At 40.7% G+C, this 118,782-nt stretch overlaps 3 protein-coding genes across 6 annotated transcripts; 1 reads left to right on the plus strand and 2 right to left on the minus strand.

The window, feature by feature from the left end:
• Window positions 1-969: 969 nt before the first annotated feature.
• Window positions 970-31,354, minus strand: usp10 (ubiquitin specific peptidase 10). 2 transcript variants are annotated; one of them, XM_088334473.1, is made up of 15 exons: window positions 31,096-31,354; window positions 20,054-20,122; window positions 17,750-17,795; window positions 17,092-17,151; window positions 13,577-14,740; window positions 11,126-11,217; window positions 10,448-10,557; window positions 10,314-10,369; window positions 9,100-9,203; window positions 8,704-8,803; window positions 8,404-8,581; window positions 6,997-7,162; window positions 6,369-6,513; window positions 6,020-6,085; window positions 970-3,176 (listed from the first exon to the last, which is right to left on the minus strand). In XM_088334473.1, exons 1-15 carry the CDS (start codon window positions 31,114-31,116, stop codon window positions 2,989-2,991), a joined length of 2,565 nt encoding a protein of 854 aa, XP_088190599.1. In that variant the 5' UTR covers window positions 31,117-31,354; the 3' UTR covers window positions 970-2,988. The 2 variants fall into 2 exon arrangements, with proteins under 2 accessions (XP_088190599.1, XP_088190600.1); XM_088334474.1 differs by lacking the exon at window positions 17,092-17,151 and having other exon boundaries at window positions 31,096-31,353.
• Window positions 31,355-36,407: 5,053 nt separating this feature from the next.
• On the plus strand, window positions 36,408-46,264 carry marveld3 (MARVEL domain containing 3). 2 transcript variants are annotated; one of them, XM_088334476.1, is made up of 4 exons: window positions 36,408-36,472; window positions 39,094-39,323; window positions 41,837-41,934; window positions 44,656-46,264. In XM_088334476.1, exons 2-4 carry the CDS (start codon window positions 39,094-39,096, stop codon window positions 45,264-45,266), a joined length of 939 nt encoding a protein of 312 aa, XP_088190602.1. In that variant the 5' UTR covers window positions 36,408-36,472; the 3' UTR covers window positions 45,267-46,264. The 2 variants fall into 2 exon arrangements, with proteins under 2 accessions (XP_088190602.1, XP_088190601.1); XM_088334475.1 differs by having other exon boundaries at window positions 36,462-36,560.
• Window positions 46,265-48,107: 1,843 nt separating this feature from the next.
• On the minus strand, window positions 48,108-118,520 carry phlpp2 (PH domain and leucine rich repeat protein phosphatase 2). 2 transcript variants are annotated; one of them, XM_088334478.1, is made up of 20 exons: window positions 118,153-118,520; window positions 111,596-111,876; window positions 106,623-106,756; window positions 90,442-90,632; window positions 88,282-88,407; window positions 85,166-85,320; window positions 82,700-82,846; window positions 80,260-80,490; window positions 74,260-74,462; window positions 71,147-71,207; window positions 70,964-71,059; window positions 68,414-68,569; window positions 66,294-66,494; window positions 63,024-63,186; window positions 62,820-62,950; window positions 61,187-61,288; window positions 60,920-61,114; window positions 60,610-60,841; window positions 58,856-59,153; window positions 48,108-57,174 (listed from the first exon to the last, which is right to left on the minus strand). In XM_088334478.1, the coding sequence occupies exons 1-20, from the start codon at window positions 118,300-118,302 to the stop codon at window positions 56,228-56,230; spliced, it is 4,200 nt and encodes a 1,399-aa protein (XP_088190604.1). In that variant the 5' UTR covers window positions 118,303-118,520; the 3' UTR covers window positions 48,108-56,227. The 2 variants fall into 2 exon arrangements, with proteins under 2 accessions (XP_088190604.1, XP_088190605.1); XM_088334479.1 differs by lacking the exon at window positions 80,260-80,490.
• Between the last annotated feature and the right edge of the window lie 262 nt (window positions 118,521-118,782).

Raw genomic sequence — 118,782 nt, forward strand, 5'->3', positions numbered from 1 at the left:
TCATCCATATCAGTAGGTGGCAGTAGATTTCTACACACTTTTTATATACTAATCTGCTCATGAGGTAGCACAGAACATTTAATAACTTAATTTGATGAACAAAGCGGTTTAAGATTGCACTGTAAAATATAAAAACAAAGCACATCATTCTTTCCTATTTTAATTATTATATTCTTCTTTTTATGTACTAATTACCTGCTTAGGAGGTAGTATAGTGATATATTTGACATAACTTCATTTTCAATGGATGGTGTGCCTCGCAACTTTTTTATAAATAAAAGTGTACCTTGGTTCAAAAAGGGTTGGAAAAACACTGGTCTAAGATACCTTCCACTTAAAAGATAAAACTATATTTATAATTCAACTGTTAATGTGTTACTTTACTAGTCTGTGCAATGTGAGGAATCGCTATATTCATCCTCTCTGACGGTAAGAATGCTTGAATTGTTAAATATCATCTCGTTAAAATGGTAACTGCACAAAAGTGAGGGCATTTTAAAATACCAATATGAAATTGAACCATGAAATGAAGCTACAGGTAAAGCAAATGAAATATGTATGAGTTTTTATGAATTGACAGGATTGTTTTAATTATTGCAAACACTATATGCAGATGTCAGCGCCGCCATACAGAAGTCAAAGCTTCTTTTTCTATTCCATTTGACAATCAGCCACAGAGTAACGTAATCACGTTTTTTGAGAACGGCCTAGTTATTGTAAGGATGGAGGGGTTGAAAACAAGCAGACGGAGCAGATTTTTCAATGACGGGCCTGCTTTCCATTATGCAGGGGCGAGCCGCGCCACAGGACCGAGCGCTCGACGTGGCCTGCCAGTCCCACCGCAGTCTCCAACCTGCTGCAAACACCACATGTTGACAGTATGCGCCCTGGGCCAGACTCCGCATTGTTTTTCTGTTGCAGGAAAAGGGGGGATGGGGGTATCCAAAGATGACAAGACGTCTGTCGCCATGTCATTATAAGCAATATGCTTCTTGCACAATCCTTTATTTGAACAAGAAAGAAAATAGAACAGCTGAGGCCTAAAATTCAAATGACAAAAAGATTCCTTTTTTTTTTTAAACCCCCAGCAGAGGTGCTCAGACCCAAGACACGCATGAAGCAATTAGAAAGCTCTAGTCCGTTTTGAAATCCAAATGTCCTGACTTTCTTACTTTTCAGGGAATAAATATGCAAATGAAAATCAGTGTCACAGTTTGAGTGGGGAAAAACACTACAACTCTTGCAATGTCAGCAACAAGAGACAAAGACAGCCAAAAGCTTTCGGAAAAAAAAGCAGGGATGCGACATGATGTCCTTTGGTCTAGTTGACAAATAATTGGTGCTTTAAAACCCAAAAAGTTTGAAATGTTGTTACATCAAGATCTCCTTAGTTTTATAAGAAGTGTTTTATTTTAAAGACTCTTTAAAGTACATTTTAGAAGATTTCAACTGAGCAGAAATAAATTGAGATTAAAACTGTTAATCCTGTGACATGCTTTCACCCGTGCTTCTATAACTTTCCTATTACTACCTGTTGGCTCATACACTAGCTGGTGACAAGCAGTCAGTGGGATATAGCCCATCCAGCTAGACAGGCAGTGAGTACTTTATGGACTATTCTTTATTCATCCCAACGTTTCCAGAGTTTGGAATAAAATCTTCAATATTGTTCACTTTACAGAGAATATTATGTTGTAAATTTTGGGGCACATTATACACCGGATAAAACCCTTGGTGCAAAATACACTGTTTTAGGGAGCAAATAACTACATCTTAATGCATCCTTGTGCTTTAGCCAAGTGTTTTTATCCCCTTAAACAAAATTCCAATTGAAATGCAAGCGCAAGTTAACAGAGGAGCATGAGTGGGGGAGACATCCTTTAAAGTGACCAAAACAACACAAATATTTTAGTAGCGAGAACAAAAATCATCATAATCAATGCACAATGTCAACGAAAACATCAAATCAAATGCTAATCAACAAAAGCAAATACTCTCTCTCCATTTTGGGATGAGTGTGCACACGTCCGAACGCTGGGGCGGCATATACGTTTTCTCCCCCCACCCCCAACATAATTGCAGACGGCGAATAGGTGCTGTGACTCAGACAAGTCAGACGGACATAGGGGGTGCGAGAGACAGCGATTAGACCAAAAAGGAAATGAACAAAGAAATCGAGGGAGAGTTCTTGCATTGCAATCAGTTTTGTGATTAATTGCCATTTCCAGTGAAAATCTAAAAAATATTTTGCTTAATTTCTTTTGGCAGCAGGGACATTTTAGTCCAAACCGTTGCAATTATGCCCGCCGCATTATAATCATACATTGTGCACAGAAAACTTTTTTTTCTTGAATTCTAAGACGCATTTAAGATTTTGTTTAGATACTCTGTAGACAATGACCCAGAGGGTTTTCGTTTCATATTTCGCGGAGCGCAGCCCTCGGTGGGTGCGAGGGCTCAATCCATACCTGGACAAGCAAAAAGAAGCAGGCTAAAGATGCTGGTGCTAGGCCTTTGTTATGTACTCATTCAAAAACAGGGCTTTTCACTTTGTCTCTCTAAACAAAAAGGGCCAACACTGACATTTATGGGGAATCCGCTCAGTGGAGAGAAGGTACCCAGCAAGTCCAGTTCGCAATTGTCCATCGAAACCGGCTATCCTTTCACTTTTTCTTCTTTTTTGTGGAGAAACAAAAAAACGACAGCAGTGGTGCACAAAGAAGAGCGAGCCGTTGCAAAGAATTCTTGGTGAATGCAACTTTGTGTCTCCTCTTGGGAAGAGGTGCTGGAAAAGCTGGCTCTCGAGGAAGCAGGGACACGAGGGAAGAAGAGGAAAGTCTTGCACGAGAACAAAGTTGGGCAGTGTTCCTGTTCGTCATATGTTCCACATGTGTGTGTCACGTGTAAGATGAGGGGGCCGTGTTAGTGCATGTATGTATGCGCGTTTGCTTGTCGCCAGCTTCTCGGGCAATGTGCGTGCATGGGTGCCTACAAGAGGTCAACGCGGCGGTAGTACAGCAGGTAAGCCGTGCGCTCTGTAATCTGCTTGACCACCAGATACTGGTTGATCACCTTGACCGACTGGTCGTCGATGCGCAGCCAGCCGTTGAGACCGATGTGGAAGACATCTGTGGTGTAATGACCGCCTGTTGCGCTGTTCCCGTGGTGATAGACCACTGTCGGGGACAAAAACAAGTGTCAGAGAAGCATCTTTACAAATTTTTATATTAACTCACAAGCAGAAAGGCAAGAAATAAAGCAGTTTAAAACTGACTATATTTAAGTCAAAACAATCCGCCACAGAGTTAAAAATAACAAAACCAAAAATCCCTTTTATACATATATATTTTTTTAACTTAAAATGTTACGACTATGCCTAGATTGGCCTTCATTTTAAAAATTTTCTTTCACTACATTAGTACAAGTAAAGATGGAGAATTTTATCACACATATTGTTGTGAAGGACAAGTTGTTTTATTAGGAAATATGACACTTGGCGTTTAAAAAGGCCGGTCGGATCGTTCCAAATATCGATATTGTCTATTCCATCTCTGCGTAGATAGCCTTCCTTTGCTACCGTCTAAATATATGCCTACTTAATTAACACCTCTTTGACTGGCCTGCCGTATCCAGCCTGGAAGGCAAAAGGGAGGGCGACAGATTTTTGGACAGCCGAATCAACCCGCCCACCCCTACGAGAAACTAAAAACAGGAAGCGCTGTGTAGATTTTTTTTCCCCCCCAACTACAACAAAGGACAGTGCCGGGTGTCATTTGTGTGGTAAAGTGGTTTGCTACTGTTGCAACACCACAGATTTACATTAACACATGAAAAAGGCTCGCCCTGCAGAGAGCTACAAGCTGCAACCACAAACCTGTAAATCAATTTTCACAATGGCAACTGAACCAAAAGGGCTTCTTGCTGCCTCCTTTTTGAATATATTGTGAAATACAAGTTATTTTAGTAGTCTTGTTGACATTGTTATACAGTATTTTATCTTTATTACATTGGTCCTTTTTGGGTTTGAGACTCTTGGCTTTTGTTCTGAAATAAGTGTAAGAATTTTTATTTTTGTAATAGAGTTGGATAAAAAAATAAACATTTCAGTAACTACAGTATTGGTGGTGTTTTGTTATTATAAACTAAATCAAGGGGGAGGGTTCCAATATTCAATGATCATGTTTCCAAACAAAATAGATCAGTACCGATTAATACTACCCTGTTTTTCTTGGATCAGATTGATACCGATTCCCAGTATTGCCCAAGCTTGGTTTTTAAAACTTAATTTACTCAAAGGATTTTTTCAAGGCAGGTCATTTTGACCTGGAGGACACAGAAAATGCGGATATCGGGAGGGAGGAGCCATGACTCTTTTAATGTTTTAGATTAAATCAAACAATACACTGAGGAAAACACATGTTGGGTGTTTAATTTTCTATGTTTACTTTAAAATTTATCAAGTAACCCCTCGTTTTCGCATTGTATGCTTTCCAAAAACGTCCCGTGATAGTCAAAACCCACAAAGTAGAAATCTTTATTCATTTATTACTCAAGAGAAAATCCAATTTACATGCTCCAATAAAAGCACTGTACTTGTTGATAAGAGAGTACTCTGTTGGTTTGGACACATGGAGAGGATGGATGAGGAGCGAATGTTGAAGAGGATCTACAGAGCAGAAGTCAATCGAAGGAGACCAAGAGAAAGGCCGCGATTGACGTGGATGGATGGTGTTATGAGTGCACGGCAGGAAAGAGGTCTAAATATAATGGAAGCTAGAGCTCTTGTTGGTGATAGAGAGGAGTGAAGAGGTGTTGTGAAAGGATAGTGGGATTGCGGACGCGTTCTTAAGGATGGGCTGGGCACGCGTATGATGTGGCAGGGGTAAACCAGTGAAAGCTGTCGGGCCCTGCTGTTGAACAAAAGAGTTGTCTCACCCCGAGTGACATGGCCGCTTTCTAGTGTCCCATTTCAACTGGAGGGACGAAAGCATGACCAACTTAGGTGCCAAGGTGCCTAACTTGTTTGGGCAATTGGGTTGGCTATGGTACAAAAAAAATTGTATGCGTTTTTTTGCTTTTTTTCCCTCTTTTATTTTCTTTGTTATTGTATGTGCTTGTCTTGCCGTCGGTCAGCCCTCTTGAGGGATATTACCAAGGTAGATAGATAGATAGAGATAGATAGATAGATAGATAGATATCGATTAAAGACACGCACTTTACATGATACTTTTCCACCATTATGTGAACATTATAAACTGCATTAACTTTCCGGTTCTGTCCTACAGAAACTATTTTATACAATTTTAAAACATTTTTTAAAATAACGCCAGTCAGCCACTATGGAGCGCCAAAGACCACATGCGTCTTCAGATCAAGAGTAGTAGGTCGAGAAGTCCCACTTTCATTGCGCTAAACATAAATTTCCTCTGCCTTCTGGTGCTCTTGTGGGTCTTAAACGTTTAGTTGACATGATGGCCTTTAAAGAAACTTGAAAATGAAAACTATTTGCGCACACAAAACGTAGATTTGTCAAGAGGTTTTACAGGTTTGTGTAACACTCAGACCAAAACGTGATTGATGCAAAGGTGGAAATGCAGAAAAGGGGCGGGGCAACCATTTAGCCAATCATAATGCAGTTAACAATGCACGATAAAAATTTGCAAATAAACGAAACCGCGTTACAGCGAGGGATAACTGTAGTTGAACATAGGTTATTTTATTGTTTTCTATATTTTGATCAGCTCTAGCACAGCTATGACCCAGGTAAGGATAAGCACTTAAAAAGTGAATGGAGAATAGCCAATGGCATGTCAAATAACAGGCACCAGCAAAAATATCTGCTCAAATGAATTGTTATCAATCAGCCATTTAAAACCTACGAGGGGGGCGGGGGCGGAAAATTCAGAAGATATCGTTTTTGGCTAATTTGAACACACCATGTGTATGTGCGCCAACTGAATCTGTAGCCAGTTACAAATTAAACACAGATTTGAATTTCAAAGGGATCAAATGAGCTCACCTGCAAAGAGTCTGTATGTTCTTTGGCCTTTCACAACTTTGCCTCTTACCCCGGAAGACAGGAGGTCTGCGGGATATCACATAAAAGGCAAAGCACAAACTTAATTGAGTTGCACCCTGTTCTACTGCTGTCCTTATTGGCAGCGACTAAAGTAGACATCAGTGTTTGGAAAAATAGCCGTAAAAACAAATACAGAAAGGCGGCTTAGAATTTGTCATGAGAAAAAAAAACATTTACATTCAAGAGCAGCACAAGAAAATACAAAAACCTTGATTTATTTAAGTGTCTGGCAAATAAAAGTCATAATAAAAGGATTTACTGGGTCTGTGGTCGTTTAAAACAGTCATACCTTTGCTTATTTCCAGATCAACAGGGTACTCGATGATCTTGTTGAGTTTCTGACAGCCTCCAGTCTTCTCAAAGACAAATCTCTTCAGATGGAGCACCAGGACAGGGGGAAGCTCCTCCAAAGTCACCCGCCGACTGACCTCAATCTAAAACCAGGGATAAGAGTTTGTGACATCACTAATTGTGAGGGAACAAGAATAGTCCCAGACAAAAACAGTTTGTGTGACGCCAATTTTAAAGTGTGGCACTTAGGAGAAAATCCAATAAAAACGTTGCAAATAAGAGGGAAAGCAACAAGAGAACAGAAAAGAACATTGCGATCTCGCCAAGGAGGGACTCTTAAATCATCTTGGTGTTTTGGAGGAATTAACACACAAGATTGAGCGTCTGCTGCAATTGAAGTCACCGCCAAATAGAGATAACTTTAACCAGGCCACCCTCCTTTTTAATTCAACAATTACAGGGCAATAAACAATTTCAGTCACTAGTGAAAAATGTTTAAGAACTGGTTAGAAAGGATGTTGCATGCGCCAACTAAAATTCAGTATGTAAGTCAAGAATAGTAGCAGCAGTGGCACAAGTGAGGTGTGACAGCAGTGAGAATCCACATGCAGGACCTGCTAGCATACCTCCTGCTTGCTTTTGGAAGTGTAGCCCTGGACCGACTCTCTGGCAACAAGCGTTTCAAGAGCCTCCTGGACCGTGCGGACCTTCTCAGACTGGATATCAAGCTGCAGCGTAAAGAAGGGCTGCAGTGTGGCGGATTCCTTTGAGTTCTGTTGATACACCACCGACCTGGCGCACAAGTATAGTAATGGTTTAGCCAAAACTTTTGGAAATTTAAAAAAAAAACATGATCCATGCACACTTAAAACAAAAATGCAATCAAATGTTTTTGTATTGTAAAATTGTTCCATCTTCCAGCCGTGTCTCTTGTGACAGCAGCATAAGAGACGTGTAAACAGGAGAAGGGTTCATTGTACCACGACTGGGAAGGGAGACTGCAATGAGAACACAGCTCCCATGGAAACGTGGAAAAGGTGATTTTGGTGGTGATGTGGTGGATTTTCAGGTTAAGTAAGGAATTTTTTACATTCGCTGCCGAATACTGTACTTTCCATTGAAAAAAAAGATTAATTGTCTAATGTGGATGATGTTTTGTATCAGTAAAATGATCAATTTCATTGCCTGTATTATGTGTGCTATTTTGCCACCAAAATAAAAAATGCTTGGTTATCACACTGGCAATCATATACCAGAATACATTTGAAATATATTGATGATAAAATAGTGAAAGTCAACATTAAATTATGTTCAAAGGCTGATTTTAAATGCAATGATTTTTTTACATGATTTATACTATAATTCATTACTTTACACTTGTATCTGTAGTCAAGTTGAATTAGAGTAATGTAAGTACACTGCACACAGTCCAGTTGGAAAATTGAGGGGAACATGTATGAAACTAATACTTTCATTTAAACAACCAAATAACATAGCCAACTTTAAGTGTTCTTTTTTTGTGCTAAAAAACAAAGTTGAAATAATTCCGAAAATTAGAACAATTGAAATGAGCAATACATCAAACATTTGCAAAATTGACCTCTCAGATAAAAAAATGTATCTGCTGATGGGAAAAATGGGTTTGTTTTCAATGTAATGGCTATTCAAAAATAATATTGGTACGCCCATGCCGTAAAAGCTATATATTACAGGATTATGTCGCAAATGGATTGTACCAAAAATAGACAAACATTTAGGAGCCCGAAATAACCATAAAAGACAAATGAGCAGACAAACATACTCGCCCCCAAGATCTATTTTTCTGTTTCCAAATAATGTTGTGAAAATAATGTGGCTAGTGCCAGACCAAAAGCTCATACAACATGTTATTAAGAGCAGCTTCGCCCACTCTCTGTCTTTTCCTTTAAGCGGGACAGAGGTTAAGTGAGTCTGTGGGTGGATACCACACGCCGTCTCTCTGAGACATTCACAGAAGCAGTGCTGCTATTTTGGTTTTGGTTTGGTCGGCGTACCTAATATGTCCTCCAAATATGTCAGTGATGGGAGTGCGCACAAAGTCTGCTTGGCGAGTTATGGAAGTCTTGTTGCGGGGGCCAACTTGCTCCCACTCATCCTCGCTCCCCTCTTCATCCCTGTCGGCATTGCCATCCTCCACACCAGGCAAAGACTCTGGGCCATTGGGCGTGGGGACTTCCCAGGAAAAAAAAAGACAGAGGATAAGCATGTGAAACCTGCTGTGATCAACTGAACATTCCAAAGGTTACTACAGTAATTTCACACACTGTGCCGTGAGACCTGTCAAATATGCTTACTCTCTTCATGGGGCGAGATCAGTTTTTTCAAAGTCAGCATCTCCTCATGTAGTCCGTTTAGTATGAAGCCAAGATACTCCTCCGCATCTTCCTGTCGACCCTGGCAGCATATCATTGGAACCAATTAAAACCCAACAAAGAATGCTTACCATCACAAAAAATCAAGTCAATGTGCATTTGCAAACAAGAATTTCTTGCGTTTTAGTACAATCTGTAAAAAAATAATTTGAAAAGATTGCTGAATATGGCACATTTGACGCTGGGACATCCTTTTCTTATTAAATTGCAATTAAAAAATGTATATCTTGGACAATTACAAACACCGGCTTTCAGTACTGAATGTACATCAAAAGCGGACGAGCTTAATATTAACATGAATAACTGAAGTAGCCTAACCTTCTCCGAGAGACTGGACTTGATAAGTGTGAGGAGTCTGTAGATGTATGTTGGCTCAAAGGGAATGCCTGGCCGAATGTCTTTCACCAGTTTATCACCAACAGCTGTGGATGACTTAAGTTCAGTGTTGCAAACATTGAAAATGCTTCAAAGTAGGGCCGCAACCAACGATTACTTAAATAACGAATCTGTTAAATTTGTTTTCGATGAACCAGGTTTTCAAAAAATAATAATTGCCTCGGGGCAGCACAGCGACGCAGTGGTTAGTGCGTGTGCGGCACAGTTCTGAGGTCATGAGATCGAACCTTCCGGTGTGGTTTACATGTTCTCCCCGTGCTTGCGTGGGTTTCCTCCGGGCACTCCGGTTTCCTCCCACATTCCAAAAACATGCTTGTCAGGTTAATTGGCCGGTCCAAATTGTCCCTGGAGTGAATGAGCGAGTGAATTGTCTGTCCCTGTGTGCCCTGCGATTAGCTGGCAACCAGTTCAGGGTGTCCCCTGCCCACTGCCCGAAGATAGCTGGGATGGGTCCAGCACCCCCGCGAGCCTACTGAGGATAATTTCCTTTTTATTCAAATATTGGAGTTTTGGACAGATAAAAATAGCGCACAAAACAGAATATTTTATAATATGAAACCAATCAAAGGGTTTGTCAATCACCTTACTAATAAACAAAGATACGTAGAAATGTATGCTAGTAACCCTGCAAATGTGTAAGGAATTTTTATTATGTTCCAAGAGAAAAGGAAACGTCGGATAAGAATGCAAGTACTTTGTTGGATTAAGACCCCGTTCATTTTTAACCTTTTCTATCCATTTGCACTTGTTTACCCTTTTAATTTATTTTACTTGCACTTAAAGGAGAAACCCCCCAATTTTGTTATACATGAATATAGACAACAAAGGCCAATCATTTATGCATTAAAATACGGTCTCGATGCACCTTCTGCCGGATCAAAGTGCGACTACAACTTTCGTCGCTGGAACAAGAATAAGTCACAACAAGATGTGGTCTCAAGTCCTCAATGTCAAAAGAAAATACAATGCACACTTATTTGCGTAAAATCAACGAGCTGAGTGGCGCATAAATCGGCGGGACTTCCGATAGATGAAGCAATTTGTTGGCAACCCTTTTAATATCCGGTTTTATTTTTATTCTAGCGATTCGTTGTTGCAGCCCTAATTAAAACCACCTTCAAGAAACTCAAGTTTACCTGGTTTGGGTTTAGCAGGCACGGGCATGTTTGTGAATTCATTCATTAGCCTCACACTTGAAAGGCAATACAAAAAAAAAAAAAGGAGTCAGCAAAACAAACAATAGACACTGCAGCGTAATAACGTTACTCACAAGTTGTCTATCATGGGTGTGGAAGTGCACGGTCTCTTTGTTTCACTCTGGAGCGGAATGGACTTCATGAAGTGATACATGGGAGGACACGCAATTAGGGCTTGGAGGGTCTGTGGGCTTTGAGTCAGGGAAGAAAGACTGATAATGAGATATCTGAAAACTGCATTTGCTTCCTTTCCATTACTCAGAAAAGTGAATTTTTTAATTGATTTCAAAAATTACTGATGTAAAAAAACATAATAACCAATTACTGGTGTGATACATTGATTGAGTTCAATTCAGATTTGAAAATTTGATTAAATCGTGAATATATTTGTGGATCTGAACACTACATGTGGAACATTTCCTTCCATTTCAAGCATTTACAAGCACTTCACCCCAAATTCCAGCACCATAAAACCATTAAAATTTGAGCACCCATGCGCACTGAGTATTTTTTTTTCTTTTTTGACAAAATGATAAACAGGACCCTGTAAAGCGGGTGGCATTTACATAATCCTAGTAATGAGTGGACCTCAATGACCGAATCAAGTGTGGTCAAAAATAAACAGCCGAAAAAGTCTAAAATGCAAACTTGTAACATTAAAAAGTCTGTTTGGAAGAAAAAGCAAGATTTTGTATCACTAGAGGTTATGTTGTAGTTAAAAACTTCTACAATGGCAGAAAATAAAAGGATACAGCGTTGATGTAACACCAGTTTCCTTTGTTGACGAGTCCTCTCGGCTGCAAAGACACTGGTTTATGTATCAACTTCACATTCTCAATAAGTTCTGGGGATTCAGACAGAAAACATTTTAAATAAGCAGGATCCATGCACACTTAAAACAAAAATGCAATCAAATGTTTTTGTATTGTAAAATTGTTCCATCTTCCAGCCGTGTCTCTTGTAACAGCAGCATAAGGGACATGTAAACAGGAGAAGGATTCATTGTACCACGTCTGGGAAGGGAGACTTCAATGAGAACACAGCTCCCATGGAAACGTGGAAAAGGTGATTTTGGTGGTGAGAGGTGGATTTTCAGGTTAAGTAAGGGACATTTGTGCATTGTGACTTGGCCATGATACGAAACACAACCTTTTCATAAACCAAAGAAAGGAGTTCCCAAAGAAACCCACGGATTGGGACAACACTTTCATACCACCACCATTCGGTTTGCAACAGTTATTGTGTAAAATTGAAATCATACAGAATAAAGTTCTGTTTTTTTTTTCATTAACAGCGCAACAAATCTTTTGGAAGGGGGCTATTGGGGTCCGAATACAACAGTCTGCAATTTCCCAACTTTGAAAAAACTTTGCAAAGATTTTAAAATAAAAACAGGCATGGGACACACTTTCTTGATTGCCAGTGATTGTCTAGTCTCATCTTAAACACCTGTCAAAGGCTAGGTTCACACTGCATATCTTAATGCTCAATTCCGATTTTTTTTGAGTGAAATCTGATATTTTGTCAGATCGATCACATTTGCAACTAAATGTGACTTCATGCGACTTCTTCTCCTGTGTAAGCGCCACTAGTGTCCCACATGCGCAAAACAGGGCACGTCACGTCACAGGCAATGCGAAAGTACTAATGTTAACGGCCTGCATTGTACCCACAAATATTAATTAAATCCAAAACCTCGCTTTCCCTTCCCTGAATGCTTTCAGTATGTTGTGATTTGAAAGTAAATAACATAAGCTAGCACTAGAGGATACTACCATTTTAGGGATGAATTCCATTGCTTGTTTACAGCAGTACAGTCGAACGACATGAATAGGTGAATTTATGACACTCCATGTTTTCATCCGCCATGGTTGTTTATTTGTCACCTCCTTCGCCTAGTTGGACGCAAAATAGTGACATATGTCGCCTATTGATGACGTGTCTGTCACCTGAATGCTCCTCACACTGCAGTCGCATTCCAAAAATATCAGATATGCAACAGATTTAGAACCAAATATGAAAATAGCCTAGGTCTAGTGGGGAAAAAAAATTATATGTGCTGTTCAGAACAGATACAGGTCGCGTCAGTGTAAAAGAAAAAAAAAATCAAATTTCTTCCCTGCAGTGTGAAACTGGCCAAAAACCCAGGCTGCAGGGAAAGAATTACATCATGCAGATAAAAAACTGAACAGCAGCATAACTGATCGATTTTCTATGTCCTTAATGTCTCACAAACTATAAGTGTGGATTAACTACATACCCATTCACACCAGATACCAGACTTAACTGATTTCAAACTACTTAATGAGAGAAAAAATAACATTCTTTCCCTTCGCCCTGTCGTCCAACGTTTATATGTGAAGAAACACTGCCATCAAGTGGTCCAAAACATTGCATATCTTGATGTAAAGCCGAACTGACGTTAACAGTAATGCATTCGTATTTACTAGAATTATCCCAAAAGTTAGCACAAAATCCATGTGTCAAAATGCCTCTTGTTCTATAAAACAGAAGAATTCAGCACACTAAAACGTTGCAAAGCTGCCTCAGGTCTGCCAATAAAACTCTTGGGTGCAAAAGACATGCACATTATGGCAAAATGATCACAATTCTCTTTGCATTAACTCGGTAATTGTAATTATCTGGTCATCACTATCAGTTTTCTGTTTTTAACGGGACCTATAACGAGCTAAACTTACTACGATGTTGGTTATTACCCTCGTCATGCCTTGTACTCCTGATGATGTGATTGTATTAACAATTGCAGGACCTACTTCCTCCAAGGCAAAGAAATAGTAGTTTAATCATTTGTTGCACTGGCTTTTGCTGCCCGGATCAAGGAAGGGAAAAAAAAGTCATTCAGCAAAACCTGGGCTTTTGGGTTAGTTTGGCAGACCCTTTTTTATCCTTCTATTGTTTTATCAAACGGAACCTGGATTGAAATGTGTTTACTTCTAGGATGTGCAAACTCAAAATTCAAATGTCATGGAAAGCAGACTTTAGCACGTGAACCAAACAGAAATGTCAATTCATTGCTCTCCCTTTCAAGGTTCTCTTGCCTTCACATCAAATCTTGACCACAACCAGAATCAAAATTAAATTTATGCAGCCTCCTTGGACATTTAATTTTGCACTAGATATAAAGCATATAGGATAAATGCTCTAATGACTTTCCATGCATGTTGCACTTTTTGACAAAATACCTGCAAGCTTGGGAGCAAAAGGGTCCTCTGACACATGGACAGGGCTTTCTTTGACCTCAATATGTTTATCTTCAGGTGTCTCTGGTGTGGGGGGAGGAGTAGCAACAACTTCTACAGCATTCTTAACCTCCACAAAGGCAGCGGGACTACCAGGAAGTGGTTTTGACTTGTGGAAGAGGCTAGCCCAAGATTTGGGGGGATTGGTATTGGGCGCAGCCGGAACTGCAGGCGACTGCAAGGTCTCAGTGACTTCCGTCTGCTTAGCACAGTGCGGAGTCAAATTGTCCCCCTCACTGTGTTCTGTGTGTCCGTCCGCACCAATAGGAGTGCCAGACTCTGCCAAACCGTTACTTTCTGCCACCTCCCCTACTGCCGTTTCAGTGGTCGTAGCAGCAGAAATGGGTAGAGGTGACTTGGAGCGTAGGCTATGTGGACTACCCAAAAGTTCAGGGCTCTGCGAAACCAAATGATCCGACTGCTCATCTGCAGTCCGTGGTCCCTCAGTCATGCATCTGCTTTGACACGAGGACAAAGTTGGGGAATTTACATTGTTGCCACCTGATAAAGAGGTAGCCCCACTTTTTAAGTCTGATGACGGGTAATCGGGGCTGTTACAAGTCCTCTGATTGACAGTGGGTGTTGCCAAGGGAGCAGCCGTGGTATCGGAGACAGCTCTCGGAGGGGGAAAGCTGGTTCCCGACAAAGCCTTACAGTCTGTGTCTTCGGCACAATGTTGGGATAGGCCGAGTGCGTGTCCATTCACGAGCGCCGTTGCTGGTATCCCTTCTGCAGGGCTACTGCTACTATTGCAGCCTTCCAGGTAGTTGTAATACCCAGGGGGGCGCTTTTTCTTTTTTTTCCTCTCTCGTTGTCCCAGAGCACCAGGCATACTGTCCATGTCCTGGCATGCCTGATGATTGTCCAGGGTCGAGGTCCCAGAGTCATGTATGTACTCGGAGTTGAGGTGGCTTCCATCTGGAGCGGTGCCCCCCTGCGGGAGTGTCGCCTGCTGGGTCTTCTGGGTCGACTGGCAGCCCAAGATGAACTCCGGAGCTTGTGGGTTCAGGTTGCTCGACACCTTGCACAAAGAGTCGTTCACTTTGCCGACGCAGTTGGAGTCGATGACCTCATCAACACCAAACTTAATGCGCTGATAGTCATCTCCTGCAGAAAACATTAGACACACATACAAATATTAGGCACATCCAATGATAGAATTTATCAACTCTAATAAATCACACACATATATATATATATATATCTGATCTCATTAGCCGTACCGCTTATCCTCATTAGGGTCGCCAGGGGGCTGGAGCCCATCCCAGCCATCTCCGGGCAGTGGGCAGGGGACACCCTGAACTGGTTGCCAGCCAATCGCAGGGCACACGGGGACAGACAACTCACTTGCTCATTCACACGTAGGGACAATTTGGACCGGCCAATTCACCTGAGATGTATGTTTTTGGAATGTGGGAAGAAACCGGAGTGCCCGGAGGAAACCCACGCAAGCACGGGGAGAACATACAAACTCCGCACAAGAAGTCTGGAGCTGGATTTGAACCCACGCAGGAGGTTCCCATGACATGAACTGTGCCGCACAAGCGCTAACCACTGCCCCGCCGTGCTGTGTATATATATATATATATATTTATATATTCAGAATATACAGCCTCAAAAGCACATTTAAGAATGTTTTTTGAAAACTGGTGTAACTGCAGGTGAAACCGCATCATTTCAATAAAGACATCAAATTCAGAAAGTGATTAAAAATATAATACATAAAAAAAATATATATATATATATATTATATATATACTAAAATTATCCCTGGAATCAATTTATATACGGTTAATAGTAAAAATGCACAAGTCTTCATCAATCTCGTAGCAATGTGATCTCTTGACTCTTATTGGTAGGATAATTTGTTCTTTTCCCCCTCCTAACTTTACACAGTCGGGGAGAAAAACAAAAATGAAATGATCGATTAAACATTTAAAACAATCACAATTTGTCTGCCTTTCAGCAAACCTTGCACGCAAGGCTTGGCCAAAAGGTGAAAGTATTATACACGAAGTGAAAATTGGTTCATTTTGCAAGTTTATAATTATATAAATAAATAAATTAAAAAAACTTTTTTTCGTTTTGTTTCATTTCTCTAAGATAATAAAAAGCATTCTTATATTCTAGGACTATAAATTCAAGTATAAATTGCTCAAGGGTATAAGTGTTATAACAGTTAATTCACTTTGATAAAAAACAAATCTATCCCTCGCTGGAGCATTAACACTGCAGTTTATTGATATACACATTTACAAGTAATTTCCTTCCCTCAGCACTTTAAAGGTGGGATGTGTAGACTGAGGTGTCCTCAAAAGGTTAAGACTTAACTATCCCTAACAGAGCAATAAGAGCCCCTATGCTTTATTCTCCATTACGCCCATCTGCTTTTATTCTACTTTTATCAGGCATGCTCCGAGTGGAACAAACACTCACAAGTTTATTCAAGCATGTTTAAAAAACGCTTAACATAAGTTACTCTGCTGCCATCTTCTGGCTTTAAGTCATGATGGCGGCCATAAGTGTTTAAATGCTCCACCCCAGCTTTACTCATAAATAATACAAGGATTGATTTTTTTTCCCTCAAGAGTGATTATTGAGTGGTTAGAAAATGCTGTATGTGATTGACAAAAATCCAACACGGCCGTTATTTTTGTAATTTTGCATTGAAGTTTAAGGTAACTTGTATGCATTTGTCTTGATGCATTCCTAATTGCTCTTTAAAATGTTATGCACATGATCTCCTGACAATTCTTTAACCCATAGAGACAAACTTAAGGTAAGTTACTTTAAAATATCCAAATACAATCCAAATGAGATTCTTTAAAAATAAGTCAAGGTGATAAACTAAGTAAGCAACATTACAATAAAATCTGAGCACATTTCTGAAATAAGCATAGAGTGTAGTGCACGGCGCAAAATTTCAAACAAGAGAAAAACAGGAAATATTAGTACGTGCAATGAATAAAATTGATTCACTGTGATGACTAAGCAAACTGGTAACACAAAGTACAAGGAGCTGTGACTGCTGATGGTCAACAGGGCGTAAAAACTGCAGTAGCCTGCATAGGTAAGAAAAAAAACCCTCTCTGGTATTAGGACTAAAATCACACAACGTAGTTATAATGAATGCAGTTAAATTTCATCGACATGTGTTAGGAACACACCAGAGGAAAGCACGCTGAGACAGTAAGTAAATTTGTTAAATTAAATGTTTCCCAAAAATCACCTCGGGGCTTCGCAGAGGTCAATTGCATATTATAGAGAAGGGAAAACCACAGACAGGATTTTGAGCATGCAAAGCTCTACAGTTTGACCAACAGGCAAGAGAAAGTATACAAGCACAAGGTCTAGGAAGCCACCAGTTAAGAAGGCTGGATTCTGTTTTTCAGTTTTTTTTTTTAGTTTTGACAGCAAAACGCAAGTCAAGCCGCGCAGTGTCGGGCTCCTTCACTCACCGCAACCCTGCAGGCCCATTGACTCCAATATATATGGTACAGCAGGAGTGCAGTAACCTCCTAAATAGTCAATACAAATCACGTTAAAACAACAGTCATGTGCATGTGGCTTCCTCTTTGTTAAGATGGCTTTTCATCATAACTTTAATTTAGGATTTCTTGAAGAAAGATCTGTAGCTCAAAGTATGCCTTGTACTAACACTTTGTACAAATGTAACGCAACGCCATTCCCAGTCTAGTGACACCATCACAGTCAAGGATGTATAAATAGTGTGGCTGCTTCAAAACCAGCTCTGATATAGTGTGTGATAAAAGTATTTTAAGATATTCTGTATGCTAAACATCATTATTTTAACTCGTCATTCTCAAAACAACTGATGTTCAGCCTCACCTGCTGCTTTGCTCTGGATTACATAATTTCTTCCTAAAATAAAACACTGTCGATATCTACGACTGGGTAGTTCATAAGAATAAATTACCTTGTGAGACTGTTTTTAAGATCGTATATAACAGGAAAAAGTGCTTCAGAAAAGAAATGAACCAATTAACAAGGTCTTGGAGGTGTACACATGTTTATCAATGTTGACCTGTACTGTAATATATTCTAAAAATACAAAAATAATCAATTCTTTATAAATGGAAAGTTAAATGAGCATACCGTGGGATTGATTGACACACACTGCGTTGTCGTTGAATGGCGGAAGCTACAAAAAGGAAACAAAGTCCAAATTAGGACCATTACATTGCAAGACACAAAGTACAACAGACTCAAAAATAGCACGCAAAAGCTGCATGGTTATACAGGAGTGACATCACCAGGCATGCCACAATGAGATCCAATTTTACTGCAAAATAACTACAAATGTGTTTTTCATCAATTGTTCTGACTGTAAGCCTCTAATTTCTTCTGAGGTTTCAAACTATGCATTTAATTATGTGGCTTTTTGGGCACTATGGGCACGCTAAGTGAGACTTAAAACTTACGACACAAAAAATCAATGCAAAGAGAGATAAGTTACTTTTTCTTTAACAGATAGAATTACCCACCGTTACATATTTTCAAATCCTCGCCTCAAACGTGGAAGACAAGCGGAACATTATAATGGATCGATATTTAAGTTGATGGAAAAAAAACTTATTTCCTCTAGTATTTGTTCTATTTTAACTCTGCAAAGAGGCTGTTGTATTTAGAGGCACTGTTAAAATAATCTGTTAAGGTACATAAACAGTCTTAAAAAGTTCTGTACATGAAGTGAATATCTAACTTTTCAAAATAGTTATCTGTGGCATGTTGGTTTATTTTCAGGGCCTTTTTTCCAGTTTTCTTTTTTAACAGGAAGGGCTAGGCTTAGAACCGTAGAAAAATCGTATTCACATCTAACTAAATTACCGTCTGCCACTCAACTACAAACATTCCGATTAATCAGTAATGAATTCATACAACCAAATAGCTTCAGGGAAAAAACAAGATTAAAAACAAAGATAGATGAAAAACAAAGTTTTAGAATAGATTTTGCAACATTTGTCTATGTTACACATGGTACTATGAAGTAGGGTTGCACGGTTAAAGGAAATGGAATTAATACCACGATGTGACGTAGTGCGATAGTGTAACCAAAAACCACTGCGTTTTTTCAAGGATTCATAGTTCCTGTTTGTTATTTGATTCAGCGAGTGTTTGGCCAACAGGAATTGTCAAATTTTGTGGTTTAACAGCGCCGGCCAATCAGAAGCAGGTTTTTAATGGCACCAATCAAAAAAGGCAAGGCAAAGTTTGCAAGACGTCTGCAAACGACTTTGATAAGCTGATCTAAGCTGCCAGTCAGTCATGCAGCGCGTGCACAAATGGCCACCAAAACAAACGCCACAGCTCTTAGCTTTAGTGGCTCGTTACATTGAAAATAGATTAATCAAATCAGACTCTGAGAATAGTCAGACAAGTGCAAGGAAAAGCTGATCACCAGCAAGTGCTCCCTGGATTTTTATCGCGTCCGGGAGTTGACTGAGGCGGCGTCGGAAGGGAAAGCTAACAGCTAGGCTAAAAACTCTTAACCCACCACTGTGACTCTTGTATTTTAATCATCACAAAGACCTTGCAGAAGTCGCGATTGCCCGTCAGCAGCGTGTAGCTTGGCAGCCGCTCCCAATCGTTTTTCTTACTCTGAAAAGAGCCTTCAAATTTCGTTGTCCTTTTGTATAATGACAATAAAAAACGTTTATTCAACTGCAATTCTGCTTCAATATTTACATCTATAGTGGATATTTTGGACAACACGGCAGGGCAGAGGTTAGCGCGTCCGCGGCACAGTTCTGAGGTCATGCGTTCGAATCCAGCCTTCCTGTGCGGATTTTGCATGTTCTCCCCGTGCTTCCGTGAGTTTCCTCCAGGTACTCTGTTTCCCTCCCACATCCCAAAAACATGCATGACAGGTTAATTGGCCAGTTTAAATCGACCCTAGATGTGAATGAGCAGGTGACTTGTCCGTCTCTGTGTGACCTACGACTGGCTGGCAACCAGTTCAGGGTGCCCCCTGCCCGAAGATAGCTGGGATGGGCTCCAGCACCCTCCCCCAACCTACTGAGGATAAGCGGTGCAAATAATAGATGGCTGGATGGTTGGTTGATATTTTGTTAGTCATATACGCTCCCTGAGTACGTCATCTCAAGTTATATTTGCATGTCACTACGTTTATGTTCTCCCCGAGAAAAAAACACTAAAATCGCATTGAAAATTCAATTTACGTCTGAAAAATCGCAATTAGGGTTTTTTTTTCCTCCAAAATTGTGCAACCCTCAAATGAAGTGTGTTGGTATAGGCATTGTTGTCTACTACAACGCTACTATGGACAAGACTACAGGTGCGGTATTGTCCACCTGCTACTGTTTAAATATTAACAAAACAGAATTTAAAAAATTCAAATAAAAAGGACAATTTTAAAAATGATGTGTTCAACCTCCTTACCTCAACATAACACCGTGGCGTCACAAAAAACTGGTTGATCTCATCTTGGCTGAAATCCCCGAAGATATACTGCAGAGACACAATACATACAGCACATTAGCTAGACAAGTAGGCAACATTTGACGTGTAGTCAGTCATTAGTTCCCTTTATAGTCAATTCTTTAAAACGAAGTCAAATAATCACAATTGAGGGCAGGTAGTATCAAGAAAGGATTTTTGGTGGCATTAGTCTGGTTGGCATGAGTGAAGCTGAATCAACTCCAAGTGCTAATAATCATAACCTTGTTTAAAAATCCCATTAATGATCTGCTTTCTGTGCATTTACTGCAGCAATATTCTAAACAAGAGCAACAAAACACAAGACCATTCCCAATTGATGGAACGCAGAAAAAGCAATCTGAAATAGGCAGATTTATGTACCACAACTTTGACTTTTCAACCATATAAAATAGAAAATAAATGTATGAAGCAGTTTACTTTTTCAGCTAGTGATGCTGCATCTAGATTTAAAGGTTTTGTCTTTTCGATGTAACGGACAGTGGTGGAGCAAAGAGAAAACAAGTGCAGTCACAATGCAAAGATGACAACGGCTCAACAGCTGCGCCATTGGTTCAATCGTTGGTGAAATCGTTGCACACAGAAAATGAAAATGCAAGTCAAGCATATAGAGATCTTTGCAAACGAAGCTGCACATGAGAGCCTGCATTGCTGATTTTGCACTCCGGCAAACGACAAATAGCTGGTCGTAATCCACAGCTTCGGACGGCTGATACAATGACAACGGGGTGAATGTTGCTTTACTCTCCTCTGTAGGCATGCCACGCGTCCCCCACTAAGCTGCCTCTGCTGCTGCTTTCCAACAAGGATTACAGCAAATTAGCCATCTGCATCATTTTAATGCTTCGGCCAAGACAACAAACACACAAAATGATCACACGTTTATGACTCCGCATCATGCAGCAACAAAAATATTCTACGTCATTCTTTCATGGATTTTACAAATTATCAGGCAAAAATTAAAATATGCGCGACTATCACCCTGTACCAACACTGGAGGGTGTAGGAAGGAAAAGAATGGGAGTACGTGTACTAATTATTTCAAAAATAGAAACTGAGTAAATACTTACTGCGTGCATCGCTTTAATTTAAATAAACAAAATTCGGGATTGGCCCAATTTGGATAAATTGTTTTTAATTTGATATTACCATTCACTAATATTCAGTGTTCATTTTACCTCTGAAAAGTGATGGGTCCCGGGGACTCGCATGCTCAAAAATCTATGGGTGCCAACAGAGACCTATGGGTCCTCAAAATTTAGTGTTATCAAGGTTGAAATGGTAAATTGGCGACAAATATATAATACAAATCTATGTATTCATTCAGTTTTAATCATCACAGTTTATTGGTAATACAAATCAGTTATCACTTCAGATTTTTCAGTTCATATATTCTTCGTAGTTTGCGGTCACGCCACAGTTGTAATGCCTTCTCAAGGTCCAAGCCATTATCATCCTCCTCATAGCGTAACCAGGGGTAAAATTAAGTCCGTTTTGGCAGAAAAGTCCTTATCATGCTTAGGAGCATTATTTTCTTTTGTCGAGTCGTTCGCTTCAACACAAGTGTTTTCAAAGCCTCTCGTGTTTTCCCAGCGATCTTCAAAAGAACTTCTCCACCGTTTTTTCGTGCCGGAATTATTGTCGTTGCTATCACTTTCGGCATTATGTTTCGACTTATTACCGACACTCAAGAAATTACCAATTTTGTGTTGATTTTCACCTAATAATGGCTGTTTTTTCGGAGGCAAACTTAACCTTCACCTTCCCTCGACGACAACCACCAAAACAATGACGCAATCTCAAAGCATGCAGACGAAAACTTGCGAGACCAAGACAACAATGGCAGATCTGCCTGTAGAAAAGTTGAGCGTGGTAAATCTTTGTTAAAATTAAAAGTAATCTGGTAATAATGACAATTTAGTGTCGAAAAAGTTGCGTCCCGGGAACGCACGTTGATTTGACACTATGCGCCCCCAGCAAAAATGCGTCTAGGACGCAGGGACGCAGGCAAACAAGACCACTGATATTATTTTTTTTTTACTAAAGGTGAGCGAGGTCCTTTACTCACTGGAAAGCTAAAAAGGCAAACACCTTTATTAGGAATTGGCTGGGGCTGCCAAGATGCCTCTCGGATGTGGGCCTCTTCGGTCAGAACATACTCCAATTGCGGCTGCACTTCATGAGCCTGGGTTACAAGGAAGAGAAGGCCCGGATGGTTTTTGAGTTGAGAAACCTCTGACCACCTTGTCAGGGCAGCAGGCACCAAAGTTCAAACAAGGAAGAAGGAGGCAGAAGGCAGAAGAGGTCAACCAGGCAATCATTAGGCTAAAACAGAGAGATGGTCGGCAGGACAAACAGGTCTCGGTTAGGGCAAGAACACCCTCTTTTGAGCAAAGGCTTCCGAGCAGGAGGAAAACTATGGCGATGACGGAATAAGGTCAGAGCAGAACGACACACCATCAAAGCAGTTTTACAGAGCAGACAGGGCGGCTGGACAACATGGGAAGGTGTCATGGACCAGCCTATGCAATTGCCCAACCTGTGGAAGATCCCACAAGCCAGGCTCGGCTTCCTGAACCAAGCCACATACAACACGTAACCCCGCCCCCAAAATTTCCATCCGTGGATCAGCACAGTAGAGATCTGCCCTCTCTGTAGCAAGACAGTCCCCCCTGGTGGCGCTCACTATCCCTTGAGAGGAGGGAATAGAGGTGGCACACAAGAGGAAACCGGCAAAGTAGGAAAATCTGGCAGCCGACTGCAGAGAGGCGGGCTGGAAAAACACTGGATGCCTAGTTGAGGAGGGGTGCAGGGGTTTTGTGGGCTTGTGAACCTCAAGGTTGCTCAGAGATACAGTATACACAGGAGCTGGCCACCAGAGAGCAACAAAGAAGGCAGAAAAGGCAGTTTCTGGTTGTGGCTGCAGAGCAAGGATTGGAGCTGGGAGCCTTTAAGTAACAACTAGGGCATCTGGGTGGTAGGCGTGGTTAATTCCCAGTCATTTCTTTACCACCAGGAGATTTCCTGGGGTTAAAGGAGGAAAACATCAAGGATCGGTGGTCCCCATTTGATGACCAGACAGGCTGAAGAGTTCAGAGCACACAAAAATTTCATGGGCGCCAAAGGAGGCGCGTAAGGCAGAAATACCACTAATCCAGTATCTCCAATTAACATCTGTGTGCACAAAATAGGACAGCCTGACATCCATGGCAAAAAAGTAGACACTGAATGTATTGTTCATTACTGAGAACAACAGCATCCTCTGCAGACATATTTGGGGTGAGGTTCTGAATTAGTATAGCAGACTGCTTTCTTTGCCCCGCTGAAACTTTCTCTGCCAATGCCGTAGAGCCATAGAATTCCAACACCAAGGGAAACCCCAATATTGCATTTCCCTGCCTCTAATGTCAACATTTAGCTAACCGATCATAGACCTCCGCAGATCACAATGCAATTGTCAACTCAAGTTTATTACTTTGAAAAAAAAATGAAACATACATTTTAAGTTTGTTTCATTTGTAATCTCCTATTTGTACTTATGACACATTAGAAATGGTTACTTTAACCCTGGCAGCCTGCCTTTCTTTGGGTGAATGTATGTTACGTGTAAATTATTTAGACACGAACTTAAAGTGTGATAACTCAGCCATTTATTATTTTCAACCCGTCAGAATGTTCAGTGGCATCAGACCTATCCATACACATATTAGTTTTTTTTTTACTTATTTATTCCTACCCCCGTCCCTTAGGACAGTACATAGTCCTAAAAGTGACTATAAAGAAAACTAACTGAACTGTTAATACATATACATAAAACTTCTCTGTGAAGGTTTCTTATGGCCTAATAAGAACATTGAAATAGTAAAAAAGTGGCAACTTTTTTTTCCAATACATGCCACTTTTTTTTACAATAGTTGTTTCGTCAGAAAACCAGCACAATGCATGCCGATGTAAATTAATTAGACGTGATTTTGAAGTGGGGTAACTCTTATCTATTGATATCTTCTGACTTCCAACCACCCAAAATGTTCGGTTGCATTATGTTCAATCTCATGACCTCAGAACTCTGGCGCACACATGCTAACCACTGCGCTGCTGTGCTGCCTTCATTGAGACTACGTGAATAATAATTTTCCTTGTAAAAAATACATTAAATGCAGTGACGGGGATACTGATGCGGGCAATGGCATACAAAGTTGGCCTGGGGACCAGCAGTGTCAAAGGCACGAAGTGGGAGGCCACATGATTTTGTATTTTTGGATTGCCAAATTTTTGTCCGCTCACGTCTTCTACATCATCTTGCACATTCTCAGCACCCAGATCCTGCTCCACGTCTTTTGCCTACACACCATCACGCGGTTCATCGTCGTCAATCACCTCTTCAGTTTGTCCCCCTTCTGCCAAGCAATCAGGTTCAAAATCCTCATCTGAATACTCCGAGGTGGGAGAGGGAATAAAATCCTTCTGTTCAGATTTTTCCTCCATAATCAAATTCAGTGTTTCATCGGCTGAGTATTTGCTTTCCATCATGCCCAAATCAGTGTTGGTAGGTAAATGGTTGCTGGGTTGAGTTGGCCTCCTCTATACATTTTGCCAAAGAGGTCAGAATCTTTTTTTTTAAACCAGCAGAACAAACAATAGTTGAAAGTCGACCAAATTTTTATTTGAATTGTTTACTCTTCCCACGGTAATTATTCAGATGTTTCTTTCCCACTAATAAAAAGTTGTATATCTCTGAAGTAGCGCAGTGCGAAGACACCCACAGGTGCTGTGTCTGTGCCAACAGGCACACACACAATTTAAGTTCATATCACTTGATTTTGCTACAACAAGGTAGAAAGCACGACAATTATTTTGCATTGCTTTGCTGAAACCTCTGCAAAGCAATGCAAAAGAATTGTTGCACGAGTGATGAACCACAGTGTGCAATGGCAGCGCCATTGGGGGCTGCCATCAGTGGTTTGCAGGCAAAATTATAATCATTATTATTATTATATTTGGGCTTTGGCACCTCAACATTTTTTTTAATTTGCATACAATAGACTAAACGGCACTAAGGAGAAAAATACCAAAATCCCGGGAAACTCAACAAAATACACCAGGATTATGCTACATCAAAGATTATGAACTACAATGAATGTCTATTCGTGCAAATAATGTGCATAGCATGCTTTGTGTATAGTATGTGATTGGCTCCCAAATGCAATAACATATAAATCCCCTCACAATGCCATTTTGAACACCACGTTTTCACGACTCGTGGGAAACTTACTTTTCAAAACGCTCTTTGATTGAAAATACAAAAAGCATGAAAATGTACATAATATGTACCCGTACCTGCATGCCGCAATGGTTAACCCGTTTACTTGAGCAATTCAACAGTGTAGTGGCACGTATGAATTTATGGGTGGATACTTTCTGACTGCTGTGGAAAATGAAGTTATGTTTTTTTTCATCTGTATGCTTTTATTTGCATCCTGGTGTTGGTTTGCATGATGCACGTCAAAAAAACTGCTGCCAAGGCCAAAATAAATAACCCTAACAATTAACCAATCAAATCTGTTCAAGAAAAAAATACCCAAGATGGTAGGTGGTTACACAGTGAAAGGTGAGGCACTTTGAGCTTATTTGAGGCTGTTTGCTTAAACTGATTTATTTTTTAAGTCCTGCTTTTATTTTGCCATAAAACACAAAGTATTATGGGCTTGGAAGAGTTTTACACAGCTGAGGGGAGACAGAAAATATATTGCCGAATATATGTGCCAGTATTGATGCCTGTGCTAATTTTGAATGGCTGGAGTGATTTATGTCTCCAGTTTAGGTGAGATAATGTAGAATTATTGTTTAATTTCTGCTTTATATTCACTGTCAATTCACATATGTTTCTTTAATCATGTCGATGCTTGATTTTCCCTTTTTCTTAATTTTACTCAGCCAACTCTAGATGTAAAAACTACATTTAAAAACATATCGCATCTTTAGAGTGAATACAAGGGGAAGGGGTAACTCGTAAAACACCAGTAAGATAGGGATGGCTTTCTTGTTGACATGATCATTTCTGCTTAGCGAATATGTGTGGTATGGATATTGAGGTTCCCACACAAAAATAGTAAGTTAAACTCCTCTTGCATATAGTTTAACACCAGCCAATTTACTTTCGGGAAAAATGGATTGAATGTGACACACAACACGTAATTACAAACTAAAACTGCCGAACTGTCAATTTGTATACTGTTGCTGGTGGTGAGGACGTACATGCCTGCATGATTGACAGGGCCGAATGTGAATATTCTTATGAGGAAGATTCTTGGTGCTTTACACTTGGGTACAAATGCCATCCAGGGCTCGAAACTGAAGTCTTCTCCACATTAATGGTTACACATCGCACCTCACTACTATTCTCGACCAGTGACAGCCGCAGAAGGCCTGTTTTTTTTTCTTGTACAAAACAAACACCAAACACCAAAACAAGCAAGAAAGCGGGCGGCCTTCATTGCCAATTCCTTCTGTTTTGCTAAGCGGTAGCTTGGGGACAAGCGAAGTGGCCAGATCGAGTGCTCAAAAGGAGTTGAACCGCTTTCTCAAGAACACATTGACCGACCCAATGAGGGAAGAAGAGCTAAGTCCCAACAAAGCTCTCATAACCCCAGCCCCACCTACAGAGGACTTCAAGGTGTCAGATCCGAGTCTGAAGGAAGTTGAAGTCATCAAGGCAGCCAGGTCAGCATCTACACCGGGTCCCAGTGGTGTACCCTACCTTGTCTACAAGCGTTGTCCAGTGCTTCTCCGGCACCTGTGGAAGACTTTGAAAGTGATCTGGTGTAGAGGGAGAGTGGCCAACCAGTGGAGGTGTGCTGAGGGAGTTTGGATTCCCAAGGAGGGCTCGAAAAATATCAACCAGTTTCGGACAATCTCACACCTTCCCGCGGGTGGAAGGGAAGGTGTTCTTTAGCATCGTCTCCCGAAGAGTGACAGAGTTCCTCCTCAAGAACAACTACATCGACACTTCCGTACAGAAGGGTGGGATTCCTAGAGCTGCCTGGAGCACAATTGGGTAGTCACACAGCTTATCAGAGAAGCCCACGATAACAGAGGAGACCTTGCTGTGTTGTGGTTGGACCTGACTAACGCCTACGGGTCCATTCCACACAAAATAGTTGAGCTTACACTACAACTCCACCACGTTCCTAAGATCAAGCACCTGATCCTGGATTACTATGACAATTTCAGGCTTAGGTTCACTTCCGGGTCAGTAACATCAGAATGGCATCACCTTGGGAAAGGCATAATAGGTTGTACCATATCCGTTACCCTTTTTGCTTTGGCAATGAACATGGTAGTCAAGGCTGTAGAAGTAGAATGCAGAGGGCCAATATTGAGATCCGGTGTTCACCCGCCTCCCATGAGAGCATCCATGGATGACCTTACCATCACCACAACATCGGTCCCTGGGAGATGATGGGTCCTGCAGGGTTTGGAGAGACTCATAACATGGGCGAGGATGAGCTTCAAGCCCTCAAAGTCAAGATCCATGGTTTCTGAAGAGGGGGAAGGTGGTTTTCCATCTCTGGAACTGAGATCCCAGACGTTTCGCAACAACCAGTTAAGAGCCTGGGGAAACTCTTTGACCCAACTCTGAAAGACTGCTGCCATCCAAGAGTCTGTTAAACAACTGGGAATGTAGCTCACCAAGGTGGACAAGTCCGGCCTGCTTTGTATATTTAAAGCCTGGATCCTCGAAAGGAAGATCAGTGGCTTTCTCCGGAAGTGGCTGGGACTTCCCCGCAGTCTTACCAGCGCTGCTAGGTACGGGACAAGCAATACCATCCAGCTACCCTTCAGAGCAAGACACCAGAGTGCCCCCTTTGCTCTGGAAGAGGCTCCTTGGAACACCTCCTCAGCAGCTGCCCAAAGGCCCTGGCTGATGGTCGCTATCGCCGGCGCCATGACCAGGTTCTTAAGGAGTGGCTGAGTGCATTGCCCTTGCAATCAACAGGGGCAAACACCATCATGCCCCAAGCAAGGCAGTCAATTTAATCAAGGCAGGAGAGAAACCCAGGCCTTGTGCACTGACAACATCAGGACTCCTCCACATTGCCTGATTGGCAGTTGCGTGTCGACCTTGGCAAACAACTAAGGTTCTCCCAGCACATATCGGCAACATCGCTCCGACCAGACATGATAATCACATCTGAGATTTCAAAATACCTGATCATGCTGGAGCTCACAGTCCCGTGGGAAGCCCGCATTGAGGAAACCAATGAAAGGACACACACACAAAGTACCAGGAGCTGGTGGAGGAGTGCAGGGGCTGGAAAGTTTTCTATAAGCCAATGGATGTCGGCTGTAGAGGTTTTGCTGGACGATCCTACTGCAAAGTCCTAGGAAGGTCAGGTGTGACAGGGGCAGCCAAGAAGAAAGCCATTAAATCCGCTAGTGAAGCTGCAGAAAGAGCCACCAGGTGGCTTTGGCTCAAAAGGGCAGATCCGTGGACTGCTACTGGGACGCAAGTTGAAGCCTGATCAACCTCGAAACACTCAATGAACCCAGGATACATCACTGATGATGCGTCCCAGTTGCATCCAGGAGATGTTTCTTTCAAGTTACCCAATAGTAAGTGTTGGGTGATCATTTAACCCTAGACCCTTCTATCTACCGAGAGAGCTAACTGTGATCATTGTGATTGCTGTTTACGTTCCACCGGATGCTAACGTTAGCATAGTACTGAATCTCCTGCTCGTTGCCATCAATAAACAGTAGCTTGCACACCCCGACGGAGCTTTTATTGTCCCCGGCGACTTTAATCAGGCACGCTTGAAGACTGTACTTCCCAAATTCATTCAATATGTGGACTGTGCAACCAGGGGGAAAAAACACTGGACTGTGTGTAGAGTAACATCAAACATGCGTACAACTCCCCTCCCCCCCACCTGGCTGGATCCGACCATCTGTCTACCCCCCCTTTGGAGAAAACAAAGCCTGCAACAAGGACAATACAAACATCTTTTTTGTTCTCTTCTATCCTACTGTAAAATGTGAAACTGGAGTGCCACGTCCAATTCTGTGTCACGATATGTTCAACCCATTTTGTAACAATGACAAAAAAGGTATATTCTATTCTACTCTTGTTTTAGTTCTATACCACTCTTGGTTCAAATAAACGCAAACACCGGTTACAGTTTCAGTGTTTCCCGTAGAATTTTATGAGACCCTTGTGGGTGGACAGTCCATAAATTCTAAGTCTCTAGGTCTCTTCTATCAAAAGTTATGCTTTTTAAAATAAATCCAAACCAAGTGCTCCCTCTGGTCGCTTGAGGGCAGTAAAGGATATACTCTCAGCTTTAATAGGCCCAGCCGAGTGGTTTGGTCTGATGTAGTGTAAACTTATTGCCCATGCACTTCTAAATCTTTTATGTTCATTATTTTTTACATTCCACACCAGTACGACAATTAAAGCTAAATTTATATATTTTTTCATAGCTACTACTTCAGTTTGTATAGTGTGGTGAGTTTGTGCAGAAATAAAACTGCATTCACTAAGCTGCAAAAATAAATCAGTTAACATCAAATGTCAAACATGAACATCGTTTGATTTGTGTTGCACTTTGATTCTGCATCAGTCTTTTTAGCTGCTGCTGGAATGTTGTTACCAAAATTTGTAAAAATGCTAAAACCTTTTCATTTGACCATGGAATAATGGCGACATTTGCAGTTTTCCCAAAATCGCTGAGGAGCAAATGCAAATCTCCCAACTTGGCTTTGGCACATAAACATCTTGGACAAGTACTCAGTGATTAGGAGGATATCTGACTGGTCTGAAGTCCATAGACAAAATGGGTATGGACTGTCTAAGCCAAGTGTTCGTTTTCAAGGTCTTAAAATTATGTTTTCTTGGTTTACGTTTTATAAGTGGATACTTTTAGGGTGTTGGCTTTATTGCAAGTATCTACAGTATTCGTTACTCGATACTTTCGAAACAATGTGCTGCTTTTGGGTGTAAGTCAATGCATTTTTATATGAAATATCTAGTAAAATAGAACTAATTAACGATTAATTATTACAGCTCTACATAAGGAAAGATCGGTTCTCCATTGTAACGGAGTCAGTGTGGGCTTATTCTGCAAAATAACCTCGTTTCAGGTTAAACTGTTGCCTCGAGTAACCAGAATAAAGTTCAGAGTCGAGATGCGATTGCCCCTCCCCTTCTACTGCCACAGCGATCACACGCAACGCCCTTTCCTTAAATGCAAGACTGAATGGGAAGTTCGAGAAAGCACAAAAGTCAGCTCAACGATCGAAATTAAAGCTAACGCCATAACTGGACGTTCAAGCTTCTTGAAAATACTTTATCCAATACTTAACGAGCAAGATCGCCACCTGTTTAAAGTTGCTAGCAGGTTTGCCACATAAGTCAGCGGAAAACTGTGTTCCGCGAGAATCTGTGCAATTAAAATGTGACAACAGATTGGAAAACAACCCCCCAAAATGATCGGTTAGCGGAATGATGTACATCAGAGATGTTTTGGGAAGACATATTCCGCAACACACACTCGGTGAAGGCCCCTAGCTAGCTAGAGCAGGTGGGCCATGCGAACACGCAGCACTTTTCGCTGTCACTTGACTCTTCGGAATAAACCGTATGCACTCGCCGTATTTACACCGTTCCTACTGACACGGTTAGTGGGCTAAAAGAAATGCTAAAAAAAAAAAGTCATCCCTGCGGGAGAGGAGAAGCGGCCATAACCACCTTAGACGAAAGGAAGGCGGGGGCCTGTTAGCTCACCACGCTTGCAGCTGCTGTTTCAATGAGGCTTAGTGGGGGCATTAGCAAGCACTTTTCGACACTAACACTCTCAATGACAACAAGAGAGACTAAATAATGAGCGAGCGCCCGTTCGCGACGCCCGCTTTTGGCGTGGAAATGAAGGCTTTCATTTGGAGAGGCTGCAAGGGCGAAAAGAAACGTTAGTTAGCCGGCTAACTACCTGGTTGCCGTAGGAAGCCATGCTCCCGGTGAGATTTGCTCTCCTCGTCGGAAGATGGAAACTCTCCCAGAAAGAGGTTGTAGCACAGCGGTAGCCGCCTGGACTGGTGTCCTACTCGGGTGACGATGCCATTTCTCCAGAAGTGGGATGTCTGCGATCCATGTAAAAGCCGTTGAGCAACCTCATGCCGTGGGACTCGCCGTCACCGCCATTTCTATCCAACGTCTTCTTCGTTTGCTAGGCGGCTAAAGGGTAAGGGTGGGCGGATCGATCCAAATACCGATATTAGCGATACTGAGTGAGTACGGTACTTGGATCGGATTGTCTTGGGATTGATACTCTCTTTTAAATAATAATAATAATAATAATAATTTCCTTGTATTGTCATTCTGTGTAACAATGTACACAGAACGAAATGTCGATTGCATCTGACCCGATGCAGCCGCAGCATGCCTAATAACGTTGTTAGTGGGTAGTACGATTAAACATACATTATAACTTTCAAATTCAATCAAATTATAGTTACCCTTTATTTGAACGACTGACTTTTTCAGGGGGCGGGGGTTCTAAATATTGTGTAATCTAGGCTATTGTACTTGTCTTGTTGACAGGTTTATACAGTAGTTGAATTTTCATTACATTGCTGCTTTTTTCTCTTAACTTTTGTCCTGAATCATTTTTAGGAGAAGTAGTTTTACAGTGTTAAATGTTTTATATTGTATTGTTTGCACTATTTGCACTTTCTAATTTTAATTATTTTTAAAATGGTGTACAATGGGTGGTATTTTAGTTGCCTTGTTGACATGCTAGATTTGTATTTTGTTACGTTGTTCCTTTTTTTGGTTTGACTTTTGCCTTTTGTTTTGAATCATTTGTATGGTGTTAAAGGTTTTATATATTGAATTGTATTGCACTTTCTTACTTTATTTTCTTAATACTGTGCAATGGAAGGTATTTTAGTTGTCTTGTTGACATTGTTATGATTTGTATTTCCGTTGCAGTGCTGCTTTTTTGGCTTGAATTTCTAGCCTTTTGTTCTGAATCAGTTGTTTAGTGGAAGTATTTTTGGAAAGTAAAAGGATGTGCTCCACCAGGCTGTACTTGCCGAAGACACACCACAGAAATCGGTGCCCCTATGACCCTAGTGGTTAAGGGATCCAACCAACCAACCAAAGGTTTTTTACATTGTGAAGGCGCACAATGTGAGGTGCGTCATAATGGCGAGTGTCGCGATAGTTTGTGGGGGAATTATGAGAGTGAGTTCTGTGTGTTTTTTAATTCAATAAACTCGTGCTGACCGTTTCTTCTCCAACTAAGCTCTTTGTGTTCTGTCTGTAGTTTTCATTTACGATGAGCGATCTGTGCCCCCTAAAAAACAACACGCTACACATGGTATTGTTTACATTTTTTTTTCACTTTATTTTCTAAATATTGTGCATTGGAAGGTATTTAAGTTGCCTTGTTGACCTTTTTATATATTGTATTTAATTACCAGCTCGGTGGCCTTGGGGGTATGGCGCCCGCCCCGAGACTGGAAGGTTGTGGTTCAAGCCTCGGCTGAGTCATACTTAAGACTTACAACATTGGTACTCATTGCCTCCCTGCTTAGCATTAGGGGTTGGGATTGGGGGGTTTGGTCACCTAATGACTCCCAACACCTCAGTTGGGTTGAGCGAAGGGGCTCGGAATCCCCTCCTCTGAATCAATCTCCCAAAAAGAGTCAGAAATGACTCTAGCCACCTCCCACTAGAGGGATATGGCTGTGGTATATATATATATATATATATATATATATAATTTATTTATTTATTTTCATTACATTGCTGCCTTCGGCTTGACTTTTGATCTGAACACTTCGTAATTACAATTGCTTTAATTTTACTGTTAAAGTTTGCGAGTCATTTTAATAAAAAAATAAAAGAAATATCAATCCATCCATTAACTGCACCATTTATCCTTAGTAGGGTAGCGGGGGTGCTGGAGCCCATCCCAGCTATCTTTGGGACAGGCAGGGGACACCCTAAACTGGTTGCCAGCCAGTCGCAGGGCACACAAAGACAGACAACTCACTCGCTCATTCACACCTAGGGACAATTTGGACGGGCCAATTAACCTGACATGCATATTTTTGGAATGTAGGAGGAAACCGGAGTGCCCAGAGGAAACCCATGCAAGCACGGGGAGAACATGCAAACTCCACACAAGAAGGTTTGATCTCATGACCTCACAACTGTGCCACGGACGTGCTAACCACTCAGCCGCTGATGCTCTAAAAGAAATATACTGCCCAAAAAATTGTGCTGTTTGTAATTAAAATGGGTGGGGCGGATTCAGTTATTAACACTACCATTGTCTTACTTGGATCAAATCAATACCAAAATTCCCAGTGTCACACACCCATATTAAAGTGTATGGGTGGGTTGATCGATCCAAATATTGAGTTTATCGATACCATAAAAGTACTTGGATCGGATCCATAGCAGTGACCTGGGATGATACTCTGCTCTTGCACCTTTTTTTCATAGCCTCTCTCTCTCTCTCTCTCTCTCTCTCTCTCTCTCTCCCTCTCTCTCTCTCTCTCTCTCTCTCTCCTCTGCTACTGTCTAAATCCAAGCCTTCATTGGTGACTGACAGGCAGCACACTTATGCCTACTTGACTACCCCTACTTCTCCCTACCTGGCTGTTGGCTGGCCTGCTGCATTCAGCCTGCCAGACAAAAGATTGCAATGGAGATTTTTGTACAGCCATATCGATCTGCACACCACTACTAGTAGCTAAAAATGACAGATACAAACAGGAAGTGCAGTGTGGAATTTTTTGCTCCAGACAGGAAAGGACAATGCCAGGTGTCATTTGTGTGGTACAGTGGTCTGAAACTGTGGTTACACCAAAAGTTTTCCTAAAGGCATGAAACAGCGCACCCTCTTGAGAAACCAAAATGTAAACTTGTAAATATGTTGTCCCCAAGGCAACAGGACCAAAGTCTTTTTTTTTTTTTTTTTAAATATCGTGTAGCGTAAGATATTGTAGTTGGCTTGTTGACATTGTCATAGTCTTTTATTTTGTTACATTGCTGCTTTTTTATTTGACTCTCTTGGCTTTTGTTCTGAAAATGTAATAGAAATCTGTATTGAATTTTTTTATATTTGTTATACAGTTTTTTAATATGAAAAAAAAAATCGTGCCTAGAATGTTGGTGGTGTGTTTATTGTATAAAAAGCTAACCCAAGGGGGAAAACTATTATCCAATAATCACGATGTTTCGTATCGGTGTCGATCGATAGTACCCTGTTCATACTTGGATCGCATCGATGACCAAATTCCTAGTGTCACCCTCCCCTACTGAAAGCAGGTTGGCCATAGTGTTGAATTGTTGGCGAACAAACGGCTTTACGAGTCGGCTCTTGGAATAGTATAAAAAAGTTTGAATGAGGTAAAAGTTCACCGAGCTGTACACAAATAAGTGCTATTATAGTTTAGTAGAATATAAGATAAAAATATATATTAATTTATCTTGTACACAATGTTACATTAGTACATTCGTAATATTCTTTTCATATTATTTTTCTTAGTTTTGGTCTTTTTTTTCTCATACCCATTTTCTATAGAGTGCTTCGAGGTCCTAAGATTACCCACAATGCATTGCTGGCGCCCATTTTGGAAGTCCACAAAGCTTTTCACGTCATTGTTATTGTTCAACGAACCAGTTAGATTCTACATTGTAATGCCGAATACGTGCGTTATTGTTGGCTGTTGTAGCCGAGGGGAAAAGGGTGGGAAGGGCTTCTTTAGACTTCCGAAGTGTGTTTACGATCAGGGGATTGAAGCTCAGGAGAAAAGTGAACGGCGAAGACGAATGTGGCTGGCAGCTATCAACCGGTCGAATTTGCCAAAGCTTGACTGTGTTCGTGTTTGTTCTGACCAGTTTCTGACAGGTAAATTGAATTATTTATGATGTAGAAATAAATTTTAAAAAGGTTATGGGACATGTGTACTTCATGACAACAGCTCGACGACCCCAAACTACTTTTATAACATACATGTGAGGTATTTCGCCGAAAACGACATTTAAAAACCGAACAAAACTCCGTTTCTCATTCGTACACTATTTTGGTGGAGAAATTCAATGCGGTTTCAGGGAAAGAGAGTCTCCTTTCCTCAGTCAACTCGCGTCAATAGAGGATTTAAAGCCCCCGAAAGCTAAGCTAACTTAGCCACCGGTGCGCCGTTCGGAGAAGCGTTGCCTTTCCCGGGTTGTTTAACACAGAACAAAAGGTAAGCAACATGAGAACAACATTCCCCTAAACCTGCAACACAGTTGCAATGGGCACACAGAATCAATGATCCATGGTTGTAAACTTGGCTGAGACAAACTCTGAGAATGTAGAACTTTCCCTTTCACAATCTTGTTTTCATCACCTTCGCTTGTGTGCACAGACACATCCCGAACCCAACCAGACACAAATCTGTCGTAGGCTTCCATACTTTTGTAATTTTGAAAATCCTTCAGTTCACAAAAGGGACTTGGGTGGAAAATAAGATAGTTAACAAGTTCGATGTAAGTCACACACGGCAACAAATCGGGATCAGACTTCCAGTCCTTGTTTTTAATTTTGTAGGGATCCAATTTTCCAATAAAATGCAACTTCGCAGCGTACCGCTCGCGTGCTTGCTTGTCTAAACTCTTCACGTAGTTTTCCATAGTGTTGATGGACAAAATCCGTACACAAACGAAGCTAGTTGAATAAATAAATAGACAAACTGAGTAAATATTTGCTCCTCTCGCTATCACCGCTTGTAATCGACAGACTTCCAAGATGGCGGCACGAAGCCGTGTTACTATTTTTAGCACAAAGCGCGGAGCCCTCTATATGCTTTTCTCATTTTGTTTCTTTTTTCTTATATTTTTTTTCTTTCCTATTTATTCCTTTTTCTGTTTCTCTCCTTATTTGTTGCTATTTTCTTACTTTTCTTATATTTTTTATTTACTTCCCTCCCCTTTTTATCATTCCGTGAATAATGTCACATAAAAATAGGCAAGATTTTGATTATAGAAACAAAATAAATCAAAAGCTGTTTCAAAAGCGAAAGAACCAACTCTCTCTAATGAGCCGAGCCGAAAGAGCCCTAACTCTCTAAATATCCCTTTTCGCCTGCTAAGGGCCTAAAAGGGGCAGCCTTGGTGATGTGTCGTTCTCGAACGAAACGGCTCCTTAAAAAGCACTGGGGAAAACGAGTACAGCATTGACCAATCACAAGGGTAAAAAGCGTCTAAAAGGGAACCGGCTCGCAGGGGATTTAGCTCCCTTCCCACTCGTTCACTCTAAAGAGCCGGCTTTTGAACCCGCTTCGTTTGCAAACGACACGTCACTACAGGTGAGGCGTCCACCCAGAAGTAAGCTTTTTTTGTACCGTGCAGCTAAAAAGGACACCGCCTTTAAGTTTACTGTAGACGCAAAAAAAGGTAGGGGACGGTTACATTTAGATTTATGTGACACTGGCCACTAATCTGACTCGTTCACCTTCAGAGTTCCTAACTTTACTAAATACCTTTCACGAGAACCTACTGGAAAGACCGAGTAGCTCAAACACGCGTCTGTTTTGATTAGTTTGTGTATTTCTTGAAAGTGGGCATTTTATTGTGCTTATTTGCTTTTCCTAAAACGATCCAATACGCATACATGTCAACTTACCTGTTCAAGTAAGCTTTATCGAAATCCATTGTTGGCCTACTGCACCATGAAACATGTTTTTTTTCTCCTTAATTGAGAAAACTGTTGTTATGATTATGGCTAAACAAAAGTTGATTTGAATTGGAACACATCCATAACTGAATAGCATGAAATGCTGGTATCAATCAAACACGATAATGTAAATGGTCTGCATTTATATAGCGCTTTTCAAGTCAATGACCTCTCAAAGCGCTTTACAATGTGCTTCACACTTACCCATTCACACACACTCGCACACCAATAGCAGCCATGCAGCCATGCAAGGCACCAACCTGCTTATTGGGGGCATTAGGTATTCAGTGTCTTGCCCAAGGACACTTCGACATATAACACGGAGGAGCCGGGAATCGAACCTGCTATCTCTTGATCCCAAGACGAGTAGCTAATGCGTTAGGTTAAATCTATTGGACAAGTCTGGCGTCTTTTGCAAATTCTGTCACAAATCAATTACTTGTTATCAGAGGTGGGTAAAGAAGCCAAAAATTTGACTCCAATAAAAGTACTGTTACTCCTGATTCAGGACAATTTGACTCAAGTAAAAGTAAAAAGTAGTCATCCAAATAATTACTTGAGTAAAAGCAAAACAAGTGCTCGGTGAAAAAATACTGAATTATTGAGTAACTGTAGCAACTTTTTTTTTAAACAACCATTTAATCAGATCATCAAAGTCCATCCAATCAACATCCATCCATTATCTGAACCGCTTATCCTCAGTAGGGTCGCGGGGTGCTGGAGCCCATCCCAGCTATCTTCGGGGAGTGGGCAGGGGACACCTTGAACCGGTTGCCAGCTAGTCGCAGGGCACACAGGGACAGACAATTTGCTCGCTCATTCACACCTAGGGACAATTTGGACCGGCCAATTAACCTGACCTGCATGTTTTTGGAATGTGGGAGGAAACCGGAGTGCCCGGAGGAAACCCACACAAGCACGGGGAGAACATGCAAACTCCACACAGGAAGGCTGGTAGCTGGATTTGAACTCATGACAGAACTGTGCTGCACACGCGCTAACCACTGCTCTACCGTGCTGCTCTCCATCCAATCAACAATAAATTGAATTGAATTTAATAATAAACCAACACAATCAAGGTAAATTCATTTACTTTGATAAAAATACAACAATAATAATATAAATCAAAGGAATACATTAAGCACAAGAACTACATTTAAATCCCAAGCACTTTTTTAAACAGCAGGTAGAACAACAAGCTAGCCCAGGGGTCGGCACCCAAAACATTGAAAGAGACATATTGGACCAAAAAAAAGCCCAAATTTGTCACGAGCCACAACATTTTTTACCTTATAATAAATGCAACACATGTTCTATGTACTGTATCCACTTCAAAATGACTAAGTTGGATGCTGCACATGGATAATGACCTTGTACGATACCGCCTCAAGTTAAACTTCGTTACTGTATTAACGGATTACGAAATGGTAAATTGTATTGATGAAATTGAAGAAAAGCAATTAAGAAATTCAATTTTTATGTAATTTTTTATTGTGAAGATTGAAAAAAAAAAACATCAACAAACGTGCATAATGTGCCCCTTATCTTAGCAATTAAAAGAGTGTAATAAGACGCAGCACACGTTTATAAAAATAAAATGGCAACCTTTTGAAAATATAAAGTAAATACAATCACATTAATACAGTTTAAGTTTGATTTCTGTGCAGTTATTTTTCTCTTTCTACTTTCGGGGGCAATGGCGGATCACAAACACCTGCCAGTTTGATACCTGCGTGACTTTTGACGCGGCTCCTTTAAAAGAAGGAGGGGGGGGGTGTGGCTTGGGCCACACACATCGGATCTTACTCAGGGGACACGGGAGAGAAGAAAACAAGTGAAAGAGAAATGTGCGTACTTACGTGGAGGGGATATAAATAATGGGTTCAATGTAGCCTAATTTAGCGCAGTAAGAGTATAGTTTCTTCTTTAGAAATCTATTAAAGTAAAAAAGTATAGTGATTTGAAAATATTCCCAGAAGTACAAAATGTCCCAAAACTAACTCAAGTAAATGTAACACGTTACTACCCTCCTTTGCTTGTAATTTCCTTCTCTTGAGCCACTATTACTAAATCAATCTTCTGTGAATGCAGAACTGTTCTGTGGAGATGAATTTGAGTCTAGGTAATGTTATGAAAGAACCTTAACATGCAAAGTATGTAGAAGTACTAAAAATGTAAATATTACTGAAAAGTGTGAAAATGAACAATGATGCATTTCAATGTAGAGTCTTTGCATTGTGTGGTCATTTGTAGATGCCAGAAAGGAGTGGGTACCACCCAAGAAGTGATGCCTACCCCAATCATTACAAGAGCAGGGATAAGAATTCCCACTTTGCTGAATCTGGAAGCAGAGATCATGAAGAAAAGAGCCGAGGTGCCGGCGAGAGAGGCTCTGCTGGTGACAGGAGGCCCAGACAGAAGGACGTGACAAGCAGCACTCAACCTGCCTTTAGAGACCACCGTCATCCAGGATCCTCAATGCCGTAAACAAGCTCATACAGTAGTACACAACTGAAGCTCGAAAATGTTTTAAACTCTGGCTAGCAGGGCTGACTACAGTAATAAACGGTGGAGTACACTGACAGACAATAGCTAGAGATCCTACCTTTCTGCTCTCATACTTGTAATAGTAGTGCTCTTTTGGGATACTATTTTTTTAAAATGCTTTTTTATATTTACTGTGATCCCTCGCTATAACTTGACTTTTTATGGTTTCGCTACTTCACAGATTTGCAATAAGCATCGCGTTCTGCATTTCAATTGGGCGAACAGTCCCGGAAATAGTAGTAACCGGTCATAAATTGGTACATGTTTACAGTACGCGGTACTTGTGTTTGTTAGATGAATGCTTGGGTCTGTAAAAAAGGTTTTGTTGTATTATTTCAATGCATCCTATAATATTTAATTGTATAATAATTGTTAAAAAAAGTAAAGGTTTCTACTTCAAGGATTTAGCCTATCACGGGTTCTTGATAAATGACGGATTGCTGTAATGTGACAGTGTATCATTCTACCACTAGATCAGGGGTGGCGAACAAGTTTCACACAACGAGCTGAAATTTTTAACTGTGAGAGTCAAAGAGCCACACCACACACTGACCTGCCATGACAGACGGACACACACAAACACACACAAATAAAAACATATTACAGTAATCCCTCGGTTATCGCAGTTAATGGGGAACAAAACGACCCGCGAAAAGTGAAAATCCGCGAAGTAGAGACGACCCTTCAAAAATGCTTAAAAATTATTATGATTTTTTTTCAATTATTTCATATTATCATTATTTTTTTTTAGACCCGCGAAGCTCTGAACCCGCGAACGTGGAACCGCAAAGTAGCGAGGTCCCACTGTATTTCCAATTACACACTCATATCCTTACAATACAACAAGTATTGTTCTTGTGTTGATTTCAAGGAAAGTGTCCACCCTCAATACACACACACAAAAACAAAAAAAACTAAACACAAAACAAGGCAAAGAGCCACAGTATTTAGAAAATATGATGAGGCAAAGAGACGCTTTCTTATTGGCCAAGAGCCGCATGCGGCTCTAGAGCCGCGTGTTCACCACCCCTGCACTACATGTAATTGTAATGCGTAGTGCACCTCAAAAATAGTGCTAAAAAGCACAATTAGAAATACAAACTACAGAGACTCAAAGTGACCAAAACGCAACATTTTACTTTTAATTTTTTTTGCTCAGCCTTATTGAGGTATTTGAGTGATGGCAAAACGTTATGTCAGATCCCTATACGTGAGGCTCAAAATATGTAATATCCATGCTGATTATTGGACCTATGAGTCAAAAAATGTTAATATGATAGTTTTGTATTTTTGCTTATTATTTAAATCGATATAGTATTTTTTAAATGAAGTTTTTTTTTTTTTTTTTATCCCTAGGAGGCACTAATTACTTACACACTGTCCCTTTAATAAACAGTGTACTAAGGTCATTAATGATTGTCTGATTTTAGAAAAGTTGCACCATAACTATAGGTCGGAAGTTAAATGATGTTAGATGCAACAAAAATATGATTGCTTGTCATTATATTGTCCAGATATGTGAAGGACCGATCCTGCAATATGTAGAAAGAAATGTAGAAATAAAAAAAAAAACTACAAATATTATATATGCTCTATAAATGAATTAACACCAATTAAGCACATGATGCCCAAATATGTGAAATGAAAAGAATACTTTTATTTATTTATTTATGCGATTTGTAATGTATTTTACCCTATTTGGTTGTATTTGTCGTGTATTTTGTTACCACAAACTGTTTTTCAAATGAGGAGGTGGCCTGGTTACCTGAGCCGTTCACCTATTGGTTGAGCAGTGACGAACAGTCGGTGCACTCATTTGTCAACCAATGAGTGAAAAGCTCAGCCAGTATGAGCCATCTGATGTTTGAATAACATTTTGTTACGACAAAATAAGTGGCAAAAATAATGCTGAAATAAACAAATGATAAAACACATCAATATATATAAATAAATTGCCCTTGTCATATATTTAGGTATTACGATATTTATTTAAGTCTTAATTTATTATATATATATATATATATATATATATATATATATATATATATATATATATCAGTGCCATATCCCCCCTAATGGGATGTGGCTTGAGTCAAGAATACATTCATATTTTGACTCTTTCTGGGAGATTGATACAGAGGATGGGATCCCCAGCCCTCTCGCCTAACCCAACTCATGTGTTTGGAATCATTGGGTGACAAAAAACCCCAATTCCAACCCCTAATGCCGAGTGCCAAGCAGGGAGGCAATGAGTACCAATGTTGTAAGGTATGACTCGGCCGTGGCTTGAACCAGCAACCTCCCAGTCTCTGGGCGGGCACCCTACCCCCAAAGCCACCGAGCTTAATTTATTACTGTATATATTTGTAGGTGTTTTTAAATATGTTAGTTTCTACATGCGAAAATGCAAATTGTATTGGAAAATGAAGTCCATCTGCAATCTTCACAGGTATGGACAGCCTTCTGTTAATTTCTCTCAGGACGACGATCACAAACGACACCCTATAGAAGCTCTTTACAATTTCCAATACGTCCTCACCAGCCGAGGTACGTTCAGCTTGATGTTGTATTACAGTTGTCAGCAACCACCGGGCCGTGGGTGGTTTAGTCCCGGGACGCACAGAAAAGAAAAAAGATGCCTTTGCTTTTAGTTTAAACCATATTTATTCATGTATACACACAATTTTCTTTCCTAACAATAAGGTTTCCTAAAGTTGTTCTTGTATTTGAGCAATGGTTGATTAGTCGACAAATACAGCCGACCATATTTGCTCAAAATTAGATGCGAAGGACCTGGATTATTGCGACAGTGGGAGCGCAGTTGATGACATAAGAAAAGGCCTTTCATTTTGTCTTATTATCACACTATTTTTTAATTAGGGTACCACACTGTCTCGCCTCTTGTATCTTGTAGGCGCATGAGATGGCTCAATCCTTGTACAACGTTGTTTTGACTGAACTCATTCCCATAAAGCTCCATTACAACGTTGTACAAAGTGGCATTGGAGATTGTAAAGTTCGCCGATGACACCACCTTGTTGGGACTCATCTCTGATGGGGATGAGGTGGCATACAGGAAGGAGGTGGAGACGCTGACGAAGTGATGTTCAAAAATGAATGTCATATTCCACTTCGGGAGGAGAATCACGGACCCGACTCCACTCATCATAATTGGAAACTGTGTGGATATAGTCCACCCCTTAAAACTCCTTGGTTGCACTTCAGTGATGACCTCTCCTGGTCTGCCAACACCAGGGCTGTGGTTAAGGGAGGCCCAGCAGCAGCTCCACAGGGTTCAGAGGAGGAACAACCTGGAACAGAAGCTGCTGGTATTTTTCTACAAAGCCAAATTGGAGAGCGTTCTGGCATTTGGCGTCATAGTGTGGTATGGTCCTATATTTTCTATAGTCCATCCATGTTTCCCATTTGTCCTTGAATTGGGCCTCCTCTATTCTTATTCCGAATGTTTTCCTCTCCATTACAAAGAATTCCTTCACAGTGCATACCCAGTCTCTCCACTGTGGAAAGCTCTTGTTTGGACCATAGTCTGGCATTACTTTTTTGCTTGATGTCAGAAGGACTTTTACCATGTACTCTCTTTTTTTCTGCAATATTTCTTCTGCTAGATTCCCCAAATAGAGTGCCTTTGATGTCTTGGGTGTCCCATATCCCTCATTTTTTTTTTTAAACATACCATAATTTGTTCCAGTAATTTTGTATTCTCAGCCAAAACCAAAATGTATCTATGTGGTCGACGTCTGCCTCTACACATGCTCTCTAGCATGGTTGTTATTCCCTCCAAAACCTTTCTAATTTTGGAGGCAATCAAAAATTTGACCACGTTCTTGAATTCTCTCTAAATCGTGGAGCTTTCTCGATTTGCACTGCGTTTTGCAAATATTTCACCACTCGTCTTCTGAGATATTTAAATCTAACTCAATTTTTCATTTTCTTTTATTATAGAGTGATAACTGCCTACTACATGCCATCAACATTCATACATATCAGAGATTGCTTTAAACGTTCTTAGGACCTTTCAAGAATGTTAGTGACCTTATGACTAATCACCTATTCTATCTCTTAAACAAATCAATCCTTTAACATAAGGCAATGAAAACAGCTGCTTCCCCGTGACCCAAATTTCTCTTTTTATGGCGCAAAACTCTGCAGCTTGCCATTTTTATCTTACATATTGCTGTAATGCTTGTGCACGCCCGTTGTTGGGACCTTTTATTATTCTGCCCCGCAATGTTGTTGTTGGAGAACCAACTTAGAATTCTTGCCCCCTTTTTCAAACTGTATTTCCTATTAATCTTATTCCATTTTCTTATTGTACCAGTGTTCTCGTTTGCCCGCGTCCCTGCGTCCTAGACGCATCATTTTTGCTAGAGGGACGCATTGTGTCAAATCAACGTGCGTCCCCGGGATGCAACTTTTGGGACACAAAATTGTCATTATTACCGGATTACTTTTTTTTTTAACAAAGATTTAGTCAGGCAGATCCGCCATTGTTGTTTTGGTCTCGTGGTTCGAGTTTTCGTCTGCACGCTGATCTCGGCAAACGAGATCTCGTTGCTTCGAGATTACGTCATTGTTTTGGTGGTTGTCGTCGAGGGAAGGTGAAGGTTAAGTTTGCCTCTGAAAAAATGGCTAGTATTAGGTGAAAATCAACACAAAATTGGTAATTTCTTCAGTGTCAGTAATAAGTCAAAACATAATGCAGAAAGTGATAACAACGGCAATAATTCCGGAAACGAAAAAACGGCGGAAAAATTCTTCGGAAGATCTCGGAGGCAAGAAAAACACATGTGTTGAAGCGAACGATTTTACGAAAGAAAATAAACAAAAGAATACTCCTAGCAAGAAAAGGACTTTTCTGCCAAAATGGACTCAATTATATTCCTGGTTACGCTATAAGGATGATGATAATGGATTGGACCTTGAGAAGGCATTACAACTGTGGCGGGATAGCAAACCACGAAGAATATATGAACTGAAAAATCTGAAGTTTTACTGTGATGGTTAAAACTGTATGAAAATATAGATGAATATAATTATTTCAGCAATGTTATTTTGTATAATGTACAATATTTTTTTTTGAACTGAAAATGAATGAACACTTTTGTACTCTTCGTTATTGCTCGTAGCCAGGAACCTAATGTTTAAAACATCTTTTTATGTGCCATCCCTAAATCTATATTTTTCCATTTTGCAACATACCATTAACATAACATTACGTTTTCATTTTGCTCGGAATGTCTTCTCCAGGCCTTTGCCAAGTAATGGAAGTGTTTGTGAATCTTCTACTCATCATTTGCGCCGGCGTTCCACACAGCAACAACGGTGGCTACCGCGACCTTGCGAGTCTCGGCGGCCTTTACCACTACCACTTCGGCGGTGCCGGTTCCTTCCAAGGCGTGGAAGCAGATCGCGTGAAGGAGCTGGACCGTCTGTTCCACGAGCTGAAGAGACCGCCGTACGCAGTGGCAATGGCCTGCGGCGGAATGGTCTTGATATACTCCCTGGCCATGCTTGCCTTGGGGGTTTTCAGAGTGCCTTACCGCTACCCGCCCGTGCTATTGGGAGAAGCTCTGCTCAATCTTCTCATCGCTTTGGGCTACATTGCAGGTTTGGTTTTCTTTTTTATAAAACTAAGGGAACACTATGACAGCCCCATTTGCCAGGAGAGGGAGCAGATGTACAAAAGCAAAGGTCACAAGGGCTTCGAGTGTCAGTTTCACGGCGCGGACGTGGGAGCGGGTCTATTCGGCGTGCTTGGCGTCTTTGTGTTTGTCGCCGGGGGTGCTTTGGCCGTCAGAGCGTTCCGCACTGTGCGGGAGATGAAGAGACAGAAGACCAATCTGGACGATAACTTTTGAGTCAGGGCAGTGGTCAGCAGTCTTTTCCGTACCACGGACCGGCTTAATATCTGACAAGAATCTCGCACACAGACCACTAATCACAATATTTATGATAACAATTACAATAAGCGTAATAACTATCGCTATCACTAGACCTCAAGGGAACTAGGTGACATGGGAGAAGGCAGGAGAGTTTATCACAACATCACATTATTTTTACTCACAGTGCTACGTTGTCCCGCCTTTTTATCTTGAAGGTGTACATGTTTGTTCAATCTTTGTACAACGTTGTTATGGCTAAACTCATTCCCATAATGCTCCATTACAACCATAATTTATCCTCCAGTCAAAATGACTATTGGTTATCTTCTGTCAAGATGATTTTAACTTCCAAACTGAAAACCAAAAGAGGAGCTGTGCCTTCAGTTCAGTATAGCTGTCATTTAGCACCCTCAAACGGTGAAGGCCGGAGAAAATGGGACAGAAAACGGTGTAATATCATGAACATCTTTTTTTTTTTTTTTAAATTATTATTATCTCTTCTTTTTTTCTGAGCCCATTTATGTAAATAAAACACTATTTTTGGGAGGGAATGAATGGAAGTTATTGGTGCTAATTCTGTTCATTTGAATTTAGTTGAAATTGGAATTTTGTTGCATTATGTATTACATCCTGCGACCCTCGTGATGATAAGCAGCACAGGAAATGGATGGATGTAATACATTAAAAAGGGGAAAATAAACCCCAAATTACTTTGAAATATAATGTACTGTATGCCTAAAAATCCATGATCATAACTGAGTTGACCCAGAATGGATGCAATAGGCTGTCTAAGTCATGTTCCCCATCCAAATCACTAATTACACAAAATGAAATACAGTGAACATTTTATTGTGAATTTGGTGGTTTACTTATTTTTGTATGTGTTCTATTTAGGGGCTTTTTTATTCAGAACATTTTATGCTTTGTTTACATTCATATATGGTGTACTTTTGTTTTTATATTAAATTACTGTAAACCGGAAAATGTGCCTGTATTTTTTCATTCTTATCATAAGTGGGTCTAGAGCGCAAGTGCGCAAACTATAAATACACACACATCTATCCTATATATATACCGGTAGATATATAATGGTTAAAAAAAAAGCTCTATTCATAATACTATACAATGTTTTTTTTTCGTTGCCAACTTTGTCCCCATTGTCCCTTTGCGTGTCTACGACAAATATGCTACGACAAATATGCTACGACAGAAATGCTACAAAATTACTCCAAAACTAATATCAACCTGAGGGCTTAAAAACAAGGATCTAATATTTTTTTTCTTTCAATCTGAAATGAATAAAATACCATAGAAACATTACAATACTACAGTAATACTATTTTACAAAAAAACTACTATATAAATATTACAACACAAATACTATAAAATACAACTACAGTAGTACTGTATTACCAAAATAGTAAAGAAATACCACAAAGATACTACTATGGTAATACTTCTACAGAAATAGAACAAAAATACCAGCACAGTAATGCTATAATACAAACGTACTAGGGCAGAAATATTACAAAAATACTACGACAGAAATATTATGACAGAAATACTGCAAAAATCCAACTAAAGTAATTGTACAGAAAAACTGAAAATAAACAACAATAATTCTACAATGTAAATACTACAACATTAGGGAAACTGGAAAAATAGGTATTATTTTATCTCTTTGAGTCTCCGTGGTTTGTATTTTTCCTTGTGCTTTATAGTACTCGTTTTTAGTTGCACGACATAATACCGCGATTTCTAGCGGTCAAATATTAGTGTCCCTTTAAACCAATGATAGTCCATCATAGTCCAACTTTATTTTGTAAAGAGTTTATTTAATGCACAGTTATAAAGACAACTTGAAATTGAAATCCATTAATGCCAGGCAATAGCCGGTTACATTGAGTTGTGTAATACAAATAAGAACATGACAGTGGAAATGGATTTCTATGGAAAGCCAGCCCCTGTAAAATATTTTGTATGAAACATTATTGCTACTCAGCAGCATTTGAAATAAATTGATGGCCTCTTATGCCTCCATTGTCACTCCTAAATAATGCAATTGTTAAGTGTATTATCAAACAGCAGCGATTTCCATGCCAGAATGCAAAGTTAGTTACGCGTTGTTTCATATAATTCGAAAAATGTGCTATATACATAAATATTCTTTGTAAATATTAATGGCATGCTGTCAACATTAGTTATAATCCCTTCATTTAAAATGGCAGTCAAAAATACCTACAAATATCAGCCATATAAATAAATACACATCAATTAATCATGTTATAACTAAATACATAATATAAATGCAGTCAATTCATCGATGCATACTTGTCATTTATTTTGTCAATTATTTATGTTTTATTTTCACATGTATTTTGTCTCAATAAAACCTCATTTAAATGAGGAGGGGCCACAGTTGCTCGAGGTTTTCTACTCTTGGTTGAACAAAATGGCTATACGTGAAAAGTTAGCCAGGATGACCCGCCTCCTCATTTGAATATAATTTGTGACAACACCAAAAATACATGATCACCAACACTACCGCTTTAGACTATCGCTTTCCCCCCTTTAAAAAGCACCTACCGATTTCTTTTATTTATTTATTTTTTAAATGTACCGCTTTTTAAAATTTAAACAAGAAATATATGGCCTCTAGAATAGTATTTTAGTCTACGGCTACTTTATTTTGAAGGGAGGCTAAGTCTTTGTGAGTGAAAGATTTCCATTTCGGAAGAAGCATGCCACATCCCTTTTTTTTAACTAAAACATTTGTTAGGTCTATATGGGGGGTAAGCAGGAACTGAGGCAGCGGTGCTCAAAACAGGGAAGTTGTTTATTCACAAACCAGGAACAAAGTAACAAAACGAACAAGAGGGGCACAAAACTAATCAAATGTCCAAACACAAACCTGAAAAAAATCCAAAACAAAGACCGCAAAGGAAAAATGCAGGGAGCAAAGGAACAAACTGTCCAAACAAGAGACCAGAAACAAAAGAAAACAAACCTTGCGTGGCAGTGGAATTAAAAGGAACAAAGTAACAACAGAAATAAAAATAAACAAATAAAGTGGGTGCAAGATAACTAACAAAATATCCAAACCAGAAACAGGAAGCAAAAAAACCAAACCACATGTAGCAATGGGAGAAGAAATGTAAATGAGCCCGACAACGTGTTCGGTCCAAATTGTCCTTATAAAAGGTTGGGAGAATTCGGAAGATGTGTGTGTGGTGATTGGACACAGTTGTGCCAAGTCCCAAACCTGGTTGGAGTCCTCTGGTGGAAGGAGGCGTACCAGACCCTAACATGTTTTTTTAACATTCTGGAGATGGATCGTGTTGTAGAGTGTGCGATAAAATCTACCGCTTTTTATGTCAAAAGGTTGACATGTATGATAATACAATAGAGAATAAATGACACAATGCATACATATATGAAAAAAATTGTCATATATTTAGGTTTACCACGATTTATTTGTGTGTTGATTTATTTATATGGCACACATTTGTAGGTATTTATTTATCCATACATTTATTTCAACATATGGCAAGTTTAGTCATCCACTGCCATAGTGGGGATTGCAATATTCCTTTGCTATGAAGTAGAAAAATAAAAATGTTTTCTCTAGTTGTAGAGTAAAAAGATATTCAGGCCTTTCTAGGAAATAATGTACATAAAGGAACCTGGTGAATTAACATTGGCTACTTTGGTCACACGATCAACAACTGCAGAGATCATTTTCATTCATAAAGGTCACATCAACATGCATACACCTAATGCACAAAGACTGCATGTGCTTCATTTTAATCACATACACATTGCAACAAGTTTAATTTCAAGGCAAAAAATAAGAACATTTCTTGGACCCGCTCCACTAAAGAATTAAAAGGGAATATTGTTACCCTCGAAGCCTGTGATCCCTCATCCTTTTAGCATAATATATTGTAAAGATGTGATGGAGGAAAGAGAATTGTTGTATACACTTTATCAATTTGTATTATTGTATTATTTGTCTTCAAATAAGCAGGGCACATGCTTGTACATCTCTGTCCAGGGAAACGAATGAACAACAAGCCAACCACATTCATGCCATTTGTATTCATTTCCTCAGCCAGTCACTGTCACGACATATTCATTCATTTTGCTATCACTTATTCTCTAAATCATTAAAAGTAGATTTATGCTGTCATACGGTATACAGTGATCAAAACAGCCCTGTTCAGCTTGATAATATACACTATTAGTGAAAAGTTTGGGGTCGCTTAGAAATTTCAAAGCAAAGGTTGAAGCATAAATTTGTTTTTTCAAATAAAAATAATCTATAACCATCCAAATGTTTGGACTTTTTTATTGATCTATTTTGTTATTCATTTGATTAATAAAAGTAGTGTGACTTTTCATGAAAAAACATCTATTATCTGTGTGGCCCGAGAATTTTATACAGCAGTGTATGTATGTATATATATATATATATATCATCTCATTAGCTGCACCGCTTATCCTCAGTAGGGTCGCGGGGGTGCTGGAGCCCATCCCAGCAATCATCGGGCAGTGGACAGGGGACACCCTGAACTGGTTGCCAGCCAATCACAGGGCACACAGGGACAGACAACTCGCCTGCTCATTCACACCTAGGGACAATTTGGACCGGCCAATCCACCTGAAATGCATGTCTTTGGAATGTGGGAGGAAACCGGAGTGCCCGGAGGAAACCCACGCAAGCACGGGGAGAACATACAAACTCCGCACAGGAAGTCCAGTAGCTGGATTTGAACCCACACAGGAGGTTCCCAAGACCTTTGAACTGTGCTGCACCCGTGCTAACCACTGCGCCGCCGTCTGTCTCTGTGTGTGTTTTTTCGTGTAATATTGTTTTTTAAACCATCTTTTTGAACTACACTTTTTGTCAAGTGATCCCAAGAGCCTAGAAGAAATCCGCAGGTTCGAGAGTGTTCTCTATTGGGCCCCGGTGCTGTAGATTGGTCTGCCCTCTGAGATTTGATCTGAAACTTCATTGGAACTGTTTAAATCTAGGCTTAAAACACACTTCTATAGCGTATGAATGACCTATTTTTCACTTTGACAATATCTGTGTATTAATTGTTTTTGCAAGATCCATTACAGCCTGGTCATCCTGGAAGGGGGAGTACCTCGTGTGCAGCCCTTTCTCAAGGTTTCTTATTTTCCTCATGCTGAGGTTTTGATTTTTGCCTTGCCCTCGTGTAGGTTTTCTTAATCAGGGGGAAAACCCTTACTTGAACAGGTGAAAATGAATTCGGGGTTAATCCAATCCAATGTGATGATACGGTGCTGTGGTTTTTCCTCCCTTTTTACAATAAAGTGTAATTGCACATCCGGGCCAGTAAGTGACAGTGATGATTAGGAAAGCTCTGTGGGGTGCAACTTAAAAGGGTCTGTCTGTGGGTGGCTTAACAATACCAAAAGCAATCAGAGGCACTTCAAATCGAGACAGATATGAACTAACTTATATGTACGGAGAAATTGAATATGATTAGTTAGACCTAAACAACAAATGCTCATATCAATAGGTATATACACTTGTGCAACTACATTATCTCTTCTATTTTATGTCTCCAACCAAAAAATAAATACTTTAAGTCTTTAAATTATGTATCATAGTCCATTATATAACAAAAACCTGGAATATAAACAGGAGGTAGAGGTGGGGAATGACTGAATATATTTACTGTAATTCTAATAAGTACCATGTAAAAGTCTTAAGTGCAAAATATCTCCTTTACTGTGATCGTAAGTAAAAGTTGTGCCATTTTAATGCTAACCATGTTGGGTTTGTAAGGCTATGGATTTGTTTTATTTCTTTTCAGACCAATTAATAGCGTTCACTCAACCGGAAAGAGTTTTGTGTTTTTGAATTTTCAAAAACAGAATCATGGACTGTTGTCCAATGTGCATTCCTCAGAAACGTCAGAAAGGAGCCACCAGAGAGGTAGTCCATAGTGAGATGGAATGGTAAATTCATAATGGATAGGTGCATATGCCAGCCTAAAAGAAGGGGATACTCCTCAACTCCAGAAGATGTGATTGAACAAGATCAAACTGCTTTCCAGTGGAGCACCCGTAAATCGATCAGAAGAGCCAGTAGGCCAGAATAATCATGATCTCGTCATGGCCACCCAGTTCTCCCACCACGCAATTTCTTTTCGTGGCGACTTGTGAAAGGATTGGACTATGTTATTCCAGGAAGCGTGCATGAGCTGAAGGTACAAATAACTGAAGTTGTTGAAACCACTAAAAATGCAATGATGTGTGTGGTGTGACCAATGGTGCTCGCATTGATCATCTTTGAACATTCCATGTAAAAATTAAGATTACAAGCATTTTGAATTCTCCAGAATTGGATTTCTATCCTTAAGAGTTTCCGAGATATTCAATGGCAACATGTGCCCAAGACCAAAATGTGCATTTTTGAAAATAATTTTTGCATTCATTTTACACAACATGAACTTCACCCTGAGGGAGCTGACATCATTGTCTCTCACTGTCTGTCATCTTGCCTTTACCCCGAAAAAACAATAACCTCGCGAAAGTCGAGACCAGGCATATCCAAAGTCCACCCCGGGGGCCAGTAACGGCCGGGGATCAAATTGTTACCTCTGTCATAAAGTAAATATGTGGCTCGCCAGTAATATTGGCCGCAGTATAAAACAAATTTGTACCCAAGCTTTTCTCTGAGGATGTTAGGCCACCTCCTTTCTGAAACGAGGACAAAAAAATAAGTGAAAGTTGACTACAAGGGCCACCACTTCCAGGACAACTGGAAATTGGAGTACATTTTCACCGAAATCCAAAACAACTGCGCCTGACTAATTTGCCAAGAGACTGTGGTTGTTTTGAAGAAAAAATATAAAGAGGCACTGCTGGATGCAACATGCTGACTACAAAAAGCTAACTGGAAACAAATGCTGTAAAAAGGTGAAACAACTGGAAGCTGTTTTAACGGCACAGCAGCGCTTTTTCATGAGCACCTTCAGTCAAATGAACAGGCTACAAAGGCCAGCTATGAGGTTGAGACGCTGATCGTCAAGCACTGCAAACCTTTTACAGATAGTGAATTTATCAAAGACTGTTCAAAAAATGCCTGGCCGAAAGTCACCCGTGCGTATTTTCAGTTTATGAAATCTGGCCCAATTTCTGAAAAGTTTGGACACCCCTGGCCTAGACCAAATAAGTTTAATAAAAATGGTGCTTTTTGGTCACTTTGAATATCCACTGTTTGTACTCATCTTCTTTCTTTGAAGCAGTGGTCAAATAATACACACTGTCACTTTAAGGAGTTGCTTTTGTGCACGAATCTGTGTCTCATTAGCAGTCAAACATTCTGGCATTGTTGAACATTTTTTCCCAACGCTTACCATGAAGTATTCTCCAATCATGTATTTGTATGTCACAATTTATACATAGGTTGGATAAAGATTCTAGCAGCTGTTTAGTTCATAGAACACAATTCCACCTGTTCAAGATGAGGCTTCATGATGCAATTTATGCTAGCTTCTCGAGCTTAGGATAATGTCGCTTCTTAAAATGACACAAGCACACGATTGTGGACCACATTCCCCCCACTAAATGCAGTAGAAAGTGCATCAGTAACTTGTGTTGAATCCAAAAGGACGTCAAATAACAAGAGAAAGACAATTAAGGCTTCGACACGAGTGGGATTCAATCGATGGCTCTTTTTCCTGAACAACTAGTGTGCGGCAATGCTTTAAGGCGAAAAGGGAACACTAGAAAGTCATGGAATGTCAAAACTGCAAAACAATAAGTCAAACTCAAACCCAACTTTAGTTGTCCAAACAAACCACGCTCTCTTATTGGCACAATGATTTGCTGATCTGCATTATATTTACAATTAAAATGTTATTGTAAAAAAGATTTAAAACAACATTGAAATGTATAAGCGTCATCTGACAGTGCTGCGAACGTAAGATCAAGTACTTTTCCCATCTGTGTGATCACGTTGTACATCGTCATTTACATAATTACTGTAGTTTGAACAAATGATACAGAATGTCTTTAAAAAAACAGGTATCTGCACCAAGACCAGTCATTTCATTTAGGGTAAGGGCTAAAGGTGGGCGGTTGATCCAAATATCGATATTTTAAATACTGAACGAGTACTTGGATCGGATCAATACTATTGACTTCAGATCGATACTGCCTTCCAATCTAAATGATCACTCTAATAATGTTGTGAGTCGTGAGATTATTTATACATTTTTGTTTACACTTTTTTTGCAATAAAATATTGTATAATGAAAAGTATTTTAGTTGTCTTTTTGACGTTATACAACATTCTAATTTTTTTTGCATAGCTCCTTTTTTGGTTTGACTCTGGACTTTGGTTCTGAAACAGTTGTTGTAGACGTATTTTAATTTCAAACCGGTAAAGGTTTTTACATTATATTGTTTACACTACAGTGGTACCTCTACCTACAAACGTCTCTTCATGTGAAAGTTTCAGGTTACAAAGTACCTGAACAAGAAAATATTACCTCTAGTTACAAAGGCGTTTCACGATACGAAGTCAATAAAACAGTACAGTACGCACCACTATTAGCCGGTCCCAAAGTTTCTCGAATGTAAATAAACTGAATATTTCTTCGAACCTGCCTGGCAACCCAGTGCGCATGCATGCTCCTCGCATGCTCTTCGTGTCACCGTCACAGTTCAAAATTTACAGACGAGGAGGAGGGGTTCCAGCAAGATAGCAGGGAGGAAGACACAACCATCATTTAATCAGCCCAAATGATATACATTTAAGCAAAATTCCATGAAGTCTCGCAATTTTTGGAAAGGGATCATCCTGAATAAGTGTAGACGAGTCGGGCTATCGCTACGTCTGCCTCGCGCATTTCCGACGGATTGTCAAAATTAGGAAAAAGGAGACGTCATTGGATCAGTTTTTAAAGAAAGGCGAGGCAATAGGGGGAATTAATATTTTTAGTATTTCCTTTAGTCTTTGTTTTTTTACATAATGTCTCTCTTGTTTACGTATATTATGCAGTAATCTGATTTTAAAATGTATTTTTTTTCTTGTTCTGATGCTTTTTAAGAATTCATTAGAAAAATATCTAACTTTTGCTGGGCTTGGAACGGATTATCACATTTATATTCAAAATGTGTCTCTACTTGCAAAGTGTTCAGGTTACAAAGCTACTTCCAAGACAAATTAAATATGTAACTAGAGGTACCTCTGTATTTGTAGTATCTGACCTTTTTCAAAATATTGTGCAATGCAAGATATTTTAGTTGTCTTGTTGACATTATTATACTGTTTTCATATTTACGTTACACTACTCTCGACTTTTGTTTTGAACAGTTGTAAAAGAAAAAAATATGTATTTCTTATACTGTACAAATCTGCAATGTAGTTATTTAATTTTTTTAAACTGTACACTATTAGAGTAAGATCTATGTGCTGTTTATCAAAATTATAAACAAACTCATGGGGCGATGCGATCGATTATTCAACAATCAAGATTTACAAGCGGAAATTATCAGTATTGGATTGATAATGATCGAGACTACCCTGGAGTTACTTGGATCGGATCAATACCAAAATTCCCAGTACGTATTGCCCACCCTCCAGTGGCCATTTATCAGAAGATGGAGCTAGAAATTACAAGAATCATATACATTTGTGATGACAATTTAAAGGAATTCCTTGAAATATAAGTAAATATATCTGCAAAGGCGAAGGGAATTTTACATGGAACTGGTGCTGGTACGGGGTATCAGTATTGTATCATGACTCCTCAAGAGTAGAGTATTGATATAAAACATCGCTAACACGTTAAAAACATTTGAAAATATAGTGTCACTCTCTATTTATTGTGTTTGAAATTTTGTGAAATGGAAAGTGATGCCCAGTCTGACTTATTTTGGCTCACAAGGTTATCACACTGCAGCTCTTAATGCCAACAATACTGAAATTGTTCTGTATCAGTATGAGCAGGGATGGCCAAAGTATAGCCTGTGGCCATTTTTTTAAGTAAAATCAAAAGTTATGTTTAAATTTGCCCACGGTCTGTTATTAAAAATAGATTTGCCTGTAAAAGACAAAGTTTATTTAGCTTTTCCTTTAAATAGTTTTAATTGCTTATAAACTCATATGAATTGCTTACTTCAGTGTTTCTCCACCAGTACCAGGGAGGCCTTCCAGTTATCAACAGAAAAACACGTTTTCTGCCGTATCCAGTAGATGATAGTAGATCACTATTCTTGTAATTAATAAAATCATTTTGGTAACTCATTTGTGGGGGGTAAAAACATTTGAGCTTACGCTCAGTTCACAAAAGGTTGAGAAACAATGGCTTACTCATAAAAAAAGGCAGAGCATATCAAAAGATTACCTTTACTTTCCCTGTGTATGGTCCAAAATGGAAACATTTTAACAGGCATGGGGTTTAACAAGTGCAATCAGGACTCATCCTGAGCTTTGGCAACCTACTCAATCTACCATAACATTACCGCAAACAAGAGCCAGTCAAATTAAGTTAAGTTACTACTCTTCCAAATTGGCAAACTCAGGATGTGTAATTGAGGCTATAAGAGAGAATGGCATTCATGATGTATATCTGCTATTATAAGCTACAGGAGAAGGAGGATTAGCTGTGTCAGCCTTGTTGTCCTTCCTTCCCGTTTAAGTAAGAAGCTCTACTCTAAAACAGCCGTGTAGCCTTGGAACTCTGAGGCCGAGTTGTCTGCAGTAGGCACTTAACTAGAAGGGTATGACTCGCGCTGAACAAACAGAGATTCTCCAAGAGCGGGACCGTTTCAGGCTCTAGAGGAAATCCAAAGAGAAGTTTGCAATGATTCTTCGAGGGATATGTCGCTTTTGCTTCCCTGGAATGGCACGATAATAGAATGGCAGCCAGGTTGTGCTATGTTACCCCTTTTTACAGGGCAGTGTCATAGACCTCAGGCTTTACAATTGGGGTCACTCCAGGACCTGGCACTAGGGGTTGAGATTGAACATCACACCCTGCGTTGTTTAAGGCAGGGTGCCCAGGATGGGCTGAACCTGGAGGATTCTGGCCTTTTAGCTGCTCCCGCACTTCCTGCTCCAGACAAGGAGGCACAATCAGCTGGTCTTCAAGGTCCTGCTGCGCGGGAGCGGTGAAATATCCGGACTTCTTCTTAGGTGCCTCCAGGGCCACCTCGATAAGGTTGTGACTGTCTTCGGGTGCCACCACCGAGCCATTCGGAAGCCTCTTCACGAACAGGCAGGTAGTGGACGGTGATGTCTTCAGGTCGGCAAGCTCCCTACCGCAAACAGCCAGCAGGCAGCCGTTGGTTGCCGAGACCACCACACTGTTTTGTCTATGTATCTTTCCGTCAGGAAAATTGGACCCTCGTTTTTCTGAGTCCGCGTCTTTCAGGATCTCAGCGGCTGCAGGTCGCAACTGAAAGGCGCAGCAGTGAATGTCTACCTCCACTTCTAATTTGCTGCCATTGGAGATGACACCCTCGAGTGGGGTCTCATCGTCGCTGTCCAAACCGTTGTTGGAGTGGTTGCTGGAAAACGTTGCGCAGGAAGGTCCACGCTGAAAAAGCCCCACGTGGCCGGCCAGACCGACTGAGACTGGGACCGGCATGCCGCACAGCGTGGCACCGGGGTGTAGGCTGCAACGCCGTTCAGGCCGCGGGTGTTCGTCTGAAGCAGTAGAACAAGCCTCGCTGCCCACCTCCGACATTTCACTGTTGAACTCAGAGACCACCCCGCTGGTGGACGACAGGTTAGTCGTGTCGCTCGGTGCCGTAGGTACACCCAAAGGAACGGGTGGAAGAGCCCGGGGTTCGGCGGTGCAAACGGCTGGTTCACAGGTACAGCTGTCCTCGCCGACTAGGGTCGCAACAAACAATTATTTCAATCATTGATTGATTGGTCGATTATTCAGTCAATCACATAAGCTAAATAATGTTATTTGAATCCATGTAAATGTATACCTTTTTATACGAGCACCTCTACGCTCAACATTTTGAACAAAAACATTGCTTGCTTTAGGACGGAAAAAACAGTTAACAAGCAGTCCCAGAGGCTACCACTAGAGAACGCTCAAGTCTGTTTCTCGCCATCAGCTCAGTCAGTTACGCATGGAACTCCTGCAAACAGGCACCTGATTCTGCAGCTTTGTTTATACCTGCTATATTCCTCAGCGAGTCTGTTGTGGTCACATCTCTTTAATAGCATCTCCTCTTTGTTATTTTTTGTGACCTTAGCCATGTGTTACAGAAAGGGAAACCGTAAGGTGTCTGACATAAAGGGAGAATGATGATAACTGTAACGAACCAAGAAATAATAGAAAAACACGGACGCGGTGTTCGTTCGAGTGACCAAGCCAAGGAGTATATCAGGAAGCAGCAAGTGCGGATTACAAAGCCGCGGAAGATTCTACGCAGCACTTTGATTTACTATTTACCATGGAGAAGCTGATGTCTTCAAAGGAGATTAGAGACTAGACAAATCTCATTGGATACATTTTTAAAACACCTGTAGAAAGTAATAGCGTTGCAAGTCCAGCTGTAAACTAAAACAGTAAACATATTTTGTGTGTTCACGTTCTTCTTATGTTACATTAACTTCAATTTTAAGTGTACAGTAAGCGCTTATGTATCATTAAAATTTTGTGCCTTTACATCCCCCTCTCCAAGCCCGCCTAGTCCCGCATCTCTGCGCTACGCAATTGCCTTTGTTGTGGTGACTCCCTCATAATTAACTCTCTTTAATATCATGTTATTTAACTTATTATTGTATTTTTATGTTTATTTACCATTTAAATGCAATTGGGTCGCGGCTTATCATTAGGATCGGATGATGGGTTCCCAAGTCAGACAAGTTGAGAACAACTGCTCCGAACTATGCAATTTAACCCTTGAAAAACAGTCAAACAGCATCCCTCTCAACTTATACGGTTTTGCTGTACAAAATACGTTTTTTATGCATTTTAAAACAAGTACAACGTACAAGAAAATCTTTACGGAAAAACGGAAATTTGTCAAATATGGGTATCATCCGGTATACACCAGCTATCACGAAACGGCAAATTGATCAAGTCAAACGAGTTCGAAGCGGTAGCCTCTATCTCAGTATTGATTTTTTCGTTGCAAACGAAGCGAGCGGTTTAATGCTACTGTGCGCATGCGTCTGCCGCCTGGGGATTTCCCATCATGCATCATTTGGAAATAAATAAATAAATAAATATGGTGTACGATTATTTTGTATTTTGTACGGGAAAATACGACAGTTTGTACAGGTATGAAACCGTGGAGGTTGACAGGTATGAAACAGTCACTGTGGTGATGGAGCCCATTACAGCCGACTTTGGACAGTAAGCAGGGGACATTCTGGCCTGCACGCCAGACAACCACAAGGCATGACTTTGTATTAAGAAAAACATCTAAAAATCGGGAAAAAATCATTTTGTGCATGTAAAATTCTGAGGAGGATGCAATCAGAGGGTGTACAAACTATTTAATATAAAAACATTTTGTCAATTAACTTCATGATTGATTAGTGGTTGCACCTCTATCGGCGACCTTCAAGGCCACAACGGTGGCCCCGATGTTGTCCTTGCAGCCGTAGCTTTGGGCCAACGTGCAGAGCTTCTTGGCGGCAGCGCGTGGCTCTCGCACAGCTTGGACCGTGTCCACAGCTTCCTGGTAGGGCACGCGCTCGAACAGCGCGCGATTGCCCAGGATCAGGAAGTCGTCATGGGATGAGAGCGGCTCGGTGTGCACCCAGGGCTTTGGAAGCACCCACGGAGAGAGATAAGAGCAGCCCAGCAGGCGGGAGCAGCATGTCACGCCGCTCACTTTGTTGTCCTGGGAAACAGAAAATTCCTAAGCCATGTGAGGCTGTGAACATCTAGATCGAGCATGTCAAACATATAACCCAAGGAATGATTTGATCCTGCCTGCCGTACGTCTTTAGCTCATTTATATCAAAAGTTATGTTTTTAACGGATTCAAACTGTGTGCTCATTTTTACCACTGGAGGGCAGTAAAGTATAAAAGAGATGACGTCCATCAGAGATTTTATCCATGATTGGGACTACCGGTATTTATTTTTGTGTGCTGTGAGATGATCAATAACAATACAAAGCAGCGCTCAAGCTCCCTCTTAAATCCAAAAGATTTATTCAGTCCCGAATTTGCAGACATATCTCTGAGTTTATGATTTCAAAGGAGGTAACACCACTTCAAAAAGTAACTTTGCAAAACCTATGGAACTGAAATTCACTAATATGAGTTTTTTACGGATGTGAGGTTGTTTTTATTTTTTAGTTCAACTTTAACTTGAAACTAGTTCTGTAATATACGTAGATGTAATGTAAATACTATGATATTTGTTTCTAGTCACAATATACATTTGCATGAGTTTAATAGATACAAAGCAATCTGATTAACACTGCATTTCTGTAATCTCAGTAAAGTAGTAACATCCTCCCATTTTTATCCACCACATTTTTGCCCTTTATTTGATTGACATTACTGTGCCTAGAGTTCCAGTCATTTTGACTGGAAAGGGGAGCGAATCTCTGTAGTGGAACATGTTTTCAGTGGCATGTGTGGTGAGCAAAGAAAAAAGATGGGGCTGGGTCTTTTCAATGAATGGACATTATTGCTCTAAATTGTGCTGTAAGCAATACCCAAAATTGTTCTTAAACAATGTTTATTGTTGATGTAGACTAAACTGGTACTGCTACAGTGCAACATCTACTAATCACTTCTGCGGGTTTCCTGCCTACTTGAGTCATCCCAGAGAAGAAAAGGTACGGGAATGGACAGTATTATGTAGAGTTATACTAAGTAGCAAAAATACACACACATACACATAATTTTGATTTTTTTAAAAGTTGATGTTGACTACATTTTGTTTATTTTTACCCAATGCAACATTCAAAGCAGCCAGGTCATCTTGGAAGGGGGTTACCTCTTGTGTGGCCCCTCATCAAGGTTTTTTATTTTCTAAAAGTTTTTGAGTTTTTCCCTTGCATGTGATCAGGTTTCAGATCAAGGGGATGTTGTAATTGTTGCCTGTGCAGTCCTTCGGGACATTTTGTGATTAAGGGCTGTACAAATAAATGTGACTTGATGTGTTATGAGAACTACAAGTGTTCTACTATAAACTCATTAAACAGGGTCTTCAATAATGACTAAAATGGGATCAGATAGACAAGTAGTAAGGCCAAGACACAAATGGGACTGTTTGATTGTCAAATCAGAAGTAGCCTTATGCAGTTTGATCTGACTCTGCCCCCTTAAATCTGAATTTTACCTCAGTAATGATGGCTTTGCTCTGTTTAACTCTTTCCATCTCTTCAGTGCAGTTTTCCAAACTGTAGATTTTTGAGAGGGGTACAGGTCGGCGGTCTCGACACAAGACGGCCTGACAGGTCCCCACGTTGGCCACTGTGACACTGAGGTACCCTCCGGGCTCTGAGGACTCATGATGGATGTAGCACAGCAAGGCAGAGGCCCCCAATTTCTGTCCGACCGTGCCTAATTTCCTGTTTCCACACACAACTGTGGATTAGAGAGAGACTAGCTGTGGAAAAACCAATGATTTGTTGGGAAGCAACACAAACCTGTGTGAAGTTAGGAATGTATTGCTCATATACACACTGTCAATACTGCAATGCTGCACTTCCTCACAAAGCACGTCGCCCATAGTGCACTGAAGCAGCCTCGGTACTTCCTCGTTGCGATCGCCGTCGAAAATACCGTAGCACGCTTCTGCGCTGTCTCCAAGGCGGTCGATGGCCAAAACTGACACACACAACCTGTTGTGAACCCGACACAGTATGCGTTCAAATGCACATTCACAGACAATGGCAACAAGTTGAAAAGCTCACTTGTTCCTTTGGCCGCTCATTTCGGAGTACCCGTGGCTCCAGGCACTTGGCGAGTCTCCCGTTGTGCTCGATTTTTGGTCCAGTTTCAACGTGGTGATGTGACTTCAAAAAATACATTGACAATTTGTTTTTTTTTAACCTGTAGTTTAACTGTCAAACTCATTTCCTCTTTTATATATACATATTTATGCTGTGCTGAAAAATGGTCGGCAGGCTGCAAAAGCTCTATGTTTGACTGAAGATTATCAGAAATACTTCATGGGAGCGTTATTCTCTATATTAGCTTAGCAGGTTTACAATAAATTAAAATTGTTCTACGTTTTTCGTGGGTGGTTGTGCCCCGATAGTCAAAACCCACAAAGTAGAAATATTTACAGAATCATCTCATCTCATTAGCTGCACCGCTTATCCTATAGGGTCGCAGGGGTGCTGGAGCCCATCCCAGCAATCATCGGGCAGTGGGCAGGGGACACCCTGAACTGGTTGCCAGCCAATCGCAGGACACACAGGGACAGACAACTCGCTCGCTCATTCACACCTAGGGACAATTTGGACCGGCCAATCCACCTGAAATGCATGTCTTTGGAATGTGGGAGGAAACTGGAGTGCACGGAGGAAACCCACGCAAGCACGGGGAGAACATACAAACTCCGCACAGGAAGTCCGGTAGCTGGATTTGAACCCACACAGGAGGTTACCGAGACCTTAGAACTGTGCCGCACACGCGCTAACCACTGCGCCGCCGTGCTGCCATATTTACAGAATGATTTGATTATTTATTACTTAAGAACAAAGTCAAATTACACGGTCAAGTATTTGTTTAGCAAATAAAAGTACTGTACTTTATGAATGTTTTTTTTTTTTTACAAATAAATTCTGTACTGTTAAATTATAATAAATAAAAGAAAAATCAGGCCATTCCATTGTGCAACTGTATGGATTAAGGACATGATGCACTTTACTTTATATGATACTGCCACTATCAGGTGGACGCTATCGAAAACTGCATTTACTTTTCTGTTCTGTTCTCGAGAAACCATACATTATCCCATTCTCAAACATTTTTGGAAAAGCGTGATGGAGCCAGTAGGGAGCAGCAAAGACCCACATGTGGCTGTAGAGCAAGTTTAGCGGGTCAAGAAATTCAGATTTGTTGGCGATAGAAAGCACCCTCCTCTGTTTAGCCAATCAGATTGCAGAACACAATGCACGGTAAAAATCTAGTATCGTAGTGACCCCGCGATAAGTAAACAGCAATACAGCAATGGATTACTGTGATTTTTCAAAATTGTAACAGGGCGATGATTTTCTGTGAAAATGTAAATGTTTTGCTAACATAATATTGCTTTTATAATTTCATGGAAAATATATTTTAATCTAATCCCGACATATAATGCTAACAGAGGTTAACTTTGACTTATCAGTGCCCCCCAAATTCATTTTTGTTTGTTTGATTGTTTTCTTTTGGTTTCAAGATAAATATTATACGAGCTAGCTTTTTGGAATGATGACAAAAGCAATGACATTTCAAAATTCAACACATTATCTCCAATTTACTTGGAAATATTCAAACCCAGGCACCACTTGCCACATGTATAAAGCCCAGGTGCGTAAATGTTTTCAAGAAACTCACCTGATTAGATTAAGAGTTTTGGGTTCCAGCATCAGGCTGTTGTTGCCCGTTAAATCCAGCTCCTGCAAGCTGGGCGGCAACGAATCAGGCAGTTGGATCTCGGTCAGCTCGTTGCAGCTTAGATCCACAAGCTGCAAATACACAACACCATCCGCTTTTCACGTTTTGTTGCTTTTGCCAAAAAATAAGTCCAGGAGATCTGACCTTGATTTCAGGAAGGTTGAGGATCTCTGGGAAGACGTTAATGTGATTGGAGTGCGCTATGAGGGTATGCAGTCGCTTGCAGCTGGACACGGTGGAGGGGATGCTCTTAAGCATGTTGCCACTTAAATTGAGCTCCTCAAGCAGCTCGAGCTTACTCAGTTTACTAAAGACAAACAAATATGGCCAAATTTAGCTAATGAAAGACAAGTGCAGATTAAGAACACATTTTTTTCTGAAAAATAATCAACAATTATACGAGGCAAGAAAATGGGTAAAGGGTTAAAAAGGTGCGAAGGATGTGAATGATTATGTTTCGGCAAACTGCACAAACCAAAAAAACATTGAGCTCTGTCAAACCGCACTGTGTTTCAGTAATCTGCAGGAGGCACCACACAGATACACCTCGGGGATATTGCACAAAACCGGGATAAGGGATTAAGTGCAAATATGTTTGTTATTTCGGCTAAATTTATCCTAAAGTTGGTTGCATGAGAAGAGGTTATGTACATTAAGCTTGGCTCAGTTACTACTGTGAAATATTCTCTATAGCTAGCTTGCTCCAGACCAGCCTAACAATCGGGCTAAAATTATCCCCAGAGATAAATCTGGCACTACTACTGTCAATCGTGTGAAATATTAATGGGTTTAATGGCATATCCCCGTAATATGTTGCATCGCTTAAATTATCCTGGATTAAAATTTGACATATAAGTCATACTTTTATTTTATTTAACTCTGTTGCTTGTATAACAGCAATAACAGTGCTTTATAGTTATACATATAGACAATCTAGTGCTGTCAGGCCATTTGTTTAATTGCCAATAAAGAATGCTTGTCAATTTGGTGGAATATGTTTCGGCGCAGTGGTTAGCGCGTGTGCGGCACAGTTCTAAGGTCTTGGGAACCTCCTGTGTGGGTTCAAATCCAGCTACCGGACCTTCTGTGCGGAGATGTATGTTCTCCCCGTGCTTGCGTGGGTTTCCTCCGGGCACTCCGGTTTCCTCCCACATTCCAAAGACATGCATTTCAGGTGGATTGGCCGGTCCAAATTGTCCCTAGGTGTGAATGGGCGAGCGAGTTGTCTGTCCCTGTGTGCCCCGCGATTGGCTGGCAACCAGTTCAGGGTGTCCCCTGCCCACTGCCCAATGATTGCTGGGATGGGCGCCAGCACCTCCGCGACCCTACTGAGGATAAGCGGTGCAGCTAATGAGATGAGATGTTTATTATTGCTATTTCTGAGATCCTAAAAAATGGCCCAAAAACTTGCAAAGTTACTACCAGATAAAAAATTGACAAGGGTAATATAGTATATATATATATATATATATATATATATATATATATATATGTCACGGTCGCCATGACGACCAGTATGCCACGCCCCCGAACTCAAGCTGAAGCAGATCAGCTGATTGCTGTTCTGCTATTTAAGGCTGGATTTTGGGTTTGGCGGGTGCTGGTTCATTACTCATTATTCACAATCCCGGTCTGTTATGCCTTGTCCTGTTTTAGTCTGTTATGCCTTGTCCTGTTGAGTTCGTGCCGGAGGAACTCTGTATTGTTCTGTTTTGCCTCGGAGTATTGGGCGACTTTTATTTTATTAAATAAAACCTATGGATCGTCAACGCATTTGAGTTCTCCCTTCATGCCTCCTGCCTCCGTTCTGGTCCGGTCACCTTCCACGCCACCACGCGCTCGTGACAGAATGAACCAGCCAACAAATAGAACTCAGCGAACGATCCCAGCGCGACTTGGGAGAGCTGGAGAGCGCAGTTCGGCAGGCGCCTACTGAGTTGGCCTTCCCTGCCCGTTCGAACCACGGCCCCGCCCGTCGTGGCCCTTGCTGTGCCTCGAATGGGGTCCCGGGAAGAATTGACGCCTGCCTGTTCGACTCTCATGCCTGCCTGCCCGACTCCCGTGCCGATTGCCTGCTATTCCGTCTCCCCTGCGTGCCAGCCCTAATCCGACTCTGCTGCCCGTCGGGCCGACTCCGACTCCGCTGCCCGTCGCGCCGACTCCGACTCCGCTGCCCGTCGGGCCGACTCCGCTCCTCCTGTTTTGCCGATTCCGCCTGTCCTGTCTGAATCGCCACTTCTGAACCTGAACCCCTGAGCCTGACTCTTCTGAATCTGACCCCCCTGAGTGCGACTCTTCTGAATCTGACCCCCCTGAGTGCGACTCTTCTGCATCGGCCTGACCTGAGTGCGACTCTTCTGCATCGGCCTGACCTGAGTGCGACTCTTCTGCATCGGCCTGTCCTGAGTGCGACTCTTCTGCATCGGCCTGTCCTGATTGGCCACCAGACCCCCCCTGCCGAGCGCCGATTCCGATCCGCCCGACGCAGATGGCGCCTGCCTCTCCCCGTTCCTGCGTGTTCGGAGGAGGGAGCAGGGTTGCCCCAATCGCGATCGTCAACATTCCGGGGCGCGAGGTAGTAATTTTTTCTTTTTTGGGACCTCGGGAGCTGTCCCTTAAGAGGGGGGCTCTGTCACGGTCGCCATGACGACCAGTATGCCACGCCCCCGAACTCAAGCTGAAGCAGATCAGCTGATTGCTGTTCTGCTATTTAAGGCTGGATTTTGGGTTTGGCGGGTGCTGGTTCATTACTCATTATTCACAATCCCGGTCTGTTATGCCTTGTCCTGTTTTAGTCTGTTATGCCTTGTCCTGTTGAGTTCGTGCCGGAGGAACTCTGTATTGTTCTGTTTTGCCTCGGAGTATTGGGCGACTTTTATTTTATTAAATAAAACCTATGGATCGTCAACGCATTTGAGTTCTCCCTTCATGCCTCCTGCCTCCGTTCTGGTCCGGTCACCTTCCACGCCACCACGCGCTCGTGACAATATATATATATATATATATATATATATATATATATATATATATATAGGTTTAACTTCCAGTAGTGAACATTGTTTAAAATTGAGATAAGACACGGCACCCCAGAATAAATAAGTGACAAAAACTTTATAAAGGAAATAAAAAATAATATTTAGTTAAATGGGCAACATTTGTCTTTGTTATGTTGGCCGGGTATTAAAAGTCTTGGGCACATTTTGACAATGAATTATTAGGTCAAAATGTGCCCTACACCTTTGGAACACCCAGTATATTAAATGGACTTTTTGCAGAGAAGGTTCCTTCTATCATCCCTTGGACCTACTACAATTAAAGGCCATAACAGTGTTGAATATTTTTTGTTGTGCTACTATTTTTGTACCATTGCATTATATTGTGCTGGAATTAAAATAGCTCTAAAATTTACCAAACCTGGCAGGAAATGAGATCAACTGATTGTAGGCCATGTGCAGAACTCTTAAGTTGTGGTGCCCTGCCAGCAGAGTGCCGCAGTTTTCATTCAGATTGTTCTTGGTCAGGTAGAGTTCCTGCAGCGTGCTGAGGCTGTCATCAGAATGGCCGCTGGATGGAATGCTTTTCAGGTTATTGGCTGACACGTTTAGATATTTGAGACTGTGAAGGACAAAAAAGATAGAAGGTAAATTAGTGCTAATTGAAGTGGCATTAATTTAACAGTATGTATATGATAGTCTTGATTACTGATTCGGGGTGCCCGCGGCTGGGTTCCCGTCTCCGTTCCTGGTTCTTGACAATGACTATCTATTGTACCTTGCTTTGAATCATACTGAGAGATGGTGCAAATACTTTGAAAACATCTGGTAAGACTCGGTACAGTAGCTACTGTGCTCTCTCAATTACCAGTATTTTGTCATGGAATAAAATGACTGTACGTATTTTTGTAGATGTTCAATTATCCATTATAGATATAAAATGTGGGAGTGATTGTTAGTGAAACGAAATGAATGTTTTTTTCTTCTATAGAGGAGAAATATTATGGGAATGGGCTGTTTAATGGCTTGTATGCAGATTAATGGGTCTCTCGGGTGATGTTGACTCATCAAGTGTGAAATGAAACAGCCAAGTAAATCTTTTGTTGTCTGTCAATTTCTGAACTTGTGGATCTGAGTAAAGCCTTATCAGTTATGCAGTATATTTATACATTGCCACAATAAACTGTCAGGAATGAAACTATTTCCAGATACTATGAAGGAGCCTTAATACATTTTTTTTAACGGACAAAAACATATTTTTCTTGCTTTGTCCTGGATTAATAATCAGTGGAAGAACATTGATGAAAACAAACAGTAAATACAAAAAAATATCTATCTTGCTTCATTAGTATTGAGCGCAATAAAATTACCATTTCTCTTATTATGTATTCAAATGAGAGCATAATACTTTTGCGACTCCTACGGCGAGGCTACATAAAAAAATTCTTTAGCCACACCTGTATCACATAAACGCCAGATCCATAAGCCATGAAACGGATGACCTGGAGCTACAATTCGTGGGTGGGAAACGGCTACATTTGTGACACTTGTAACCATCATAGAGACCTGGTTCCACCCAGGGATCCCTGATTTTAACTTGCAGCTAGCCAGCCGCTCTCTACATTGCTTTCCTTCACTGAAAGGTTAAGCGCTTCAATTTTTTTTTTACCATTGGATAATAGCAATAAAGATGATTCATTTAACTGCAATTCTGTGTTCTGTGTTTTTATTTGTTGATCTATCGTTCTTATTTTGTTTGTTTTTTGTCTTTTTTTATATGTTACTGATATCTAAGAAATGTTACTTTCTACTTTTGACTATCTCTGGACTACTGTATAGCAGATAGCAAGAACAAGAACATTTGGCTAAAAACTCAGTAAAAACAATCTTTAAAAAATGAAATTGTATTGTGAGAAATATTTTCAAAAAGCAGAATAGTAAAATAATTAATACATTATTACAATGAACACAATAGTTAAATGGTAATGGAAAACATGTTAGTGGAGTGTGCTTTTACCTAAAACACCAGAATCTTCTCAAAACACATTTAATTGTAAGCAATGCTGAATTGTTGAATGGTTTAAGTTAACTATTACCACTACCAAATTGAAATTCATCATGTTTTTCCAAGAACAATATTCACGCAATGATAAACATACATTGTTTTTGACAAACAAATGTTTACTCTTGAATATGATGCGCAGTGAAATCCAACTTTCAATTTTTTGGTAGTCTCTTCCTTTTGTTTGAAAATCTGATTTTAAACATCTATTAGAAAACCGATCAGGAGCGATTATGCCATAATTCCGCCTCGGTGTTTAGACACAGAAGTCGATTAGAGCGTTAATGGGTGTTAAGTGATTGAGCAAACAGGAAGCAACCAGCTAATTTGAGATCACATTTCAGTTGAGTACATAGATCTAGGGCCTAGAATAAAGACAAAGAATGCATTAAATGTCACCTTAGACTAAAATCCAAACCCAACAGTTTACCGACTGGAGTGAAAAAAGTGATGAATTTAAACAGAATAGCGGGACTCACTTTAAAGCTTTTAAGAAGAGGCTTTCTGGGAGTTCTCCAAGCATGTTGTGCTGAATGTCCAAGACCTCCAGGGGGATGTGATCCAGCAGGTCTGGCAAACTCTGCAAGTGATTATTCCCTGCAAGAAGCTTCTTCAAACTTAAGCTGTTGAGCAACCTATTGCAAAGAACACAGGTGCACGCAGTGATGGATTACAATAAGACATTGGAGAGTCAGTTAAACAGCTTTGTTAGAATTTTTAAGAAGTCTATACTTATTTTACCTCAGCAGTCAAACACAAATATAAATTTATTTTGCGATTGTTAATTTACCTTCCCACATATGTTCTGGGGGGGGACAAAAAAAATGCAATTGCGGTGAATATGAATGAATGAAAAGTTTGTTTTTGCACCATTACAATGGGAACTTGGCATAAGGAACAATATCAAAGACATTATACTGTAGATAGCATCGTATGAGCAAATGGAAGTTTGCCACAATCTTGCAGTAAAATGTTTGTTTAAAAAGGCTAATCAACTCTTCTGTATAGTGCTTTGGAAAATCCATGTCACATATTGAGCAGCACGGCAGCGCAGTGGTTAGCGCAGGTGCGGCACAGTTCTGAGGTCATGAGATCAAACCTTCCTGTGTGGAATTTGCATGTTCTCCCCGTGCTTTTGTGGGTTTCCTCCGGGAACTCTGGTTTCCCCCACATTCCAAAAACACGCATGTCAGGTTAATTGACCGGTCAAAATTGTCCCTAGGTGTGAATGAGCGAGTGAGTTGTCTGTCTCTGTGTGCCCTGCGACTGGCTGGGAACCGGTTCGGGGTGTCCCCTGCCCACTGCCCGAAGATAGCTGGGATGGGCTCCAGCACCCCCGCGACCCTACTGAGGATAAGCGGTGCAGATAATGGATGGATGGATGAATATTGAACAGAACTCTAAAGCCCGTTAACCTACTTAAATATTGTGCCTTGCCACTCAAATGAGACGAACATGCCAAAAGACAGCAGCTCAGCGAACAATTTATCCCCATGAACTACTCATCTCAATCTATTAGAGTTTTTTGACATTAAAATTAAAGGTGCTGTCCGGAAATTTTAAATGTTCTAATTGCTAAAGCCATCTTTTGGTTAAAGTTATCATTGCAGCCTTTGTCAAGCTGCTTGTGTGGAGCGTGCAAGTATGAGTATTACTGACACATACTTGAATTAACTTTTCTTTAAAATAAACTTTTTTCTTTCTATTTGTGCGTTTGGGTTGGCGTTTGGACTGTATTTGGAACAGTAATTTTCTTAATTTCATCATTTTCATGCTATGCTAACAGACAACAGCGAGCACGAGCATTAAATCACACTCCACCACCACTTCCCCCTTTACTGCTTCCTAATGTGTTGTGAGTCATAAACAGCTTTGATAAAAGTAAAATCAAATATGGATTTTTTTATAAAGGCTCTTTGAACTCAGTTGGGAATTGTAACCCATACTTGATAGAGAAAATACTCGACTGTCAACTATTTAAGGAGACCAAAATTGACACACTCCACCTTTAAAGTGAGATGCGCTAAGATTTTGGCAAATCATTACTTTTTTCAAGCTCTTTAACATACAGCACCTTCGAATTAATATGCCATATGATTATCCTAAAATGATTATCTTATTGTTTGAGTTAACAAAGACACATGCTCGGATTTTTTTTTTGGAACAAAACATAGTAAACTGAAATTGGTGAATGATGTTTTTCCCTCAGTTTTAACCAATAGATAACGTCCAAAGCTGTATTTTTGGGATTTACTGTCACGGTTACCCATTGCTCTCACCTGTGCCTGCTCGTTTGGCGCCAGCTCTTGCTCATTGCCTGATTGGTTCCCCTCCTATTTAAACTCAGTACTCCATTCACTCCTTGTCAGCCCGTCAGCGAAGCTCCGCACACGCAAGGCAAGTACTATTTGACTTTGGCTGCCGTCTGTCCTGTCCTTACCTGTATCCTGCTCATCTGCCCCTAGCTTCCCGATTGTCTCCGGGCCCCTGACCTTTTTCTGCCCATTGACTATGCTCTGATCACCCGTCCCGGCTACTCAACTCGGTCCTGCCTTCCGACCACTCTCCGATCCCGTGAGCTCCCTGCTCCTCCTGCCCAGCGATCGCCGGATTGCTGGCACTTGCTTTTCCATACATGACTTCTCAGGTTTCGCAATAAAGTTTGTTGTGAAACGTTGCGCGTTTGGGTCTACCATCTGTTCTGGCTCTGACATTTACAAATTAACACACAAATATATTCTTTGTGCAGGAGAAAAATGTCACCAATAATCACATGTAGAGATTTAAAAAATGGGATGTCTGTCAAGGTTTCCTTTTGTTTAATGTGACTAGTGTTTCCAAGGTGTCACACTATTTACATAGTTGATGTAACTAATTCTAATACACTTGGAAAATGGAAACTTGGCTTTGTATAGAGGATGACTACTGGACTCGTGAATGAGGGTGGTGCAATGCTAGACGTATAAAGTAGAACTGCCAAACAGCCAGAGGTTCTGTGTACAAATTCTTGGTGGGACGCTAAAGCTAACCTGGTTGGAACCTCAGCAAGGAGATTTTGTGAGATGTCCAGCATCTCCATTTTTCTGCATTCGCACACCCATTCTGGTAGATGCTGTAGAAGGTTCCTGGCTCAACAGACAAGGACACCAAACACCTTGGTATATTACATTAAATAAGATAAATAAACACTGGGTCATATAGTCAGAACTCACTGTGACAAATCCAAGTGTGTTAGTTGGTTCGGGATTTGGTCAATGCTGACTGCGCTCAGGCCTGTGTGCAAATAGAGGCAGCAGTCAGCTATCTTCTCTCAAACCAAATTTTGGGTTAAAATTGTACAAACATAGACTGGCTAGATCAGAGGTCTCAAACTCAATTGACCTGGGTGGCTGCCAAAGCTAGGGTCTGCGGGAGGTTGGGCCAAATCAGGTTTCCCCCCCAAAAATTAGCCTGTTTTCTAATAAAAAAAATTCTCATTTGCCCACACAAATGAGATCTAAAGATTAAAAGAATAATTCATATGAAAATATATCAACAGTAATAAATCAATCCGTAATACGCTAGAGCTGCTCTGTAAGGGACAGTGTGTATTATTCAGTGCTTCCAAGGAGTAAAAAAATGTCACTTATTAAAAAAAAAAAGAATATTGATTTAAATAACTGGCAAAAATACATAAACAGCCATAAAGATGTGTATTTTAAAAAAATACTGTTTAGTTGAGATACTGTTATTCATTTTATATAACTTAAGTCTCACCTATAGGGAACTGACGTAATTGCCCGACATCTTGCTGCTAATGGTACCCAAAAAAAATCTGGCGAAAGGCTGGGCACTATAAGTTGTTTCATGGTCACTATAAGTCTTTTCATTCTCACTTGGGGTTTTTAACACTCATTTTAGGTTGCACAACAGAATACTACAGCATGTATTGGTTAAATAATAAACACTGTCCCTTCAACTTCAATAAGATGGCTGCCTCAAACTATCATCTTGAGAACCGCAAATGAGTTTGAGACCCCTGGGCTAGACATTTGTTAGAGCAGGGGTCTTTAGCCTTTTTCAAGACGAAAGCTACTCTTTTGGTAATAATTAGCGCAAAGGGCACTCAGTTTGGTATGAATTTCTAAAATAGCAACTTGTTCTGTTATTACTACGTTGTTACTGAGTTATTACCAGATTAATTATTGGAAGTGGGGGTATATCGACTAAGGAAACCACGAAAAAATATTTTACAAGAATATCGCAACGACCCAGCACTGGTGAACTATTTTCATAACAGGTGTTTGAGCACCTCAGCTGTCCCTAGGGGTCACCCTGGTGCCTGCGGCCACCATGTTGGAGACCCCTGAGTTTTGTAATATGTCACTGCATATACAGTCATAATTGTATGAGTTTTGCAGCTTTATCCATTTTATCCACATCATTCATTTGCGTGTAATTAAATAGCTTTACGATTATCTATGTATTTGAGTGAAGTATTTACTTCTGGTTGTGTTTACTTAATGTCTCATCTGGTTGTTGTGCATTATTTGTATTTTTCCGAGTGATTTCATTTGTTGCTGGACCATTGCAGGACACAATTGAAAATAAGGTCATTTGGTAAAGTCCCACTACATTCAGAGACTCTTCTCTCAAACCACATGCAAAACAATCTTGATCATCTCAGAGGTCTATTTTTGTGGATGTTGGGTCATGGAATTCTGTTTTTATGTTTTACCATGTTAAATTGATTTACACAATTAATGATGATGCCACTGTCCACTCAATTGAGGTAGAGGCAGCCAATGCTCAGAGCCTATGGCAATCTTCATGCATTAATTTATTTTGAAATGGGTGCAATTAATATAGATTAAATGGTTTCTACTTTTCTAGTATTATTACATAAACCAGCCGTGTAACAGCTTGCTGCAGTACGACTTCCTACTCCACCTGTGAAAAAGCACCGCCCTAGAGTGAATGGCTGCAAAAGAAAAATGATGCATCGCCTCACCAGGGCTATCAATTATAAGACCGTGTGTAGGAAAGATTACGCTGGGTGGCGTATGGAGGAAACTCAGGAAGTACGTGTAAACAATAAAAAAATAGTGTTCACGCACATCCCACGCTTATATCTTATAAAAAATCACAATAAACTCCAAAGTTGCCGTAAGGAACCGCCCCTTCATGCCTATAAAAGCCCTTGATAAATATTCTAATGTTTCAAACACAAAGATGGCTGAAGCGGAGAAAATAACCAAAATGCGCAAATTTACACAATACGAAGTGGAGGTTCCTTTGGTTGAGGTGGAATGTCGGAAACAATTTTTATTTGGGGGCTCGGCGTTGGCATCACGAATACCAAAAAGGAAGAGGAGTGGCAGCAAGTGGCAGATGCTTTCGAAATTGTTGCCTCAGACGGCCAGACCGTGGCAGATATAAAGAAGAATCGGTCCGACATTAGAGTGGAGGCCAGGAAGCGGATCGCTCTACACTGCAGGAGTGGGTGAACCTAAGGTGGAGAAAAGGAGACCCCACAGATCACCCCCACAGAGGAAAAGCTGGGGAATCCCTCATGAGTGGAGGGGTGGCGTAAGCTGAGAGGGGCACACTACCTAGATTGCAGCGTACTTAACCAACTGTCATGTGCAACGACCATGATATATGGATAATCAATGAAAACTATTAAATACTAATAATTGAATCATTTATATGTTTTTGTGTTGTTTTTGTCATAAGTGCAATTAATTGAAATGGTTTCTGTTTCTGTTTTTCTCGTATTATTGTGCGTTTTGTGTCTTTTAGCCTTTGTTTTTGGTTGCCTGACAAAATTATTACGCACCACTAATGAGCGATGCGTATACTCACACCGGCTTGGTCAAATGGGCAAAGGTAAATCACACGTTTCAACAACCTTGCCCAGGTAGAATGTCCGGCAACACCAGGCTATGATTATTTTTCTGGTATGCATTGGGAGCACCTTGACAGAAAACCTAGCTAAAACACTCGCAGAGGCCTGAAGCAAAGAAATGTATGATTTCATGAAAATCATGTCAGCCGTTTCGTAGTCTATAAATCACATATAAACACACACGTACACACAATTCGGGAATTATAAAGTAGAATAGAAGAATAGAATATACCTTTCTTATCATTGTCACAAAAGTAGTATAGATAGATTCGATTTAAAAAGATTAGATACTGTTGTTGATGGCACATTTGGTGCGAATGTTTTTAAAGACTTTTTGTTTTTGTAGCTAATTCTGCATAGCACTAAATCCCCAGAGAAGGCCTAGATAACAAAGGCCAAAGTAGCGAATGCCACGCCTGCCGCGAGACGGTGACTTACGGTTGCTACCGGCGTGAAGCATGCGCAGTGCAAAGCCGCCGAGCTTCAGTGTCTTGAGCTGGTTGCGCTGACAGTGGAGTGTCTCCAGGCTGCAAATTGCAGTGAGATCCAGTGAGTCTAAATAGTTGTCCCTCAGGTCCAGGTGGATCAACTGGGCTACGGCTTCCGGACTCTCATTTTTCACACTACGTAGTCCATTTAGCCTAAATGACACAGAAAAGGCAAGAAGGGTGAGATTGGGAAAAAAAGGATGGATCTTCATGTGAAGACATAATTCTTATGATTTTTTGTTTCTTGAACACGCATGTGAGCTCAGTGTCATGATTACTGATGTGACTCAGCTGTGCCCGCTCCTTTGGCGCCAACTGCTGTGGGTTCTGATTGGCTCCCGGTCAGTATTTTAACCCATTCCTGTCTTTTCCCTTTGGTCAGTCCGTCTGCGAACCTCAGTGAACACTAGGCAAGCCTTTTTCGACCCTAACTCCCACCTGTCCCGTTTTTTGCTCCCGTTTGTCCCCAGCTTCAACCCTTTTTGTTCCTGACCACGTCTGCTCTACCGTCCCGGCTTACGACCTCTTTTTGTCCCCGACTACGTCTTCTCTCCCGTCCTGGCTTACGACTCGCTTCCGACACCGACCACGCCTTGCTCTCCCAGTCCCGGCTACCGAACCGTTTTTTTCGCTCCCGACACCGCCATCGCTCGCTACGGAAGTTCCACTTCCAAGTTCGGAGCACCATCTGAGTTCAAGAGCGACTTGCTTGCAACGTCCAGCGAACACCGGATCGTGGGCGCAGCCCTTTCTCTTTCCTCTAATAAAACTTGTGAGAAACGTAACACAAGTGGGTCCTTCTTCTGTTCTGGTCCTGACACTCAGAGTCTAGAATGGGAGTCTCCAATTACTTAATACTGCTCATTCCTATTTAAATCATAAAGAGTTTTCCAATACAAACCGATTATTTACAATCCTACTTTTTATGATTTGTAAAATTATTATACAGCTAATATTTCAGGTTTTACTTTTTTGACTGACAAACTCACCCGACAACAAGTTGTTGTTGTTGTTTTTAATTCACATTATATTAAAAGGACAGTGTTTATTATTTATTACTTCAAAAAAACTATAATAAAAAAATAACAATAAATATATGTACCGTATTTTCCGCACTATAAGGCGCACCTAAAAGTCTTTTTTTTTTTTCAAAAGCTGACCATGCGCCTTATAATACAGTGCGCCTTATTTATGGATCAATATTAAATCGCAAAGTCTTCCAACTAACTTGCAGCCGCCGACTAGATTTTCCCCCGAACGCCAAGTTGTCCGCGGTGTATGCTGGGATTTATTTACAGGCGTTTCATTGGCTAACCATTGTGTCAATCATCATTTGAATCGATCACTATTGGCTAAAGTTATTCGGAGGTCAAGGGGCGGATCCTTTTTATCATTTACAGGCTGGCATAGGCTTAAGCTATAAAACAAAGCCTGTCAATTGGCCGAAAAAGATGTGTCAATCATCAGTTGACTCAATCACTATTGGCTAAAGTTATTCGGAGGTCAAGGGGCGGATCCTTTTTATCATTTACAGGCTGGCATTGGCTGAAGCGGCAAAACAAAGCCTGCAATTGGCCGAAAAAGATGAATGCGTATAGCACATCGTTGACGGCATACAGAAAGCATTTTTTTACTATTCTGTATTTGTAAACATTTTATTCTCCTGGATTAACTAAACTCACGGATATAAGAGGACCATGGCTGCACATTATTATTGAACACAACGACTTCGGTGAGCTACTTCGGCTTTATATTTTCCCTGTATCTCGTCTCAGACTGAACTCGATGTTTCTGTGATAAGCGGTGCAGATAATAGATGGAATGGAGTGTTTATTTTTAAATGAAACTCAATTCCAAGTGTTTATTGTCATATGCACAGTAAAGTTGCGAGCGAAAATAGAAACTAAGGAATGGTTGGCATTTCTTGAATCCCAAGACTTTAACCTTCTGAATGATGGAACGATGCATTTGAGTGACATCGTACGGACACCGCATCCCCACGTGTTCTCGACACGTATTTGCGTCTTTGCAAGCTTTGGGAATGTTAAGGGGGTAATAAGTTTGACTGAACTATCTGACTGTATGTCGATGTTCCCATTGTAGCGCCTTATAATCCGGTCCGTCTTATGTATGTCAAATATAGGACCAAAAACTATTATTTCGGGGTGCGCCCTATAACCCGGTGCGCCTTATAGTGCGGAAAATACGGTGAGTATATATATATATATATATATATATATATATATATATATATATATATATATATATATATATATATATATATATATATATATATATATATATATATATATATATATATATACAGTATTAAAAAAGTAAGCAAATATACATGAACTATAATATAAATGTGCATTTCTAAAATACTCTTAGGTCAAGATATTTGCATTTCTTTTACATGGCATGAACCTCACCAAGAGGAGGCTAAAATAATTGTCTGCAATCTTGCTGCTACGTGTAACCCCCCCCAAAAAAAAAGCATGCGAAAAGCTGGCCGAAGAAAATCAGAAGAAAAAAAAATAAATATACATTTATATATATATATATATATATATATATATATATATATATATATATATATATATATATATATATATATATATATATATCTGTAAAGGGTTGGGTAGGGTTACTTTAACTTGATTACTTTCAATTACTTTTGGATTACTCCAAGAACAAATATGCTAATAAAAGACAAAATAAACTAAATATGAATATATTCATGACTCACAACATGTGGTAAGCTTTCTCTCCTGGCTTTGATCTCTTTGATCTCCGGCAAAACTAACATAAAATGCGACAGTGACAAAATGAAAATAAATCCAAACAGCTTGCCAACATCATTTTTGCCGTTCTATGTATTCCGTTACTCCCCAAGCCTGCACAAAATTTAGTAATTTTATTCATGTTTAGTTTATCAAAAAGCTGAACGCAGTGGCCTGTTGCTGACCCCCAGTTCAAGGCAATTAGGGGAAGTTCTCCTGTGTAATTTGAAGAAGAAAAAGAAGACATTTTCAGAGAACTGCCCACTCACTAATTCACCCCAAAATCACCTTATTCTTGTAAATATACTCGCCCAATGTTTACCCACATCGCATCCCAGCAATCTGGTTGAGTCATCAGCAAGCCAAAGATGGGGCACACAGGCAGGAAAATGAAAGAGGAAATCAATAAACCATGAATGTGCATTCTTTAACAGGTAGCACTTAGACATGAAACATGTGTAAGTGCAGTTCGAGGAAGTGTGAAGATGGAATAAAACATCCGATAACTCTCACTATATCATTTGAAACAGCAATAAATCTCGGCTGGAGTGTTGAACATGATAAAGCTCAGGAATAAGGATGTTAAACATTCTGATCTTTTCTAAATTAAATAATATGAAATACAGCCTCAGGCGAGTGGTTAGCGTCAGTTAATGGGGTCAAATCCAGCTACCAGCCTTCCTTTGCGAAGTTTGCATGTTATCCCCATGCTTCCGTGTGTTTCTTCCCGGCACTCCGGTTTCCTCCCACATTCCAAAAGCATGCATGTGTTTGTATTTGTATTTATTATTATTCAGCCAGTATCAACCATCAACATGATATCTACCGGAAATCATTTTGTCACGCGAAGCTATCGACGTGACTCGTCGCCTTCGATCGGCGCCGGGTTTTTAGACCCAACTGCTGTGTTGGGAGTCATTAGGTGACCAAACCCCTCAATTCCAACCCTTAATGCCGAGCGCCAAGCAGGGAGGCAATGAGTACCGATGTTGTAAGACTTACGTATGACTCGGCCGAGGCTTGAACCAGCGACCTCCCAGTCTCGGAACGGGCGCCCTACCATCTAGGCTACCGAGCTGGTTGTCACGTTAATTGGCTGGTCCAAATTGTCCCTAGATGTGAATGAGAGAGTGAGTTGTCTGTCTCTGTGTGCCCTGCGACTGGCTGGCAACCAGTTCAAGGTGTCCCGTGCCAACTACCCAAGGACAGCTGGAATGGGCTCCAGCACCCCTGCAACCTTGCAGACGATAAGGGGTTCGGATAATGAATGGATGGACAGTGGCAGGCTTAAATTTCACACCTACGTCTTCAGCTCCAGTGTCATTCATGAAGGAACTGGCGATGGAAGTAAAATTTCCTATTGTATTTGGGAGGTTTTGAGTGGAGGTGATTTGGCCCTACTCATTCCTAAATTTGGATTGGGTTGGGTCATGCTTGTACTCGGGCTTAAGATCTTACTAGGCTGAAAGTAGCGGACTAAACCTTTTCCGCTTGCAAAAGGCTCGCTCTCTTCGGAGTTGTCTGACCTTTCGCTAATAAGTAAACACAACAATGTATTTAATTGAGCAGCTCATTCTCTTCAAGTTTAAAGACTTTGGCGGATTACCGCCCCCTAGCCAATCATAGTTTGTGAAACCAGGGACGTCTCCCAAGGCCCGCTAGCAGGTGCTGACTCTCCAACTTGGAATCTGATTGTCTAAACCAACAGCTTTATAGTTGGCTAATATGTCAAATGTGAAAGCACATATCTGTAAGCAGCACAGCCAGGGAGAAGCAATAAAAAGAAGCCGATATAAAATTTTGAATTATTTAATAAGTATTGATGGACAAACTATAATTAACATAAAATGAGCCAGAATTTTTTTAAGGCTTGCAGGCCCTGATAGCCCACTACCGATGAGATATAGTGTCGCATTTAGTGAAGTAAACTGTTTTTTTTTTTCATTATCATTTCTATAAACTTATTTGTGCTCTTTCTATTTTATATTTACAATGGTAGATATTGTTTGATGGTCCTTAAGGGTGGAGAATCCTATAGTTTTTGTTAATCAAATAACATTTTGATGCAATTTGCTCAATTAATATAAACTCATTTGTCATGATTACTGATGTGAGGCACCTGAGTCGGCTCCTTTGGCGACAACTACCTCGGATGCTGATTGGCTGCTCACCTCTTTTTAAACCCCTGTCCTCCTGACCCTGACTCTATCCTGTACTGATTTCCTGTTTGATTCCCGGCTCCGACAACTTTTCTGAACTCGATTACGGTTTTGCTCCACCATCCCGGCCATCGACCTGTTCTTCCCCCGCTCTCGACACTGCCTTCGCTCGCCACGGAAGTGCCACTTCGGCGTTCCGAGCGATCTGCTACCCGTGGGTGCAAGCCTTTTCCTCCTTCCAAATAAAGCTGAGAAAAACGAACGCAAGTTGGTCCTGTCTCCGTTTCTGGTCCTTGACATCATTAATGCACATTTATAATTCCCATTTGCATTTCTGCCACCTATAGTCTGCATAAGGATCATGACCCTCCCACATGTACTAAAAAATAAATCCCTCAAGTCAGTGGTTGCCAACCTTTTCTGTAATTGGACTGGTTTGATGCCTGACAATATTCTTGCAGCCCGGCCAATAATTCAATTAGTAATAAAACCAATAAAAATAATAGTAATAACAATAACAATGATCCCAAAAAAACTGAGGAAACACCAGGTCACTCAGGGTCAAGATGACATTATCCCATCATCACACTGTTTTTACTCACTGTGCCACATTGTACGACATTGCAATGGAGCATTATGGAAAATAGTTCAGCCAAAAAAACATTATACAATGCGATATTGTGATTAAAAATAGTGTGATGATAAGCTAAATTCTAATGCCTTTTCCTTAGTTGTCCAGAATCCTGGTGGCATAGTGGTAAAGATTTAGGTTGCATCCAATGCTGAACAAATTAGGTCAGTGATATTTGTCAACTGATCGGTCATAAAGCATTGGTAAACCTTGGTGTAAAGCGCACCGAATGCGTGTATACACTATTAAGTAGGTTACAAGCAAAAATTAAGGTGAATTTCTTTGTCTTTCTGTGTGGCACGGCACCAAACAACATGCCAACCACTGCTTTAAATGATGAGGTGTGGAATTGCTCCTAAAAATGCCTTGATTATTACCTGAGGTCGATGTGTTTCAGGTGCCTCATGCCGAGCAGGGCACACACCTCCAAACACACAATTTGGTTCCCAGCCATCGACAACTTGTCCACTGCACTCAATCTTTCCAGCACTACGGGGATATTTTTGAAGTCGTTGAAGGAGAGGCCAAGGCTGATGAGCTGGGAAAGACTGCTCAACTCAGCAGGCAGGAACTTTAGGTGGTTTCCATCCAAAGACAGCGTTTGAAGGCTGGAGAACAGGAAGGATAGCAAAAGAAAAGGGATCAGGAAGGAAATACTGAAACTAGGTGTCAGGATTGCTCAACTACCAGCTTTACTTCAGAGTACATGTTGGTACTGCCGACACCAATTTTCGCTAATACTTTTTAGCATTAGTTAGTTCAATTGTATGCACCGTATTTTCCGCACTATAAGGTGCACCAAATTATAACGTGCACCCCCAGATAGCCATTTGGAATATTTTTCTCATGTATAAGGCGCACTTAACTAAAATTACAGTAGGGGTTAGAGTTGCACAAAAATAAAAAATAAACATCAAATTTGTGTATATATTTGTACATTAATTTGTCAGTCCGAATATATCATTGATCAGCCAGACCACTAATGTTACAGTCAACAAAAAAAAAGCATTTGGTTTTATCTCATCATTATACTATTTTAGTCACGATACTAAATTCTTGACGTTATTATTCGGCCGGGACTGCAAGAATATTGTCAAACATTAAACCAGTCTGTGCTACAGAGAACGTTGGGGAAATACAGTATTAGATCACCGTCGCAAAGTCTTTACAAAGCGCACAAGATCCTGAATTGATTGAAGAGAAAAGCATTGTGAGGAGTAATTCGGTTGTCCTGAAAGATAAGAGAAAAGAAAGAAAAAATAAACGGATTGCGTCGCCCACAGTTCGCCTTGGTCCGACTGTTTAAAACAAAGTATTTAGATCTCTGCCAAGTGCCCTGAATGTCAAAGTGAAGGAATTCAATGAAGCAATGGGAAAATGGCGCTAATAACTATGACTTTCTTTGGTAATCAAATGCTTCTTCATTTAATTAGTGACGCACATGAATGGATAAACGACATTCCCACTGTCCCTATGAATGTAAGATCACGGCCTTGGCACAAACCAGCTCAGTAGCCTAGATGGTAAGGCGCCCGCTTTGAGACTGGGAGGTCGGTGGTTCGCGCCCCGGCCGAGTCATTCCTAAGACTTTAAAAGTGGTCGGCGGCGCCCTCTGTTGGCTGCGGCTGCATCGGCTCGCTACAACGGGTCAGGTGCAATCGACATTTCGTTCTGTGTACATTGTTACACAGAATGACAATACAAGGAAATTATTATTATTATTATTATTATTATTATTATTAATCAGTGAGGAAATGTCTGAAAGATAATACGTTGTGCCGCAATTAAGACATTCCTTCATGAACTCTGTCTGCAGAAGTCAAGATTAATCAACTAGTGCAGCAGTAAATATAAATTAAATTGGAGTTAACATCCACCCATCCATTATCTGCATTGCTTATCCTGAGTAGGGTCGCGGGGGTGCTGGAGCCCATCCCAGCCATCATCTGGCAGTGGACAGGGTACACCCTGAACCGGTTGCCAGACAGTTGCAGGGCACACAGAGAAACAGACAACTCACTCACTCATTCACACCTAGGGACAATTTGGACCGGCCAATTAACCTGACATGCATGTTTTCGGAATGTGGGAGGAAACTGGAGTGCCCGGAGGAAACCCATGCAAGCACAGGCAGAACATGCAAACTCCACACAGGAGGTTCAATCTAATGACCTCAGAACTGTGCCGCACACGCGCTAACCACTGCGGCGCCGTGCTGTAATGAAATCCCAGTTTTTGGCTCGATAGGAAAAATATACCCAATAAGTAGTCACTTCCTGCCACACTAAAATATCCAATGAGGCAACGCTATTTGTTAGAAAGATTCCAAGCATTTAGTTGTAATGTAAATGTCAATACCAACTTCATTAATATAGACTGCTGCGAACAGATTTTTTTAAATGTAAGAAATGGACGCGAATGAGATGATTTTTATGGCTGTTTAAGACTGCTGCTTTAAATCAGTTCCGGATCGTACAAAAATTAAATTAAGATTCCTTCTTAAATTTGATCAGGTGCACTCTTTAGCCCAGAATTTACAACAGTCATTCGTATCTCTGGATATTAACAACAGTAATCTCTGTTAAAGACTTCTTAATATAGCTAACCTGTCCAACACAGGTTTTATAGATTGAGTTTTATAAGTCCTCAATGAGAAAAGGTAGATCTGTCCATATCTCTGAAAAACATTACTTTGATCAACAATCTGATTCAAATGGATGCTAAATGTTTGCTGGTGAGCATTTCCGTACATGTTTTTTCTCAATTAAAAATGTGAACGTTTTGTGAATAAAAAAGCAATAAATGTATGCGTGTCACCTTTGCAGGTTCCCAATTTGTGTGGGTACGGTGTGAAGATTGTTACAGGAAAGGAAAAGCTCGATGAGCGTGAGGATCTCACACACGCATTCAGGGAAAACACCAAGACGATTATGAGATAAGTTTAGACTCTTCAACTGAGAGAACCTAAAGACCAAGAGAACAGAGGAATTAATGAATAATACTTTCCAGAAATGTAGTTTTAAAGCTTTTTCTGGGCGCACTTCCAATCAGTAAGAGTGGTCGTCTTTAAAAAGTGTCCAGTAAGAGTTTCTGCACTTTATATAAGTATAACAATTAGCAATTAAAGACTAAAGAAACACAGCATTGCTTCATTACGCTTTCTGGACTTCTATTAGATGAATAATATACTGAAAGCCTGTTCTGAAAAACCCAATTTTCTACAAGATACTGTTCTTAAGTCCTGAAATCATACTTAACTAAGGTAATTAAGTCCTTGAAGGATTCATTCTTTCAGATTAGAAAAAAGCAATGTCTCATTTCTAATGTCTTGTGTATTATGACATTGGCTAAAGTTCCTCTTTCAAGGACAGTAATCCCTTGTTTTTAACAGAGAGTTGGGTTTCAAAGAAGTCCAACAATAGTTTTAAACATGCAAAGTAGAAACAATTATTTATTCTTAGAAATCAGTAACATAAAATATTTAGAACTGTAAAAAAAACACTTTAGATCTACAAATAAATGACAAAACACATAAATGCAGTTGAATGTATGGTCTTTGTTGTCCTTACACAATAGTGAACGAAATTAGAGGGTTTTTCCTTTCAAAGTAAAAGAGAACTGTAGAGAGCAGCTGGCTAGCTGAATTGAATGCCTTTTCCTATGTCATCTTGATCATGGGTTGAGCCAGGTCTCCATGATTGAAATACAAGAGTCACCAATGAACCCCTTTCAATCCGTTGTAGGTCAGGTCATCCGTTTTGTCGGTAATGGATCTGGTGTTGGTGAGGTACAGGCTCAGCAGGTAGCTTAAGAAAGTTCTAATGTAGTCTAGCCGTAGCAGTAGGCTGTACCTACAGGCTCGCTATTGCTTTCTCTCGTGATGCCGCTTCAGTCTATTTCCGGATCTGGTAACAATTCACGGAGCACCCAGTAGTGATCAACATTTCTTTGCGCTCGTCTGACTTTCCTCGGAAACTGACTTAATTGATTAATTTATTTTCAATGCAACAGGCCGCTAAAATACTAGCTGTTGTCGTGCTTCGCAGTTTGTTTAGGTGGATCCATCAACTGGTGCGCCCACCCCTGCTGTTTAACTAAGAGCATACACCAGCCTACCACAATCTCACACACAGTCACGCCAACCCATCACACATACACACGCACCCACACCCTCAAAGCCCTCTGCAACTTGCCCCTGTATTAGCATGTGTTGTTTGTTGTCTGCTGCAGAACACAATGCATTGCACAATAAAAATAGTAGCAAAAGCGCACAAAGTAAACCGCGATACAGCGAGGGATTACTGTAGAAATTGTTTTTCTAACAAACGCGGTTGAAAAAAATAGCATGTGTGACAATAAGCATAAATAAATGTTTTATCAAGACTTTTGAGGAATGTTTAGGTTTAAAAATGTAAATTAAGCAAGAAGTAACATCAGAGTTTTATCAAAGTGGTTGAATCACATGCTGTAACTTAGTCATCTAACAGTAAATATTAAAACAATAGCCCAAAGAAATCAAGATTACTGGCTTATTAAAGGTACAGTTTAAGCACTCTAAAACAAACATAAAGTGGGATCATGTGTTTTAATTATAATGCAAAATTCAATTTGAATATTTGTGGAGCCCAGAACTACATTTAGTGCCAATAAAATATCTATGCACCACCCACAACATCCTGCGAGATCAGTACATCCTACTCACCACCTCTTCCACCTGCTGCCCTCAGGGAGGAGATACCAGTCAATACAGGCCAGAACCCTCAGACTTACCAACACTCTATAGCCACAGGTTGTAGGGCTATTGAACTCTGCCCCCACCCCTCTTTGCCCCCCTCTCTTCCAACCTCACTCACACACACACACACACACACACACACACACACACACACACACACACACACACACACACACACACTTAGGACATCAATCACACCGACCAACTGACAATAACTGAACTGGTTGTACTACTGTAGCACTCAATCATTACCACTTCTTTTCATCATGATTCCCAAGTGAACAATTGCACTTAACCATGAACTCATTTAAGTATGCTGCTATTGAGTTTTTATGGTATGGTGTCTGCACTTTTACTTTTAATGTGTATATTGGGTTATCTATAGGTATTCGGTTTTTAATCTATATTTATCCTGAATATTTATGGATCTTTGTATTTTCTTTTAACTGTGAATGGATGACTGGATCCTCCAAACAAAATTTCGTTGTTCTTTGAGAATGACAATTCATTTTTTTGAATTTCTGAATTTACATGAATGACGTTCTTACCTGGGGAGGTGGAGAAGCCCCCCAGGCCCCAGCAGGCTCATAAAGTTGTGTCGCAAGTTGAGATGGGTGATGTCTTGGCTATAGAATAGATACTCGGGAACCGCCTCCAGACTGTAGCACGACAAGTCCACCAGGCTGATTGTCTGCGACACCACCTCAAAAGCACAGAAGCAGACTCGTCATAAGAAATCATACGCTGTTAGGCAGGTCAAAGTTACCGTATTTTACGGAATATAAGGCAGACCCCCCAAACATAGTCGTTCGTCATATTTTATACAGATGATAGATAAAAAGGCAGTAGGTCTTATCTCATCATCAAAATATTTTTAGTCACAGTACCAAATTTATGTTATTATTGGGCCAAGCCGCGAGAATATTGTCAGACATTTAACTGGTCCGTGGTTTAACCAACTCGCAAGGTCTTTACGCAGTGCACGAGATTCTAAACTGAATAACAAAAAGGCATTGTGGGAAGTAATGTGGTCGTTGTGAACTGAATAAAGAGAACGGCAGAATAGGAAGTAATTCGTCCGTCCTGAAAGATATAAATAAACGCATTGCCGCATGCACTCAAAACGTTTATTGCTTACAATGATTAGTTTTAGCTGAAAAAAAGTGAGACAACAATCTCTCTACTCTAACATATCTGGTACCTTGACTAAAAATAGTGTGATAGTGAGACATAATGCATTTTTATCCGCCACAAAAATCAACAGTGGTTTAGTGGAGTGGAGTGCCAGATCTTCCCTGCAATCCGGGTTTGATTCCTGTTGCATTCCCTTGCACAAGTGTGAGGATAACGTCTTACAATAATCCAGAGGCTGCACGCTTCACAGTGGGCCATAAATTTCACTCCTTGATAACACAACCTTAAAATTCAAGCATTTTCAAGGATTTCAAGTACCAGTAGAAACCCTGAGACTAGCGTGTCTTGAGAGGCTCCCTTGCATGAGAGTAAGGACGTCTTACAATAATTACCAGGCTGTAAACTGCTCAGTGGGCCATAAATTTCAACCCTTGAAAACACAATACTACAATTCAAGCATTCTCAAGGATTTCAAGCCCCTGTGAAAACCCTGAGGCTAGTGTACCTTCAGAGGCTCCCTTGCACGAGTGTGAGAAGACGTCTTACAAAAATCGCGAGGCTGCACGCTGCACAGTGGGCCATAAATTTCAACCCCTAAATACACAACAACACAATTCAAGCATTCTTAAGGATTCCAAGCACACATGCAAACCCTGAGACTAGCGTGTCTTTAGAGGCTGCCTTGCACGAGCGTGAGGACAACGTCCTACGATAATGGCGAGGCTGCACGCTGCGCAGTGGGCCATAAAATGGGCCGGCTGCTCACAGGAGCATGACATCACATAACTTGATTTGAGAAATGACAAAACTGCTCATCTCCCGCACAAACGCATCGGCGCTCTCTTGAAGAGCAATTGCTTTTAAGATAAATGAGAATAATTAGGTGATGTGAGAGTGAAGCGATGAGTTGGACTGAGGAGAATGAGAAAGAAAACGTTGCAACTCTGAATAATTCAAGTGGAGTGATAGACGAGACAGGCTACACAATACACAGCAGCTTCAATGAAAGCTACACCACAAAGCCACTAGTTATGCTTGGGCATAGACAACCGCAGATTTTCACTCTGGGGAATGGTCGGGAGGCTATTTATTCAAGTTTGCCAACAATTTGCTGGCTCAGCATGCTGCATAATTCATCATTTAATGGCTAGTTTCACAGATTCAGACCTCTTCGATGACAATTACAGAAACTCTACACAACACACAAGCTTGTATTGATACAACAAGGTTAAGAGATCTTTGTTGGTCAATTTTGCAATTCTATTTTAATAAGTATTATATTTCAATCGATATAATCGCGTTTAATACATTAAGTTTGTACGTTTTGGGCATCTTTTTTACACTGGAAGTCAACCCATGGGATTTCCAACACCGGTGTGTTTTTTGGGGCATATACTAGTCACATTTTGTGTTCAATATTAGGAGTGGGTGTATCAATCCAAATGTTAATATTGTCCATACTATGCAAGTACTTGGATCGGATCGATACTATTCTCCTGGTATCGATACTTAACCCCTCTACCAGTTTCCTCAAAGCAACGCTTTTATATGTAAATAATGCAGCCCTTCTCTTGCACCCAACGCTCTTGGCCACTCTCTAAATTTGTGCCTGTTTGTAAAACTGACAGTCACCTCTTTACCCCCTTTCCCTACCTGGCCTGCTGCTGTATCTTGCATGCCAAGCATAAGAAAGAGACAAATCTTTGGGTGCACCCTTATCAGAAGCTGAATATGACAAAGGCAGGAAACACAGCGGAGTGTCGATTTTTTTGTTTTTGACAAAAGAAAAGGAGAATGCCAAGTGTCATTTGTGTAGTAAAGTGGTCCATTCCTGGGGCAAGTTAACAATAACACATGAAAAAAGTTCACCCTACATAGAGCAACTGACTGCAAATGAAAAAGTAAACTTGTTACTGTTCCTGAACAAAAAGGGCTTGTTTGTTTCCTTGCATATGTTTTCGGCCTTGACTCTCTTTGCTTCGTATTTCATTTTTTTATCATGTTAAAGGTTTTTAGATTGCATTGTTAACAACATTTGACTTTATCTTAGAAATATTGTGCAATGGAAGGTATAGTTGACATGTTGACACTGCTATATTTTAATTTTTGTTATATTGGACCCTTGGTTTTCATTCTAAAAACAGGATTAATAGAAATGTTTTTTTTTTTTACATTTTCTGTACTGTTAAGGTTTGAAATGTAGTAATTTAATTTTAAAAAAAAGTTTTTATTCATTTTTTATTGTTATTATTATTCAAGTTGATCGAAAATATACAACTAACTCAAAGGAAAAGGTTAAGCTATTCAATGATCATGACATTTCTAAGCAAAGCAAAAGTATCGGTATCGGATCGGTATGGATCAATAATACCATGAATTTACTTGCATATCGAATTGATATTGAAATTCCCGGTACCACCCACCCCTTACTTAATACATCAATGTCTACCAGCTAATACCCATCACAGGTGTAGGCCTTTTGAGATTGCTGTCAAGTGAAGATAATACACAAGAATTGTTTTAGTATTACTTTTGTTGCCTGCCGATGCCATCTCTGATAATCAACCAGCGTGTCGAAGTTGACAAAGTAAGTCTGGGCCTGAGATCCTGCAGAACTGAACACCAGACAGTGTTGCCTCCTCTTCACTTCCTCCACCTGAGCATAAATAAACACCCAGAGAAAACATCAGACACTTTGACTGTGATGCACTGAAGGTCCACTGGCAAAGATCAAGGTTTTTAGAGCGCCACATTAACCCTGAGTGCATGCGTAGGAAGCAGAGCGTGAAAAAAACAGAGGTAGTTAAAAAGAAACTTCAAAACTTGCAACCCAAATTTTGAAATTGGAATACAAAACAGTTTAAAAAATAAAAACATGTTTTTTTGTTCCTAAACTCTTTTGAATACAAGCATTTTATCTAAATAAACATGACTTGACTTGAATTTGAAAATCCTTTTTTTAGATTCGAATCCACTTTCTTTGTTTTCAATTTTACAAGATAATTTTACAAATCATTTTTCGTGGTGGGTAGCACGGCGGCGCGGTGGTTAGGGCGTGTGCGGCACAGTCCTGAGGTCTTGAGATCGAACCTCCTGTGTGGAGTTTGCATGTTCTCCCCGTGCTTGCGTGGGTTTCCTCTGGGCACTCCGGTTTCCAAAAACATGGATGTCAGGTTGATTGGCTTGTCCAAATTGTCCCTAGGTGTGAATGAGCGAGCAGATTGTCTGTCCCTGTGTCCCCTGCAACTGGCTGGCAACCAGTTCAGGTGTCCCCTGCCCACTGCCCGAAGATAGTTGGGATGGGCTCCAGCACCTACGCGACCCTACTGAGGATAAGCGGTGCAGATAATAGATGGATGAATAGTTTTTCGTGGTAGGAGAATTGTTTTCACAAATTTCTCTTTAATTGTGTATGATATTTTGAAAATAGGGTTATTTTCTTTAAAGAAAAATAAATTAAAAAACTCAAAAGTTTGTCCTTTTGTCTTGGGTGAATTGTCTTTATTGTCATTGATACCAACCTATTGTGTGTTGCGTTCAGCAGCAGACAACACACAGCAAATGCTATTGTGGGGGTAAGTCCCTGGGGGCTGTGTGTGTGTATGTGTGTGTATATGTGTATGTGTGCGTGTGTGTGTGTGTCTGTGTGTGTCTGTATGTTGTCAGTCAAAGAACAATCAATGGGTTCACCCAAAACAAACGGCGAAGCACGTTGACAGCTAGTAGGTTAGTTGCTCAATACATTGAAAATATATTCTTCAATTTAAGAAAGTCATAAGAGTTCAAAGTAATGCTGATCACCAACAAATGTTCCTTGGATTGTTTTCGCATCCGAGAAGAGACATTGGGAGAGAGTAATATTGGGCCCACAGGTCTGGCCTACTTGCGTCCATGTAACTAGCCACGCCTGCTGAGCCTGTATCTTACCAACGCCAGATCGATTATCCACCAAATCGATGATCTGGAGCGAAAACTCGTAGGAAGCTGTTACATTCGTGACATCACAGAGACCTGATGTATGGCATCATCTAAAACCTGCTGCATCGGTCAAGATTTTGACAAGAAGCTGTGAACTGGAAAATGTGTTATTACCTATATTTCATGTGGATGACATTTGTGTATTGCCTGTTGTTGCTCTTGCAATATCCAGTGCAGCCTGGTCATCCTGTAAGTGGAATTACCTCATGTGCCTCAAGGTTTCTTCATTTTCCTTATGCTAAGGTTTTGAGTTTTTCATTGCCCTTGTGTAGGTTTCAGATCTAGGGATGGTGTAATGGTAGTCTGTGCAGCCCTTTGAGACTTTTTGTGATTAAGGGCTTTACAAATACACATGACTTGACTTGACCTGGCTCAATCCGAGGATGCCCGATGCTAGCGTGCAGTTAGCCGGACATTCTTGACATCGCTTTTTTACACTGAAAAGAAATCCCTCCTACTTTGGTGTACTATTGTATAATGACAACAAAGGCTATTCATACAACTGCTATTCTGTGTTCTGTGTTTTTATTTGAAGATCTATATTTGTTATTTTGTTATTTATTATGTTGCTAATGTCTTATAAATAAAAGAATGTTTCTACTTTGTGGGTTTTGATTATCGCGGGACTTTTTTTGGAACGCAACCCCGCAAAAAACAAGGTTACTGTAGTATGCACATTCTGCCAGAACTTGAGTAAACTCTGAGCTCTTACCTTCCCCCCAACCAGGGGTAGAATGTGCATCTTGCCAGTCAAGCTATCTTTGACAGATGCAACGATGAGACATGTCCCACAGAGAATGACCTGCCGCTCGGCCCACTTGTGCAGCTGTGTTTTCCCCTTCCGGACGCTGAACACGCCTTTCAACAAAGTGCGCTCCTGCTGGTCCGCATTCACAGGGCGCTCTAAGCAAAGACAGAAAAAAAAGAGAAATACACACTGAAAACGTTTGTGCAGTAACAAGCACAATCATCTCCGTTGTGCACAGGAAGCCTCGCCTTTATATTCTGTGGTAAAATTTCATAAGCTAAAAGCACAAACGGGAAAGAAAATACAGCTTCGGAGAGTGTTTACATTATGAACATGTCCCACAGATAATGAAAAGTAATGCTGAAGGTCCTACCGAACAGACTGAAACCAAAAGCTGAAGAACAGTTTTACAAGTTTTAGGGAGGGAAGGAGAACCACAGAACATATTTTTAATCTGCGTTTCCTATGCAAGATGTTTCAGCACCAGAGAAATCTCTATTATATTTTTGTGGATTTCAAGTAGACGGTTGGCCGAGTATGGCCATCCGCTTTATGGGCATAAAACTAGTTCAGACCATTGAACAACTGTATCCCAAAGCCCACAGTGTGGTACTGATCAATGGTACCATTGGAGCGTGGTTTCAAACACCCGTCGGTCTGACACAATGCTGCATTATCTCTCTATTCTTTATACCATATCTTCCTGGAAAGGATCATGTTCGAAGCTCTGGAGTGACATATATGTACAGTCAGCATCGCGGGATTGTTGTGCCACGCACCTACCAATACAGGTGTCCCTGTTCCTCCAACTCACTGCTCGGCCAGCCTTCCACCTCAGCCAGCGCAGGTGGGGAGCATACAATCAACTGCCTCCAATCACAACTGCAGCATTCAAAAGCTCTAAACACTCTAATGTCCCCTGTGGCGTTCCACAGGGCTATGTACTTGGCCCCCTTCTTTTTAGTATTTATATGCTTCGGCTTGGTGACATTATCTGCAAGTATAATATTAGTTTACATTGCTATGCAGATGACACTCAACTGTTGTGCCACTGGAAACAACTGGACAGTTAAGTTGTAGAAATCTGGAGGCTTGGCTTACTGAGATTCGAAGATGGATGTCACTTAATTTTTTGCGCCTTAACCCAGAAAAAGATTAAATGTTAATTATTGGTCCAGCTCATTGTCATGAGTTGTTTTCAAACACTGCCCTGAACCTAGGCAAATGTAATATCACCCATAGCGACTCGGTCAAAAATCTAGCTAATATTTTTTATCCTAATCTGTCGTTTCAGTCACACGTGAAAAATATTACTAGAATAGCTTTTTACCACCTCCGTAATATTGCAAAGATTCAGAGCAGAGGTTTTAATTCATGCGTTTATTACTTCTCGGCTTGATTACTGTAATGTGTTGCTTTCTGTTCTCTCGATGTCTTGCATTAAAAGTTTTCTGCCTACGGAGATAAGATCTGCAACCTCAGTGAAAGTTTTTAAATCTAGACTTAAGACACACTTCTATTCAAAAGTGTATGATTGATGCCCACCTCATATTTTGTATTGTCCTGTCTTTTTCCGACTGCCTATCCCATGCTAAAAACATTACCGGGGACCCCTCTCACCCCCATCATGGACTGTTCACTCTGCTAGCCTCTGGGAAGAGGTACTGCAGTGTGCGGTGCAGGACCACCAGGCTCCGCAATAGTCTAGTCCCCCTGGCCATTAGACTGTTAAATGGTCAATCTAACATATAGTTAACTTAAATCTAAACGGCTGCTAATCTGACTTTTGCACTACTGGCAGTTTTTTTTATAGCTTGCCACTCCTTGCACATTGCTCTCTGCACTATTGTAATTACAGCGTTATTGTTACAGTGTTACTGTTACTGTGTTACTGACTTGTTAACCTGACTGCCCATTTTGCACATCTGGTTAGCTACTCTTCTTGCACTATCGGCACTATGGTAAAATACTATACGTAGCCAAAATACAATTACAACATTATTTATATCTGTACATTCAAGGAAACTGTGGGGGTCAGATGCATCGACATTTCGTTCTGTATACACGTGTACTAGAATGACAATAAAGTAGATCTGAATCTGAATCTGAATCTGAATCTGGTGGTTTTACGACGGAGAAGGACGATTTGAGAGGACCAGCGTCTGACCTGAACCATGTCAACGCCTGCATTGACCAGCTGGGAGAGATGGGAAGCTGCGTCGTTGCTGTTATGGACCTTCTTGGCTAGTTTACAGGCTGGGGGCGGCGTTGCTGTCATGCATTTTCCAGACAAATTTCAACATGTAACCTAGGATTCTCTTTTATTGATGTTTACTATGTTTGTGTACTGGTAGCCAATGCTAAATCGATTGCACTCTGGTCATCCTGGAAGGGGGATTACCACTTGTGAGGCCCCTTCTCAAGGTTTCTTTTTTCCTCACGCTGAGGTTTTGAGTTTTTCCTTGCCCGCATGTTGGTTTAAGATCAGGTAATGGTGTAATTGTAATCCGGTGCAGTCCTTTGAGACATTTTTGTGATTAAGGGCTATATGAATAAATGTGACTTGACTTGACTTGACTGGAGACAAGCAACCAGTGCTTGAATGTTGACTATTTGTGGTTAGTCCATGTTTGACCCGTCAAATTTGTATTCTGGATGTTATCTCCTAATTTTTCCATGAATGTCCTGCTTACCCCTTGCCTCTCCTCTTGCTACTCGACTCCTTTCTTGCTGAAGACCAGTGTCTCCGGCCCCATACTAGCCCAACGTTCACCACCCACTTTGTCAGATCCCGGTAGACTTCCTTCGAACTCTGTTTTCCCCAGCCACACATATACTTGGTATTTCAATAAATCCTGTCCTGAGACGTCCTGTTCTGGGTCTGTTTCTTGGGCTTATGGCATATTTGGCTACTTCTACTCTTCGGAGCATAACACACAACATCACTAACTTTCATTTTGCATCACACGATTCAGATATTTTTGGGCCAACAGAGAAGGCCTTGAAGTCACCACTGGGCATACTAATACACTAATACTTGAGGTATTTTGGTGTTACTAGTATTGTCCTGAAAGTGACTTGTTTAAAACCATCTGGAACAACAGTTTTCTATTAATTAAGGTTAGTTGTATACTATGCATATTCATGTTACTCCTGATAACAAATACATATTGAAATTATTTAACTGGTTGTGACAGAAACCTGACTGGTAGTCCATGGACCTTCATGTAGTATCGATCGATACCAATTTGATAAGAAACGTTTTGCTTGGAAATGTTATGATGATTGAAAAATGTAACCCTCCCGATTGAGATAGTTTATATTAATGATAAATGCAGTATAAAGATTTTAGGTACCAACTATTCAAACTGTACAATATTAAAAAAAGGGAAATATTTCTATTAGAACTGTTTCAGAGCAAAAGTCAAGAGAGTCAAATAAAACAGTAACAAAAAAACAAACATAACAACATCAACATGTCAACTACATTATTGCACAATATTTTGAAGATCAAGTCAAGTACTGTAAACAATATTATCTAAAAACTTTAACAGTATAAAAAATAAAATACTATTACTACAACAACTGTTACAAAGTAAAGGTCAAGCGAGTCAAGCCTCAAAAAATCAGCAAGGATACAAACAAGCCCTTTTAGCTCTGTTGCCATTGTGACAACGGATTTACAGGTTTTTGTTCAGGAACCGTAACATGTTTACATTTTTGTTTGCAGTCTGTTGCTCTCTGTAGGGTGAACCTTTTTCACGTGCTTATGTAAATTTGCCACAGGAGCAGACCACTCTTACACACAAATGACACATGGCATTGTCCTTTTCTGTTGCTGAAAAAAAGAGTCGACTCCGCGAAGCACTTCCAGTTTGCCTCAGTCATATTTAGTGTCTGATAAGGGTGCACTTGAGATTTGGCCCTCTCTACTACCTGGTAAGCAAGATGCAGCAGCAGGGCAGGTAGGGAAAGGTGCTAAGAAGCACCAGTTTAAGGCAATTAGTAGAGGGGGAATTGTCGATCCCAGGACAATAGCATCGATCCGATCCAAGTACTTGGTTAGTGTCGATAATATCGATAGTTGGATCGATCTGCCCCCTATCATTTAGATGCAAGACTCCCAATAAAGGGCTTCCCATAATATTCCTTCACCATCATGTGCTGTGCCTCCCACTCAGAAGATTGACTGGCAAACGTTCCTTTTTTCCATCCACCTTCACTTTCCTGCCTCAAGGACGTCCAACAGTAAGGAAAGCCATTCTTCATGCCTTGGCCAGCAAAAGTGATTATGACTGAGCAAAACAGCTTATGACAACAAAACTGTCTGCCAGGCACGTCAAAACTATGCCCCTGCCTTCAAAATAGAACTTCATTTGATAACTATGAGTTATTTTGGAGAAAAACAACAGTTCTTTTTGATTATGAAGTACTACCTTGACTGGATACAGTATTCAATGAAAAACGTTACTTGTCGGGAGGTTTCGTTTTTTATTAATGTGTAACCTTATCAAAAATGGCTTTGATTAAAAATGTGACATTTTAGATTACAACAAGGGTTGAGCAATATTCCCTTACACCGGGGGTCTTAAACACCTGGCACACCGGCCTGATCAGGCCCGTTAACTGATTAAATCCGGCCCACTAGACAACGTTAAGAGTCAAGTCAAGTCAAGTCAAGTCACATTTATTTATATAGCCCTTAATCACAAAAATGTCTCACAGGACTGCACAGGATTACAATTACACCTTCGCCTGATCTTAAACCAACATGCGGGCAAGGAAAAACTCAAAACCTCAGCGTGAGGAAAAAAGAAACCTTGAGAAGGGGCCTCACAAGTGGTAATCCCCCTTCCAGGATGACCAGGGTGCAATCGATTTAGCATTGGCTACCAGTACACAAACATAGTTGACATCAATAAGAGAACAATAGGTAATATGTTGAAATTTGTCCGGAAAGTGCATGACAGCAACGACGCCTCAAGCCTGTAAACTGGTCGAAAAGGCCATAACAGCAACGACGCAGCTTCCCATCTCTGCCGGCTGGTCAATGCAGGCGTTGACATGCAACCAGAAAAAAAATGAGGCGCGTATGTCAAGAAAATGTTGCAAAGGTGTTTCCCCCTGCAATTACCAGGCTTTTCAGTACTAAACGCTACTTTTTGTTTTTTTGTTCATACTTTTACTGTACTTTTTCATACTTTTCTGTACATTTTTTACATTTTAAAATTGTATTTTTTTTAGTACTTTCATGGTTCACAGTTCCTTTAACTACCTTAGTTGTTGGGGGACCACTTCTTGTAGTGTGTCTTGAGCAAGCACAGCGAGGTGTTGCCCATGCCTCTCCAGGCGTTTTTCTTTTTTTGCGGTATCGGTTTGCTCCGCAAAACAAAACAGAACTGTTTTTCATGATCACCAGTGGCAGGAAACGCATCCATATCTGACTCAGGGACAGCACCTTCATCATCTGGTCACCGTTGTTTTTCGGTGTAAAGCATCATCCTGCTCTCCATACACGGGCCAGACTTCAGCTTTGACGTGCAGTTGCTTTTGACAATACTGATAGCAGTACTTTACAGTACTTTTAATACTTTTAGAACTTTTAATACCTTTTGGTACATTTTTCACTTTTTCACATTTCAGTTTTACGGCACTTTTGATCATTAGACATTTCAATATTTTTCATTACTTTTTCACACTTTTGTCACAGTTTGTGTACTTTTTTCGAACTATTTAGTACCTTTTAAAATTTTTAAGTACCGGTACTCATTAGCACCTGACCTTTGTATCTCTGACACCCTATCCATCTTCCAAACTCAAAACACACCTCTTCAGACTAGCCTTTCCGTCATAAGCTGGTTATCACAATTCTATACTCTTGGTACAGCAACCTTTGGTGTCCTGGAAGGCGCCTCTGAATAAAATGTATATTATTGTAATATAATTATCACTTTTGTCATGATTGCCGATTGAACGCAGCTGTGGCGGCGTAATTGGCGCCAACAGCCCAGACAGCTGATTGGTGGACACTCCCTTTTTAAACCCCCGGCTTCCTCTTGGAAGCTGTCAGATCGTTGAGAACTGTTGCCTTCTGCTCAGTCAGCCTTCTCGTCCAACCCTGTTTTTGCTAAACCTTTTCCTGCCTGATCTTTGTTACTGACCTGTTTCTGGACCTGATTATGCTCCGTTCTGCCTGCCTCCTGTTACCGACCTTGATTACAAACTCGATATCGCCTTTGGTCTCTAGTCCCGGCCAACAACTTGCTATTCCCGCCTGTCTCTGTTCCTCCTCGTCCGACACGGAAGTGTCACTTCTGCCCCGCTCGCTCCTGTTGTCCGTCAGCCATTGGATTGTGCAAGCAAGCCTTACTCTCCCTCTTTTTTCAAATAAAAACTGAGAAAACGAGCGCTTTTGAGTCCTGTGTCCGTTTCTGGTCTGTGACAACTTTTGCAGCATATGTTTCTCCTTTTTTTATTATTCAATACATGTTTTTATTTTTTACGGATAGTGGTTTTTTTCGATGTGTCTCTTAAACAAAAATGAGTCTGCCACCAATTATACAATAATAACAGATGTTCCAACACCATTAAGTGACAGATATTTGACCACAAACAGTAAAGCAGCACCACTGTATTCGCATTATAACAGTATCAATCGTGACACCAAGAACTCACCAGCCACATTCATCTCCCTTTATTTGCAAGACTCAGTGGAGAGTGCATGAACAATCAGCATTAGGTCTCGCCACAGCAACTGTTCAGCCTTTCTCTCTTTCAACACAAATACAGAGGAACAACTCTCCAGAGTGCGCTCAACTCATCTGAGAGAGAGGAAGCATTGCCCAGGCCATCTTCTCTCACTGTCTCAGACGCTTAAAATTCATAGAAGGCCGTGTTGCAAAAATGACCATCAACTACAGTATAATTACCCATGTATACTTTAGCCTTTTACAGAATTTATCATACAAATCCACTACAATGAGCCATGACCACATGCTCCTTTTTACAGACAGTTTTCTTCTTTTACTTTCATTAAACACAACTTTTTTATCGTTTTTATGTTCCTGTAAATGACAGATTACAAATATTTCTGCTATCTTTCATGAATGCAAAAAGCTTCTTTCAGGTCTAACTAGAACCACATTTAAATTAGTCGGTGGTAAGACAATAAAAACAAGACTGAGAATCAGTTATTCTACCAAAGTGCTGGACTCTCATTATAGTGAGGACGATTTTGAAAATAGGGATGAACAATAACTATCGAACCGATAGTCATCAGATAACAACAAAAATTATTTTGAGCCTTACAATAATATTCTTAGCAGACACTTGTTTCTAGAGACGTGTTAAATGTAGCTTTAAATTGATGTTAATGTTCTTTTTTTTTTTTTTAAAGGACAAAATATAACCATTGATATGTTTTAATTCACTGCAACATTGGCCAATAGAAGATTGCATTCAGCTGCTTGGAATGGTCGGGGCTGCAGTACCCAATTTGGCCGTCAGAGACCCCTATAAAAGCAGACCCTACAAAAGCATATGATTATTAATTTTGTTGGTATTTATTGGAGATGCCTTGATATGAAACCTAACTAAAGACAATCGCTGTACAACTTTTCACAAAAATCGGTTAAGCCCTTTCAGACCAAGTCGCTCTTGCACGAACGCACACACACACACAATCATATCAGGATTTATAAAGTAGATAAATAGATAGATAGATAGATAGATAGATAGATAGATAGATAGATAGATAGATAGATAGATAGATAGATAGATAGATAGATAGATAGATAGATAGATAGATAGATAGATAGATAGATAGATAGATAGATAGATAGATAGATAGATAGATAGATAGATAGATAGATAGATAGATAGATAGATAGATAGATAGATAGATAGATAGATAGATAGATAGATAGATAGATAGATAGATAGATAGATAGATAGATAGATAGATAGATAGATATAGAGAGTGGTTGGATTCAACAGATTTAGATAAGATTTAGATAGATTAGGTAAAACCCATCAAAATCATGATCTTTCATGGCCCGAGGATTACAAATATTTCTGCTATCTTTCATGAATGCAAAAAGCTTCTTTCAGGTCTAACTAGAACCACATACCAAATAAGTCAAGTAACTTTTTTGCAATTTACCCTGACCCCATTAGCAAGGAATTTAGCTAATATTAACCGTTATTTAAAGCATCTTATTTTACTAGCTCTTTTATCAATATTGGGAGAAAACCGTAGTGCCCAGAGGAAACCCACGCAAGGTTGGGGAGAACATGCCAACTCCTCACAAGAGGTTTGATCTCATGACTTCAGATCTGTGCCGCACACGTGCTAACCACTGCGCCACCGTGCTGGCCTCATTCACACCCATTTCAATTTTTTTTTTTTTTAAGTATATTTTTGTTTGTTGAGATCATAATAATAAAAGTGTCAACGAGAAAGATTATCCACTACATCACGTATTATATTTGTTGCATTTGTGTTAGGGTCAGGTACCTTCCGCCAGGGGGCGCAAACCCTGTGTGATTAATGGACACACCTGTGCCAAGTTCCAAACCTGGTTTGTGGCCTCTGGTGGAAAGAGGCATAGCAAAACCTTACATGATAAAAACAGAATGACATGACCACCAAAGAAACCCATGGAGAAATTTCCATCATTGTCCTGACGGCAGCTTCTGATCTCTATTTCGGTGGCAAGGAGAAAGCCCCTCGGCTGCTCCTGTTTCCTGTCTTTGCAGTGAACTGAAAGCCCCTAGGCCGCTCTTAGTCCCTCTCTCTCCGGCGAGGAGAGACCCCTTGGGCGCTCCTGCTTTCTGTCTCTGCAACAAGGAGAAAAACCCTAGGCTGCTTCTGGTTCCTGTCTGCAGTGAAGAAAAAGCCCCTCGGCTGCCTCTGGTTGCTGTCTCGGCGGCGAAGAGAAAGCCACTCTATAGCTTCTGGTTACTGTCAAGAGAGAGGGGAAAAAGCCCCCCTGCTGCTTTAGGTTCATGTCTCGGCGGCGAGGGGCAAGGACCTCCAGCAGTCCCGTTCCCATTGCCGAAGTCTCCGTAAATCTTTTTCTTGTTGTTGTCTGGTATCTGGCCCTTCAGGGGGAGGTTATGTTAGAGTCTGGTACGCTTTGTTCTACTAGAGGGCGCTAACTGGGTTTGGAAAAGGGCAGAAGTGTGTCCAATCGCCACATAAAGTTGTCGCCCTTTAGTGGGAGGAGACGTACCTGTCCATGTCAATTTGTTGTTTATAAATGTAGTAGACAGAATTACATTTAAAATTCCAAGATAAAAAGATATCCTTCGGCTGAATTGGAATGTAAAGCTCAGGGGTACAGCTACATACTCTTAGCCGTAGGATAGATGTGATCCTTTCAACACATCTGAAAAACATTAGTTGCCTGACACAATGTGTTCAAACCATGAAGAGCCAATTTCTATAAAACAAGTATGATTCCCCAAGGTCTGTGGTGTTAGGAGTTGCTATAGAAATGAGCGTTTTGTCCAAATCACTGTCCAGCTAGCCGAGCTAGGAAACCTCCTCATCCTGCTCCATGACGGCAAATAACGTTGATTCCACTGACGGTTAATGCAGGTACAACATCAGGAGATGTTGCAACAGTTGTTTTTAAAAGCATTTGCCGTGTCAGATGAGAGCCCAGCGGACTAATTGTCCCCCTGCGTGAAGCACCCACCCAACCGCGGGGGAAGAGTGAGGAAAATGACGCGACAGAGACTAGGGCGGCCTCCGCTCGGCGGGAGCCTCATCCACATGTTACTTAGCATGGTGTGTGGCGAGGCTCGGGCAAGGTTAAAATGCTCTGTCCTATTATTATTACCAAGTGAAGTGGATGCATTAAACACAACAGGGCGGAGGGCTACAACAACATTAAACTTGTTGTTGACATAACAGGAGAACTGCTGCTTCGTTGTTCACGCTTTTGGCTTTGCAGTTTAGATTGCGGTTCATCTCTTCACGCTTATAACAATGACTTGCGGCAAAAATGTATTTGCAAAAATATCTTCTATTTGCCCCTACATTGTTCACCTGTCAAAATGTCTTTTTAAGATTAAAATCAATCTCTCTCTCTCTCTCTCTCTCTCTCTCTCTCTCTCTCTCTCTCTCTCTCTCTCTCTCTCTCTCTCTCTCTCTCTCTCTCTCTCTCTCTCTCTCTCTCTATCTATCTATATATCTATCCCTCGAGAGGGGTGACCAACAGCAAGACAAACACAAACAAAAATAAAATATAAAAAGGGAAAAAGTAGCAAAAAACAGACAAAAAACAATAGTCGATCCCCATATATCTGTCCACGCCGCATACCAAAAAAGAGCAAAGCAAACATTTTTTCATTTAAAAATCTCGAGGCACACAATCCATTAAAAATGTTTAAAAATTAAATCAAAGCACCAGTTTCATGTTATTGTTGTTTTTTAAAGCTTAATTTATCATGTTGCCCGAATGAACAGTGTTAAGTTGTTAACGTGTGTGATGTAATAAAAGTTATTGATTTTTTGAAAATGTTATTGCAATTGTACATTTTTAACAAGTTGTTCTAGTTTTACTTAATTCTTATATTGATTTTGTAGAAAAAAAATAGCAAAAATAGTACCTCAAATGAGCAAAATAGTAAAATATATATATATATTTTACAACATTATAACTTTTTACATTTTTTTGTTAAATAAGAAAATAAGAAGTACATCTGCAAAATCATCTGCAAGAGTTTTATTTGATTTGATTTGCTTAGTTATTCTTTGCAAACCAATTTGTTCAATGGATACCATGTCAGTAGCCAGAACAATCCCAATAAAATTAAATCGTACTAATACACCAAATAATGCTAGAATTGCACGCATGAAATACACTGAAATCTCATTTTTAACAGAAATACATCTTTCAATATTGTCAAATGACGACAAATATTCAGACTGTTTCTCTTTCCACATGTCTTTTTATGGAAGAAAGTCGATATTTTTCAACCAAAAGGGCAAAAAAAATTGAAGTCAAAGAAAAGCTCCACTACATTTCTTTGGAGCTGGCAGGAAATTATAGGGATTCTACACTTTCCATTTTTCTCTAACTTGCACTCATTTATTCACTACAAATCGCAATTAAATAAAATCTGGAAATTTACATCTGCCTTTTGTTTGATAAAGTTTATTTGTAGATATAGTCAAAGTAGATGGTAACGGAACTTAATTTTATTTCCAGCATAACTACTTCTTACATCCATGTCCACAAATCATGTAACCCTACTAGCTTTAGATTGTTGTCGCCAGTTGGTCCCCAAAGCAAGCTAACTTCCAAAAGCTACCGCTATCAAGCAAGAATGGTTCTTTGATAGAGAGTAAATTGACCTTTTTAGCGTTAAACTGTAAACCAAAATATCATTTAAAATAAGTAAAACAGTAACACCAACAAATGTCACCAGATTGTCTACTGATAAGAATTTTGTTTACCTAGTTTTTGTTTAAATTTTGTTTAAATAGTACCCGTGACTTGTACATGTATGCTTTATTTCTTTGTTTTCTGCTCTGAATGTGCTATTCCAATACATGCATTACACATTATATGTATTATTATTATATTTCGTTTTTTTAAATTTTGGATGTGGATGTGGGGATGGTTCACACAGACATGAACTGCCCCTGTTACCCCCTCCACCTTTCCTTTCTCTTTCCCCTTTCTCCAGCTGGACTCAAAAGGAATACACCTATTTGTGTCCACCCATGTGAAAAACTTTAAATATTACCTGTTTGCAATGTTTAGAAATGTCAGAACATTTGCATTGAGTAATATGCTTAAATTCAATTATTTAAAGTGATTGAAATGAATTGTGTATTTTCACCTGGGTGAGGAGTGGTCCGATCCTGTCTACAGTCTGTAACAAACAAAGGACATTCAGGGGTTTCCTTGGGAACTCTCAAAAATAGTGAAAATAATTCTTTCTGAATTGTTGTGTAGCCAATCCTTCAGATTCAATAAAAGGTTTCATCCACCCACCTTGTAAAATTATCTAAAAAAAAACATATGTTGTGCTCCTAAAAGGGGAGACAAGTTGAGAATAAACTCACCTTTCATTGGTCGATTGATTATTTGTTAAAATAATTTAGTGACCACCTAAATTCCCTACAATAGTTTAGGTCAGGGGTAAGCAACCAAAAATGTTGGAATAGCCATATTCAACCAAAAATCAATCGAAACATATATTTGGAGCAGCAAAAATTGAAAAGCCTTATAAAAGCCTTTTACGGAGGGCAATACAAACTGTATATATGTAGTGCAAATATCTTTATTCATTGGAAAAGGTTAAGAATGTTTGTGTCATGTTTGTCCTCCTAAATAAACCGTATAATTTTCCATTATCAAACATTTTTTGTAAAAGTGCAGGGAAGCCACGAGGGGCACCAAAGACCCACATAAGGCTCCTGAAATGCTTGTTGCTGACCCCCTTTTAAGGTAAGAATCGGAGTCTCTAAATAATATGTTTAACATTCTCGTTTAATATCAGTTTGTCAACATTGACCTAAACAACTAAACTGTTCAGTTCAAAGCTAGGATGCAATATATTTAAAACTCTGTTGCACATTTTTAGCCATTGCATGTATTGTTGGACTATAATAATAAGCTTGGAAATAGAACAATGAAACAACAAGGCCTGATCTATCAACCCATCCATGCACAAGTAGGTCAGAGTAATAAGAGAAAAAATATGGACGCTCTTGGGTGTCTGAAATATAGCCAGAGCGCAACTTTTAATAAACAAAGACACTTTGATTGGAAGCCAAATCAATAACGTTGTGTGCCGCGATCTCACATCTCCCACATGAGTCATCAGTGGGTCCCGACCGACCACACGGGCCGAGTGGGAACGCAGCCCGAACGGCCGGGCGCCAAAAACGACAGAAACCTGTGTCCCAGCCCCTTTCAGCTGCGTGGACGGGGTTGACCCATACAACCACAACCCTGCAGGTCCCCTGCCTTTGTTTTCTCTCGCCAGTTATAGATGAAGTCAGCATTAGGCCATCATTACAGTTTGTTTTTATCTCATCGAAGGATCTCAGCAGGGGCACCCGGGGGAGGCTCAATGTGATGTTCTTCATCAAAAAAAATGAGCATGATCGGAGGAAGTGAATGGTTCAAAAAAACTTTTGCATTTACTGTTAGGCTCGACAATATTTGGACAGACACGCAATTTTCATTAGTTGGGCTCTACATGCAACCACATTGGAATTGAAATGAAATATCTTGACCAGAATTGAAGTGCAGAATGTAATCTTTAATTTAAGTGGGTGAACAACGAAATCAGACAGAAAATGGAGGAATTGTTGACATGTTTTTCCAAACACACCACATTTTAAGGTGTAAGTGGCTTAGTCAAGTCTGGACTGCCTATTTTATGGACTGATGAATGTATTGCATCTAGTGGTAAACCCTCTGTGTTTACTTTTATTAGGTCTAAGTCAAGTCAAGTCAAGTCATGTTTATTTGTATAGCCCTTAATAACAAAGAGTCTCAAAGGGCTGCACAGACCACAGATTATTGCAAAACATAGCTTATTATTACACCATCCCTGATCTAAAACCTACCTGAGGGCAAGGAAAAAGTCAAAAACCTCAACATGAGGAAAATGAAGAAACTTAGAGAAGGGACTGCACATGTGAGTTTTATCATTATTGTAATGTTGTAAATAGGTTTGTCTTTACCATGGAGAGTACTGACCTGTCATTATAGAAATATAAAACGAAAACTCTATTACATGTTATATCTATTCAGTGTTAAAAGTTTCTTTCCTGTTCAACTTGACAATTTGGGGTTTTGTTTGTCAAAAGAACCAAATATTTACATGATATTATAGATATTAATTATACAATTTGTTTGCAAGGTATTACTTTGCTGAGCGTCTGCAGACGCAGAGTGAATCACACAGTTCCCTTGCCTCAATACAGAGGGCGATAACAAGACCAAGGATTCTGATTTAATGTACACCTCAGCCTTAAAGAATTGAATTGGTGATTGTATTAGGAAGTAACAGAGAGTCAAGCTACCCAGTCATTTTTTTCTCGTTGCATAGACTTTTTTTCATAATGGATGATTACCTATCCCTTAATGTTTTTTGTCTATATTTACACTATTTAACCTATTACTGTGTTAAGTGTCTGCAGATGCAAGCAATTCTGTTGCTTCATGGCAGAGGGCGATAGTGAGACCAGGGATTCTGATTAGGCACACACCCCAACCCCAAACAATAGAATTGGTGGTGGTATAGCATGGATCAATACTGTTGTCCTGGGATCCATATTTCACCCCTCCACACATTTCCTCAAAGCCCCAATCCTCTATGAAGTCAGTTTAGTCCTCTCTCTCACCCCTCGGCCACTCTTTAAATTTGTGATTGACAGGCACACTTAGCACCTCTACATACCTGGCCTGCTGTTGCATTTTGCCTGCAGAAAAGAGGGCCAAATCTACGCATGCACCCTTATCAGAAGCGAAATATGACAGAGGCAAACGGGAAGCATAACGCGGTGTGGACTTTTGATTCCAACAGAAAAGGAAAATGCCAGGTGTCAATTGTGTTGTTAAGTGGTCGACTATTGTGACAAATTATGTAAACACATGAAAAGAGCTCACCCTACACAGAGCAACCAAAATGTAAACATCTTACTGTTCATGAACAAAAACATGTAAATCCGTTGTCACTGCGGCGACAGAGCCAAAAATGTTTGTTTGTCACAATGCAGATTTGGGGGGTTTGACTCTCTTGGCTTGTTTTAGTGGTGGTATTTCATTTTCTGAGTCCAGTCATGTTTGTATGGCCCTAAATCACAAAAGGTCTCAGAAAGAGACTACAGACTATTACTGACTCTTGACTATTATTACACCCCTGATTTAAAAACCTACATGAGGGCTACATGAGGGCAAGGAAAAACTCTCTAGAATATAAGTGTGTTTCAATGCTAGATTTAAACACTGTTAAATTTTTTTAGATTGTATTGTTTACAGTATTTGCACTTTTTGACCTTATTTTCAAAATTGTGTACATTGGAAGGTATTGTTGACATTGTTATATTCGTATTTTTGTTAGTGTCCCGACGGATCAACACCTTATCGTGGTGGGGCACTTTGCGCGTCTCCATGACCCCTAGAGCTATGTCGGCGGGAGTCTCGTACTCCTGGTAGGGTTACCCAAGCCGAACAGGTCAAAGGGTAGAGTCCAGACTAAGAGTGATCCCAAAAGCTGGTGGCGGCACGCTTTGAGGCGGTTTCCTACAGACCTGGATCCCGTTAGCCGCCTGCAGTTGTAGAAAGATGCCGGTCGTCTAGGGTCTCCCTTGCCACTGGAATCTTCTTTACAATCAAGATAGTGGCGTTGGGGAAAGCGCACCCCTTACGCCACTTTAAAAGCCATCATTGCGCAGGTATCCTCTTTTACCTGAGTCTCCAACCACAATCCAGGATCGGACTGTTCAAACATCAGCAGACTCACAAATAAAAGAAGATGGTCATCATCGAATCGATGGACAACCCCAACGATTTTTGTTACAACGAAGCTTTTTAATTTGATTGTCTTGGCTTTTGTTCTGAAGCAATTGTAATTAAAATGTTTCTCAAAAATGATTCTATTGTTAAAATTTGAATTAAAGTTGTTTAAAAAAATATGAAATATTTGTAGTGCTCAAAATCTCTGTCATGTGTATATCTTAAACATAAACTAAAGGGCAGTTATCTGATGATCATGACAATTCTAGGCAGAAAGAATCGATGTTGGATTTGTATCGATCAATACCACCATGTACTTACTTGGATCGGTCTGATACAACAATTCCCAGTACAGCCCAACCCTAAAATCCAGCCTGCCAGGCTAAGCTCCGCCTTCACTATAAAAAAATCCACAGTAATACAGCAGCCTAATTAGAGGAAAAAAGCTAAGTCATTGAAAACTAAATCAGTCACACTATTTTGTGATCCATTGGAAGAAAAATTCCCGTATGCTTTCCCAAAGCTCGCAGCAACGGTGTGACTCCACCCATCCGTTATTTGGCTGACCCTGTGCGCTTTCATAGAATAAAAAAGTGGACCTCTATTTCGAGCAGACAATGAAGATGGATGATGATGACGATGATCGGTACTCACTGCTGTAGAAGCGAATCAAGCAACTCAGGTCTGAATTGGCAGCCTCTTGCTGCACTCGCACCGGGTCGGCATAGCCAATCATGGCCAGGTAGTCGTAAAGCATCTGGAGGGGACGCTCGGTGGGCTCCATCCGCCTGTCGCACAGCACATACATGCTCCAATTGGATGACAACAACAGCACAAAAACATGCAAGGATGATTTTGGTGGGTTATTATAAGTGGTAGGTCGTCAGAGCCTGCAATGCCTTCTTTGCTTGCGTTAAAAATATCTGAATCATCCATCCGTCCATTATCTTCACCGCATATAAAATTTTTCAACCATCACTATTCTTCTTTGTCTTTGTCACAATGGCTTCATTTTTATATTTAATATTATACATTGTGTATCTATTCACTGATTGTATTTTTGTTCTTTATACAAGAGACAAAGTTGCATTTGGTAACGTAGGCTCTATCTGAAAAGACATGCACACTATATCCAACTGAAGAGTAAGATTTTTTGGAACAATTGATATCCCTCAAAAGTTACTCGTGGCCTTGCTCTTGCAGCCCATTCTTATAAAGTAAAGATGGATGAGGTTCCTGACCTCTATGTATTAGTCAGGTTAATTTAATAGGACACCTGTCCTACTGGGCCCACCATGGGCGTAACCAGCCAGTTTTTGGGGTGCTCAAGCACCCACAAGTTCAACCCAAGCACCCCCAAAAATGAACTCTAAAACAAATAAAAGGGAACAACGCAGCGTCAGAAATACTCCACTGCCTTGAAATAGTTCAGTCCATTTTATTCCTAGCACCGCTTTCGCCCCCCCTCCCCGCTCTTATTTGGCTGGCTAGTGTCACTTGCGCCACAGCGGTGGAGTCTGTGAAGGCTCCAGTGTATTACGATAAGAGTATGTTATCCAGTGGTTACGTTGAAGAACTACCAATACCATGACTTTGTTATCGTCAACAAATATTAGTCCTCGTTTTAGCTACATTGAATCGGATGCAACAAAGATCCGTCTAGCTTAATTGTTGTGTATGTATAGGCCATGTGTGTAGTCATGTTCCCAGCACAAGAATGGACATTCACAGTTTTATATGTAAAAAAACACCATGTTCAGGTGGGAGTCTGTTACCCACATTAACTATAACGAAATACACAAAACCTCCTCCTTATTTTTTTGTATATGGTTGATAGCGCTAACCAGTGGATTAGTTTGAAGTGTAATGTGATGTTCATAAATGGGAAAGGACACTCCTGTATAGTGTTGAATAATCCAAAATCACTTTAAGTGAAATGAAAAACAGCGACCCCTGAAGCTCTGAACCCAAAATCAACCCTAGTGCCCACTCTCTCTCCCTTTGGAGGAAGTAATGGTGAAGCCTGGGAATCCTTCTTGGCTGCCCCTGTCACACCCAACCGTCCTAAGGCTTTGCAGTAGGATCGTCCAGCAAAACCCCTGCAGCCGACCTCTATTGGCTCAAAGAAAACTCTGCACTCCTCCACCAGCTCCTGGTACTTTGCGTGTTTCTTTTCATTGGCTTCCTCAATGCGCTCTTCCCACGGGACTGTGAGTTCCAGCATGATCAGGTGTTTTGAAGTCTCAGAGGTGATTATCATGTCTGGTCGGAGCGATGTTGCTGATATATACTGGGGGAACCTTAGTTGTTTCCCAAGGTCGACCTGCAACTGCCAATCAGAGGCAATGTGGAGGAGTCCTGATTTTGTCTGTGCACAAGCCCTGGGTTTCTCTCCTGCCTTGATGACTGCCTTGCTTGTGGCTTGATGGTGTTTGCCCCTGTTGACTGCTAGGGCAATGCACTCAGCAACTGCTTTCAGAACCTGGTCATGGCGCCAGCGATAGCGACCATCAGCCAGGGCCTTTGGGCAGCTGCTGAGGAGGTGTTCCAAGGAGCCTCTTCCAGAGCAAAGGGGGCAAGGGCGTGTTTCTCTCTTTCCTCACACATGAAGGTTTGCTGGGCTTGGTAGGACATCAAAAACTGCCTGCACAAGGAACCGGACACGGTGAAAGTCTGCTTGCATGATGCTTGACCAGGTCACTCTGCACTGTAATGTGTTCTCCCACCTTGACCATGCTCCCTGCTTCCAGAGTCCGACTGACCTGCTCACCTGCTCTTCCTCCACACCTGCTCGGACCTCTTCCTGGAGAAGATGGTGTCTCTCCTTCCCTTGGGCTTGACTCATTTGGTCTTTGTAAAGAAGCCCAGACCTGCTCTCCCCAATGCCAGGACCACAACCAGTAGTTGACTCTGCCACCTCCACTTCCTTCTGAGCTCTTCACTTCCTTCCGGTTCTCACTTCAACCCCACCTGATGACACCTTGCTGTCCTTGGAATCCCTGTACTGAAGAGCCTCTCTAGTACGTGCCACCTTGAACTCCTCAGTGAGCCTGCTGAAGGGTAGCGGGACGGTATTGCTTGTCCCGTACAAAGCAGCGCTGGTAAGGCTGCGGAGAAGTCCCAGCCACTTCCGGAGAAAGCTACTGATCTTCCTTTCGAGGATCTCCACAGTTGACACCGGTATTGCATAGACCAAGAGAGGCCACAAGACCCTGGGAAGAATAGAGTGCTGGTAGATCCAGGCTTTAAATCTACCAGGCAGGCCGGACGTGTCCACCTTGGTGAGCCACATTGCCAGTTGTTTAACAGACTCTTGGATGGCAGCAGAGTCTTTCAGAGTTGAATCAAAGAGTTTCCCCAGGCTCTTAACTGGGTGTTGCGAAATGTTTGGGATCTCAGTTTTAGAGATGGAAAACCTAAACTTATCCATCACCTTCCCCCTCTTCAGAACCATGGATCTTGACTTTGAGGGCTTGAAGCTTATCCTCGCCCATGTTATGAGTCTCTGCAAACCCTGCAGGACCCATCAACTCCCAGGGACAGATGTTGTGGTGATGGTAAGGTCATCCATATATGCTCTTATGGGAGGCTGGCGAACACCTGATCTGGATATTGGCCCTCTGCATTCCACTTCTGCAGCTTTGACTACCATGTTCATTGCCAAAGACCAAAAGGATTTGGTTTGGTTTTTGTTTCTGGTTTGAACACCTTGAACATTGTTTTGAGACATTTCTTTTTCATGGTTTTAGTCAATAAATACCATCCTTTCTTGAGAACAAACAATGACCTGACCACCAAAGGACCCAGCAGGAAGTGGCTATCTACTCTGTTCCTTTTTTGGTATCAAAGGACTGTCTCCCATGCCCGTCTCTGTCCCAGCAGCAAAAAGAAAGTCCCTCAGGCCATTTATATTTTCTGTTCCGGAGGAATGGAGAAGGTCCTACGGCTGCTTCTGTTACCTGTCCCAGCGCCGGGGAAAAGGTCCCTTGGCCACTTCTGTTTCCGGTTCCGGCGGTAAGGAGATGGTTCCTTGGCCGCATCTGTTTCCAGTTCCGGTGGTAAGGAGAAGGTCCCTCGCTCGCTTCTGGTCCCTATCCTGGCGGCGAGACGATTTCTGTCCTGGCTGCAAGGTGAAGTTCACTTTGGCCGTAAAATGACCCTCGACCATCCAAGTCCAAGTGGCGATGGGAGTCCTCATCTGCTTCTGGCCCTGTTCAGCCATTCCGTGTTATACAGTGAAGGTCTGTTTTACATGCAGCTTCCACCATTTTTGTCTTTGTCTTTTTTTTCCTGGTTTGTCTGCCAACTGGCACTTGAGCGGGATGTAATGTCACAATCAGGTATGCCACCTTCGGGTTTGGAATTGGACACAAACTTATCCATAATTATTCCAAGCTTTTGGCAGAACCTTGGCTTTTGGTGTAACAAAGTCTAAGTTAAACAATGATTGTTAGATGATTAAAAAATATATATATATATATTTTAGGCACAACCGGCCTGAAATTCGGATCTAGTCGGATCGAGCTTAGGCTTGTGCTTATGATCTTACCTCTCGGATGAAAGTGGTGGACAAAACCTTTTTTACGCTTGCGAGAGGGTTACTCTCTTCAGAGATGTCCGACCTTGGCCAATTCTAATTACGTATAGTGTCTTTCATGCTGTAATGTGAATGGACACCTGCTCTGTGTTCTTCTACATCTCTCCTTTGTTTGCTGACAAACAATGAATCGTTCTCTCCTTCTCTGTTTCTCTCTCTCTCTCGCTGTCTACCAGTCGGCAAGATTTTTAATCGAGGTTCGCCTCAAAAAAAAAATCAAGTAATTTCAAATACGCATTGGGTTTCTCTCTCTCTCTCTCTCTCTCTCTCTCTCTCTCTCTCTCTCTCTCTCTCTCTCTGGTTCTGGTCGGATGAGAATCAGGCTGAGAACTGAAGCCATCTCCTTATGAGCAATTTTAATGTCTTTTGTCTCTTTTCGTGTGTTTTATTCAGAGATGTAAGGTAATAGACCAACAATAAAAGGTGCAACACTACTTTGTAGATTTTCAAATGTAAATGAATGCGCTTTTCGAGTCAATGAAGACCTCCCAATGCGCTTTACAACGTGCTTCACCTTTACCCATTGACACACACTCACACCCCGATAGCAGCGTCAGCCATGCAAGGCAACTACCTGCTTATCGGGGGCATTAGGGATTCAGTGTCATGCCCAAGGACACTTCGACATATAACACGGAGGAGCCGGGAATCAAACATGCGACCTTTTGATCCCAGGACAAGCGCTTTACCACCTGAGCTACTGCCGAGGGTGGTTCTGGTCCCCATTATTCGCAAAGAACAAATAAATGCTGTACATACATACTATCGTTTCTTATTTTTTTCTAACTTAAAAAGCAGCTTCTTAGGAAAAGCATTAGGAAAGCATGTAAAATGGACCAAATGGACCGTGACATTTGAATTGCAGAAGAAATATAACTGTAATCCAGATTCAATAAAACTCTGACTTTAAATCTCCAAGATTTCTGTTATCAATTATAAACGGACCAGATTTTACCGGCAGGCAGAAAGAGGCAATTTGAGTACATCCGTCAAATTTGCAACGTCTGACAGGAAAAACGTTATTATTTACCTGAGCAGATCACCGTGCAGTTGAACAAATAGGTCTGGTCCATCCCTCTGGGTGCACATTTCCTCCACTGTGGTGCTGGTGGAGCAAAGTACTAGCTGCAGGTCGGGCTGAGGATTAGCAGAAGGCTGTGGTCCGGAAGCAGCCAACTGGGGGTCCGCATTGCCCCCATACAGACACACACAACCCCGCTGGATGTCGCTTTTCAACCAGTCTCGTTCCCTGGACCCGAATCGGCTCTTCCTCGTCATGCAGCCGCGGCTACCGGCCCGCTTCACGTTGCGCTATGAGCACAAGCACAAACAAGGTTATAACTCATATGACAATTACGGTACTAACAAACTGCAGCGCTGCCGAATATTCAGGACAGTATTTCGGAACGGATAGAGAATTTTGGGAATTTCCCCCCAAAAAATCCTAGTTGCATTTAGGAGTGCGACTCTAGGTTGAAGTGCTTCTTAGACAGTGGTTTTCCACTTCAGGACTCATCAATTCACCCTCATGACAAGCTGTGGCAAATATAGAGAAAAAATGCCACTTCTATAAAAAGGAATTTGTAGGTTAAAGCAGAGATGGTGTCTTCACCTCTTTTTCAAAAGAAAAACGACCAACAAAACCAAAACAAATTCAAGTACCTTAGTCACATAAGTCTACATTGTATATAAGTCACCCTGCTTTAAATAGCCACACACTAAAATAAATTCTAAACATTATTATATTGTGTTCCTGAGTGATATGTATTAATTTATGTAGGTGACAAGGAATAATATACTGGTAAAAAAGCTAAAAATATAAGTAATATATTTAAACCATTCACTGTACCTTCAAGCAGCCTTTCAATGGCACTAGTACACCATTTTATTATGTACCATTTTAGTTTGCAATTATTTCTTTCCGCAACTGGATCGTTGTGTCACTTATTTCCACATTTGCTTCCTCTTATCACTAACTTTTAGCGGACTCATAATTACAGGCAAAAATAGGAAATAAAACCAACAAAATCAAAATAAAACGAGATGTGTTACTTAGATGTCATTATTGCCATCAACTGTTAAAGAGGAATTATACCCACCGTTCTTTTTAATAATATTTTTCCGGGGCAAAGGCCCACGACCTACTGAAAATGGGTGCGAGACCCTCTTTAGGGTCCTGACCCACCAGTTGAGAAACTTTGTCTTGACAAAAAGTCTTCAAACAACACATTAATAACTTTATTGTATACATTTGGTATAAATATTGCTGTTAAATATTTGAACATTCAACAGATTTAGTGATTAAAATGTAAATCGTGATGGACAACTGGTATCATAAAGCACTAGTGATATTGATTAATTCCTCTTTTGATTAGACATGTTAAACCCAGCACGGCGGCACAGTGGTTAGCGCATGTGCGGCACAGTTCTGAGATAATGAGATTGAATCTTCCTGTGTGGAGTTTACATGTTCTCCCCGTGCTTGCGTGGGTTTCCTCCGGGCACTCCGGTTTCCTCCCACATTCCAAAAACATGCATGTCAGGTTAATTGGCCGATCAAAATTGTCCCTAGGTGTGAGAGAGCGAGTGACTTGTCTCAGTGTGCCCTGTGACTGGCTGGCAGCCAGTTCAGGGTGTCCCCTGCCAACTGCCCGAAAACAGCTGGGATACACTCCAGCACCCCCGCGACCCTACTGTGTGTTAAATTGCCAAAATATATGTATTTCGCCCAAAAATATACCTTTTGACGTTAACATATTTGATCATAACATAATTTTAAGAATTACACGAAGAGTTTAATTCCAAGTTAAAAGTTAGTTGTATAAATTACCTGGTTTTTGTGCTTGTTAATGAACTAGATTTTTTTCAAAAAGCCATGATTATGTTTTTCACAGCACAAAAATGCCACCATTTTTTTTTCAACCTTAAAGCTCAAATATTACACTAAGGCAGTTTAGTCAGATAATAATGCAGAAGTGTTCTACCATTTAGAGGCAGGGGTCTCCAAGCGTTTTGAGTTGCAGGCTGCATCGGTTTGAAGAAATTTTCACAGGGGGGCGGGAAGGAATAACATACTGTAGCTGATTGATGTATTTCATTTGGTTGTATAGCTAGAAATCCGATACCTCGGACACAAATGAGGAAAAAAGATAACATAACCAAATCCATTTTTTACATTTGCAATTGTCATGATTACCGATGTGAATCACCTGTGCCCGCTCATTTGGCGCCAACCGCTACGGGTTCTGATTGGCTCCCTGTCCCTATTTGAACCCAGTCCTCTTACTCCCCTGTTGTCAGTCCGTCTGCGAACTTCTATTTATACTAGGCAAGCCTTTTTTGACCCCGACTCCCGCCTGTCCCGTTTTTGCTCCCGTTTGTCTCCGGCTATGACCTGTTTTGATCCCGACCACCTCTGCTCTCCCGTCCCGGCTTACGACACATTTTTGATCCCGACTACGTCTACTCTGCCGTCCTGGCTTACGACTCGTTTCCGACCCCGACCACGTTTTTGCTATCTCTGTCCCGGCTACCGACCTGTTATTCCGTCCCTGACACCGCCATCGCTCGCTACGGAAGATCCACTCCGAGTGCGAGAGCAACTTGCTACCCGCGTCCAGCGAACACCGGATCATGGGTGCAGCCCTTCTTCCTTCTTTCAAAAAAACTTGTGGTAAACGTTACGTAACTGGGTCCTGATTCCCTTCTGGTCCTGACAGCATTTGCCTACACATGTTGTGTTTTTTTGAATGAAATTTGATATCTTGATGTATAAAAGGAATGTAAGAAAAAAAAACATTTCCTAAAAAATGTAGCCGGCTATTTATATATTGGCCATGAGCGCGATTAAAAATATCATTTTCATGGAAGTACAGGCTAAGTGTAAAAGTATTTCCTTAAACAAAAACTTCTGTTTTAAATCAAATAACACCTGAATGGGCATTTGCACTAAGGTCTCTATTTGATAAAGGGTAGTCAGAATTTCCAGATAAAATGCGGGGGTTGGGGGGGTGCTTGTTTGACTAAAAGCGGCTTGTTATTTCCTCATGCTTCTCTCAGCATCGTCTCGCGGGCCGGATTATACTCGTTGGCGGGCCTGCTACGGCCGTAGTTTGGTGATCCCTTATTTAGGGCAGTCATTTAACACAGATAATTTCAATACATAGGTGCTTATAATGTAGTTTTTCACAAAGTCATATCAGCAGAGAAAAGGGGGGTCTAGATACCCATTAAGGTTAATATGTAATCACTTAGACTCTTTTGCTATACATATATGAGGCCCATCAAGTAACAATCCATATAAAGTTCTCAGGCAGAGGCTATTCCAAACACAAATGAAAACAGTCTTACCACAAAAAAGACTCCCATTAACCATAATCAGCGTGTCACAGCTTTTACAGTCGCATTATGACCACACACTCAAGTCTGGCATGCGTCAAAATTGACCAACTGTTAGAATAACAGGCATCAGAATTACTATACAGTTATTTCCCATCACAGAAACTACAATACCCAGGTCTTAATTCATTACTTGAAATGTAACCTGTCCTCATCCTAATTTAAATGTTGCCTCCACTTTAAAATGTCAGCATTTGTGTCATAGAGTCGTACCCTGACTGTGCGCTCGTAAACACAAAAACCAACACGCTGCCATTAGCATCTGTCAAGGATACGCCTTGACCTTTCCCACTCACAATATTCATGGGCAAGTCTGACAAGGTGCAAGTCACAAGATTTGTGCACTGACCTATCGAGATGTCATTTGGCACATTCCACTAAGCATTTGACTTCATTCTCTTGCAATATTGACTCCAACATAAAGAATCTGACAGACGTGTCTTACCATGTTAAAACGATTGTTTAAGCAGGGGTGTCCAAACTTTTCAGAAAGAGAACCAGACTTGATAGCTGTAAATGTGCGAGGGCCGTCTATTCAGCTTAGAATAGTTTGAACAGCCTTTAATAAATTCACCCTCAGTGAAAGGCTTGCAGTGCTCGGCAATAAGCGTCGCTAACTCGTGGCTCAACTTTGTAGCATTTTCATTTGACTCGCAGGGCTTTGTGAAAAAGTGCTGCCATTAAAACAGCTTCCAGTTGCTTAACCTTTTCACATTGTTCATTTCCAGTTGGCTTTTTGTAGTCTGCATGTTTCGCCTGGCAGTGCTTCCTGATATTATATTATTTGAAAACATACACAGTCTCTTGGGAATTTAGGCGGATGCAGTTCTTTCAGATTTTGGTAAAAAATAATACTCCGATTTCCACTTGTCCTGACAGTGGCGGCCCTTACAGTTAACTTTCCTTTTTATATTTACAGTCATCATGTCAGAAATGGGGGGGGCCTAACATTCGCACAGAAAGCTAAGTGCAAGGTGGCCAAAGAGCTATTGCCATCATCTGGTGATATGGAGCTTATTTTCTTTTCTTTTTGGGTACAAAATTATTTTATACTGCAGTCAATATTTCTGGTGGGCCAGGAAAGATATGATCACGGGCCATAACTGGCCCCTGGGCTTGACTTTGGGCATGAGTAACGTGGAATGCCTCAAGGCTCAATTTTAAGTACTTGATTGTTTGACTTATATGTGTTTCTTTTAGTCTGATGAGACAAGCCTATGTGTCTTTTAAACATACCAGTCCGATGGATGCTTGTGTTAAATATTTCCAGACATTAAAAGCTTTAGAACAATGTCTATCTCTGACAAAGACAATTGACTTATATTTAAATGGTTGGTCCTGAGGCACAGTGATTTGTCCATTGGCAACTTGGAATTAGCAATTGTGTCATTTTGCATACGTTCTAAGAAGAAATATTGCAAACTTGTGATAATCATTACATCTATCTTAGTGTGCTGCACCACCATTTGTGTTAAAATGTCCATAGTTTTAGGGATTAGCACGTCTGGAGTGTTTCCCTCTGGTTGTTTGCATTTAACTCAACTTCCTACTGAGGCATTGTGCAATTTTATATTTAATGTAAACTTCACCAGTTTGCAATAAAAAGTTAGGAGAAGGAGCCTTCCTTTTAAAATACTTTTATCACACGTGAGCAAAGCAAGGGTGGTGATAATCCATTGCAGCCTGTTCTTCCCACAAGGGGGATTACCTCATGTGTGGTCCCTTCATTTTTATCTCATGTTGAGGTTTTTGAGTCTTTCCTTGCCCTCATGTAGGTTTTAGATCAGGGGATGGTGTAATAATAGTCTGTAGTTTGCAATAATCTGTGGCCTGTGCAACCATTTGACACTCCTTGTGATTAAGGGCTATAAAAATAAACATGACTTGACTTGGGGTCTAATTATGTATATCTGTTTGTCTGTGTGTTGTGTGACTGTAATGGAAAAGGGGGAAAGAGTTTATGTGACCACCAACTTTCACAGGCAGTCCAGTACGTTACCCTAGATGTGAAAAATGCCCAAAAAAGCTGACTCAGCACTTTTGGTTTTGTGTACTCAGCATTTTTGTTGTCTCTGTGTTTATGTTTGTGTCTGTCTACCTAAGAAAAAGAGGAATGACTTTATATAAGACCACCATCTTTTACAGGCCTTCAGGTAGGTTATGCTAAGTGTGAAAAATGCCCATAAAGCTGACTTGGCATTTTTGGTTTTGCTGACAAGGCAGCTTTCCTAGAGAGACACTCCAAAATCCCAGGAAAGAACAACATTGAATATTGACAGAATCTTTCACAGGCAGCCAGGTATGTTACCCCAGATGTGAAAACTGCCTAAAAAAGCTGATTGCATTTTTGTTTTGCTGATTCAGTAGCTTTCCCAAAAAGCTATTCTACTCTCTCAGACCAGAACAAGTTTGTCCAGGATCAAAATCTTTAGCATGTAATAATAGTTTTAAAAGGAAATGCCACTCAAAAATGTTTTTTCCTTTCAACCTGGATGATTAGAACATGAAATAGGCTGCTCGATACGAAGGAAATTGAGTTCCCTGCCACCTTAGAAAACTGAAAAGGGTCTCTCTACTGTATTCCTTTTGAGCTTGCAATGTGATGTCATTCAGTAGATGATGTCACTGGTCACATTATAAGGTACGCCCAATCAATACAACCAGAAAAGGAATGGTTGCCTTAACATTAATCACACTAAATAAAAGTCCTGATTGAATCTTTAATGGACTCGTAATAATAATGTAGTAGTATTTGCTTTTTTATTGTTTTTTTTTTTTTGCTGCATCACGATGCAAGGGTTTCCTAATACTTTGCCCCCTCACCACAGTGCAATTTTGGACAAATTATGGAATAATGCTAAAATCACAGCCTCTGACACTATAGTGACACATACACCGTAAGCACTCAAGTGGTGAACGGTTTTCCTAATAAAGTGGCCTTCGCGCCTCTTAATCAGTGTGAGATATTTGTGCACGATTCCTGCAATTCACACGGGCCCCGATGTGAACGTTCTACGAATAAATCATCACAATCATCATTATCATTGCGAGAGCACGTTACGTAATGTTACGAGTATCCCATGCACTTTGCCCTGTCATGCAAGAAGAAGCCCTGCAACGGATGACACCAAGTGCATAAGCGAAGAAAGAGAGGCGTAGAGCGGGGGCATCGTTGCAAATATCACCTGCCTTTAGCACTCGTATCCCGGCTGGGGCTGCGCAGGCTCCGGTGCGGCAACCGCGACCCCCGACGTGGCTGAGCCCGGCTCGGTGGAGCACCGTGTCCGGCTGCCTGTCGATGCAAGCCCCGCTGCTGTCAGGCTGGTCCTCCATCGCCATGGGTGCTCGCTATTCGCGGAGACCGCTAGGATTGAAGTGGCGATGTGCTGCTGCTGATGATTCCCACCGGGAGGCGTACTTTCAGCCGGAGCGCCATCTTAAGCGAGCCCCCGGGAGTCGACTGCTGCCTGGCTGCCTTTCAGGGGAGCCTCCGCGGACTGATCAATAAACATGACGTGGGCGGGCTCAATATTAGGCAAACCGCTGCCCCATTCGGAGGGAAAACACACCCACACCGTTCACTAATGGCTTGATTTTTGTTGTTGTGAGGGTTGCGTTCCAAAAAAGTCAAAACCCACGACGTAGAAATTTATATAGCGCTTTTCAAGTCAATGAATTCCCAAAGCGCTTTACAATGTGCTCCACATTTCCCAATAGCGGCCATGCAGGGTATTAGGGGTTCAGTGTCTTACCCAAGGACACTTTCGACATGTAACACGGACGAGCCGGGATTCGAACTGGGATCCCTTGATCCCAAGA

This window comes from Urocampus carinirostris, chromosome 4 (genome assembly GCF_059441175.1).
Source record: "Urocampus carinirostris isolate Australia breed hairy pipefish chromosome 4, RoL_Ucar_1.0, whole genome shotgun sequence".
NCBI lineage: Eukaryota > Metazoa > Chordata > Actinopteri > Syngnathiformes > Syngnathidae > Urocampus > Urocampus carinirostris.

Bases quoted from the DNA above. Each gene is read 5' to 3' on its own strand.
- usp10 (XM_088334473.1), bottom strand. From the start codon at position 31,116: ATGGCTTCCTACGGCAACCAG. The intron at 17,152-17,749 runs GTATGCTCATTT...TTGACTATTTAG, and splicing joins GTGTGTCAATCAATCCCACG to GAGGTTACTGCACTCCTGCT. The intron at 6,514-6,996 runs GTATGCTAGCAG...CCCTGGTTTTAG, and splicing joins CTTCCAAAAGCAAGCAGGAG to ATTGAGGTCAGTCGGCGGGT.
- marveld3 (XM_088334476.1), top strand. From the start codon at position 39,094: ATGCCAGAAAGGAGTGGGTACCACCCAAGAAGTGATGCCTACCCCAAT. The intron at 39,324-41,836 runs GTAAACAAGCTC...CAATCTTCACAG, and splicing joins CATCCAGGATCCTCAATGCC to GTATGGACAGCCTTCTGTTA. The intron at 41,935-44,655 runs GTACGTTCAGCT...TGTCTTCTCCAG, and splicing joins ATACGTCCTCACCAGCCGAG to GCCTTTGCCAAGTAATGGAA.
- phlpp2 (XM_088334478.1), bottom strand. From the start codon at position 118,302: ATGGCGATGGAGGACCAGCCTGACAGCAGCGGGGCTTGCATCGACAGG. The intron at 111,877-118,152 runs GCAGGTGATATT...TTGTGCTCATAG, and splicing joins CCGGGATACGAGTGCTAAAG to CGCAACGTGAAGCGGGCCGG. The intron at 60,842-60,919 runs GTTTGTGTTGCT...GTGTGGAAACAG, and splicing joins ACATTCCTAACTTCACACAG to GAAATTAGGCACGGTCGGAC.